The sequence below is a fragment of the Centroberyx affinis genome, unplaced genomic scaffold (assembly GCF_046629955.1).
Source record: "Centroberyx affinis isolate AG114_WGS23_722 - 3 ecotype Tasmania unplaced genomic scaffold, CSIRO-AGI_Caff_v1 ptg005354l_1, whole genome shotgun sequence".
Taxonomy (NCBI): Eukaryota; Metazoa; Chordata; class Actinopteri; order Beryciformes; family Berycidae; genus Centroberyx; species Centroberyx affinis.
This window is the reverse complement of record NW_027282674.1, coordinates 1-126354: the sequence shown is the minus strand read 5'-3', so window position 1 is coordinate 126354 and position 126354 is coordinate 1. Positions and strand designations below refer to the sequence as shown.

General features: G+C 42.7%; 2 protein-coding genes across 2 annotated transcripts; one reads left to right on the top strand and one right to left on the bottom strand.

Moving 5' to 3' along the window:
- Positions 1–21750: 21750 nt before the first annotated feature.
- On the top strand, positions 21751–61446 carry LOC139667189 (astrotactin-1-like; the record flags this gene model as incomplete). Its single annotated transcript, XM_071546615.1, has 7 exons — positions 21751–22028; positions 23362–23495; positions 24021–24172; positions 47504–47597; positions 50341–50441; positions 52918–53101; positions 61209–61446. Coding segments are annotated over 7 exons (1181 nt in total), but the record flags the coding sequence as incomplete, so codon positions are not given.
- A 6186-nt stretch (positions 61447–67632) lies between these two features.
- On the bottom strand, positions 67633–125924 carry LOC139667190 (pappalysin-2-like; the record flags this gene model as incomplete). Its single annotated transcript, XM_071546616.1, has 23 exons — positions 67633–67782; positions 71807–71905; positions 79618–79689; positions 84362–84483; positions 85608–85740; positions 86901–87069; positions 88908–89121; positions 93209–93386; positions 95186–95282; positions 95369–95434; positions 96435–96609; positions 96727–96862; positions 99584–99697; positions 101238–101434; positions 106656–106741; positions 106848–106976; positions 113011–113329; positions 115043–115225; positions 119812–119945; positions 120059–120251; positions 121059–121212; positions 122544–122683; positions 125776–125924. Coding segments are annotated over 23 exons (3409 nt in total), but the record flags the coding sequence as incomplete, so codon positions are not given.
- Positions 125925–126354: the final 430 nt, after the last annotated feature.

Sequence of the window (126354 nt, the reverse complement as noted above, 5' to 3'; positions counted from 1 at the left end):
GATGTATCCTGTGACTCTGGATGAAAAACAAATGAAAACAAAACAAAAATGAAAATGTCACCACCTAAATTTTTGCAAAGTTTTGCACCACTTTCAATTTGACAAAGTGGGTAACCTCTACCTGACTTTATTATTTGAGCAATTGCATTTGTTTGAAAGAACTTCAAAGGCTTAATCCGTGCTTGCAAATGGCAGACATTTCAAAAACACTGTCGCTCCACTACTGGCATTGTTTATGTAGTGATTTACTTGATTACTATCCAGAAAGACATATTTTCTTCCCCTCCTAAATTGAATGTCTGGGCTTTTCATAGTGTGACTGACAGTGTATGACAGCTAAACAGTTGTGTTAATTTTCTGAGTAAAAATGCCTTTATTTTGAGTTATGATGGATTGAGAAACAACTCTACATGAAGTACCTGCAAATTAGATGGTCAATCAAATTCCACATATAGCCACAACTCACTGTTGTCATCTGAAAACATCATAATTGTGTTGTCATTTCAGATGAAGGATTACATTGTAGAAATTCTACCACCCTTAGTCTTATGAAACCCTTTCAAAACCCATTGGATAAACTCAAAAATACATGGTGGTCAAGCTGAAACAAGGCTGCTTTTCTTAGCTCCTGAAACGCTGACATTTAAGAGAAGGTTTTCACCTGACAGTGACAATATGTTAAAGGAAAAATCCATCCTAAAACACTTTAACACTGTTAACAGGTGATGTGGCCAAACGTAAATGACGTGATGTCACGTCAAGATATTTCCAGCGCAGCTACAATGGAGTTTAAGAAAAAAAATTATCTATAACATAAGCAGTAAATGTTGTCAAATGTCAGTCCCTCAGAATCAAAGAGCAAGGGCTTCTTTCTAGAGCCGCCATTTTGAAACAATCATACAGAAATTCATCATAGAAGAGGAGAGATGCCAATTTCTCCACCCACAGTAGCCTCAATGGACCAGAATGCAATGCAGCTGCAAGACATGTTGTGTTTTGAGTAAGGGTCGAGACTCACTTTTCTCACCTGGACAAACCTTACTTAGGCTACCGTTACTATCGCTATCGTTATCACTCTCCCCTCCTACATGTAAACCCATGGATGCAAAAAGTCCAGGCAAGTTCTCTGGGAGTTGTCGAAAGGCTTACTTGAAACTACTTGAAACAGAGCTTGAATGGATAGAACGGTCATTACCATTCAAATCAACGTTCCTGGACGGTTGAAGCGGCGGCCATTTTTTGTGTGAACCGTTGGGTTAGCTTCTGTGTAAACCGACTTACGGCAAGTCGCTGAGGTGAGAGGTTTTGCAGCAAGGACAAAGGAACTTCTCCGTCACCTTGCTTCCATGGATTGCTAACATGCTAATGTTGGCTAATATGCTCATGTTGACTAGAAGAGCTAGCTTTGATAAAGCTACGTTAACCTCGTCGCTAAAGTTAGCCTTCAGTTGAGTTTTGACAGTTTGCTAACAGACTCATCCGCGCAGTTCTCAAGCAAGTGTGACACACTTTACTGGCTTTAATGACCAGACTTGCGGTGTCACCATAGCAACTAACCCTTAAAATTTCATAATCGCTATTTATGTTGTACTAGCCAAATTACCACGACAAACAGTGGAAGGACTTGTTCTATCTTCAAGTTCTGTGCAGTAGACATTATAGTCATTTGATACAAAGTTGAGTATCAACACTGGACTATCCAAATAAAGTGTGACCGAATTAAGTTTTCCACTATGCTGTATTGTCACCCATGTGTCACCTCACACCATGAATATTCAAATATCCATAAGTGCCAAACAAAAACATACCAAAAAAAACGGCTCCGCAGGGCTCAGGAACCATAGGGGACATAAAAGATAGTGACTTACCGCACTCTCCCATCAAAAGACAACTATTTCCACGACGGGGGGGGGGGACGTGCGGCAAAGGTGGTCGACGTAGTGGATATTAATCAACTTTCTCTCCTGTCCTAATGAACCTAGCAGTCCCGCTAACAAGCTTAACGAATGTCTCACATATCAGGCAGTAATTGCAGGGAGACTATTCTCTCTCTCTGCCTAATTACTGATATTTCCTGCCGCACCGATTGGACTGCAGCACGAAAAGGAGGGGGGGGGGGGGGGGCAGTGGTGGTAGTGGTGGTGGTGGTGGTGGTGGGGGGGTTGTATTATTATTCCATTTGCTGGGACAGCTCCTGCGGCAAGGCTGCGCTCTCTAAAATGTCTTCCATAGGTTATTTATAATCACCAGCAAATGGTAGAGGATGGAGAGCGAGGGTGAGAGACAGAGAGAGATACAGTGTGTGTGTGTGTGTGTGTGAGAGAGAGAGAGAACAGAGGAGGAAGGGGAAGCAGAATAGAGGAGAGAAGAAGAAAGATAGAGCAGCAGTGGAGAAAGGGACAAAATGGGTCTGACATCAACCTCTCAAATCCCCCAACCTCTAATCAACATCTCACCCATACCTATACTCCTTCCTTCTTTCCTTCCTTCCTTCCATCCTTCTTTTTCTCCCTCTTTCCTTCCAGTCTTTCCTTCCTACTGCCCTTCATTCCATCCTTCATTCCATCCACCCAACCTTCCCTCCTCCTCTCCCTTCTTTCTTTTCTTCCTTCTTCCCTTTCGTTCTTTCATTCCATCCTTCATTCCATCCACCCGACCTTCCCTCCTCCCTCCTTCTTTCTTTTCTTCCTTCTTCCCTTTCGTTCTTTCATTCCATCCTTCATTCCATCCACCCGACCTTCCCTCCTCCCTCCCTTCTTTCTTTTCCTCCTTCTTCCCTTTCGTTCTTTCATTCCATCCTTCATTCCATCCACCCGACTTTCCCTCCTCCCTCGTCTTTCTTTTCTTCCTTCTTCCCTTTCGTTCTTTCATTCCATCCTTCATTCCATCCGCCCAACCTTCCCTCCTCCCTCCCTTCTTGTCGTCCTTCTTTCCTTCCTTCTTCCCTTCTCTTCCTCCGTTCTTTTATTTCATCCTTCATTCCATCCACCCAACCTATTCCATCCACCCATCCATCTTGTCATCCTTCTTTCCTTCTTTTGTTCCTTCCCTCCTTTGTTCTTTCATTCCACCCTTCCTTCTTTCCTTCCTTCCTTCCTTCTTTTCTCCCTCTTTCCTTCAGTCTTTCCTTCCTACTTCCCTTCATTCCATCCTTCATTCCATCCACCCGACCTTCCCTCCTCCCTTCCTTCTTGTCGTCCTTCTTCCCTTCCTTCTTCCCTTCTCTTCCTTCGTTCTTTCATTCCATCCTTCATTCCATCCACCCAACCTATTCCATCCACCCATCCCATCTTGTCATCCTTCTTTCCTTCTCTCGTGCCTTCTCTTCCTTCGTTCTTTCCTTCCACCCTTTGTTCCATCCTTCCTTCCTTCCCGCCTTCATTCTTTTCCTCTTCTCCACCTTTGCTGCTTCATTTCATCCTTTGTAACGTCCTTCCTTAGTCCTTTCCTTCCTTCCTCCCCTCTCCATTTAGTTTTTTTTCCCCATGTCATCCTTTACCCATTCATTCGTTCCTTCTTGCCTTCCTACCTCCTTCATTTCCAACCCCTTACTTCTCGTTAGCTCTTTGACACTTCGGATAGAGTTTCAAGTCTTTTAACTACATGAAGTGTGTTTTTGTTTTCCACGCCGGAGCCTCGGAGGTAAACATTAGCTCTGCATCTTTTGTTTTTCCGACATTCAAAAAGCCGGGATTCGCAATCGATTGTACATATTTGTAAAATTTACTTCACCTTGCCTGTAAGGCCATGGGGAGGCAAAAGTACAAGGCTTTCTCTCTTATCAAAAATGTATTAAGCTTCATTTTGATGACATGCCGGTCAAAGCACTCGCAGAAATTGCACTGTGCTGCTTTTAATGTGCCGGATCGATAGCTAAACTGGTGCGGAGCAGAACATGAATTGATGATGAATGACTTTTAGAGTGTACTCATGCACTTAAGTACAATCCCCTCGTACGGAGCCTCTCGCAAGACCCAAAAAAAACAGCAATTTGGAGAGAAAACAGAGGAAAAAAACAGGACTGAAAAAAAGAAAATCCTCTCGTAACGTGCAGAAGCTGTAGAGGTTGGCTCGGTGCATACAGTCGCACCTGTCATCCGTACGTCTTCCATTAATCCATGCTTCGATTTGATTGAGCCGACTGTACATCGGAGCGCTAATAGACAGCTAATCCGTTCTTCTAAATTTGTGCAACGTGTGAGGTGACAGTACTCGTCGGAGGATAATTGCTGTAGAAGAGGGCTCCCCGGGGAGGTGCATATTCTCGTCGCTTTTGATTCCGTCGACACGGCGAGAGATTTTATGTTAAACCCTATGGCGTGTCAACAGCCTTCAGCAAAGCCTCCGCTTCTAAGCCTCCGCCGTAATGAAAGGCGGATGGAGGCGACTCCTCTCTCTCTCTCCGGTGTGAACTTTAGTTTTGCCGCGAGAGGATCCGCTCAATAATTCCGTATGTTGACCCCACCCCCCCTCCCCCCAAAGGAGTCCCTGCTTTTTTTTTTTTTTTTTTTTTTTGGTCCCGGCAAGCCCTTTTCACAGGCTGCCACCTCGCGCGGCCAGGCGGTTCACGGGGCGCATTATGTGTTTCCCGACGGAGAATGAAAAGATGTCATTGAAGATGAGAGTAGTTTTCCCCTCCTCATGCCACCCATTTTGAAGCTATGAATTGATCAGGATTCGTGCTCTCTCTCTCTCTCTTCAGCTCTCTTCAGCTGTTCCGAGATTAATGCCCGCCAACACGCGGATGGTTTCCAGGGCCGCGGCTTCAGATGCCTTTCACACGACTTTTATTTCCCCCGTTTTCAATTTCCCCCTCGCGCTTCTTTTGGCGGAGGCGAGAAGTTTAGGCTTCGGACCCCCCCCCCCCCCGCCGTGAAGGTCGCCGCCGTGTCCGATAAAAGTAGCGGGAGGAAAACTTTCTCTCTCTCTCTCTCTCTCTCTCCCGCTCTGTAATCTCTGTGAAGAAAATGCCAGCTGCCAGTCTCATTTGGAGAGATAAGGGCCTCCCGCGACTGCACCTGGCCACCCGGAGCCGAAAAACAGCGGGAAAAAAATATGTATATATTTGGAAAAAAAAAGGAATGAAATGGAGGAAAAATAATTTGAGTCCCAACTCTGAGCTCCGCGGTGGCAGATCCCAGAGAAACTAGCACCAGGTGTAAACCACTTTATTATATGGTGTGTGCGTGTGTGCGCGTGTGTGTGTGTCTTCACTGTAACTCCCAGTTGGCAGGGTAAAATGGATGGCCTCTGCTATAGATTTTTGGCAGACAAGTCCCCCTACAGTCATCTTATATCTTATTACCAACAGCCTCAGACGCTCAAATTGATCTTTATCGGTGTGAGAAAAAAAAAAAAAAAAAGAAAATCCCCTGTGGCATCGTCGACCTTTATGGTCCTTACCTTTCATTGGTGAATGCTTCTCCCCTGAGTGAATGTGTGTGTGTGTGTGTATGTGTGTGTGTCTCCATGCAGGCGTGTTAAGCTTTAAAAAAAAAAAAAAAAAAACTCCAGGAGGTATACCAACAAACCTGATGGAGTAATTTCTGGAGCAGTCACTGTAGTAAAGCATGTCCAAGGTGATAGCCCTCAAGTTGTAGTTAAGTGGGAAGGGAATGAGGTTTTTTTTTTCTTTTTCCTTTTTTTTCTTTTTTCAAAATCCTGCTACACCCCCTGCTGAGTCGCACGGGAGTAATCGCACTCGAAAGAACCTTCATTAAAATAAAGGTTTTGTCACCGCTGAAGAGGAGGAACCAATTTCTGTTGATGCTCAAATTGTTGAGTGAATCGCTGTTGAGTGGAAGAAGTGTTGTTTTTTTCTTTGACCTGGAGGAAATAAAGTGCTGTTGAATAGCTTATTCAACAGCTATACACCAGCTGTTCATGGCCGACACAAACACCTCTGCAAGCATTCAGAATATTGTCTAACAAATAGAAAAATGGCAGAAAGATAATAATAATAATACACTTTTATTTATAGAGCACTTTTCTTAACACAAGTTACAAAGTGTTTTACAGGAATAAAACAAATCACACTAAAAATGGAATGAGAATAAAAAGAAACAGCACAATTTAAAAGTACACAGCAGCACCAAGAAGGTTTAATGCTATAAAATCTTAGAGGCTGTTATAAACAAGTATGTTATCACGAGAGATTTAAAAGAAAATGCAACACAGATAAGATAATCAAATGAATAATAACAAGAAACAACACAATTTAAAAGAACAAAAAGATGTTGAAGCAGTGAACACCGAGATAAAAGTAAAAAGGAGATATTAGGGTTCAAAAAGTTGCTTCCATGGTTACATTTTCTCGAGTTTGTCATATTTAAAGCTGCACTATGCAAGATTTATTATGAAAAAATCCACCTGTCTTATCAGCTTAAATAACAAAACAGGGCTGTAACAGAGAAGAGCGTCCCATTCCCAATAACTGAGACACCTTTTGCCTTATTTGCCCAAATTATTATGATTAAAATGGTATTAGGTTTGGTTACTGGTGGGAAATCTTGTCAGTGCACAGACGAATTGAAACTTCAGAGCGAAACACAAAGTTGTCTCCTAAATAGAAGTACAGGAAGAAGACATTTAGGTCATTTTAGGTGTGCGGTTTACTGACATTACCCCGCATGACTTCTGGGTAATGAAGTCCTCAAAATTCAAAACAGTTCTCGCTGCCGTTTGGGGCCGCCAACATGCAAAACATTTTCCAGCTTTAAAACGCAGCAGTCACACAGTGGAAAGGGAAGGACAGGTCAGTTTCTTCATCTTAACGACAAACTATCACTAGTATACCGACTGCTTGTTTTGATTCCTTTCAAGATTCCGTGATTTGCTCTTTCATTCTGTAAGATGAATGTCTCGTACGGGGGCTCTTTCTCTTTCTAACCGCTGTAATATTTTATTTAGAAGCCATTTCCATGTATTGATATTCTAGTCCTTGAAGTTTTAATTCTTTTTGTTTCATCGTCTGCTCACTGAGCTGCTCTGGTGATTTCTTGAGGGGGGTTCTCTCTTGATTTTCTTTCTCTTTTTCTTAACTCTTATGGATGAGTGAACTCCCCTTCACACGCCAAGACAGACTCCAAAGATCGGCCACCTCTGTTAAGTGACCGTTATAGATGTAGCCATCATAGAAGTCACACTTGTTTATTGTCTGTTTTATTGCTGCACTGTTGCACCACCCTGAAGCATTGCTTGTAGAGGTAAAATCTGATGCTATTTGTTCTCTCTTTTTGTTCTCAGCCATCAAAAGGGCCAAAGAATACTCCAGTCCCTTGAGAGCAATGTGTTTTTTTAATGTAGCATGCATACAACAGTTGCAATTTCTACTGTTGAATAGAAACAGTGAGTTTCAAAGACCATATTGTCCATAGTATTAATAACGGATAGATGTGCGATGGGGGACTTCCTGAAGATTTTAACCCCTTGTACCTTGGGTTTCCCCTTAAATTAAGGTGAAACCCATGGTGGGTCTTAAGTGCTTTTGTCCATACTGTTCGGCAGTGTCACATACGTACATATTCTGTATCTGCTCGTTCCAGTGCTTCATTGAATCGTGTTTGTAATGATGGTCTCACATGAGGGACTAGAGGGTAGAAGTGGTCTTAACTCTAATGCAGGTATATCCAAAGTAGGGAAGGCCAAAGTTGACTCCATGAATTTGTTGATTTCATGTCCTTTTGGCAACACCATAATGACAAACTCTAAGAAGTAAGTGCTTGCTTGTTGAATATCTAAATCATCATTAGGAAAAGGCTTACTTTTTGGCCCATAGCCCACCACCCATGTTATGTTTTGACCCTTTGCCCTCTATGTCAGAAAAATTAGGCATCCCTGCTGTAATGAAACGTTGTAACCTGTTAGCCAGACACAGCCAGTATGGTGTACCTTCATCTGTTATTTAATTCAAAACCAACCTTATATTTGTGTTGCATTCTAATCTTTTCCTGCTTTTGCCGCTTGAGCATGAAATCAGGCCTCCATATATTCCGTGCGATAGTGATTGCCCTATTTGATCCAACCGGATATTGTGGCATTTACATAAATGCCAATTCAGGTTTCTGATGCATCGTAGTCTTTTCATGCCACCTCAAACGCTATTTCAACAACTATCTTCTTAACAATGGCTCCGTGACCTTTCATGCTTCCTCGGTGTGTTGATGATAAGGACTTTAGAGGAGCAGAAGCTTCCCCTCGTCTCAACCCTACTAATGAGAATCTACCCTTGTTATATTTCTCTATAACAAGAGTTCCTAATCCTACATTGTGTTCCTGCCTCCTTGTGGTACGGATGTGTTTTACCAATTAATTACATGTATTTGCACTGAATGGTTTTTGGGAAACCATAAAGTACTATTATTTCTTCTTCTCTGTACTATTTCTACTACTATCTAATTGTTTCATCCCATAGAGGACCTATTTTTACATATAAATATGATGGTACATGTTGGGACCTAGTAGAAACAGGTCACTAACCCATAGCTTAATACACTCTTCTGTAGATTATAATGAGACTTCTAGCAGGTGCTGAAAATTAATTAATTTTGAATGGGCATTTTCAAGGTTAGGAAAGTCCCTGAAAGTTCTTACTGTTAGCACTATACTATCGCAATATGAAATAGACAGAGATACAGATGGTACAGTCTAGATGAGATAATTAGACCTTATCTAAGGGAAATGTGATTTAATTACATATTAAAGCCTAAGGTAGGGTTCTTCCCTTTCAGTCCTTGCGGGCCAGTTTCTGGCAGGTTTTTGTTCCTCCCTGGAAGTTAATGAGGCACACCTGGCCTCAGGTAGAAGTGTGGCTCATTAACCACCATGTATGACCAAAAGTCTTCAGGACAATGGCCCACGAGGACCGGAACCGAAGAACCCTGGCCTAAGGTTTTAGGATGTGAGAAAAACGCAATGCAAGCATCAAATTGAGACATAAATTCAAGTCAGCTTTCTCCAAGTAAAAGTCGATGCTACATGGTAAAACCTGCATGACCACAGCAGTTGAACTGGGCTGATTGGGTGCAAAAAATACAAGAGTTCAACATCAAGATACAAAGTCTGAAGTCGCTCCTGTGTGTAAAACTAAGCATAACGCAAAGGTCATCAGTCAAACGGGAGTTCCTTCCTAGCCAGCGGCAGATATTGAGGCTTGTGAGGTCTCAGGCAGCGCTACGCAGGGAAAACCTTCACTAATGAGAACCAGGCCTACTCTTGTCACGCTTCATACTATTTCTCCACCGCCAGCAGTTTTTCAACTTTTTTAGCCCTTGTTGAGTTGTCTCTCCCCTGGATCTCAGGCTCATTAAAGCCTCCTAGCGCTCTTCTCATATGGGGATCCAACAGAAATACACTTTAGACCCATTCCGGGCCCCCGACCTGTAGTTTACAAAACATTTTGCTACACTACATTACTCTCGGGGCTGAAAGTACCAGGCGTGCTCACACCGCTCGCCGTTATAGCCAGTAACAATTTACAAAGCCGTGAGGGAAAAAAAGAAAAAAAGAGCCTCTGGTGCAATGTTTGATTCTGAAGCATGCAATAGGAAAAAAGTCAGTACAAAATCACCCTCAGTTGAGCTCTCTAACAAACCCACCGTCTTGTAGGTTGAAGAGCACATGGGATGGAGAGAGAGAGAGGTAGCAGAGTCGAAGAGAGAGAAACAGAAAAGTCAAAGGGTGCGGTATTCTGAATATGGACTCATATCCCAGTTAAGACCTTATTCAAGATAGGCTGTTTATATCCACCTTCTCCAATATCCTTGTATCCAACCAACCAATAAACATAATTTCTGCCTACCTTTGTTCTCCTGCCAATGATGTATCAAGTAAGCTTGTTATAATTAGACTGAAAGATGCTGGTTCCACTAGTGACTTTTGCCAGTTTCTTGACCCTTTTGACAAAAAAACAAATTTTACAATGAGTCCTTTTATTAGTTATCCTTGATAGCAGTCATCGACAATGGCAGGTCACTAGAAATGCCATCAATACCTGTAGAAGCTTGATGCTAATGCCATCTCAGTTCGGATTAGCAATCATGAGTAACATCTATTTTACCCTTGGTATTATGTAAACTTGCAAAAACCAACGATAAACAGGATTTCAAGTTTGTTTATTTCTATAGCCCTTTATCTTTACCTTTACCTTTTGTCTCAAAGGACTTTACAGAGAATGAGCCTAACTGGATCTAACTGATCAACAATCAAACGTAGAACAGAATGATGTAAGACAAACACAAGGAAGCAGAACATGTTTACATGTGTCAGTACCTTATCCAGGATTCTCATAGCCGGGATAAGAGCTTATCTGGGTTATTATCAGTAGGAGAGGGAGTTCCCATGCGCCAGCTCGGAACGCTTGAGTATCCGAACATTCAGGGAACGTTCGTGTGAACCTAGCCAGGAACGCAGAGAAAGACTGAGAGACAGTAAGGTGTCAAGACAGAGAAAGCAGGCGGTTAGAGCAAATGATTGAGAGGTAAAGAAAGTGGAGCTGATGAACATGTAGAGAGAACATGTACAGGCGCACACTGACAGACGGGCAGTGTTACTTGGCCCTTCGCTGTCCATGAAGAAGATGTCACTAATGCCCCTGTCAGCCCCCTGTCAGCAGCCCTAATCAGCAGTCAGATAAACTGCGCGTGCTCGCAAATCCGCCGGGCGCCACACACCGTTTTAAACGTACGGCTTCTATCAAGAGTTACAGAGTTACTGCTGGGTAACATGTATATGTAGGAGGGTTGGATAAAGCAGGATAAGCAAGATTGAAGAGCCTTGCCCAGCCAGGATTGACTGTGAAAGTCTGTGAAGGTAAAAAATAAGGGGAGGGGGCGGGATAATGCTGCAGATGTATGGCCGCATTAAGGCAGGGACCCTACAGTACATCAATGTAATGCTAAAATTCTGAATCTGACAACATGATTACCTGGAAAAATATTTGCAAATAATTTGTATGGTTTGTTTTATTCTACCTTGGTGCCAGATTTGTGGGGTTTCTCACATAGGAGACTGCAATGAAAGCCAAAAAAGATTATACAAGCCATAACAGTGAAATATATGGAGGTGATTTAAATATACTTTTCTGTGACTGGCAGCTTGCCTGATGTGAATTTTCTTGCCGCAGTAAACCCCAACCATCTGGCACTCCGTGTAGTTTAAGACACCAAGTAGTTTAAAAGATCATCCATTGAAGACACACACACACAAATATACATTTGCCTTTAAGACAGCCATTATTTTCTCTTGATAGCATTACTAAACTTCTGGTATTAAACATGTTTGATTTAATATCTCAATTAAGTGCTGCAGCACCGATTCAGGTGGCACAGTGCTGAGTTCAGAAGATCAAGATCGAGTGTATGTAGCCTGCAGCGAATACATCGGACTTCCTCATGGTCTCTGACATGCGTCTCTCTTTACCCTTCACCTAGACGGCCTCTACCAACTGCGCTGCATCCTTGTGCACGACCCTGAGGGAGCCTATTGAAAACAGCCCACAGCTAAACAAGGGAAATTGTACTGTGGCTTGCTCCGTAGTGAAAGCATTTCTTTACTTTTCTGTGCATTGGAATATGTGTTTTTATGTCAGGGGGGAAATTCTACAATGCATCAATTTATAGGCCATTCACTGAAATAATCCATCCTTCTTGTCTCCTTCCAGTATGGTTTCAGAACAACACACTGCGAAGGATTCCTAAAGTATTGAGTAATTTAGCATTATAACTGCCTTCTGATGCAAAGCATCCGCTCATTCCCGTCTCATTTAAGTTTCTTCACAAGTAAACAAATCGGTAATTGCCAGTAAGCGATCAAGTCATTTGCTATAATCTGCTTCCTTAGCTTCCTTTATTGCTCATTACCGTGTCCTTAATGTGAGGTTAGTGATACATTCCAGGTTAATGAGCCGTGATGACGGTAAATTAGCGACCTATGAATTGATACGTTACTGGAAATTCTTTTCGCCCTCCGGTCGGGGTGCAAGGTTACAGTTAGTAGTAGGGGTTCAGTGTCTCGCTCAAGGGGATCGAACCCAAGCTGTGAGGTCATCAGGCTGAGCGATGACCTCACTAACCTCACTAGTGCCATTTCGAATTCATGACATTTGCATGCGTACTTTCATTTGGATATATTCGTCTCCCTGGGAGTTTGTGAGGAAGTCGCGGCGCTGATTGTCGGGTTGAAGTGGTCGATTGTGCCGGCGACGCGCATTCACAAGCCAGTTCAAGTGCTCTTCCACTGCACAGCATACACATATGCACACTATACACACACACACACACACACACACACACACACATTCTCTCGCTCTGTCACTCACCTCACCTTATCAGTTTCTCTCTCGCTCACTCACACAAAAACATACAAATTCACTCTGCTCCTCTATCTCGCTCCCTCCCTTCTCTCTCTCTCTCTTTCTATATCCCTCTCTCTCACCCGCACACAAAACACACACACACACAGGCACACACACACACACGAGCACACAGGCAAACAAATGCCTTCCCCTCGCCTTGCCTTTTTGCTTATATCCTCTGTGCGGCAGCAATCACACTGAATCTCGGCGCGGCTTTGCAGCCGAGGGAAAGATGCACGCTTTTATTTACAATTTGCTTTAGCTGGATATGGGAGAGCATCGCCTCGCTGCCGTGAATTATCAGGTACAAGCTGCATCTGGCTGCCTGGGAAGGTCTCGCTTCAAACGCACACACACACACACACAAAAAGGTACACACACACAACTGCAAAGCACATCTGAGAAGATTTGCCTGTCACACAGATTTGTTTAAGCGCTCTGATGTATTCCATTTTCCAGGTTTGGGGTTTAGAATGCATCGCACGCACGTACACACACACACACACACACACACACTCACACACACACACCATACACAGAGTATTGTTTATCTGTCCCATTCGGTTTCCTCTGTGCTGCCTCTAATTCTGTTTATCATCCCCCCCCCCCACCCCCAACTCAAACAATAGGCACGATCCCTCCAAAACTCCCCTTTTTTTTTGAATGCAGTTTTCCATCCTGCTGCTCTCTCATTTACTAAGCTACTGCCCGCTTTGATTTCTGACATCCTCAGATCAGCAGCAGCCCCGCGATTACGTTGTATAACCATATAACGTTCATCTCGGCCAGCCGCGTTTAAAAAAAAAAAAAAGGTTACATATGATTCGCCCCGCTTTTGGTCTGCGGAACAGTGGAGCATGCAGACTGATGGGGAGCCGTTTCCAATAGACTCGGCGCAGGCGTCGGTGATGTTCTAGCGTCATCTAGTGGCGAAAAGCGGGTACCTCTCCACCACTGGAGTCCCAGCATAGAGTCGGTGGTGTTATTATGCCACAAGGGACGGAAGAAGAGGCGGTTCCTTGCTGGGGGGAGAGCGGGAGCACGGAGTGTGTCACACTGTGCGTTTAAAGAGCAAAACGCTCCGTTTAAAAAAAAAAAAGGAGACCCGACGGTGCCGGGGGGGGGGGGGGGGGGGGCTAAACGCGGGGCCGCTTTGATCACGCGGGTGAGCGGTGATTTGATGAGTCATCGTTTCGGCTCTGACGAACGCCGATATAATGGAGAGGGTCGGCCGGTCCGCGAGAGAGAGAGAGAGAGAGCAGAAATGAAGGCTTTCGCTCCCAAATGCTGTATATATACATAGCAACTTCAGAAGATTACATGTCCATTTACCTCTTTCTCTCTCTCTCTCTCCCTCTCTCTCTCACGCACATATGTATCGCCTGGAAGGTATATATTTTTTTTTGCAAACAGAAGGACCAACTTCAGTCTGTCAGTGACATAAGGATGAGCAGGAGTTATCTGCTACGGCAGCGCGTGGGAGGGAGGAGTTGATGGAGAGGTATTATATGAATCTAAATTGCTCTGAGCTCCATCTGTTGTGTACTATGGAGATGATGAGTCATTCCGCCTGTTACAGCGTGGGTCAAAGCAGCCTCAAATCCCCGGTTTTCACACTCACACACACACACACACACACGCACGCACAGACATGCAGACACATGATAGCTGCCGCATAAGTTCCTCATCATACATCTGCCCGGCATCCACAGTGTCTCCCTTTAGTGCAGCCTATCACTTCTCAGTTGTTGTAAATGAGAGCCGAGCAGACAGACTGTATGGTAATACTGAACTCATGCCTCTACTCTAATGACTGGTTTCCAAGGCTATTCCTGTGCTTTCTGTTGGCAGAGAACAAATTAGAGTATGCAGTAAAAAAAGAGTGGGATTATGTGGCTTCAACTGTACACACATCCTAATGAGGACTTTTCATTGACTGCATTCATTCCTTAACCCCTTGCACCCTTGGTTTCCCCTTAAATGTCCTCTTAAGAAGAAACATTTATTTTCCAAACTGTTATGACAATGCCACATCCATATTCTGTATCTGCGTGTTCCGACGCTTCACTGAAGCTGTAGTCCACGTATATTGAGTGAAATATTCAAACCATTACAGCAAATGGAAAACAAATCTAGATGTTTGTGCACCATTTTATACACATGACCCTGTAATTAAGCATAACACATTAAGGTATCTATGGAAACCTTGGGATCTAGACTAGAATTTTAAATACAGTTCTGTGGGTTTGAACAAAGCTTTGCCCGTGTTTGTAATGATGAGGGACCTTAGGGTAGAAGTGTTAACCCCTATAGCCTTAACCTTCACCACTACATGCTTAACCTCAATGTTTACCCTCACCTAAGCCTAATCCTAATTCTAATCTTAAACCTAAACCCAAATCCTAACTCTAAACTAAATAGGATCAGCCAAAATGACCTCACTTCACTCCAAAGGTCTAAAACTCAAATTGGTTCTCACAAGGATAGAAGTACAAGAGCACACACACACACACACACACACACACACAGGTACTTGGTGCTCACCCCCATGCTCAGAGCTACTCTAGATAGAGTTAGGGAGTGCCCAACAATAATTGGATCCAAAATTGTATTCCTGAAAGGCCTGAATGATGGAGGGGAGGAGGGGGATGCTGAAGATGGAGGATCTTTTTTTGTATTTTGTCTTGTCATCACTTTCCTTTGTGAGATGCTGACTCTCTGTCCATCGTGAATGAGATTTAATGGGCTCTGTGTGTGTGTGTATTTGTGTGTGCGTGTGTGTGTGTGTGTTTTCCTTGTGGAGATTTATTGTTATTAAAGCATTATGGTAGTCATTAGGTTTCCCTAAAAGTGTGTGTGCGTGTGTGTGTGTGAGAGACAGTAAGGGAGCTAAAGACTGACTGAAGGAAAGAGGGAAAAAGAGAAAAGTGGAGAGAGATAGAGAGACAGTGTGAATGAGAAAGAAGAGAGAATCGGAGTGGCATGAATATTATATTACACTTCCCTACTTCACAACTAGGCCTATTGCACGTGCATTTGCACCTCCGAAAAAAGGGAGAGAGAGCGTTAGAGAAAGAGTGAAAGAGATGAGAATGAGAGGCGATGGCAGCAAAGAGAGAGAATGTCAAAGGAGAGGAAAAAGTAAGGGAGTTTGAGAAGACAGATCTCTGTTTTTTCTGTTTGTGTGACAGAAAAATACAGCATGAATATTATATGATAGCTTTCCTACATGACAAGTGCAACCCGTAGTTCACCTTGGGAAAGACAGCATCATTTAGTCTCCGTCATCCACACAATAACCAACTCATCACACCCCATCCAACCTCACATACGCATTTACAGCAACCCTTCTACCCTGACCTCGCATGAATGAGTGCCATCAACATTTTCCCTGTAATAGAATTGCAAACTAAAGTACAAGAAAAAGGATTCAATGCCCTTTTGTTCCCCATTCACACAGTGGCTATATTCGATTTATGTCATACTTTGATGTATGCAACGCTCGGAAGACAAACCGATCAAGCTGTAGCAGCCCACAGCTAGATTTATCTAGCTGTTTTCACCAGCTAAATTCACCGGTTTAGCTAGCAGAACAGCTAACGCAAACAGTGACTGTCAAAGAAGCACCGCTGAGGATATGAAGCATGTTAGCATAGGACTAATGCTAAAGATAACAGCTGTTAATGCTGACAATTAATGAGAAGTCGACCGAGTTGGTTTGGAAATAAATATATGTTAAAAAAAACAAGAAGTAGCTGAACCGTTAGCTAGCGTTAGCCTATAGATCAACATCATAACCGTTCCCTTCAAACCCAGTTGTAGCCTTTGAATTGGACCTTCATACCTTCAGACCTGTGCATACGTATAACATGTCTGCAGCCGTTACATGTTACAATTACATGTTACAATTGTAATGTGTTACAACCGTGGCGAACCTCCCCTGTAGCTTTGGATAACAGTTCCTTCACATGGGCAGAGCTACTGGCCCGTGTTAATATCCCCAAATGGTCCCAGCTCCCACTTTGGAAGACACTGAACTTGACCAAAACTAAACTGAACTAATCATTGCCAATCTTCATTGCCTTAAAAGGCACACAGCTGTCCTAAGTTAACTGCCACAGTTAATTTCCATCTGCCAAGTGACAATAAGTGAAGATAGGCTGATGAGAGCTGATTAGTTGGAAGCGAGCCAGTTTGACATGAATGGATGATAGTTCGGCTGGTGGTGAGTATGACGGCACAGAAAACTCAAATGCATAAGTCTATTCAGGCAAATACACGCACACTCGCGCATCAGATTTCTAAATTTCAATTTCTTTTAAACTCTTTTAAAACTTTAATCTCTCTCTTTCCTATTCATTTGCTCCTATACTCACCCACTTACACACACCGCACACACACATAAGCCTCATCTTGCTTATCGCCTTTGATTAATCAGGCACTGTCATGGCCTGCAGACTGCCTCTACCTCAGACGTCTCACACTCTCTCTCTCTCACACACACATACACACCAAGCTCCACTCCGGGGTCGAACTGTGTGAACGGCCAGAGTTGCATTTCGTTCTCCCCTGACGTGACTCGCCCCTCGATCAGCCCTCATTTACATACCCGTTCTCTGATTGGCTAGGGCTTATCGGTCGACCAGTCCCACTGACCCAATCGCAAGGCCCCGAAGTAGCGTGTTAACATTGTCAAGGGCACTAACATTCAAGGCGCACGCATATGCAAGCACACACATACACACACAAATAGCTAGGGAACTGTAGGTCAAGAACAGCAGTGGACCTATAAAGCTCTGATTTCATAGGTAATAATATAGAATTACATTGTTGGAGTAGTAGTATAATAAAATTCCGGGTGTATAGTGGGTGTATATACTCTAAGCTTTGCGTACATTGCATACAAATATGCACATATTATATACATATGCATATCGACACATACATACACACAGAAAATTATGCAGCCTTGTTTTAAAGATTGTCTGCCCACCATGACATCACTTGAGAGCCAATGACACTCAGTGACTCTCCGCAGAAACCAAATGAAGCATGTTTATAGTTTTAAGAGGGGCGGGAGATGAGGCATATAATTAACCAGGGGTTTATTGGTGAAGACAAAGGGCACACGCCCACGCAAATGTGCACGTAAAAGCAAATATTGTGATAGTAGCACTTATAATTATGCTTAATAGCTTTTTCTATGCTGACAGTACACCCATTCTCAAGACACACGACAGGTGTACACACAAACACATGCATGCATGTGCTCAAACAAACACACAAACATTGACACAAGCCCACACAAAGACTACCCCACTGTTACTTGTAAGGTAATTATGGAATAAAAACTTTCGACGGCTTAATGTTGCTGTTCAGTTCTAGCCAGGAGTGTGTTTTAATGATGGAGATAGGCTGCAGTGTGTCTCCTAAAGGCTGAAAGTGAAAGGAATTGTATGCAAGGGTATTTGGTGTGAAAGAGAGTGGGTTGGTGTGAATGTATGTGTGCGTGTGAGAGAGAGAGAGAGCTTGTTTTGAGGTATTGAGTATTAGGGTATTTGTGTATGTGTGTGTGTGTGTGTGTGTGTGTGTGTGTGTGTGTGAAAGAGAGTGGGTGGTTGTGTGTACTTGCATGATGATGTGTGTGTACGTTCACGCTCGCTTATGTGCGCATGTGTGTGTGGGCCCCTGCGTGTGAGTGTGTGTTTTTTTCCCATCAGCCCATGGCTCATAAACCTGTGTCGTATTTCATCAAAGGCGGCTCGCACAACAAGCCTATTCCCTAATTGGTGCTTGAGCTTTTAAATTGCCTGTGTTTGCTCACAGCCAAGCACTCTCGCAAAATAGTAATCTGAAAAGGTCCCCTTCTTTAGAAAAGAAAAATAATGCCAAAGTTCTGCATTAAACATGTGCCTCTCTCTCTCTGTCTCTTTCTCTCTCTCTCTCTCTCTCTCTCTCTCACTCTCTCTCTCTCTCTCTCTCTCTCTCTCTCTCTCTCTCTCTCTCTCTCTCTGTGCTCTCACTCTGCTCTCTCCCTGAAGTGGAAATCCCACTCTGCCTGAGACATAATAAAATTTCATGGGAGATAATGTGACAGTCAATTGAGTTGCATAGTAACATAATACAGTAGTTAGATTCAACATTTGGGCAGGATTCATTGCATTTGTATGAAAACCTTATGCCCAACCTTTTGTGAACTTCTGACAGATTTTCAGATCATCCATATTTTAGGTTTTGGGAAATTTTAAAACTGTTATTGCATCGGTTTCATAAGCCAGAAGCTGGTAAAATGTACTCAGCGTTCACAGCACCATGTAATTTTTCAATTCAAGCAAAAACAATGAGTACCACAACTGAAATATAGAAGAATATTGACTCCATGGAATGATGGTGTATTGGTTGTGCCTGGAACCACATGTACTCTTGCTGGTCTGGGATTGAATCCCACCAGAACCTTCTCTAGTCTGCCTCCCTTCTCTACTCAGTTGCCTCCACAGTCTGCATGCTGCATAAAGAACATAATACTAGAGAGAAAAGTCTACAGTATGCTAATTTTCACCTTGAGGCAGGAAGTTTGTTAGTCCCGCTCTCCTCCCCCTCATCAAGTTCACGCCCCAACACTTGTCACTCATCTTGATGAGCTATCTACCTTGAAGCGTCATCTAGCCTGAGGCTGAGGTAACCGGCATCCATAGAGCCACCACAGGTGTTGAGGAAGCAGACAGCGAAAACAGGCAATCGGCAATAAAACAAAGCCAAGCTGATGTTCACTGTCTTTTTGAATATGCCTTGTCTCCGCATGTTTGCTATTATTTCATTTCAAATATTCCAGTCAGGGTTCAGGGCTTCCATATTACAAAGTCCGCCGTACTGAAAGTGACCAATGACCTGCTGGACAGTGGATCATGCCATTCTGATTGACCGTCTTAAGCATGGGATAGCTTTTGCGAGCGCTGCTTTGGATTGATTTGATTGATCCTATCTCAGCACTAGTACCTTCTCAGTTAGTATAGACAATTTTTCATCTTCCCTGGCCAGTCTCTCTAATGTGGTCCAACGAGGTTCCATCTTAGGTCCTACCTTCTTCTCTGTCTATGCTCCTTCCTGGCCAGTCTCTCTAATGTGGTCCGACGAGGTTCCATCCTAGGTCCTACCTTCTTCTCTATCTATGCTCCTGCTGGGTCAAAAAATTCAGAAGTATATCTCCTTCCGTTGCTCCGCAGATGATACACACCTTTATCTCTCTCTAAAACCAAACGATCAATGAAGCTTGAACTGCCTCAGGGATTCTCTTGTGGACATCAAATGTTGGATGGCGAAGTCTTCTCCAGCTGAACTAGAGCAAAAGTGAAATTGTCTTCTTAGGCTGTCCTGACTCCATGAAATAGATTACCGATTGCTTGGGCCAGCTGTCCACCCATGTAAAGCCTCACGCCAAGAACCTTGGAGTGATGTTTGATTCTGCCTGTTTGACAAACAAGTCAGTGCGGTAATAAAATCCAGTTTCTTTCAACGTAGAATCATTTCCAAAATCAAGTTCAAAGATCTGGAGAAAGTCAAACATTCCTTCATCTCCTCCTGCTTAGATTATTGCAATTCCCTGTATACTGGTATTAGCCAGTCGTCCTTGTCCCGTCTGCAGCTGGTCAAGAATGCTGCAGCTAGGCTTCTGATGGGTTCCAGGAGAAGGGACCACATCAGCCCAATTCTGGCCTCTCCCTCTCTCACTGGCTTCCAGTACATTTTAGAATTGATTTTTGGTATTTGTTTTTTAAAACCCTGAATGGGATGACCTGTAAAGCCCCTATACAACCTGCAGTTCTTCTGTCATGGGGCTCCTGGCTGTTTCTCACCGTGTCTTTGCTGTTGCAGACCCAAGACTGTGGGACAGTCTTCCCTTCTCCATCAGATATGTCCCTTGTATTCTCATCTGTAGTCATCTGGATTTGTCTGGTTGTATTTGTATGTTTTGTGGGGGGGTTTTTTTTATTTCTAGCAGTGCTATGGCTTTGTGCAGTACTTTTAGCAACTCCAGTGGTTTTGAAATGTGGTTTATTAATCAATTTGATTTGATTTCTTACTGCTTTCCGCCATTGTTGTCATTGCTATGACTTCCCTGTGCTGTAGCCATAGCCTCACATTGATGGTCACAACTCAGCTCACCACTGGGCACACCCACAGCAACTGGCATACGCACAAAATGTTCCAAACATAATTTAAAAGCCAATTTCAGGCAAACAAGGGATTAACTGATTTGCACAGAGTCACAGACAGACAGACTGATCATGTATAATAAATCCTGTTTATTTATCAGTTATTTTAATTTGAAAAAATAAAATGCTTTAAGTCATGCAATCTATGAAACCTTAAAATTATGCCTCTTTCATTTCTTTAGTGTCAATTAGACAGGAATATTTTTTATAGGGAAAACACTAGCAAGGGGGGAAAGCCTGTGTTAAATAGTAAATGTATTTACACATAACATTTCATGGAAAACCTTCCGCAATTGCTTTCGACCTCTTTCATTTCTACAGCGGCAATGCAATTAAACAGTAATAGCTTCTGTAGACAAACAAATTTTTTGGACAGACTGATACTGTAAGAAAGAGACAGGACCCTGGTTTTATCTTTTCCAGAAATTGTTTATTTTTCTCAAGGTGTTATCAAATCCAGTAACCGAAGCAGAAAAATAAATCAATTAAGGGCAGGTGAATAACAGCCTTTGCGAGCAACAGACACAATCATACCAAATTTATGCAGTGTAAACGTTTCATCGTTCAACACAAATCTTCCCCATTAAACTCTTCACCCTCTTTGCTACAGGGAACTTCAAGCCCTTTGCAGCTGTATTTACCCAAATATTTACACTCTCACTCGATGTGTTCTGCCTGTGATGTAGAAAAGCTAAAAAAGTCTCCAGAAGGGAGATATGGGAATGCATGAACGCTTTGTATTTCTGCTTTGTTGCCACAGAGAAGAAAAACAGAAGTTTTTCCAATTGTGCTCATTCACTCACTTCAGATTTTGTCTGGTTACTGGGAATGAGTAGCTTCTCTATCTATCTGTCTATCTATCTGTCTATCTATCTGTCTGTCTATCTGTCTGTCTATCTATCTATCTATCTATCTATCTATCTATCTAAGAAATCAATAAATGTAAAAACACCTTGACAATCAGCAAGGATATTCATCTATTTATCTTGCTTTTTATTGCTTTTGCTGACAATTTTTGTATTTAGATTTTTGCTGTCAAATTCCAGTGTTAAGAGCCGTATAAACAAAGATTATGATTCTTCTTATATTTAATATTTGTCAGTCTAACGATGGATTGATCAATCACTTTATCAGTCAGGCAGTCAATCAACCAATCAACCAATTCCCTTTCCTCTATCCAACCAGGCAACTCCCCGTCGGAGGAGTCGGAGGAGCGCGACAAGGAGCCGAGGACGCTGACCTACCCGGCGTACATCGCCAGTCTCCTGGACACAGGCGCCAAGCGCATGGCGGCCGGCGTCCGCATGGACTGCTCCAGCCAGGGCCAGTGCCCGCGCTCCTGCCACCTCTGCCACATGAGCCCCGGGGCGGCCGGGGGGCGCCAGCAGTCCGAGCCCGTCCTGCTGCAGATCACCAAGGCAGCGCCCATCTACGAGCTGGTGTCCAACAACGAAACCTACCAGGTGTGTATGTGTTTAAAGTGGTAATCCTACAGAGCCTTGTTGCTTTGATTTTGGTGATATCTTTGTTGCTCAGCGCTTGCTGTGGTGTTTCTGCACTGCTCTTCCCAGAGATCACCTGTCAATCAAACAGTGTGTCCAGTACTGTGACGTCTTGTTCCTTGGATTTTCTGTTGATGACGTTTGAGTTTCTGTAGGTGGCGCTCTCTTATTGTCTGATAAATCATGGTGGCTATTGCTGCTCATGCTAACAGCATCACTTTCTGTAGGCCAGTGGTTTTATTCCCAGGAAAGCCCACAACGGGTATTTAGAACAGCAAATGTAAAATCTTTCATGAACTGGTTGATTCACTATTATGTTGTATCAATCAGTGTCAGAATGGGCATTTATTTATAGGAAAATGTTCTGGATTACTGTACTTTAGATTGGAATATGGGTGTGTGAGGATTAGAAACATGAAGAAATGGAAAAAAGGCACTCTTCTCTTCAGACCTCCAAAATTGTTGGTTGCATCTTCTCTTATCATCAAAAATCGGAATGACTCGGTTACCTGTGAATGATTAAAGGAACCAATTGCTTGTCATCTTTTGCTTGATTAAAATCAAAGGAGTTGGAATACTTTCACCCAGAGAAAGTCAACTTTTTTTGCCATGTGTCATCTAAGCTACCTTAGTGTGCGAGGACGACAGCTAATTATGATGAACATGAGCCCAGGGAAGGTAGCGGGAAATAGTTCAGCGTCAACCTGATGTTTAGAAGGGGTGATACCCCTTCTAAACCATTGTTTTTTCAGTTGAAGACAGAAAACCCTGTGGCCTCATTACGAAAAAGGGTTACAAAAGACATGAAAGAGTCAGAGGGCTCGACAGGGGAGGCTTTTCCTTTCCTCGATCTGCCGGCTCTGTGCTGCGCCATAATCTACCTCGCCGTGCCGTGACTTTTATTTGACTACATCTGTACGTCGATACCGCCCCGAGACCTCTGGCGGCACGGAAGTCGATGCGGCGCTGTCCGTTCCCCCCCGGGGTGCGAGCCTGTCATCCTCTAGCTTACACAGCTGCTGCTATTGACGAGGGCTGATGGGACGCTGCTTGTGCCTACACAGAGGAGAGAAGCTGGGCTCGACAGTGCAGCTGCTGGTGTTGATGGCCATGATGAGACCACGGGCAACATTTTGAAGCGGTGTAGATTTTGGCTATTTGGCCTACAGCGTCAGCATCAGTGTTATATGGTGATGAGAGTAAGATGGTAGGTTTCATTGCCCAGAATAAAAAAAAAAACTGTTGTGCTCTCTCTCTCTCTCTCTCTCTCTCTCTCTCTCCCTCTCTCCTCTAGGCTCTTCAGGAAGCCATGATGAGCATGCTGTGGTGTTCGGGGAAGGGTGATGTTATCGACGACTGGTGCCGGTGCGATTCCAGCGCCTTTGGCACCGACGGTCTGCCCACCTGCGCCCCGCTTCCCCAACCTATGTCAGTGGTTCGCAGTTACACTTAGAATAATATTGTTTTGGCCAAATATATCGCTCTCGAACTCAACTGTGGTAAACACCATCGATCATTTTCTGGCAGAACTCCGTCTCCTAGCGCAGCGGCCTCCAGCCGCGTGCCATCAAGACCCGAGGTTTTCATTTCAACCAAACACTACAGCAGCTGATGTCACTGATTTGTTTGCCCTGCCTGGTTGAGGGTATGGTAATCAGTGAAATGAGGTGTAGTGATTGGTTGGAATGGAAACCTGCGGACACATGGGTCTCGATGGCACCATGGTTGGAGACGACTGTCCTAGAGCAAGTCAAGTTGTCATGAATTCCGGAATAAATGGCTATATTCCCCGCTGACAGACAAGTATCTTTGACATTTTAGAAGACGTTTTCATCTGGTTGGCTTAGCTGCAGGTTCTAAGATAATGGATACTGTTTGCTATCAGTTACAGTGTTGCTGACAATATTTTTCAACCAGTGGCCCAGTTTTGCATCTCTGTCGTTCCGTTGCCAGGCTGAAGCTGTCTCACACCTACGAGCCCAGCAGCTCATTGGTCATCATGGAGTGGAACCACACCGAGCCGCCAATCGGGGTGCGGATTGTTGATTACCTCATCAGCCAGGAGAAGGTGACGGAGAGGACCGACCACTCCAAAGTTGAGACAGGTACCTTGATCCAGAACATTCCATGTCAAGAGTACGGCCATTGAAATCAGCGAGGCCCCCAACACTTCCCCATTGCTTCCTGACAGAATGTGAAAATAGACCTGTGTTGCCAAGCAACCAATATAATTCCAGTGTTACTACTGCTTAGTACTGTTAATACTGCTTAGCAACAAAATTTACCTCCAGAATGTAAAACCTGAATCACTGCAGAATGGGAAGTATTCCAGACCCCGCATTTTTAAGATTTTTTGCTTATATAGATACAAAGCTTTGCCCTACACTTATTGTCATGCACAGTGACCAAGTGCAAAAAGATGGCAATCTCCTGGATTAGTGTCATTCAGTTGTTCCACCCCATCCCAAAGAACAAAGTCTACTCCCAGTGTTTCCAATAGTTTCTGAACTGGCAAGAGGGAATGTTGATGTATGGCATGGTTACCACTTTGGGATGGGTAATGAGTCAGTGGGGAGGCCTCTATTCGTATGGGCGACTGTTGGCCAGTGGCCACTGGCAGGCCCTTTGCGTTCATCATTTACCTCAGCTCAAACCACAAACCCTCCAGTTTACCAGCACCATATGGCCACAAAAGTTTCATTTGCGCTGTCTTATCCAGTCTGCCACCTTGAAAGAGTCCTATTCAAAAGGTGATGCAGAATGAATTTCATAGGAGTACATTTACACCAAGCGGCTATACTCCATGATGTCAACATATCATGTCGCTGTTGTCAGGTGAAAACCATGTAACTCCTCTATGATTTTCTGCTACACTCAGATTTGTAAAACCCTTTCAAAATCCCATTGGATTAACTCAAAAATGCATGGTGATGAAGCTAAAAATAAGCCTTTAGTTGCTCAAAAGTTGACATTTTGGAGATACAAGGTTTTCACCTGACAGCGATGATATACAGCTAGTTGAGTTCCTCAACTTTTGCCATTATTTTGATGGTATATTTGTCTGTGTTTCTACTCTTTCTGGACTCTGCCAGTCCATAAGAGTTCTTGAAGCCTAGAGCATTTCAAGCAGAAATATCTTTCCAAACATGAAGCCTTTCCCCAGGTTAATTTTAGGTTTGTGTGCAATAGCTTGTCAAAAAGCCACTCCATGTTATATTTCACTTGTAGTTTAAAAGGCCTCCACAAGATGGCGTTCAGCAGTAACAATATTGAAGTATGGCAGTATCATAGATTAGCATGTTTATTAGACTGGCTTCTGTGTCGTCTCCTGCACCAGTAAACTGAAGAACTCATTTCACAAAAGAAACATGCATGGCAATTGTTATTTAAAGACACAGGCTATTGCTATCTAATATACTACTGTAATGGTTTTCATTGCATATACAGAAAATGAAAGTGTTTACTATACAGGGGGTTCTTCCTTAATCAAGCAACATATCAACACATTTGCTCAGAATGTATTATCAGTACAAAACCTCTGCAGCTTTAAATTAGAACAGTAATGGTTCTTTGCGAACATTTCCCAAGCAGCCTTCTATTCATTAGATAAGTGTTGTACCTGCATGTGTTTTATAATTTTTCACTGTTTAACCCACACAGCTGCGGTGATTTGTTTACATTTCATAATGGAGTCGGTGTCTAGGCTGGTTTTCCCTCATGCTTTCACTAAAAGGAGAGTAACAGCAGAGAAAGCCATCGGAGCAGCGGGAGTGTGTGTAGCCCTGTCATCCATAACAGAGAGCGCAGCTTATTTGGCTAGACCTATAAGAGCGGAAGCTGGAGGAACAGGGGCAGTTTATTTTAGCAGTAATGACCCAATCTATAACGGAGACTGGTACAGTTCCCTGTGAGTACCAAAGTTTGTTGTAGCTTAATGAGAGAATAAACTGCATTAGTCAGAACACCGGGGATCATTCATCAATATATTCAGTAGGGGGAGGAAAGCGGGAGGGTATTTTCTTTATTAGTGCCATTGTAATCACTGCATCCTTCTTTTCCTATAGGGTTTGTTTGGTTTTTCCAAATCATGCCATTTATATCACTCAGTATATCAAAACTACAAATGATTGCACTCTCAAAAACATTTCATTTCTGTAAGCAAGGGCCTAAAAATATCTAATAACACAATGCATAATAGCAATCGTGCTGAGAGATCAGGTACTCAGCCTTTCAAAAGGTGAATCCCTCATTTTAGAATGAAACTTTTCAATTGTGGTACCCTTAGTTATTATGATTTCTACAGTATTTCCACCCAGCTTCATACCTAAACAGTAACTCACTAGGACCTGAGGTGATATTTCACTTTTGCAGAGCATTTTTCCATTTTTGAGTGCACTTACTATAGGAGTTCATGAATGGTCAAGCACCAAAACTGGCCACTCTGTGGACTCTTATAGGCCTGAACCACATGATCTCCTGCCCAAACAACAGTATATTGTTGTTTGTTCTGGCCTGAAAACACAAAATGAGATAATTGATGCACATCCTCATTTGACACTTATGCAGTGCAGCGCGCTGCAATGGGGAGATGTGAAGCATCAACAGTGCTGGTACCTAACGTCAACCAATTGGTATTTTAGAACTTTGTGGGAAAGAACAGAATTCCAATAACAGCAAAATCTAGTTAACAGCAAAATCTATAAAAGCATTCCATCCCTTTACCCAACTGGGCAATAGCTTCACTCACAAGAACATTTTAGGACATAGTATTCATGCTTCATCTTCTCAGTTTACTTAGAATATGTACTTTGAATGAATGTTCTTTTCAAAATTATTCTATTTTGTATCTCATATCTGGTCCCTTCAATGCATTTCTATGGGATTTTAGGGTGTAGGGTGCGACACTGCTTCATATTGCTGGAGTCCTTCTATCACTATATATATCACTTCTGTTTCTTCATTGAATGAAAGTGCACTGACAATGGACTCTCTGTGGAGGACAATTTCAACTTTTATGGAGCGGTGCGTGTTGAAAAGTGACAATGTTCTCTCAAGATGAAATATCACTTTAAATGGAAATACGACCTTTCGCTTTCCATTTCGGAGTGTTATTACGTCCCGTGCCCTTTGAGAATGCAGTCTGTATCGCCGCGCCATTACCGCCGTGTTCCATGGCCTAAAAAAAACAAATGTTTGCCCCGTTCTCCTAATCTGTGTTGTCAAATTGATACAGGGAAGATGAAAACGGACGGGTACAGTATCCAGGATGACGAGTACATTTTCTGGCTGCGGCGCCATGATGCGTTGTTTACTCTGATTTAAAGTTCAAACAAACTTCCTATCAGGCCACAAAAGTCAATCTTCCGGCCAGCGGAGAAGTGCATTGGTACAACATCAAAGTTTTACAGTTTTGGCTCTGTGTTTTCGAGCTTTTGGAAAGAGTTAATCACGGTCAGAACACGCTGAAAGCAACATCAATTCTTTGGGACTCGACTACAGTCTCAAGTACAGATCGGGTCACTACAGCTGAAATAACCTGCCGTCGTTCTCCGCCGTTATGGATGAGAGGGTGATACAGAGATACGGGCTGGACAGAGAGGGCTTTTCCCACTGGGATCGACGCTCTCGCGCGGTCACGTGGCCGGGGGAGGGGGGTGGCTGCCATGGAACTTCTGGCGACGCTTCGGTGGAAACAAGCGTTGGTACCGGGCAAGAGGCTCAGAGACCGTGGCACAGGAATATTCCACTGATGACTGCGTGATGACTGTCACGCTGAGCCTTTCCAGTTTTCAGAGTCTCTCGCAACTGTCTAGTGTCTACATGGAACCACGCTTAATTTCCATGGCATCATGCATTTTTAAGCCATCCTCGGTATGATGGAGATTACTTTCTATCCATTCAGTTTCTACACACCAGGCTGTTCCTATTCTCCAATAGAACCCATCGCGCTAGAATCATTCCTACAGATTTGCCATCCGCACGCCGCACCAGTAATCAGCGGCTCTTTCTAGGCCCTTAAAGGATGGCATAGGTATTTTGCTATCGGCTGATTAGGAAAAAAAAAAAAAAGCCACTTTGACATACACAATTACAGTTCAGTCCTTTGTCCGTGTTGTTTCCAGACGCCAGCCCCTCCCATCCTATTAATAATGGCATCAGAAACAACTCGCAGACACACTGCTTGCCCGAGAGGTATAATCCATCATGGCAAAAATGAAGCAGAGGATGAATATATCAGACTCTACTTGTTTTCTGGTGTTTGTTGCCTCAAGCCTCCTTTCTTGTTCTCTCCACCAGCAGAAATGCACGACACCGGCCTGCTGGAATGGCAATGGTAGAACATGACAAGTACTCTAGTTACTCGACTTGAGCAGATCTTTCAGAGTAATGCTGCTTTTCAAGTCTAGTATGTTTCAAGTCTAGTATATTTTTACCTGAGGATTGTACTCTTTACTACTTTTTCGTCCAGTAAGTTTCCCTGAGTTCTGTTTTTTACACTTATTCTGGACTTGTCATAATACTTTATCTGTACTGATATGAGCTAAAATAGAACCATCCTCTATCCTCCTATGCCAAAATGAGTAATCCATACATTTTGGGGGAACACGCACACAATTTTAAGATCTTCAATTTATTTCTATTCTCTACTATTGCTTGAATAATTCTCAATTACGCACTTTTACTCCAGTTGAGTAACATTTGACAGAAGTTGCAATACTTCTGCTTAAGTAAGATATTTCAGTGCTCTGTTCACCCCTGCAAAACATTTCCCTTAAGACATGCTAATATTAGTTTTATAAATCAGCATTGGACAACATTTTTTTTTTTTTTTTTTTTTACAACACTGGATTATGCCTCTCAAGCAAGCCGCATGTCTGCCTTTGCTTTTTGTTTTATTTTTTGACGCCGTTAGGAACAGGATGTGAGAGACTGGCATCTGGCGCAATCCAGACAAGAGACAAAGACCAGTACCTTTTCTGCTAGACCAAATTGATGTTGGCTGCGAGTCAAGTCCACCCTGGACTCCGAGCCTGAGCCTCCCCATCAGTTCAAGTTTGTTTGAAGCGCGGGGCAGCTGTTTTGACTTTGCGACCATGCACAGATATTTGTTGTTGTGTTGCTGGTTGCAGTGTTGGGAAAGCTACTTAGAAAGTCTAGTGTTACGAGCTGCGAGGGTCTGAACTAAAGCAAAGCTGCCCTCAGGGGAAATATAGTTTTGTAAACTTAAGTTACTTAAGAAAAGTAGTTCAGTAGTTTTTCCTTTGTAAAAAAGTGATCATATCTACATCTGCAAATAATACAGAATCGCGTGACTGCAAAAATACTATTGATTCGGTAGGTGCCAAATTGCCTAGTGCAGCTCTGTAGTGAAACTTCCCCAACACACACACACACACACACACACACACACACACACACACACACACACACACACACACAGTTCGATCGGAGCGTTCCCACCTATGCATGATGAGCACACCTAGTCTTTAGCGGGTGATTGACTGCTTTGGAATACACGCCCGAACGCGAAAACAAAGCTGTGAACCCGAGGTGGCAGGGTACGGCTAGTTTGTGTCGAGCTGCTGGAGAGCGGAGGACCACCGAGGAGAGAAGAGGAGCGAGGGAAAGAGAGAGAGAGAGAGAGAGAGACAGATAGATGGAAAGATCTGGAAGGCGGACTGCGCGGCGTGGTTCTGATTTCAGCTGTCAGTCTTCTGTCATCTCGGAGAATCAGTCTCAGATGAACTGATGTAGAATTCTCCACAGATCTCCCCCTTGGCCTCCTCTCCCTTTATCTTTTCCTCTCCCACTCCCTCTTCTTTCTCTCCCTCTCCGTGTCTTTTTCTCTCCCCCATCACCCCTTCCTCCTCTCTTTTCCCAACCCCTCTCCACTTCTCACCTCTTCTCCTTGAATCTTTCCCCGTCACCTCGTCTCTCCCTCATCCTTTTCTCCTTTCCTCTTGCTCCTTTCCCCCTCCTCTGACCTCCTACCCTCTCCTCCCTTTTCTGTTTCTTTACTTTTTCTCCACATTTTCTCCCTCCTCCCCACCGCCTCATCCTCTTCTTTTTCCTTGCGTCCTTTTCATCTCAAATACCTGAATTTTTCCCCTTCTCTTCTCTTCGTCTTCTCTTCTGTTCTCTTCTCTTCTCTTTGTCTTCTCTTCTCTTCTCTTCTCTTCTCTTCGTCTTCTCTTCGTCTTCCCCTCAATGCAACTTTGGTGCTTTGTGATGAATTTAAACATCTTTTAAGACAATATTGTTGTTGTATCTATGTACAGTCAACCCGGGAATCAAGTAAAACCATTATTTCTTTAGGAAACCATGTCTATTTGAAGGTCTATCATAAGTTTGGTAGGAGTTCTAAGGCCATGAAACCTACTGGGAATGTGAAGGATTATGGGTTTTTCACCCCAGCTTCTCATTATGAAAGAAGCCTGGGTGTCAGCAGCAGTGAAACGCCCAACTCGAGTACTGCAGGCAATATATTCTTGTCATTAACTTTTAGAGGATCATAAATTAGGACTTATGATGAATGCACCGCAGTATCGATCATTGCACCATCTCTAATGATATTTTGGGTTTAACAGGCATTGATGTAAGTAAGTAATGTGGTAATATTGATCAAACGAGATCCTCATCCTAAATAAGTGACAGGGAAAATCCATCAACGGGAACATATGGACCTTTTTTTTTTTTTTTTTTTACAACTCGCAGACATTTATCAGGGGAAGATATTTTGAGATATAGCCCGACGTCTTGGCAGCTCACCGTCTCCAGATATCGAGACTGCCGACTCAAGAGAGCCTCAGGATTTTAATATTGTCTATTTCAGTAGAACACTATTGATGTTTCCCCCCCAAAAAATGTTTCAGACGCAAACTTTAAGACAGATGCCGCCATCTGATCTTATGCGATAAAATGTAGAGCTCAGGATACTGAGTAGTTCGGAAGATACAGTCCTTTCATCCCCTTTCCCCACTGGCTACGGGTCTGCTATGTTTCAAAGTTTTTTGTTGATTTAGCTGTTCATCACTTCCCTTTCTCTCTCTCTCTCTCTCTCTCTCTCTCTCTCTCTCTCTCTCTCTCTCTCTCTCGTTTCCAAAAGTTTTGATGTCCAACTTTTTCCCTTCAAACACAGAGACAGTAGAAGGAGCATGATGTTGTAAAATCAGGTCCAAATGTTGGATTGTGAAAATGCGATGGATGAGGAGATAGTGTCGGTGCACTTCAGCTACAGACAGTTTCTATGTTTTTCTATTATTTTTTTTCTCTGTGGACATTTCCTCATATCTTTGTCTGTATTTCTCTTTCTTTCCTCATCTTTTCGCTCCTTATCACACTTTAACTTTCTGTATCAGGCTTTGTTCTCACCGTGCCTTCAACAGTTTCGGAACAAGTAGTATTCTAAAAGTGCTAATCCGCAAGATTCTTGTTTTTCTTGATTTTGGTGACACCTTTGGTGATAAGCAGTCATTGTTTTGGTGTTTTGCATTGAGTTTAGCCACCGGCCCATCATACTGTAATAATAAAGACATTGGGCCTCATTCACAAAGTATTTCATAAATCTTTCTTACTTTTGTTCATTAAGAATAACCAAACCAAACCCAAATCTGTGGTGAAGCCTGACACCTAATAGTAAAAAGTAGGGTACGGAACTGGCCATCTGCTATTGGCTGGTCTTTGGTGCCAGGTGATGTCAACCTCTATAGAGTACAACAGGTGGTGACATCACCTGGCACCAATAGCAGATGGCCAGTTCAGTATCCTACTTTTCACCATTACTGTAGGTGTCAGGCTTCACCACAGATTTGGGTTTGGGGTTTGGTTACTCTTTAAGAAACATGCCTACAAAAAACCAAGAAACATGCACAGACTCTTGATTTTGCCGTATCCCAGGTGTATCTGACGATGAATGCCACTTGTTCCTAAATTGGATGTGCGTGCCTGTTGATGCTGATTAGCATAGGTAGACGCCCTGGCATCTTCATACTAGGCCTGTTGACTGAAGGGTCGAGCGCAAATGGAGAGCACTACCGGAAAGATGGAGAATGGCAAAGAGACCCAAGAAGAAAAACTCATACTCTGAGATAGAAGTGTTTTTTGAAGTATTTTTTGAAGTGTAAGCAGTGGAGTGACAGCAACCGTGCGAAAAAACACGGTAAGAAATCACGCTGTCAAAGTTGTAACATCAAAGACACTCACCTTGGATGAAATTAAAAAGAAATGGTCAAGTTAGAATCTAAACAGCGAAAATGGGCGCAGTTTATTAGCTACAGGTGGAGGGAAGGGTTGGGTGAATAATAGGAGAGATTACGCTGTCAGGTGTCCAGTCATCAGCGGAGTTGGACACCGGATTAATTCAATCCATTCATCAGATGGTGATCTCAGACCTTAGGCTATATAATAATACTGTTGATTTTGACCGGAGCTTTCAGCCTGCGGTGTCCAAGCACATCCAACGGCTTTCCGGCACACCTATGGTGCGCTTTGTGGCGGAGCAGGGTAGAGGGGTCTGAGGGTTAGTTAGGGGCGTCATTATCCATGTGGCCCAATCAGTGTAGACTGCGGCTTCTTATATTTCTTCTACCTTCTTCTATTTACTCAAAACAAGCTGCCGTTCTCGCTTCTGTATCACTTTCTGTGCAAAGTATTTTTCCCGGGAAAGACGGACCCTTCATAGGTGCAACAGCTTTAACGAACTGGATATAGATTGAATCACTGATGCATGGGATCAGTCGGCAGTAGAAAGCAGGAAAACAGACGTTTATTTATCTGAAAAGTTGCAGATTATTACTTTAGCCAGTTTTTTCACACTCGGACCGGCATCTAAAACCGCTGTAAATCATATGTCGTCACGCTGGCACCGCGAGCTCAATGAAACCGTTGGATGCCACTTCAATATCTGAAATATTACCTCTTCCCCGAATGTAATCCTCAAATGAGTTGCATGATAAATTCCAGAAGGACGGTGAAAACAGAGCACCCATTTACGGGAAAAGATCTGAACAGAGACTACTGATCATCTGTGGAAGAAACAATAAAAAAAAACCTAAAAAAAAAAAAAAAAAGACCAAATATCTGCCCTTTACTTTCTCTGAAGGCTCATCAGAAACAGATGTCGGAGTATCCCCGCTTTTTTTCTACAAAACATCCTGAGATCTGTGTTGTTTACACACAGAACGTATCCTCCCCTCATTGGCAGCCGCACAGTCGCATTTATACCTTTTCATGTTTGCGATTATGTAATGTTAGATAACTGTACATGCGCTGACTTCATCATACAGCTGACGATTATAGCGTCCAGGACGGGGCTAGATCTGGAGCTGACAACAGCTTGTTTGTGCGCTAATCTCTCCCATAACAAGCTTCAGGCACACAAGGTGAGATCATAGCGCAAGCGCACACACACACACACATACACACACACTTCCCAGCAGATGTGTGGAAACTGTGTGGATGGGAAGTCTGCTTTAAGTCAGGGCACCACCCGGCTGGAGCAGACGCGCTGTGAAAACAAACATCCCCTGAGCTGTGAGCGATCCAATGATGTAACAGCTTTGATCACCCAATAAGGGCAGAGTTTGCTCAGGGGTCAGTGGAACATGGAAACCAATCAATAAACACATTACTCACCTCTCGAGATTACGCACACGCACACACACACTCACACACACACACATACAGGGGGTGACCAGAACATGTGGGACTCGCATCCCCAACTGGAACCAGACTGGGCTTCCTCTTAGCACCAGTCACTTCCTCTGAGCTGCCACTGCTCATCCCGTCCCACCTGCTTTCTCTTTACCACAATGTGAGAGCAGCAGCACTGTGATCCACAGCCAAATTTGGACTGGCCAATCAGAAACGAGACCCTTCATTCCTCTATAGCTGGGCGCTATGAAACTTCACCATGGTGTGCTGAAAGACATTTTGTACAAATCAGTTGTCTTTTATTGAGCAGTATATCCTTAATAAAACAAGTAAAAGTAGAAGATGTATTATTATGAGAATGTAAGTGTAACAGTGATGGAAAAAGTACTCAAATCCTCTGCTTAACCATAATGGAAAAATACTTCATTAAAAGTAAAAGTTCTGCATTCAAAAATTTACTTAAGTAAAAGTATAGAAGTATTAGCAGTAAAATATACTTAAGTATCATAAGTAATAGTACTCATTATTTCAGAGTGTTACATTATTGATGCATTAACCTGTAAGAAGTATTTTAATGTTGTAGGTCAAACTGCTCCATATACTGTTATATATCCATAAACTCTAATTATGCAACATACTGTATTTTATGAGCTTATTGTATGTTGTAATGTAAAACCTTATTCTGCAAAGTAACTAGTAACTACTGCCATGTAGTGGAGGAAAAAGTACAATATTTCCCTCTGAAATGTAGTGGAAGACAAGTATAAAGTCTCACAAAATTAATGGAATATTGGAATATTTTCCACCTCTGGTATAAATCTACATATAGCTGCAATTTTTTTGTTTGCACATGACCGGACAACTTACTTCTGGGTTGTCTCTTAGTTTACATGGACTGTTTCAATATGGAGATATGTTTTTTATGGTCGTAAGACAACAAATACTGTTGCACTTTATAATAAAGCACATTGTGATATAAGGAGTGCTGTATGTAATGTGCGTTGTTTGCTAACAATTCAGTTGCTAACGTTAGCTAGCTAGCCGGGTAGGCTATGTTCTCCATAGAAGAGATGAAGGAAGCTGATCACAAGCTGAAATCACATTCATATAAATTGCTAATTAATTTTGTCTATATGTCATCGCCACAGATACTGCACAGAAACTGTATGTTTTTACTCTTTTTTTCATCCTCCTGAAGGCCTCCCTTTTGTATTTTTATCGCTTTCTTTCTTTCTTTCTTTCTTTCTTCCGTTCTTTCTTCTGTTCTTTCTTTTTCTTTCTTTCTTTCTTTCTTTATTCCATTCTTTCTTTCTTTCTTTCTTTCTGTCATCTTCGGCAAACAGTGAAATGATAAATCAAATATCTCCTTGCTAAACCGTAGTGTGAAGGAGGACAAGGTTGCTTGACTAATTAGTTGAGGGTTCATGACTGGATATACAGTATATGATTTTGTAGGAGGCAACAGGGACACAAGTCCCTGCAATGACACACTGAACTGAAAGCACTCACAGTTAAGCAGATTAATTGCCTGTGGCGTAAATTAGATCTGCTAAATGATCCTTCACCAATGCCCTTTTGACACGTTGTTTAGCCAGAGAAGAGGTGCTCCACCTCTCTGCTGCAGGGGCTCGGTGTCTCCCTGAGGTGAAAGAGACGACGCCTCATCTCCCAGGAATGCTCTCCTGCCAGCCTCTCGCTTTGTCCGTCGGGCATAGCGGATGAAGGAATGACCTCATACACACACACACACACACACAGACGTACACACACTCTCTTGAACAGTTCATCTGCTGGTCAGTGGCGAGGTCACGCTGTTCAGGTTGTTCAGGCACAGGAATACACTCATTTTGGGGGAGATTGGCCTGTTGGTCAGTTTACCTCATGTGATGAGGACATAGACACAGGAATCATCCATGTGTCCCCGGTAGATCATTTGCTCCGGTGCTCCATGCTAACACTTTAGCATACACTATGTAGAGCATGAGTGTGTTCTGTGAACGTGAACTCAGGTCAAACGTCTGCTAATGTGGATCTTGTTAAGTGTTAATTAAATAAGAATGTTCAAGAGAATGCCATGCAGGTGACATGGTGCTTTGTCTATTTTTGTGTAGAATCAATTAATGTTGTTGACACACACAACAGGTGAAGCGGTGGAGTGTAATTAACCTGAAGTCTTATTTTTTCCTTTCAGCAGCCACAGCCGACATATAGTAACAATTAATGGGCCACTTCTTTGCTCTCCTTGCTCTGGCTGCCTGACTAATGTGTGACCCCAACGTCCTTTTTCCCTATATGTGAGGTCTTATTGTGCTTGTGCTGTAGTCGTTAGTAGTGTAGTATGTCCTTTCTTACTTTATAGGCTGTCAATCTATCTCTGCACCAATGTCACCAAGACAAATCCCCATGCATGTATTTTACTTGGTGAATAGAGTGATTCTTATTCTGATGTATAGAGTCATGTGCCTCAGCCAGTCCATAATAAGGTAGACCAGTGTGATATGTGTAGGACAGTCATGTAGATTGAGGTCTATGTGGAACTTTGTGAAGACCAAAGTAATGGTAAGGGCTCATCTGATCACCTAAAATATCATCCATTTGTGAACAAAGATATTTTGTTAGCTTTGAGAGTAATCCTTTGCAGGTTTGTGTTTTGAGCAATTATTTTGTCAGACTAATTGAAATCAGGGGGATTGAGCTATGTCCGTTCATCTGTTTGTCCGTCAAAGGAGGTATCTCGTGTGATATCTCAGACACCACTGGTCTGATTTTGATTAAACTTACAGGGATGATGCGTTTTGGGACTGTGTTCTAGCATTTACAAAATTACACTGATTGGCCTGATGGTGGCGCTATAATTTAAGGTTAAACTTTAAAACTTTTCAAGCAAAGGCCATAACTGCTACACCAGCCGGCTGATTTTGTTGAAACTCGGAGGGATGATGCATCTTGTTACTGATTGCCTGCATCATTCGTGGTGGACGACGTTTCACTTGTTATATTTTTTAAAATGGTGGATATGGGATGCATCATTTTGGAATGACACTCCTCATATTCTCCCTGTTTGAATGGGTCTTCTTTTTGTAAGTTAAAGCAACTAATATTTTCACGTCTGCATCAGCAAGACGGCAAAGGCCCTTTTAGTTATCGAGGTAAATAAAAGGTGGTTTACCCTCCACTACACCCTTGGTTGTAAAGTCACCAAGAGAGGTCTATCTAGATGAAAGTATAGAGTATATATATTCTTGGGGTTTGTCTATGTGAAGCGGAGGAAAGGAGCTCACCAGTTACCACTCCAATAAAGTCTACACGTTTTATTTCCTATGAGACAAATGAAACAGACAGCTCCTATAAAAGCCTGGTGATGTTTGTGTTTCCCATGCCTATCCTTCCTTTAGAGTGGGCCGCATGGAAACCCCATGAAATATGATGTAGGTTCATTCTCTGAAGCGTTTTCCGTGAACCGTTGTCTTTTGTAAGAGACAAACAGAGCACACCACTGCCATAAAGTTTGGTCCGGTGGGGTTTATGTTCTCCATTCATCTCAAAGTGTGGTCCAGCTGGATTGATAGATAGATGAAATTATGGCCAGTAGAGCAATGGCCATGTGGCTGATTTTTTTTTTTTTCTTCTGAGCTGATGGAAAGAGAGACATGAGATAAAACGTTTCAAAGAGTAACATACAGACAAATAGAGATGGTGGAGATGGATGGATTCCCATTTTGTCAAACAACTGATTTCTGTCCTTTTCTTGTTTTCCTGTCCTTTCCTCTGAAGTCATCCGTCGCAGTATACAACTATAGTGAAACCACATTATGGCAGACTATTTACTGAGCCTCAGTACATCTTTATTTAACCTAAGTAAATGTCATAAAATTCAGATTCAGAAGGTCACAAGTAAATATTGTATTATATGAAAGGAAAAAAAGTAAATAACCAGGTTTCAGATGACATTTTGTTTCATTTTCCCATGTTGAATATTTAATATTTAGATTTAAAATGGATGGATGACAGATAGCTCTATCAACACGTTGTTGTTGTTGTTGGCTCTTACCTTTACCCATGTACTGTATTTTTTTTTTTTATTTATCTTTTGCACATTTTCAGATTTTTTTTGTTTGTGTTTTATTAGTATCCCAGATTTCCATGAGAGTCAAAATGACCCTCATTCATTTGAATGTAAAACACTGTATATATATATACACACATATATATGGGTGTGTAGTAGTGTGTCACATGGTCACATGGTCACATTGACTCATAGGTATATGTTCATAGGATGTGTGAGTATATCTGTGCAAAGTGCCATGCGTTTTGGACTTTGCCTTTCTTAGAGAGAGATAGTAGAATAAGTATTTAGTTTTGTCATTGACTTTCATTATATTTGAATACATTGATTCCAAGGCTGTGTGTACTCGTAACACTGTGGAATAACAGTGTTTTTTTAAAGACTGCAGCAGTTCAGGGAATCTTTATACCAAAGGATATTCATTGGACCAAGGCTTTTCAGGAATTTAATCATGAAATATACAAAAACATTGCAACCTTTTACCTTAGACTCTGAATATTCTTCAATACTAAAAAGGACGTTGTATCCACATACGGTAGCCAATTTGAAAAATTCCTTCAAAATTGTATTCAGGCCCATGCAGAAATCACTGTTATCATCAAAAATGTTTTAAAAAAAATGTTCAGTGTACACCGTGCTTTACATATGATGTAGTGTAAGAAAGAAGCTGAAGTGACAAATAAACATAATTGTGACTCCACAGAGAGCTTTTATTTTGAAAGAGGAGCAGAGCGTCTTGCACTATATTCATCGATATGTGTGTAAGTATAGCTTTGGTAGCTTTTCACTATGTGTGCAAATGTAAACAAATGCGGAGCTGAAACAAAGTACAATGCAGCCACAAACTGCAGCCAGGCAGTATACAATTGCCTGCTCTTTGACATACTGTATGTTTTTGTCACTTTGAAAAATGTATAGGAATTCTTTGATTGATCATCATAGCCTATGTGGATAGCAATTCACTTAGGGTTTTTAGGCGAGTCAGTATACCAGAAAACCAACCAATATTCACTTTTCTGTCATTACTCCAATGCAGGCAGTGGAGTAATGACCACATTCCCTCCGTGGTTGATCGATCTTTTATGGCAGCGGTTCTCAATGTGGGGTCTGGGGACCACCAGGGGTCCTTGAGGTGGTTCTAGGGGGTCCCTAGCAAATTGGTGAATTGTTAAACTTCACCATTATTTCATTAACAAGAAGTTAACACAATTAGAGAATGTAGAAGAATGACTGTTTTCATCATAGTTTCTCTGTTATCTCTCTACCTGCAATACAGATAGTCATGGAATTCTGGGCAAAATCATATCTAACAATAAAAATATTCTCACATTTGGGTCCGAGAGACAAAATCTCATCAAATGGGGGTCTGTGGCTCTAATGTGGATTAAATTAAGGGTCCTTGATATGAAAAAGGTTGAGAATCACTGTCTTATGGCAATGTAGTGTCGAAGACTTGTTTCATGAATAAAGTCATGAAAAGCCTTGGTCCAAATGATAAGTTGTAAACATGCTTTTATAGAAAGATTCCCTGCATTGTCGCAGCCTTTGTGGCTGTAATGGAAATTGCCGGTGGCCGGTGGCAGCAACAGAACCGCGGTCAGTACCAGAATAACATTTACTGTCCACATGACAGTCTCAGCCAGCGGTCCAGGAGGAATCAGAGTCTGAACCAAGAGTTTAGGGTAGTCCTATTTTCAACGAGAGGGAAGGAGGGAAGGAAGGAGTTGTAGAAAGAGAGAAAGAGAGAGAGAGAGAGAGAATGAAGGCTTGTGAGAGAGGAGCGCTCAATGGAACTGAATTGAGAAGGGAACGACAGACAGATGGGAAGTGGGGGAAGGAGTGAGTGAGAGATGAAAGAAAGCAGAGCGCTGACATGTGGGCATGGCCCGCCGGTTTTTTGGTTTTTGTTTGTGTTCCTTTGCAGTTGTTTACGAGGATTCGACCGACACGTACGGGGTCTCTCGCCCCCCCCTTCTCACGCGTTGTATAATCGATCGTCCGCCTTCGCCCCCGAGGCGTTCCGTTCTTTTTTTTTTATTGACGCATTTCCCTTTGGCAAAAAATTCGCCGGCAGCGTGCGAAGCCCTCCGCCGGCAACTGCTATCAATTTGGTCCCGACGCACTTCCATCAAATTATAAACCGATTTATCGCCCCTGTGAAGATATAATGGAAGGTAATGTTCTATGAGTTATACCGCCGTGACGCAAATGGCAGCTAGGCAGCGCACGTACCAAACAGCAACCGGGGTGGGGGGGGGGGTGGGGGGGCAGAAAGAGCGCACGCAGGCTGGAGCGCTCTTCCTCCGTCTCTTCACGCAAGGCCGCTTTTCGCAACGACACCCTCCCGCCCTCCTCCTCCTCCTCATCTTCCTCCTCCTGCTCCTCCTATTCAACAATTACCCCTTTATCTCCGATGGGATGTTGTTCTTCGGGAGTTCAAAACAATCCTCTCCATGTGGCCAATCATCGGGGTCTGGTAGTGGTTGCGACCAGCGTCGAAGTGCCAAGAAGCAACAGTGAGCGTTTGTCGGTAATCTGTTGTTGTTGTTGTTGCCGGTCTCTTTGCCTTTTGTTCAACGGAAAGGTAGACAACCAAGTCCAGATGTTATTTGTTAAGGCTTTCGCTGCCAAATATGTGTGTGTGTGTGTGTGTGTGTGTGTGTGTGTAGCTGCCAATTACGGCTAGTTACAAGGAAGCTGTCTGCTTTAACCGAAGTGGTCGAATTCCCATGCAACCCATAGTGAGACTTGTAATAGGATGGGGAATGGAGAGTATTTAAGCTGAAATGTTTACCTTTTCAGGAACAAGACTGTGTGTGTGCGTGTGTGTGTGTCTCTCCCTCTCTTTGTCTCGCTCTCTCTCTTCCTCTCCTCCCTCTCATCTCTCCTCTCAGTTCATCAGGTTCAAGATATTTGCCTCTCGAAAACTAACTTCTGTTTTTGTGTGGTGGAGGACGGCCTTCGCTGTAATTCACTTTTGGAGAAGATTTTACATGTTACACTGAGATTTGTCTGGTTATTACATAAAATATTTTATACACCATGTTAGATTTACTTAAGGGCGACGCACATTGCTCCCACGCATTCGATACACGTGAAAATGTGAAAAAAAAGTTCACACGTGGGAAAAAAAACCGCTTCATCTAGAAACTGAAATTTCTTATATTTCTTGTATCTGAAGTAAAAACTGTCACATGACGAAGGCAACGTGAGAAAAAATGATTCACATGTGAAAACCAGAAAACACATATGCATTGAATTCACATTCACGTTCCCTTTTATGTAAGGGAAAGGGTATTAGCTCTTCCAGAAAGTAACACTTTTTTTCTGCATCATTCATGGGGAACGATTTGTAGGCTTGTGTTTTGTTTTTGTTTTTTTTAGTTAAGCATTAATTATAAGCAAAATTACAAGGAGGGCTCTTATCGTCTTATAAGTAAGGTAAGTGATGTGCCCGTTTCTGAGGCCTCTTTCTGGCATGTTAAGACGAGCCACTCTCAACACTCACACAAATTATAGCATATCTGAAAGTGCGTTCATTGACAGTTATTATTTATTATCAGAGCGTGACCTCTCTCGTTTTTCCATATCTAGATGACTCTATCTGCTGTCTGAGCTGCATTAAGATTCCACAGTAAAAACATTATCATCTTTAAAGCACCTGTCCTTTCCATTAAGAAGCAGAGAAAAACAGCAGCACATTGGCTGGAAGGGTCTACACACACACACACACACACACACACACACACACAGACACACACACACACACACACACACACACACTAAGGGTCCGGGCCTGCACAACTGAACTGACGACAGCAGGCACGGCTTCAAAAGGTGAGACATCCCATAACTCACATCAGTCTCCTGGCAATGGCTGATTTTTCCAACCAATCATACTCTAAGAATGCTGAGGGTAAACAACCCCAGCTGAATGACAAGTTCCTCAGAGTTGTGGCTCTCTCCCACTAAAACCTGGTTTCTACAAGCTTGTCTGCATGTGTGTGTGTGTGTGTGTGTGTGTGTGTGTGTGTGTGTGTGTGATGGCGGGGGTACATGTGCTTATTGCTCTGCATGGGACATGGAAACTAATTGTCAGAGTTAAACTGTGCATTTTTATTGATAGGTGACTCAACTACATCTCCGGTATTGTTAAAGTGACTATCCGCAAGATTCTTGTTTTTTATTTTGTTTTATTTTGGCGACACCTTTGGTGATAAGCGGTCATTGCTTTGGTGTTTTGCACTCAATGTCGGCACCATCCCAACATATTGTAATAATAAAGACACTCATATATCTTTTATCTTCTTATATTTATTCCAAACAAACTGCTGTTGTTGCTTCTGTAAACGTCCTGTGCCGCAGATGAAGACAGACCCCAGCAAATGTTAAGGTTTTCATTAACTGGCTATAGGCTGAATCACTATTGTATGGTATCAATCAGCAATGGAGAGGAGCAAAACACACATTTATTTGTATGAAAAAGTTGCGGATTGTTACTTTAATACATATCATCTCTATGTTAAAGTCAACCATAGCCAATCGGAGCCAAACCAAAGCAGTCAACCATATCCAAAGCCATTGCCAGCCTCTTAAATGCTACACACATGCCCTACATAAAAAGCTTGACACTTGAAATTCTAACCTGTGGCATGCATGAAAGTGGAATTTCATGGCACGGTTTACCTATTTCATTCAGTAGGTATTATGAGTAGAGAGACAGCACAAAAACCAGCAGATTAGTGCCTACAGCCATAACCTTTAAATTTTCAACATTTCATTTCATTATCATTTTGCCCCGTGTTCAGAGGGTCTCCCATAGTGGCTGCCTGAGATATTTGGCGCCTGTCCAGGATCCATCAGGGTCACCTCAGAATCTATCGGGCTTAGAAACCCCTGCCTCAGACAGATTTACAGATTTCCCTAAATAGACAGATTTACAGCACTTCCCAATTGAACCTTTAATGGTCCAGCAATGTCATCTTAGGATAAGCTGCTTGGCCTGCGCTGTCGAAATGAAATGCAGGATCATGTTCCTGAGGCTGTGGGAAGCACAGCCTGTTACACCTACTGAGCGAAAATACATTTCAATATGTTTTGAAAAATTCGAGCCGCTCGAGACGGGCTGAAGTTTTCCCTGCCAACACTTAGAGCGGGCACATCACTCGCAAGATGGGATAAATCATGAGACCCCTCGTTTTCCTTTTTTCCACGTGTTCGAAAATGTTATTCAGCCGCTGTTTTGCCATGGTCTGTAATCTGTTTACTGCATAAAAGACATATTCCTCTTTCACATTGCTCTATCTCGCAAAGCGCTGTATCAGAGACTGATACAATGAAAACGATGATTAATAATTGCGTTGGAATCCGCACCGCAGTGAAAAATGGTTTTGCTTCACGCACTGGGGCTCACAATAAATCGAGGATATCATTACTCTGTTACAGTTGTAGCATTCTTGGGGAGGCTTCTACATCTATCAAGAGGCAGCGCAAGCAAAACACTCCCATGGAAGGAAACTAGATTGTGCCCCGGGCAGAGTTTCACCGCGATGAAACGGCATCACGATCAAGCTTATAGAGATGGATCGTTGTGTGATAACGACACGTAGAAATACAAATGGAATCGGAATTCTTCACATGCCGTTTTCTTTGGACTTTTCAACTCCATATTAACCACCGCGGCCTGGCCAAGTCATTTTGGAGCCGCCATCACGGGTGAAGCTTTGCTCTGATTCGCTTCCAGAATCAATCTTTTTTTTTTTTTTTTTTTTTAGCTGTCTGTCAGCAATCAATGCTGTAGAGAAAGTTTTTTTTTTTTTTTTTTTTTTCCCCAGCATTGACTCATGTCCATAAATGCCATGGCAGCACACAGTGTTACACGTCTCCTTTGACAGAGATATTTGTCAGAGTCGAATTAGGTACGGTTTTAAAAACGGGTTTCTGTTCTTTCGGGCAGCGGGCCACCCACCTCAAGTGTTCCTCCTGTCAGGGCCGTGCACAGCGGGGCTCCTCAAACTGCTGGTAATGGGCCTCGTACAGCACTTCTGCTCCCTTTTTTTTTAGATGGCATATGGCAGAAAAGGATTCGACTGACAAGAAAGATGGAGAGCGGACGGACCCGCAGCGCAATGAGTTCGCGCACGCGCCGTACCCCTCCAGGACGTCCCGGGGGCGCTAAGCGTTTTCAGATGCCAGCGCCGCGTTTTAATGAGCCTGCGACTTGCGCTGGAACCCAGGCTCGTTAAAGTACCGCTCATGAAGTATTACATACACTGGTCATGGGGGGGGGGGGGGGACTTGAAAGAAATCGGCAGGCGATCCATTAATGTGTCCTGACCCATGGGATCAGCGGGCCACAGTGAGGCGTGACAGGAAAGGGCACAGAGGAAATTGTTTAACCCCTTTCTGTCCCGTGTGTTTAGATTAGAAGATTAGACTCGTGCTGTACCGATGGTTCAAACTCATATCGTAGAGCTTGTGCACATCCGTCCAAAGATCAAATCAGATTTATTGGTCACATACCAGAAGTGGGGACTTGGACTCGAGTCAGACTCAAGTCACAATTTAATTGCTTGAGACTTGACCTGATGCATGAAGAGAAGACTTGAGACTTGACTTGACTTGGGTTCTGGTGACTTGAGACTTGACTTGACTTGACTTCTGGTGACTTGGGACTTGACTCTGACTTGTACTTTGATGACTTGAAAAGGTTTCTAAAGTCTTGACTTGAGATCTTGTGTTTGTGTAAATGACTCAGATTGAAAGTGATGAGATTTGTTCCAGCAGACGACTGAATTTAAATTCTGTTTTCTGAATTTGTATGGAACGATTGAATTTATTGAAGTGGAAACTGATTATAGAAATCAAACTCATGATGCTCTTACCAAGTTTGTATCCTATTAAAACCATATTGCATTGAAAAGTCCTAGATATTTAGTTTTTTTTTTAAGATATAAAATTGATACTGGACTTGTTCTGACTTGAGACTTGACATTAATGACATGGACTTGACTTGGACTTGACTTGGTAATCTACATTTAGACTTGACTCTTGACTTGAGACTTGTGCCTCAAGACTTGAGACTGACTTGGGACTCAAGCAAAGTTGACTTGGTCACACCTCTGTCATACACTATCATACACAGTAGTGAAATGCTTAGAAGCAAGTCACATTCAGTCCCTGCAGCACGAGACAGTTCAGCGGCATAATACAGTAGCTAATATATTCACAAACCAAAAATATACACTGAATTCCTAATGTCGCAACGCATAGAGAGGCCTTAACTGCGTATGAAGATTGATGATAGTCCCGGTTTCCCCTTTCTAGAGCTCAACTTGCTCAGATACGGGCGATTTCCACGCTGCGTTCCCAACGGGGCTTCAAACACTGTTTCCTTTTTACACACTTCTTTTTTTTTTTTTTTTTTCGTTTTACGCGCCACACAGATATTCCGACCGCCTCCGCAATTAATATGCTAAGTGGTGCGAGGCCGCACAATGTCACTTTTCATTTTCATCTCTCGCGCTGTTTATGTCTTTCACCCGTCTGTCGGCCTCGGCGCCGGGTAAACACCGCTCACTGACAGCTGCCACGCACTTTCTCTTTTTTCACGCTCTCCCCTCTCCGCGATTCTCCCTCCTCGCTCTCTCTTCCTTCATGTTCCCTTCCCTCCTCTCTCTCTCGCCCTCTCTTTACATATATACTGTATATATGTCTCTTTTTTCCCCCCGTTCCCTCCTCCTTTCCTCCTCTCTCTCTCTCTATTCCTCTGTTGCTGATGTTTTCCCTGGCGCCTGGCTGACTGTTTACCAGCCGATGACCCAGGCCAGGGCTGACAGGAAAGACATAGGTGACCACCTTGGAGCACCCATCACTTCACACACACACACACACACACACACACAGGCACGCAGACACACACAGGCAAGGCTTTTGTGGAGGAAAGGCGCAGGTGACCACCTCGGAGCACCCATCACTTCGCACACACAAACACACACACACACACACACACACAGGCACTGCTTTTACGGAGGACAGACACAGGTGACAGCCTCGGAGCACCCATCACTTCACACAGCTACTGTATGCACATGCACACACCCTCACACACACACACACACACACACACACACACACACACAGGCTTGGCTTTTCCAAAGTGGAGGGTTTTTCCCCCTCCTAGTGAAACACACGGCCCCCGTGGCCAAATGCCCTTTTGACGTACGCAGAGCCAGCTGGGAAAACATAGCTGGCTGCCCGTGTCACCACCAGCCTGGGGAACAAGGAGGGAGCCCTGAAGAAGTGTGTGTGTGTGTGTGTGGAGGGGTGTGGGGTGTGGGGTGTGGGGTGTGGTGTGTGGGGGGGGGTCACAGGGGTTGGTTCTCTTTCCTGTCTAGGGCTCAGGTGAAGACAGGTACGATCCCTTACTTGGTCGTATCTATTCAATCTACTACAGTCATGAAGGGGAGATGTCCAGTAGTTTGGGATTTTTTTATTATTTTTTTTGATGGTTTTAAATTTTTATTTCAATTTCAATTTAGTTTCAGTAGGTTTTCAGTGTGGGTTTGGTAGTTTTAGCCTATTTCTTATTTGTTTATTCATTTATCTATCTATTTTATCCACAAATGTTTAGCTTCAGTTCCAGTTGTAGTATTTTTTATTTTTTATTTTTAAGGTATAATGAAAGAAGTTAAGCACAGGTATTTGTATATGTTTTACCAGAGGTATTGTTTAATACAAACAATAAATCATAATTTGTTTTACATTTATTTACATGAATTTTTCTGTCTTTTTTTTCTTTCTTTTTACCCTGCACATAAACATAAGGACAAAATTAAAACATTTTACATAGATTTTTGTTTTATTGAAGTCAGTTTCACAAGTACACAACAGGCACTTCACCCCCAGCTCCCAGGGTGAACGTGTGCAGCTGTGTGAATGTGAAGCAGGACATTGCTGGAAGGCCATGCATGCTCATTTGACTTTCCTTGGATAAATAAAAGCTTAACAAACTTGGGAGCGACTGAGTGAGAATGCTAAACGTATTTTAGGCGTACACATTGTCCAAAATTGTAGACAGAAAAAAACAGGGTTCATGTATGATATATGTTATGACTTGATTGATGCATGAATGAAAGGGAAGGCGAGTGTGAGAGTCTGTGCAACACTGCTTTCCTAGCATTATTTGGTGTTACTGCACATATCATACTGTGGCCAAAGCACTTCATATTTTACACCTATACCAAACATTTAAAATATGTCAGGTCTGATGTGAATAATTACTGCTGTTCATGCCTTAACACCCAGAAACTAATTACCTGACCATGGTTATACCTGATCATCCAGTAAACTGATTCTCAACATTATATCATTTAGCTATCTTTTATAGAGAAAAAACCTTCTCAGACAATAGACTTCAGTCACTACTATAATCTGCCAATCTGGTGTGGAATATCTACAGTTCTGGCCTTATTAGGGGTTTTAGTGGAATAATGTAAGAAATCCCACTTACATGAAAAATGAATTCACACTTTGGCATCAGCACTGGAACTCTCCAAAACAGTTTGCAGACGTGCTCACAAGACTGTGAACTGCAGCTGAACTTCTCACTTTGTTTTCACATATATAGGTTTATACTTCTACTGTTTAGTACAGTTTTTCCAGCCGTGAATTATGCCTTTTTAACAGGACTGTGTTTATCTCTGCCGTCCCCCCACAGAAACCCTGTTGAGCTTTGTGGACGACATCCCCGACCTCCTGACCTCCTCCATCAGCATGATCGTCCGCTGTCTGGAGCCCGACACCACATACATGTAAGTTCACAAATGAAAAGTTAACAGCTTGTCCCCCCTTTTTTTTTTTTTTTTTTTTTTGCGTGAACAAAATGTAACTTAAAACTGACCCAGTCCCCAGATCTCAATCCAAATGAGCATTTATGGGAGATGCATTATGGGATTATATTTTATGTTGTATGTTCTTTTATTTTGACAGTTACCTATATCAATACCCAATCAAGATCTGAACAACTTTAGGGAGAAACAATCAGTCAACTTCTAAAAAAACTTGTCAAATAGTGTCAGGATTTTGCAAAGGACTAGGACTATGAACCCATTTTACAGGGTCAAATGCACCTTAGGATGCAAACATTGTTCCCTCATGATGTTCTCATATTCATATATATATATATATGATAATGCCCCCATACACACTGCTGAACAAATTCAAAAGTGGTTTCATGAACACTAGGATGAAGTCAAACTCCTTCCATGGTCTCCCCAGTCACCAGATCTAAACTTCATTAAACCTTTATTAAACATGATTGATGTGTCTCACTATAGCATGGCTGAATTAATTGAATTTCTGCTGGAAAAAAAAAGTATGATGTTTACTATAAATATACCGCATTTATGTCAACCTAAAAACTTTTAGGTGGGTTTACCCTCCACTACATCCTCTCTTATGGGGAGATTAATACGGTTCCTTAGTTACTCTACAGTAATTACATTTGTCTTGTAAAGTATTTTTATTCTGCAGGATATAGCTATACAGTAGGCTCGTAGGTTACATGTAAATTACTAGTTCACAGTCTGAGGTTATCAGTCTCTCTCCACATGTTTTTTGAACTCCTCATGTGAAAAGGGAAAGCCTGTCCTTCCACTCTGCATGTGTGGGCTCACTGTCGTAAAAAACTAGGCATGGTGAGGTTATGCCCAAGTGGAATCCTTGCATAAAAACCACTGGTTACGTGTGCGTGTGTGTGTGTGCATGTGTGTGTGTGTGTGTCAGTGCATCTAAGACACCTGAGGAAGTACGGCTCCTGTTTTGAAAGTGCATCTGCAGACAGCTGAGTGCTAATGGTAAAAACAATAAAGGATAAACCTTGGATTTTATTTCAGTTTATATTCAAATGGTGCTTGGTGTGTGTGTGTGTGTGTGTGTGTGTGTGTGTGTGTGTGTGTGTGTGTGTGTGTGTGTGTGCGCTCAAGGAGTCAAGGAGTTTAACAATGTGATGTAATGACCAAGAGGTAGTACTTTCTCTGACCACACACATATGCACACACACACACACACACACACACACACACACCGGATGCTCAGATGCTCTCCACACATGCGGCCACTTACCTCATAGACAGTCTGCCAAGAGGGAAGCCACACACACATCACAGAGAGAGAGAGAGAGAGAAAGAGAGAGAGATGGGAAAGAGACGAGAAAGAGTGAAAAAGAGAGAAAGGGGGGGAAAAAGGGAGAGGGAAGGAAAGCGAGAAGGAGCAAGAGAGAGAGAAAGAGCAGGGGCAGCAACAGAAAATCAGAGGTGAGAGGGAGAGAAGGAGATTGAAGGATACGGAGTGAAAAGGAGAGCACAGGACGGCAGAGAATGAGAGCGAGAGAGAGAGACAAACAGAAGTGAAAGGGAGAAAGGAAGAAAGAAAGAAGCGAGGCCCGAGGACGGAGCCTCTTCAAGCACTCTTGATGCGTGTGGACTGAGCAGGCGGCACACATGTCCTTTTAATCCCAGCATCAGTCATTCATCTCCCCACCCTCACTCACTCACTCACACATTGCATTTTCTATACAGATGGGGCTGCTGCAGAACCTGAGAGCGTAGGGGGGAAATTTTGTGGTGGGGGAATTAACTAAATAGATGAGTTCAGTATGTATGTACAGCCAGTGCAGACAAGAGGTTTAAGTGTTATAAAGTTAGTGTAGTTAGTTTAGAAAGTCAGAGTAACATCCCTCAGGTCTGCATATTAGCACCAGTAGAGCCCTAATTATCCTTGTGAATTGTTTCTTACTATCAATAACGCCTTGCATTGTAAGTGCTGCCAGTGGGAAACGCCTTGATAACTCATCTCTGATGTTTTTTTTTACCTTGAATAATATTGAATCTCATTATAATTTATCAAAAGCTTGATTCACTATACTGCAATGTCTCCAGGTTGACAATAAAAATGTACTGTAAGGCCTATTTGTATTAGAATAGATAGATGCTGTAGACAGACAGGCAGACATACTGTATATATATATATATATATATATATATATATATATATATAGACAGCTGATTGATGGATGGATGGATGGATTGACTGATTGTTAAATTTATCTATTCATTTCCTATCAATTCCTTTTTTGTATGTGGTTACCCCATCCTATGGTGAAAGCTGCAGGTGGATGCAGTTTGTCCTTTTGGTCACTAGGTGGAGATATTCATCCAGTGAAATGGTAATGAGCCTCATACCATTAGTTTTGTAAATAACTGCTTATTGTCAGTCTTGTGCCAGCATTAATGAACGCATTAATAACACAGGCTCTCATCTGAAAGAAGAGGAATCTTTTCATTAAATGCAGGACAACTGCAGGACATACAGCAGCTGCTCACTCTCAGTTGTTTGCTGCTAATTTCTTTCTTTGCCGGAGATCCAAGTTATTGATTTAGTTTTGGCCTTTTTGAACACATTTATTAGAGTGAAGATTAGACTGCATTCTTGTCACATGGCAGATCATTGACTGACTGACTCTGTGTGTGTGTGTGTGTGTGTGTGTGTGTGTAGGTTCCGGCTGTGGGCAGTAGACAACACAGGGCGCCGATCGAGTCCAAGTGAGGTCACCATCAAAACTCCTTGTCCAGCTGTGGATGACGTCAAAGCACAAGGTGAGGAAAGAGACATAGACGAAGATCATAAAAGTGAACCGACGTCTCAGTATAAATCACAGGTGGCTGAGGAATTCAGGCACACATGAATGAGTTCCATTTCCCAGCACTGTGAACGTGCTTGAGCTAATTGTGACAAGTAAAGGCTTTCCATTTGCACTGTGCCACAATTAAAATGCAGGCAATTAAAATGCATTGTTAATGCTGTTGCATCACACAATGAGATGCACATGTGAAATAGTTGTGTTGTTTATTACCAGTGAAGCATTTTATCTGAACAGTCATTTAAAGAAGACAGGAAAGATGTTTCCACTCCACTATGACACCTCTTAAAAAGAGTCTTAATTTCTGTATTTTCAGTGTAGTACTAACAAAATATAAGATTAAATATGAGGCATTATGCATTAATCTTTTTAAAGCACTTCACTGGATTTTTTGGAGTTTATTCCATTGGTCTCCTTGGCACCAAAATCATCTCTTTGTCTCTGGTAGTTAGCTCTGTCTGGTGCACATGCTAACGCTTTAGCATACAGTATGTTAAGTAATCAAAGCGATTAGCATTATCCAAAGCATGAAGATAAACCTTTTAGTAAACTAAAGTTGGTGTTGGTTTTTATTCTATGGTCTGTAGATTCATAACCTCTGAAAATAAAATCTCAATCTTCATCATTAGTGAAGTCCACAACGACTCAACAGGGAAAAAACTTCATGCACTTCCTGTGTAAACAAAACAAGCTATGCTATCTCTCTTCTGCCATTGATTCTTTTTGTCAAATATTCAATCTATTTTATCAGTCCTATAAACCAGTGATTCTCAACCTTTTTCATATCAAGGACCCCTAATTTAGTACAAATTAATGCCACGGACCCCCATTTGTTGAGATTTTATCAAATCTGAGAATATTTTTGTTGTCAGATATGATTTTGTCCGGAATTCCATGACTATCTGTATTGTAGGCAGAGATAACAGTGAAACTATGATCAAAACAATCATTCTTCTACATTCTCATTGTGTTAACTTCTTGTAAATGAAATGATGGTGAAGTTTAACAATTCATCAGTTTGCTGGGGACCCCCTGGAACCCCCTCAAGGACCATTGGTGGTCCCCGGACCCCACGTTGAGAACCACTGCTATAAACAAGCCTGGCATATTTAGACGCATCATTAAAATTATCTCACCATCCAGCCTTAGAGCTGCTTTAGGCTAAAGCTAGTGACCAATGATTACTTAACATACTGTATGCTAAAGCGTTAGCATGCGCCAAGGACAGACTTATGATCTATCGGAGACACAGAGATGATTTCGGTGCCGATCCTCTCATCACATATTGGGTAAGGTGACTAATGGGCCAAACTCCTAAAAAAAAAATAGGCCTAAGAGCCCATGAAACAGAAATCAGAGCTCAGTTCATGACATATTGCTCCGATAAAAAAGGGAAATATGTGTAGGAGTTATGCAAGTTGAATAGTGGGAGGGCGCATCATCTCGGTGCTAATGGCTGCCAAATGCTCCAGGGCAGCAAGTCTTTACACAGTATTTGAAGAGGTGGCAATAAAAACAAAGATGCTTTGATGAAATATGATTGTAGTCAAACAGATTTCATCACTGTACTTGGAGCCTAGCTGCTTGTTCCTTTTTGAAAGCACTAGCACGCTAACCTGTGGTTAAGATGAACTGCAAGAGGATAAATGCACCTTTGATATGACACCCCACCACAGCACCTTAAGGTGACCATGGGATGTAAACTACTGTACCCTTCATAGAGTATTTACAGGGGGAATTACGAATAATGGTTTTAGGCACAAATTTCTCATAGCCATATATGTATTTTTTTTTTTTATTTGCCTGTGCGGTACATCATTTGACAACTCAAGTATTTTTTTTTTTACACTGTAACTACAAGAAAATGGAGCTAGTTTAAAACTTATTTTAATCTCATTCTACAGTGCTGACCTGCCCTATATGTTTCAGAAGAGATAACAGTTATCTATCTATAATAATAATGATCTGTAAGGGTGTTGTGCAGTTGAAGGGGGTAAATATCATCATAACTATTATTTCCTTGCGTGATTTTGATCACCTAAGGTCTCAGAAAAGTCATAGAGGGGCATTTTGAAAGCTTTGATATTTCAGTTTTAAAACTCAAACCTGCAGCAGCTTGGCCTTTCTACAGTTAACAGTAATTATTTGTCGTGTAATATTTAATATAAGGTGATATATGCAATTTAGTGGATGTTTAATTACTGTCTCTGGAGCAGGAGTATGCGGCAGACTTGTGGACATATTGCAGTTTAATGAGTATATCGGCTGTACATATGGTGTTACATTATCCATATAGCTATGAATGAAAGATCCTTTGGTATACAGCATCACACACGGGCCGGGTCGGGAAACATGAGCTGTGCTGTGTGCAGTTCACCGGCTCGTGTAGCTTTAAATTGCTGACCTCTGATTGTCTTTCCCCCCCCCTCCAGAAATAGCCGATAAGATCTATAACCTGTTCAACGGCTACACCAGCGGTAAGGAGCAGCAGACGGCCTACAACACGCTGATGGACCTGGGCGCTCCCACGCTGCACCGCGTCCTCTACCATTACAACCAGCGCTACGAGAGCTTCGGGGAGTTCACCTGGAGGTGTGAGGACGAACTAGGACCCAGGTGAAGTTGGCCTTTAGCTTCTCTGCGTATTTGTCCTTTTGGATGGACTATGGGTCGGTCTCCAGCCATCATATCTCAGATACCACCGAACAGATTTCGATTAAAAACTCGGGGGAACGATGCATCTCACCTCTGCGTTTTCAAAATTGCACTCATTGGCCCAAGGGGGGAGCTACAATTACAGATCAAAACAAGGTGACAAATCTGTTACTAATTTCATTTGGGGTGGGGAAAAAAGAATAGCAACTGGTTCGTTTTCAAAAATACATCAAAATGAATAATAAATTTTTACTGCCTTGAGGCCTGAAATGAAAAGGCATTATATCTGACTTTTATCACTTTCATTTGGATAAAGTAACCATAAAAATCAAGATAAAAACAAAACATACTCATTTCTGACAGTGCAATCACCTTTTTGCTTTGATCCCAGCTACGATGACGAATGAAATCGACGTTATGCGAATTGAGGTTATGAGACTCTCAAAAACGCTCTATCTATCAGAATTCCAAAAGACAAGCATGAAAAGAAGATCCATTCGAATATCGTGTAGACTAAAGCCCTGTTCGGATGGGACTACTTTTAACGTAACGGAATTGTTAACACAGAACATCTGTAACGCTAATGACCAATTTGCACGAGATAAGAGGTCTCTGTAATCAGTCTCCGAAATTACAGAGATGGAATCGTCTGACATGCTCAAACGATGTCAATACAGCTTGGGTGCAACTGTACCAGAGTTGAGACTTTGGGGTAAAGTCTCAGGTAACAGAGGGTTTTTACAGGCCCGGGCGCGTGCAGTCAGTCAAAATTACTGTCACGGCAGATTCGGACGGGGGACTAAAATTACAGACACGCTCCAGCAGTGATTACATTACCCCACCTCCCCCCTGTACAACTAATCCCGTACAAACAGGGCTCCGGCAGAATCATCCCTCGCAACCCCCCCCCACCTACCTGTAGAAGCCTTGCTCCATACCATCAAGCATCCGGATCAAATCAAAACTCATGCCACTGATTTCTCTCTGTAAAGGTTAAGAACCCAGACACTGCTGCCATAGACTCATGCTACCCCGTTCCCCAGTTTCGCACGACCAAAAATCCTGTTTTTTTTTCCGATAAAGACTGCGAGCCTTGAAAGAGGACGGCCTCCTCCTCTCCTTTAAAAAAAAAAAAAAAAAACCCCAAACACTCAATTCAAACAAAATCAAGAGGGGCTGTAATCCTATCAAGCTAAAGCATTTCCTTCACACGTTTTTCCTCAAAGCGCTTTCTTGTGCGTTAAGTTGTTCCAGAGACACCTTTTTTTTTTCTTTTTTTTTTTCTTTTTTCTCCTCCCCCGGCACAATTACACACACACACATCCTTCAGTGGGCCCGCGCGGCCAAGTCTCCATGGCAGCGCGGCCCGTTTCGAAGCCCCCGTGGTGTCCGACTTTTTGTTTTTGATTCTCAAAGGTGGGCAGATGTCCTGCTTCCCCGGCTTCCAAGGGGCTGTCTTTGATTGCGCGCGGTTGTTTGTGTGAATTAGAGTTAGGGGGGATATTCATTCGGAGTGACTGGGGAGCGGAGTGAGCTTAACCCCCGTGACATCACCGGGGTCCATTTAGCGGAACGCGCAAACCAGGAAGGGCCCCAAATTCCCCCCCCCCCCCCCCCCGAACCTAGGATAAGTACCCATAATGTAAAATTGTAGCTCAATGTTTTATAAACAGAGCCATGTGTCCAATATAAAATACAGTTATAAACGGCAGTCGGCGGTACATGGTTTCACTTTGGCAGGTGAAACTGATTAGCCGAGCCTCCCTTAACTCTCACTCCCCCTCTCCCCCCCCCCTCTCCCTCTCTCTCTCTCTCTCTTTGTCTGCGGGTTTCCCCACCCACCCCTAAATGAAAGGTTGTTTTTAATCGGGACCATGCTGGAAAGAGTTGATGTAATTGAGGGAGTTGCTTCTGAAGTGTTCCATTAAAATACACTTACATTAACAGCCCCCCCCCCCCCCCAATTTAGTTAAAGGGAAGGGATGATTAATGTTAATAAAAAGCACCTCAGAAGAGGGAAACCGGTAGAGAGTAAGTGCATTCGAGGTGAGGGCTGGCGACCAAGGGAGGAAGTATAAACACGGGGGTTTTGTTTGGCCAAGTCATTAAATGAACATTAGGCTTTTCCGACGGATCTGGTTCGGTGTCAGGACGGGGGTCTTTGTGCCGTACCTCAGGCGGCGCTGTGCACTCCTCGGGTCGTTAGCGGGTGGTAAAGGGTCGACGGCCCCCCGCGACTCCGGTGTTGTGATTGTCGGAGCGCGCTGACAACGTCTCTGGCAGCCCCGCGGCCGCTCGGGGACGTGACGTTATCCGACCACTGGGAAAAACAACGGCTGGTCACATGCCAGGCCCCCCCCCCCCAAAAAAAATACCACAGATGTCATTTTTTTTAGCAAAGCGAAACAATCTTGACTTTTCGAGCCGCGGAGGACGCCGGCCCAATGTTGACGTTGGCCCCGCTTTTTCGCGAAAGCACCTAAGATCAGTACGCATCGGGAGAGGTCTCGATTCCACTGGCTCACAGCGGAGCAGAGGTTGAATTTGCAGTTAATCAGCTAAATCTGATTTTTGACTTGTTATGTTTCAGATTTGGTTTTTATATTAAAACATGAAGAAAAAAAAACATTATCGGGGTCAAATTTTTTCTGTTAATCTTGCCAGATTGATCATCCAAGTGCTTTGCACACCATATATTCTAAGCCCATGGTCATCCCTATAATAAGAGTTGGCCCTGGGATTATTTTACACTCCTCATTCTAATCCTAAACCTAACCCTCCTCTCTGCCTAACCCAGGGATTAAATCAAGTTCAGACCACTTTAAAGCTTTTTTTTTTTTTTTTTTTTTTTAATGCAAAAATACACTCGTTATCAGCCTAAATCATAAAGTGGGGCTGCAACAGAGAAGACTCCCATCCCCACTAACTGAGACTCTGGAATCGCTCTGTTTGCACAATATAGCACAGTTACAGGTATTACAAAAATATAACATATCAGTATATATGCAGTATATGTAAAGAGGAGAGGGGTATGGGAAACTGAAGAAAGCAGATATATACATTTATAGCAATACTATGTGCAAATGTGCATTGCATTTACTTTAACAAGGTCATAGCAGGCCATACTTATGCGCAGAAAGGAAACCCCACCAGTGTCTTAATCGTCATTGATCTAAAAGTAATAATCATTAAGTCCCTTTTTGTTTGTTGCTCGTTCTTAAACCACTGTTTCTTTGGCCTCTAGAGAAGGAATATACCTCTCATACCCAAACAACAGGGATCTGTGGTAACGCCGACAGTAAACAACAGAGCAGACAGGCTTGGCTCTAGTGCATACAGTACACACACTTATAGACACACATGTGCAGACTACAGACACAACTGCTGCACACACACACACACACACACACAGTCTGATCTCCCCCCCCAAACAGCTAGACTTGTTATGAAGGGCTCCAATTCCCGAGTTCCCCTGTCACAAACAATGAGGACCCTATAAAGTTGATTTTCATTAGCTAGTCAAAATACAGATAATAAGGCCCCTGCCCGGGCCCCGGCTCAATGTAAACTCCTTTCGGCCAAGTAAGCAATATCGGGGAAACAAATGAATGAAGCAATGCGGCTTTATCTCTTCTTTGTGGCAGCTGATATTCAGATCTGCTGTTTTTAGAAAACGTATCGCATCGCGCTGACGGGAGCGTCTGGCATCGGCCGGGGGACATTTTTTGTTGCCTTTTTTTTTTTTCGTGCAACATCGCGTGACGTTTTTTAACTGAAAACATAAACTCACCCAAAACGTCTGTCTCTCCAAACGCCTGACACTTCTCCTCCCCGGGGCCCAGGCCTTGTCATCGCCAGGGGAGTACCCATCATCGAAGGCATGCCGCTTGGCTGTTGACTTAGAAACGCTAGCTGTTTTTGGCCGGGGGCCCCCGGGGGAGAAAATCCTCGATCCTCACCATTTCAATCCCCGACCGTGTCCTTGGTTGGACTCCGTGCCCCGTGATGAACTGAAAAAATATTTGATTTTTTGGGGATTTTTTTTTTTTTTTTTTCTCTACGACGAGTCTCTCTAATCAGAGGAGGGCTCGCGATAAGTATTGTTATGGTTGGAGTTTCTCTCAGGAAATCATAATCATAATCACTGCAGACTGTTTACTTTGCTCTTGGATTTTTTTTTTTTTTTTTTTTTTCCTTTAGACGAGGAGGAGGGGGGAAGGACAAAAATACACATACAGTTAAAGCAGGAGTGCTTTTCAGCTTCTCATCCAGCAGTGATTTATTGGTTTCTGTGATATTAGAGAGTGAAGAGAAACATTTACGCAGAAATGTACTCTAGTGAAAGTATCCCATTGATGATACAACGCGAGTACAAGTAGAAGAAGTACGTGGTTATGAATGTACTTAACAGTTAAAAGTAAAACGACCTCCTCTGCCCTTGCCAGGAGAAGTTAGCGGCCCGGGGAACTACTGTGATTGGGTCCCGTCAAACTCAATATACAGTAGTACTGAAGTGACTGAGTGCTTTTAGCAGCTGGTAACTATAGTCAGTTTGTCCTTTCCTCCAGTTTATTCAATCGGAGAAGGGCAATCTTTCATGAACTGATCATAAAAAAAGAAACACTGAGCTGCAGAGGTGCATGTAGTGAAGAATAAAATTGTTTTTTTTTCTTTGAAATGCAGTGATTTAAAGCGTACAGCTCCCATTCAGGACAATATATTTGCTTATAAATATGTGGGTACAGGAGCAAGGGTAATTTTTGACTTTAACATCTTCAAAATCCCAGAATCTACGGTTAATAATGGCTGAATATTTAATATTTTTTGTTTACAAGGAATATGCCACCCCCTTTCCCGCCCATCTCATGTTACCCACACAATCCACAATCCGGTTTTCAAACAACTGAGGAAAATTAAGTCTTTTTGTCCGTATTTTTTTTTATCTTAAAAGCTCCATCCGGTTGTCTTTTTCTATTTCTGATTACCTGACACTGTTCAAACGTTGTGATACGTGTGTGTGTGCATGCGTATGCACCTTGTCGTGAGGTTGTGGGTTTAAATGTGACTATGTAAGTATGTATGCGTGTGTGTGTGTGTGGAATGCAGCTGATTGTTCCCGGTTGTTCAGCCACACGAAAGTTGGGGAGTGTGGATGTATGTGTGTGTGTGCGTGCGTGTGTGTGTGTGTGTGGGCTCCTTACTCGCACTGTACCTTGGAAACCATTTTCCACTCCTATACATGCGCGCGGATTTATGGTGACAACCGTTGCTATTTGGAGCCCCGTGAAACGTTCCTCCGCCTTCCTGAAAAATTAAAGCATAACAAACCGCATATTTTTTTGGCTTTGTTTTAAGCAAATAAATATCCCGATTCCCCCCCCCCCAAAAAACCGCTGCAATCTGTGGCAAAATATTAGGAACATAAAGAGGTTTCAGAAAAATGATATGAATGACAGCATGGCAGCACATCGCTACGACCGACACAGGGGCTCTTGTCTGAAGACAGACTGTCCGAGAAGACTGACATCATTAAAATTCCATTAAGTTATTTTTTCTGCGGAGCTTCCAGGGCAGAGGATACATTATATTGTGGCTGCTGAAGCTGCTATTACTAGACAGGCATGTGCAAAAGGGGATGTTGCCCTGCTGAGTGTCCCAATATACACATGACATTCCCAATACACTCACATTCCAAAAATAATCCAATATCATATGCATAATACTGAGACTGCTATTCTTCCTTATTGACCAGGCAATTACAGGGAGGATGTTGCCTTCTCAAGTATCTCTATATATGTAAAATGGTGGAGGGATGCCAGAAATAATGCAAAATGTTATATTGAAGCTCTTCTGATATGCCAAAAATAACTGTACATGATATGTGAAACATGGCACAGTGACAATATGGTGAATCACCTTTGTATATTAAGGAATTTTTGAATACATATGTATGAGGATTCATCATTAAAGTGGTAGTCCGCAATGTTTTCATATAGATAAATGTCCATTTTGCTCTTCTCTATTGCTGATTCACACCATATAACAGTGATTCAGCCTATAGCCGGTCACCTAAACATTTTGCTCCCTCCTACACTGAAGTAAACTGACAAAGAGCGACACAAAATGGCCGCTGTCGGGCGCTGTGAATTCAATTTAAGGAAAGGGGATAGGGATAGAAATTGTGCTGGAGTTGCATGGGAAAAGGAAATCTAGCGAATTAGAATTACATTTAGAACTGGAAAAAAATAAAACTTTGTTCATTCTGTCTTCAAGAAAATCAAGTATGGCCATTAATTCCCTTTGAATTTCCTTTGAATTGTGTCCACTGGATTTGTAGTCTAGGTACTCCTGAGTGTCATCAGTTCATCAGTATTATGTGCCGTGGCTGTGATGACTTTTGTCCATCCAGCAGACTTGTGGCTTGGCAGCAGGCGGACGCTGCACTGTAGAGGTGCTGCTTTGGCTGAAGGATGAGGAGAAACCGTCCGCGGAATGAATGAAATCTTCTCCCGCTGCCATTTTCTGACTCCAGACAATCACTTGTCGGGTTTTCACCGCAGGCCAAACGGGATCGACCGGGCTTTAATGGTTATTTATGGCACTAAATGTCCCTATGAGCTGTTATTTATGTGAACTGCGTGCATCATGTTACCAGCGGAGACGATTTTTCAGCCGGGCTGGTTTGGCCAACGGACAAGTGGGACCATTTCTGAGGAACTAGACCTTCTCTCGTTCGCCTCTCTCTGGTATCACAGCCATCCATTAGCCTGTTTTCCCCCACGGGACCAATTCATTAATTCATTTCTCCCAACTCTTTCAGTTTCATCATTCCCACCCCTTTGCTACCGCTGTATGCTTTGGGTAGAAGTTGGAATGTGTCAGTAACAGTGCACCTTGCCCAGTGAGCGCGCTCAGACGGGAAGCGGTCGGGGATAGGTGGGTTTTAGGTTCTGTCGCAGCATGATGTAACTCTAAAACAACAGCAGAGCCGCAGTGTGATTTATGCGCTGTAGACAGTCTAAACTATCTGAAGGCTGATGTGCATCAGTACTGAGATTCCACCTTGCTGCAGATGCTTGGCCATGGGTGTTTACCGCAGTTCACCGCATTTCTTGGCCGCTTTGTCTGAACAGAAGTTCTGCGATATTCGGAGAAACTGGAATACTTGGGAAAGTGTGGCAGATGCACAAAAACACGACTCCGAATTTTAGTGTGGAATCTATTGTAAATGTAAGCATAACAAACTCAACACTCGCATGAATTTCAGGTTGATGACGATGACAGTTTATTTTACCAGGACATTTGTGGATTCTGATGAAAACAGCACAAGACAAAACACAATATCAGCACATACAGCTTCTGAATGTTACCAAGACCTAAGATGGCAGTGGACTTTATTGTTATTATCCAATCATTTGTTAGAAGTCATTTTGTTATCAATAGCGAGACATAACAGCCAACTCATTTCATACATTCTACAGAATATACCTTAATTGATTGGAACAATTAACCTTTTTTTCACTTAACCATTGTCCTTTACTTGGGAAAGTAATGTGAAGAATGTGCACCTTCCTCTCAGCGGGTCATTTTTATTCATTTACAAGATGTATCAGCAATTACAATCAATACACGAGTGTTGATTTACATTGTTTGTTGGAGGCTGAATGCTCCAGACCATTTCTCACACCCACTGATCAGACTTTGACAATATTTAGGGGAATGATGCATCTCACCGCTGCGTCGCAACGTTGGTATCTCACTACGCTACTGATTGGACTTTGATGAAATTTGGGGGAATGATGCATCTCACCACCTTGTTCTGGCATTTTCGAAACTACACTGATAAGACCAAGAATTATAGGTCAAAACAAGGTGACATATCTTTTCCTGATTGGCCCTCAGGGGAATGCGTCACTCATGGATTACTTCTGCCTTGTTATATTTGGGTTGTATTCGTTTTTGAACAAAAGTGGGTTTTCCTCTACAAGTAATAGCAACTTTGTGGATTTTTCAACGTCTGAATACACACTCGCACAATCTGAATCCTCTGTGTTGGTTGTTCCAACAGGAAGGCCGGCCTCATCCTTTCCCAGCTAGACGAACTCTCCGCTTGGTGCAAGGGTCTCCTCCAGGAGCCCAAGATCGGCCTCCGCCGGATGTCCCTGAAGTTCCTGTCGTGCCGCTACACCGACACCAAGGCCTTCGGGCTGAACTGGGTGGACCTGGGCCAGGACGTGCGCAAGGCCTGCGACGAGCAGACGCTCACCGTCATGTACAACGACTACGGCGAGCCCAAGGAGCTCTGAAGGAAGGCTAGTCAGTACGACCAGTAGGCCGAGGATGCGTTTCAAATGTTTGTTTGGATGTGCACGAGGAGAGAACATCTGTTTTCTTTTACTCTTTGCGGCACAAATCTAATCTTTTCAAACAGTGTAGCTGTCTAAATGGGACCAAAAAAAAAAAATCTGATTTCATTTGGCTTTCTCCCTTTTCAGCCTGCTATAAAAAGATCACATCTGTGCCATGAAGGGTTAAAAAGCAGCTCCTTTGTGCCTGTTTAGATCCAAACTTGCAATCTTTAGAATTTTTACATGTCACCTTGTATGATGGTGGTCAGTGAAAAATTACAACAAAGGGACACTTTCGACATCAAAAAGTGGTCAAAAAGTGATCATGATTCTGTTTTTTTTTTGTTTTTTAGGCAACCCACACACAGCCCAAAGCCTGGATAAAGTTACTTAGTAGGGTTTGCTTTGTAGACTTGACAGGCAACCAGAAATTAACACTCCGTTTCTTGGAAAGCGTGCATGATGAATGGGCCCAGGAGACGGCCGGATCTTTGCGGTTAAAAATCGTTGCGGCTTTAGTTTCACCAACACATTAGTAAATGAAGCACGGTCAGTATTTCACTGGTTCACGGCTTCTGGTGCTTGCCATACGCATTGATTATGAACCAACACAGCCCCGCCCACCAATGTGGCCGGCAGGTAAACAAACAGCTCACAGGCCAAAACCATCCAGTCTCTCCGTTTGATCGCGGGAAGTTGCCGAATTTTTCCTCAAGTAGTGAAGTCAGCCCTCATTGTATGGAAGAGGATCAGGGCCACGTGTGAAAAATGTATTTGAGTTTTGAGATGTCAGAATTCTGAGAATAAATGAAAATAAAGAATATAGTCAGAATTCCGAGTTTAAAGTCGAAAGTCTGAGAATAAAGTCCGAATTCTGACTGAATTTGCTAATTTTTGGCACTAATCCTCTTCCGTATCATCGGGAATTTGTTACAAACCTTTTTTGAAAAATGTGTCATTCAGACGTGCATAACAGCTAATACAGTTCCACATACTGAAGGGGAAACGGTCGTTTAGTGACAGTGGAAACAAAGCCAATATTTTACACACTTATCCAAGTTAACGCTAAAGAGATCGACATTTTACTGGATAAAGGTAAAATAAAGATAAAAGCATGTAGATAGAAGAAGATGTCTGTCAGGAGTTATTTTGGTAGTATAGACATTCAAAGCAACCCACTCACTCAAACCCTGTATATAGTATTATGATCAACTTTTAGTAATATAGCCTACTGAATGTAGTATTGTTAGTATGCATTTATAATAAAGCTGTTACACGGGTCTTAGAGGGATGGAAGCGGATGGAAGTTTGTGTACAGCCCAGTTTGTTCCGTCTCTAACGTCAAACTTGCCAAACTCTTTGTGACAGTATTTTGCTTTCTTTCAGTTTATCAAATCATTCTGAATCGAGTCTAACAGCATTACAGTGATATTTCTGTCTTGAAAAATGAACAAGCCAATTTCAATATTTGACACCGCTTCTCTGTACATCTACGGAATACCTCACACAATAACACGAGCGCTTCGAAATATCCTTTCCACTCATGTTTATTTCGGGGGAGTTTTTCTTTGAATTTGAGAAGCTCTGTTTAACGTTTTCATCCATGTGCAGTGATTGATGTCAAAGAAATTCATTTCTAACGAGTCTCATGTGAATACTAAACCGACGCTTGTAGATATTTGTATAGGCGGCAAATTATTTCATACATGCATCGAATTCTAGCGCAGTAAAGTGGTTTCCTTCTGTATATAGGTGTACAACAGGTGATATTTTCCGACGTTTCTGTGTGCGTTAGTAGATATCATATTGTACTGTGATTTCTGCTGTGTAGGTTAGTCTTTGCAAGCCTGATTAATCCACTGATTCCAGTTCTAATGCAAAGCGCAGAGGGTTTTCTTTTTCTTTTTTGAGATATGATTTTTGCGATCTGATTGCTTTCTAACGATATTTGTTTGAATATGAGATCTGCCAAATGAAAAGGAGCGTTACCTTCTCCGATACTGGAAAATAAAAATGGTACTTTTTAATGGATTATAGGTAACTTCATATTTTAGAGATATTGAATGATGAACTGCAGATAAGGATATATAGAGATTTGAAAGAGAAAACGTCAATATTTCACATTATTTATAGGCTCTTTCTATCCTTGTTTCTGCGTTTATTTGATTCTAAAGTGATATAATTTTTCTTACACAAAAACGATGAAAGTGGCAACGGAGTGGAGCGATTGGACATAACATGTATATTAAATATTGTTGTGCAGGTAACATAAGGTTGAGACCTCTTGACCTTTAGGAGAAGCGTGAACAAACCATCTACTATCTGCATGATATAATGTCAATACTGTATGTGGCTAATATAACGTCGACTTTTTCACTTTGATCTTTGCTATTTCAAAGAATAATAAAGAATATATTATGAAATGTGGACGTGTATTGTAGATATTCTTCAACCGGGATTTAAAATCATTCATAAATGAACGGCAGCAGATATTACTGGCTTTTTGTAAGTAGAGTAGTGTGACTATAACTGCTATTTTTGAATTTTATCTTCTTGGATTGCCGACATCAGTGGATTCCCTGTGTGCAATTCTGAAATTTGTGACACCCAGTGGGAGATATCAGAGCCCGCAAAAATATTCCCACATATTCTACTTGGAGGCTGCCATGAAAGTGTTTTTTTTCCCAGTCAGTAGCTCGTATTTACGGTAAATCAGACCTGACGTGAAAGCTGCAACAGACTGGCCTTTAACCTTCTGGGGGGGAAATTCAGTTGGTTCCAATTGAATCAATCCCACAGAACTCACTGAATCATCTCATCATTTGACCACACTAGTCAATCTTAAAGGCATTTGGTCAAGAAGTTGCCTAATATCCCCTCGTCTCCCCTGTGTCTCTCTCCCGAAGACCATCGACATTGTTTACAGAAAGACATTGTTTATCAAAAATGTGCATCAATCCACATCAGTGTTCCCAGTGCACTTCTGAACCTTGAACTGGTCAGGAGAAAGTCCCTGAGTTGATGTACGCACATTTGAAAGAGTTGTGAGGCCAGAAGTGATATGTGATCCTGATCCTCTAAAGTATTTCTTACACTTCACTGCAACAAGAAACACCTCAAACCAACGACAAGCAGGCTATTTATACAGCAGGGTAAGTGATCAAATACAATCCTCTGTCAATTAGGAGCTGGGGTGTGAAAATAACTACAAGCTTTACACACGTTATTTATTAATTATGAGGTCAACATAAGAGCTTCAGTTTCCGGAAACTTAAAAGCGGCTCCATTGTAGTGACTATTAAAATTTACCTTAAAAAGTACATTAAGGAGGAATCCACATTGTATATACTTAATTATAACTGCTTGAATTATGGCTATACCTTGGGCTTGAGTAGCTTACATATTATGATAAAGCCTTCCATGAGTGGAGGGTCCTCCCTAATAATTTTGCAATCAGTCTGAGTTGGAAAAGGGAACATTTGAAGGAGGCTGTACTGGAGTTCAGCACCAGCAGCATGATGATTTGAAGCTGGATTGATAACTGAGACCTTTGTCTACTCTCTCATTTTCCCAAACCATGTTCTGCATGCGACCTGCAACTGAGAGAACACAGCTGAATCTTCATGGACGGACACTGAAATGTAAAAAGCCAGGAAAGAGAGCCTGAAAATAAGATGTCAACATCTGGCGATACGTTGAGAAGATCCTCAACATAACTTAAAGGTACAACGTGTTGCATTTTTAAACATCAGTATATCATTGTCAAATTAATTGCGATACCTTGGTATAATTACTCTAAACAAATGAGACCATGGAGGAGACGATTGGTAGCTTCTATCACACCAGAAGTAGTGCTAGTGTTTCTCAACATTAATACCACATTTCCCATAATCCCCATAATCGAAGACTAGAAGAACAGCGCCCTCTTCCTGTTTTGTGCCGTAAAGCAATCCAGTAGATTTCCCTCCAAATGTACACAATGTAACACAATGTAAACTAGTGTAGAAGCTGACAGTGTTCTCAGCGATGATCTCATGTATTTACAGTAACTATGCTAATGTCTCACAATTACTGTGGTAATGATTTATTGATGTTATTGACGATTTATTGATGCGTCATGCTGTACCTTTATCCCTCAGCAGCATTCTGTTAATTCACATGTAAAGCTATAAAGGTATGGGGCCAAAACATAAAAATGTGCATCAATATCTAAATAAATTATCAATGTATATGGATGTATATAAAATGGTAAAACTACTTATGAAATACATAAATTTAATTATTTTTAGCATATAATTGTGTAGTCAAATCAGTGGTGAAATCAGAAAAAAAAACAATACAGTATAAGGATCAATATAAAGTTGCTATTTATTTCATATAGAGTATAAAGTACAGTATAATATCACACAGAACATGAGTACACTTTTATAAGTACAATATTTGGATGGGGTATTTCACCATTTCTGGATAATGGATACCAGCATTTTTTTTTTTTCTGACATACATACATGCATACAGGAGAAGTCTGGGTTGAGCTTCTTAAAATGAAAACAATGTTACGGCTGGGTTTCCCAAAAGCATTGTCATATATTAATTTCTTTTTTTTTTTAGACATATCTGTTTCATTGGACAGCGTATAGTGGAGCGTGACTGGAAATTCAAACTCGACTCAAACTCAAAATGACGTGTGTGTGTGTGTGTGTGTGTGTGTGTGTGTGTGTGTGTGTGTGTGGAATACATCTTGGTCCGCTGATCCGGCATTATAACATTAACTTCATATTTGTTTCAGTGGAAATCCATGCAAATGATGTTTTGGTAAAACCACCCTGAACTTGATTCACTATATTTGATTTGACATGACAGTATGGGATTGGGTTGACATTATGTAACCAGTATCCTGATGTTTTTTATTTTCTTATTTTCCCAGTCAGACTTGGATAAGATAACTTTAAAAAATAGTATGTTCTGGGTAATTCCAGCCTAACTCACTTAATACGAAAAACACTTTTGGGAAGCCCAGAAGAATTGTGCGCAGTATTGTATGATATGCATAAAGGATTGTGTACATGTATATATATATATACATATACATATATAGTGTTGACTGGTGTGACTAATACATGACCTAGTAGATATGTTAGATTGTCCAAATATATTAGTCTATACATGTTAGTCTTTACAGATACATATCCTTTTACATTCCTAACAGCTACAATTTTCAGAAAGCAGTTTTCTGCTGTAGAAAAATTTGATGCATGTCGACTGTGATTTGAACTCGGATGTTTCTGAATGCTGAAATTGAAAATGGTTTATTATGCCATTTTTTTTTTACATTGGTATACTGAGAATGCCAGGATGTTACTCGTTATGTTTTCATTTGACTTAGATTTAACAGAACAGTAAAAAACATGGAAATTAGTGGAATCAAAACACCATTGAACGCCATTCAACATGATCGTCAAATCATCCATGTTTGGGCTTGAGTATAGTATGTTGAAATTATTATGTGGGATGCTAATAGTGTTTCACTCGCTGGATGCTACAGTATACAGCACAGGTAGTAGCGATAGCCCTTACTATGAGGATTTATGCGTGTGCTGAGCAGATTTCAGGCACAGCCAATCCCTTTGGTTTCTTTATCCCAGACAAGACTAATCAACTCCAGATAAGCACTTGAATCCATTTACAATAGTAAGTGGATCCAATTATGATGACTGGATTCATACAGGAGCGGATAAGCTGTTTTTTAACCCCATTTGACCTACTCTAGGCCTAATTGTTTTCTCACATTTAGCCAAAAATTGCAGCTAAAAACATGATTTTCTGCTCTTATGCGAATCCAGCGATCAAAACAACCTTTGTTACTTCTTAACAGGAAAACAAAACATCGGTCCATCACATCCAGAGGGGAGTATTGTTTGGCTGGATTGAAGCAGAAACACGGGAATCAGATTTTTAAACCTGTGTGACCCAGATTTGATGTTTCTTAATGTTAAGATCACCAAATGATCTTCGACAGCATGGAGACTGACCTCAATCTGCATTACAAAAGGATAAAAATCACATATTTTGTTGTTTGTTTGCTGCGATGTAAATCCAGCCGACTCCGTTTACCACAAATTCAGCTTCTTTCATCCCTTGAGCTCACTGCGTTCCTCCTCCCCCTCCTCCCCCTCCCCCTCCTCCCCCTCCTCCCCCTCCTCCCAAGCGCTTGGCTTTGCTCTTGTTCTCCTCGGCGTCCGGATCGCGGCAAGTGCACTCGTCCTGATTGCAGTCGGCCCCAAACTGGATGACCTGTCGATTAAAACAAGCGCAGCATTCAGGACCTTCAATCTGCCGCTGTGTTTACCCAGCAGTAGAAAAAAAAAAACACACGTTCCGTTTGGTTTCTGCCTGTTAAGGACAAGCATGAGACGGTCATATAAAAAAAAAAAGAAGATCAAAATAAGATGGTTTACTTGAATAACACTTCTTAAAAAAAAACGATTTTACAAAGCTCTTATCAATAAATGAAACAAAATAAAAAGAGAAAAGCAGAACATGAAAGAAAAGCAGTGAAGTAAATTTAGCAAAATTTGGAGTGGCAAGCAGACTCATTGAAAAATGCAAATAGCTGATGAGGCTTCCCAATAGGCTTGTTTCCTTTCAACTGTGGCAGAGAGCACTTCTTCAATGGCAAAAACAGAACAATAAAAAAATAAATTTGCTCCCATTGACCTGGCAGATTTCGCCCGCACTCCTCAGTCGTGTTTGCGTACTGAAGGGGACTTTTTTTTTTTTTTTTTTTTTGGTGTTTCCTCTCTGTTTTCAAAGGGGGGGGGAACGCTAACGTCCCCCCGGAGGCCGATAAAGCGCGGCGATGTCAAGCGGTTCGACGTGGCCTCTGAGGCGGCGAGAAAAACCTCGAGGGTCTTGAAGGTGGGAGGTGGGGGTGAGGTGGCGAGGTGGTGGGGGGGGGGGGGTCGGGACACACACACACACACACACACACACACACACACACACCGCCGCGGAGGTGAACGGATGAACACATGTTAAGAATCAACAACGCGCGGGCTGCCAGCTCTCGTCTAGGAAGCGAGCCATCACCACAGGTTGCAAAATAAACTCTGGTGCCCCGCGAAGCAGTCTGTTGCAAGAAATGTAAACATTCGCTCCCGGAGAGAGAGAGAGAGAAGGAGAGAAAGGAAAGAAAAGAGAAAGAGTGGGAGGTATAGCGCTTCGTCGGGAGGGCCCACTCTCGCCCGGCCGATTTCGAGAGAGAAAAGGGGGGGATTCATCGAGGACGCGGGCTGCAGAAGGCCCGAGCTTCGCTTTAAAGAAAAAAAAAAAAAAAAAAAAAAAAAACACCAGAAAGTCTCATTAAAAAAAAAGGTCTTGATTCGATTCGATACGTTCTAACAACCTTTGGACGCACGGAGAGGAGCGCTTGTTTTCCCTCCAAGTGTTTCGAAGGCCGCTTGGATTCGTTTGAACAAACTGACCGGGGGGTGGTGGGGGGGGAAGTTTCGAAGTCCGAGGCCCGTTAGTACCGCGTCGGCCGGGGATGCGGCCGGACCGTATTTCGGGGTTTTCATTCGTTTCTTTCCTCTCCGTCTTCCCTCTCCTAGCTCGTGGGCCCTCGCTCGGACCGGGGAACGCACACGCTCGAGTTCAACGGATCCACAAAAAAAAAAGGGAGGATCGTCTCTTTTCCATAGATGGCGTGGCGGTTCGGATCTCGTGTTATCCACACCCCCGTTGGCCCGCCACGCCAATCCCCCACCTGGATCTTCTCCTCTCCCCGCTGTCATCGCTACAACTTCCCCTGTAAATAAAAAGGCAACAGGGGCTGCCCGCGCTCCATAAAAAGGAGGAGGCAGCCGGCGCAGACAGGGAGCAAAAATAGATATGAATATTGATTCAAGTATTTGAACTGGTTCAGATGTGGTTTGCTTTTTTGCTGCCAAACACTGAAAACGGCCTCTGATGTGGCCACGTTACTTACGAGATAAAGGTAAATCAAGCCCACCTCATCGGTTTGTCTGTTTTGTTTTTCTTTTGAACAAAATGATTCATAAAGTAGTCAAAATGAATGTATAAAGGAGGTCTGAACTTGTTCTGGAGGAGGTAGAGCAGGAAGACAGTTACCTTTCATTCGTATAAAAGAGACAGCAGCAAAACCCCACGCCCTATCCAAGTGTTTAAGTGTCATTTTTTACTTTTTTTTTTTTTTTTTTTTACATATGTGGTCCAGTTTTTTTTTCCAAATGGAACCAGCAAAGAAAATATCTGATCTGGGTCACCTAGCGTTAAAAAAAAAAAAAAAAAAAAAAAAAAAAAGTTATTTCCTGGACCTGCGTAAGTCCAGCCTCACAGGACCGGAGAGTTCCCTGTAAACACAGCCGCCACCCGCCACCCTACATTACACACACACACACACACACACACACCTCCGCACCCACCCACCCGACTCCATCACTCCAATGGAGCCGCCGTGGCAAGCCAGGATGCCGACTCTCACGGCGGTTTAGTTCACTTCCTCAGAACGACCCCCGCTCGTCGAACTGCTGTTTTACAGTGGCCGAAAAAACCGCAGGCCCGACAGACACCTAGCCACCCCCCCCCCCCACCTCCACTCACACACACACACACACACACACACCCCCGACCCCGCACACCCTCCGTCCCGCCGCCGTACGCCCACCCCCCCCCCCAGCCCTCGCCCCGTAAAAGAGCAGTTAGTGGTAGTCTGGCAGCTCATTTATTATGACGGCTGCTCCAGACTCGCTGAACTCGGCTCTCCGTTTAGGAAGGAGCTGCCAGTGAGTCATGGTGTGCTGCGGACATGAGGGAGACAGCGGAGGCCCCCGGCCAACTGCAGACCATAGGAATTAATAGGCAGGGCCCCCGCGGAACGGGTGTCATGAATATGTGCCTGTACAGTAGCCAAATAGGGTACGGTATAAGAGGGCAGAGGGGGCCGAGATACTCCCCGAGTGTCCTAAATGGGAAGAGAGCGGTTCTCATGGAGGCACGGAGAAAAAAAAAAAAAAAAAGAGGAAAAAAGATAGTTTATTTTAGAAGCAGTTGAGGGGGAATGAGTGGCCTGTTTTCCACCGCCGGGCCAACCTGGGCTGGCTCATTATTATTCATACCATTCCGCTTACCCACCCCAAATATACAGTAATTATTTAGAGCAATTAGAGTAACGCGATACTTTTGCATCTTGCGGCAAGCACGAACAGAGCGATCATGCGGGAGAGGACGGATAAACACTAACAAGAAATCCAATATAAGCCTCAGACTGATTAAAGGCGCACTAGGCGAGATTTTCATGCAAGGATAAATCCAGTCTGAATCACAAAGAGCAGAGGAGAAGAGCGTCCCCACCTCCGCTAATTGAAATGCAATAGATTCGTCCCGTTTCCCCCCCTCAGATGAAATTCTGGTGCGTGGAATATCTTTGGCTTCCTGTGTGCGGTTCATTGACATCACGTTATACGATTTCTGGGTCATGAAGTTCAAACGGTTACCTCTGCTTAGCGCAGCTTTAAATCGCAAAGTTTCTCCCGTTGCAAAAAAAAAAAAAAATGCCCTGAAAGAAAATCGGACACGTTTTCATTCGGGTCTACTAAATTCGTCCTCCGGCCCCCCCCCCTGTCTAGCCCTAGTTGGCTCGGCGGCGGAGAAACGGCATAACACGCGAGGTGAGAAAGTGTATAGCAGTGGGGGTGGTGAAAAGCTGTTTATTTACCATCTGAGTGGAAAGGCTGGAGGGGCACAAGTCTCCTCTGTTGTTTTAAGTAGAGATGAGGGAGACTAAATAGGCGCAGTCGTTAACAGGAGAGAGGGGGAAAGTAGCGGGGATGTGTGTTTGTTTGCTTAGCCGAAGTCTCCTGCGTAGCGGCGGAGGGCGCCTGCCAAAAGAGACGGATTTCTACTACTGTAAACAGGAAGAATCTGGCTTCGAATCCAGCTTCGGCTCCTGAGCTCCGTCTTGATTGCGCGAGGCGAGCCGGGGGGGTGGGGGGGTGGGGGGGGACTCTGCCTCTGCCTCTGCCACCTTTTAAACATCGCGGACGAAGCCTAAAATGTGAAATGTGCGTACTCTTGTCTTACTTCAAAATAGAAAATCGTTTTTTTGGGATATATTTTGCTCTTTTTCAAATTCAAAAGGAAAACAACGTCCACACAAGAGGAGAAAGCGGACAAAGCGGACCAGATGGCCCGAGAGAAGGAAAGAGGGAAACAGAAAGCAGAGAAGTGTTGAAAGTCAGACTCTCTGTATGGCGGACAGGAGGTGCATCACTGGAAATATCGGTGTTTGTTTGTCTACCTTTCTGGTGGAGAGTGTGGATGGGCAGCAGTCTCCTCCGTCATACTGGCAGTAGGCCCGGTTGTTGATGGTGTCGCACCAGCCGTCCCCTCCGAATGGCTGGACGTTAGAAACAAGAGACGGCATTAATTGTTATTATTTTGAATGAAATTTAGCAAAAGAGGCTCGTTTTCACGTCTCGTTTATTTGGCCTTTTGTTGAGAAGAGGGGAGGACTCATCTGGAACGATGGGAAGATAGTTAGAGAGATGAGATTGCTTAGAGAGATTGCTTAGAACTACCCAATGATGACCATTCCTCAGACCATTTCTGCAATGCTTTGGCTAGCGTGGAACTCTGGAGTGGCACGCAAATTTGCACAATTCTCAAATGCGTCATGATGAAAGCCTGTTTTTTTGTTTTTTTTTTGAATGTTTTCGACTAAACCTTGAGGGCTCCCCCGATGTGCCAGCAATACGAAAATAAGAGGCGGGTGCCAAAGATACTTTTGGCTCTCTCCTACGGGCCGATGGAGTCATTTCAAAGGCTCGAGGTTCTACCTGAACTCTGCGCAGGGGGAGCGAGCAGCTGCTGGGAAGATTTCTGCAGCGTTTTCTGCTCACTTCAAAGAACTCCCCGCTCGTAGAATCCCTTTTCCTTCCCCCAACTAACCTGCCGTGCCGTAAATAAATCTATTTAATCGCTCCGTTTCGGACTAAATGCTTTACCAGTAATTGCGCCGGGTTCCTCAGCCAAATCGCTAGATATTGGTATGTAAATCTTCCAATTAGGCTCTGCGTCTAAGGCGTTCATGCGAAATGCAGACTTACTCTGCCTGATGTTTGTTTGGATTTGAAAGAAATCCACGGCATTAGCAATACACCAAAGGTCAATTCTGAGGTTAAAGTTCATGGTGGGTTTAATTGGCATTAAATACACATCCATCCCCACTTGAACGAGCGTTAGAACGACAACAGGCGGCCCCACGCTTCGCCCACATGAGGTTAATTGCGAGGTTATAGGGCTCATTGTGAGGTTAATCGGTATGCACTTAGCCTCCAGACAGTATGTACATTCAAGAGAAGAACACACACCCACGACGCGCATTAAAGCAGCAAGAGTTGGCTCGGCACCTCGCTCCCATAAGGGTAATTCTAAGGTCAATTGGTCCGTGCCTTACCTCCATACAGTAAGTCCATTCAAATCAGCGTCAAAGGGAGAGACGTGCAGGCCGACAAAGAGCGTTAACGCAGCAGCCAGTCAGCCGCACACCTCGCTAACATAAATACTCGACCTTCTGGCATTGGGTATTTCAATGGAACATGTGCGATCGTCGACAACGGCCAAACTCTTCTTCAGAACGTTATCAAACCCAGATATGAACTCTAGTGAACAACCTTCTGCCAGGTCATATTTTTTTTTTTTTACTGTTTATCAGATTTCAATATCATTCTTTAACATCAGACCTTATTTCATCAACTGCCGCCCCCCTTCACCCTTTTCGCCGCTCTCGCCCAGAAGGCTCTGCAAACGGTTATGTGAGTGCGAGGCTTGCCCTCCTCTCTTGTCCATGTGTGAGTGAATGTGTTTTTCCTTTGATAGGGAAGACTGCTTATAGAGTCCAATAGTGATTGGGGGGGGGGGGGTAACACCACACTGGTGGTCGTGACAGTCGGCCATGCAAGGTGGAGAGTGCCAGACGTCTTTTTTTTTCTTGGATTGTCTGTCTTTTCTTTGTCTGTTCAGCCGTTAGGGGTGGGAGTCTTTGGGAATTTTATGATTCCATTCGATTTCAATTCTCGGGGTCCCAATTCTATTTAAGATTGATTCACCATGATACATAGATTCCAGATTGCCATTTTGTATTATTTGCACTTGACTGCAGCAGTTGAATAAGAAAATATATTACACGTGATCCAAAAGAAAACAAAAACTGTACATTGAGTTATTATATTTAAGTATATTGAAATGTATATTGAATTGACTTAAACGTCCTTGTTATTACTTAGAGTATATCAAAAAATACTGCACAGTGGAACACCTCTCCCCAGGTTTTTATGAGCATTAGTTTTTTGAACTCATTAAATGTAAACACACACATAAACACACACAAACGTGTGCTTTTGAAAAAAGTGTAAATTAGTCCAAAGTTTTTTGAAACATTAATGTGTTTGTCTGGGTGTATCGTGTGTCGTTACAGATGAACCCTGCCACCGACTTCATTATTTTCTGTGCACGGCTGAAATAGATGGCAGCTCATCCAGGTGTGAGTCTACAAAGTGGGCCACACATGTAGCAACATCTGAGTTACATCTTTTCAGGTGGGCATGTTAAGTTTGATGAATGACAAATTTGAAACAACGTGACATTGATTAAGTTAATTTCTGCTTTGTTTGGAATCCAAAATGCACCCAGACATCTGTCTTGAGACTTGTTAGGGCTGGTTTAACAGCATCTGTCATTGTCCATCATTATGAAGCCAGTGGAAAGAGCACATTTGGTGGAAGGGTTACTGTGCTAATCCAGCGTAAATCTAAAATAGAAGCTTAAAATGAAACGCGCTCTTGTTCTACTGCTGTAAAACTGTCATGGATTATTACTTTAATGAGGTTCAGATTATTTCACTTCCAGTGTTAAAATAGGTTAAGAATAGGTTAAGAATACTCACCATTCTACAACTGTTGCTGTCAAATCATATTGAGCCGCAGCAAATATATAGCTAAATATATATCATACCTCCATGAAAGCCATGTGTCTTCAGGTCCTGGTCCTACTGCAACTTTGGCCTTAAATATGACAATATTCACAGTAAAACACACTACTGACTTTGATTTGCGCTGTAGCTGAAAATAGAAAATCTACCAGTTTAATTGGAATCAGGAGTAAGGAGTAAGATGAACGAAAGACCAAAATATTCCACTGCTAGGTGTTTATGAATGGAGTTCTTAAAACTTTGCAGCTCTTGCCCTCGGATCCAGAGTTATGAAACATAATTGCACCTTTGGCTCATAAAAATACACGATTACTCTTGTCATTTACAGGTCTACAGGCTTACGACCCACATTTGTTTTGGATCTGTTGTAGTGGGGCCTGACTAACACATTGGTACACTGGCACTATCAACCAGTATTAACCTTTCACAAGTATGTCGGCATCGTCATCTCTTCTGCACAAAAAATGAAATTTTGGCACAATGAATATGTAATGTACACAGATCTTTGAATCTAAGAATTTGTTTGAAAGAGGGGACGATAATGACGACACATGCAGGATACCACAAAAAGTAGTTGTTGGTAGATATAATGGATGCTAAATTACTTTATTCATTTTCTTCCCCATATATTGGTATCAGACCCAGAAATTGTGTCAGTTGGACGCTACTTTAGAAGGTCTAACACATGGTGACATACTGTGATGGTCAAAATGGGGCTTGCCAGGACAATTTGTGTAGGTCAATGGGTAGTGCATGACACCAGCACTGCCAGAGTTAGGGGTTCTATTCCCTGTGCAGCAAATGCTAAATAACAAAATAGGTACCAGAAATATTGCTGAAATATCAGTTTTCAAAGATGACTTCAGGCCATGTAAGCTTAGAAAATCAACTTAGTGGAAGACCAGCACCTCGTCGTTATAGAGGCCTGCTGGTGAACCTAACACATGAAAGACACTTTACACTATAAGAGTCAATATAAGTGATTTTATGACACCCATTTCAGTTTGCCTTTCACGCTCTTTAAAGGAGTAGTTCACCCAAAAATGAAAATTCTGTCATCATCTACTCACCCTCATGCCAGTTGAAACACAGGTGCAATTTGTCCATATAACACACAGGGAGGCTGCAGCACAACTCCATAGCAGCCTTCTCCAAAACAACTGAAGTCAGTGGGGACCAGTTCTTCAGAGTTCCAAAAAGACCTACAGTATATTTACACCATCATTTAGTGCAAATCTTCACTACAGCTGATTGATTTGCAACAAATCATGGTGTATAGGTCTTTCTATTCACAGTGTGACTGTTTGGCTGTTTTTGTTTTGGAACTCTAAAGAACAGGTCCCCATTGACTTCAGTTGTTTTGGAGAAGGCTGCTATGAAGTTGTGCTGGCAACCTCCCTGTGTGTTATATGGATTTTCACCTGTGTTTCATTTGGCATGAGGGTGAGTAGATGATGACAGAATTTTCATTTTTGGGTGAACTATTCCTTTAAAATAAGAAAGTGGTATCTGATTAGTAATATAGCAATTGTAGTCAAAGTTTAGGGAAATAGTCATGCTAATGCCTTAGACTTAGGTAATCTTGCTAGCTAGACTGGTATGTGACTAGGACATCAAAAGTCGTGTAAACCACTCTGTGATGCTTCTTTTGCTTCAACAAAAGCAGCAGATGGTGTTGTGTATGCGAGTAATCATTCAGACATTTCTTTCTCTAAAACGGAGTAAGATTTCTTGTTGACTCACACTTGGATAGCAGCTTTACAATTGGAAAGCTATAGCTAGCTAAAATGACTCACCAGATATGACCTGATGTGAGCAGACCCTGTACTGATTGTTGTCTGCTTTGACATCTGTGCAAATGATTGAGGGTAGTTGGCTTCTTTTTTTCTGATAATTTTGTCTTTTTTTTCTTAATTTTTGGACGCCGAAAATGATTTCTTCGCCGTTTTTCCATCTTTTTTTGGAACGGCCAACCATACACCAAAATTTGCTTCTGCGACATCTCTATTCTTACCGAGGGTCTGGACTCAACATGTTTTCCAAACAGTAGGTTCAGCTAACTGTTGAATCCTCTGCAACTCTTGACTCGGGCCTCGCCAGTTGGCTAAGCCAGAACAGCCAGAACTAGGCAAGAAACACGCTGTCCTGAATGATTTGCTCTGTGGAAAGGCCTGCGGTTTTTGCTACATTTGGGTTACTTTAATTCCACTCATTGTAAATTTATCAAACAATCGCAACTCATCTGTCTGTCAAACAGTGAGGACTCCCTCTCCTCCTCCTCCTGGTTCCCCTTATTGTGAAATGGTGTTTGGTTTGTGTGCCTGCAGTATGGGTTTCACAGTAAATTTGAAGAAACGGGGCAGCGTACAGTATGTCAGTACATATTTCTTTAGCTATTGCATGATATTTCGCATCTGTAAGCACAGTAGGTGGAGATAATGCTTTGTAAATGCGTATTATTTAGGTAGACTGGTTTCCCATCTAAGGAATGCAAACACCTCTCAGTCAACCTATTTCCAAGGCACTAGAGAAACTTAGAGATCTGAAATAGAATCAGATCTCTGCAACGAAGAGTTTAGAATCAGGCATTGAACTACTGTGATACACACACAGCTATCCCTTTCCCCCAATTACTAAACATTACTTATTGTGTTTCAGGTTGCTACCACACAGCACTTGGCCAATCGGTCAAGGTGATTAGCGCAGGCCTCCAGCACACCAAACCGCCGTTTAAACAAATAGATTCCTCGCTCTTCGCCAAAATGCCTCGGCGTAAATGATGCATACTCTGAGTCAGCGTTTTGATTGGCTTGGTCGTGACACACCCTTATCACATTCTTCGACTTCGATTTGTCCGGCATATATTTTACTTCCTGGAAGCGTGCAAAAAAAAAAAAGAAAAAAAAAAAAAAACCCACTATGAAGAAACTTCTTGAAAGTGTGCAAAAGAAAAGATAAAAGGGAGAGAGAGAGAGAGAGAGAGAGAGAGAGAGAGAGCGCAATGGCATCTGGATGAGATCTGGCGCGGAGCATTCGCAGCACATGTGGTCTGGTATAATTTACAGTGTTGTCATGGAGGAGCGGGTTATAAGCAACTGTTTTGCCTAGCAACATTCACGGGAAGGTGGAAGGGGAAAATGTAGTGCTGGCAGGTAGGGGGAATATTTTAATACCGTGAGACATCAACAGTTTATGTGTTCCATCGGTAGTTCCAGCCTTCGCCGAAACCCAACGGCCGCGCGCCAAATAAAAACTATCTGGGTTTATGATTTCGGATGATATACCGTGACTGCTAAAATATTATTGAGCCGAGAGGGACGCTAAACTGCCGATTAAGCTGACTTCGATTTATGGTAGAGGCTGCAGGGCACACAAAGATAATGGGGGATTAATATATTATTAAAAAAAACGGCTGTTGCTAAATGAGGGGGGGGCCTTCCCGTTGCGTTTGGGGGGGTTGGACGTGATCGTGTAGGAAAATGCGTTTTCTCACAGCGTATCCGATACCGGGAGATAGCGGAGAGAGAGAGAGAGAGAGAGAAACCGGAGATGAAACGGGAGCGTCGGACTGGCACGGATATATCTAGCTGCGTCATCTTTCATCTTTTTTTTTGGGATGCGTTAGCGGCGGCGGCGGCGGCTTAGCGGACTAACGCCGTCGCCCCGGGAAACACTCACTGTGTGCGTGTGTGTGTGTGTGTGTGTTGTGGCTCGGCGAGCGGAGCTGGGCGGAGTTGCGAAATCCCGCTTTTATGTTAAATCCAGCGCCAAGGAACTGGATTTATCACTGAATGTACGGTACATGTCTAACACTTAGTTGAACCCCTTTTACACAAGCCATGTCTCAATTGTCTCAAGGCTTTTAACATCTTTAACCTGTCTCCTCCCCTTTGTCGACATCTCTCCTGTCATGACCGCGGCTGGATTTACGACTTGAAATCAATAAAGGATCATAAGCTCTCACTTGGATTCGCTTGGCCGGTGCGTTTCATGGAAAGAACAGGTGTTTCTGATATTTTGTGCACTCAATATATTTTGTGTTATCAAAGGAGATGTCATCCCGCCACGCTGGATGGAGCACAGCGTTAGCACTACTTCTTTTTGGTGGTTCAAGTTCAACTGTGGTCCTCTGCACTAAAAACTGTGCACTGAATGTACTGTAAAACATAACTGATAAGAGTTTCCACTAAATTTATTTTGCTTTGCATGTACATTCACCAGAGCTTTGACTCCTGTTCCCTTTGTAATATTGAGAAGGTTTTTTTTGCTGCGCACGCTAGGTAGGCTGTTTTTAAACTAGGTAGAAAAAGCCCTGTGTCAGCCAGTCATCTGGTGATTAATTTATATTCTTTTATCAGATAATCCATTAGGCTTGGCAGGCTTAACAACGTTTGGCAATGCCAGGATCCCGGGAAAGAAGGTTCTTTGGACGGCTTTGAAAAGGATTCTTGTAAGGCTTGGGATTTGAGAATAACAATTTCTACCTGTGTTTTATCATCGTGAAATGTGAAGCACATTTCACATCAGCTCTGGTATCGGAGTAGTGATGACAACAGGGGTACAGCATGTTTGGCTTCATGTTTGATATCGTTGGAGGAGTCAGGATAAGGCAGTAAACTCGATGCGGGTTATGCCCAGAAATGGTGTAATGGTTTTAAGAATTAACTATTTTCCTACTTTCTATCGCAAAGTTCATAAAATGTCGAATGTATGATATATACGAAATGGAAGCAAGCCAAACTAAGCTCCCGCTGACCACATTCATGAGGCTTTTACAAAGCACACAAACACACACTAAAACACAAGTGCAGTCATTAGGTCAGGATGACATGAGGCATGAAGACACGAGATATCTTAATTTACCTGTTGCACTTACAGTAAATGACTTTCTCATCATCGGTCTCTAGTTACAGTATGCTATCACTCATGGGTAAAAAACACAGTTCAGTCATATAACGGTGTTAAAGACCTGGGCCGGACGTACACCTGGGTCAAGTAGTATCTAACTGCTGTATTGCCCTTTGCAATAAACTGCACACATCTGCCGTTTAAGCGGCTTAGACAGAATGATTTGTAAATATTGTTTGATACGGGGGCCGGTTGGATGTTTTAACTCTTACCTCACATGACTGGATGCAATGGATGTGCTGAGGGTCAGGGTGCCACCTCATCATTCCTGTGCAGACTATGCTCTGCAAAGCAACACACGAGAAGACAACAGGTCAGTGGAACAAGATAATGGATAAGCGCTGTGTTGCAATGTAAAACAATGTTACGCTCGGTAACAAGAATGCATTACAAGATCGATTACCGCAGTTTGGCAATCTCTGTTGAAACACTGTTGCCCCGCTACTGGCATTGTTTATGTTTTGATTAATTGGAGTGAAGATGTTTTCACTCTCGCGTACATTTTTGCTACCAAGTTTCAAAAAACCTTGTGTTCCTCGTTTAATTCAAGCAATGCAAGAATATATGTGAATATAGCTAATATTTTGAATGGCTGAATAAATTCTGGGTTGGGGCTTTATAGCATAACAGGGCGATGTGGTGATTAGGGTTCCCAAAAAAATATTTTTTTTGCCAAGGATCCATTTACGACTGCATGGCATTTGGCAAACGACCCTCGCACAATTCATTGTTATAAAAACTGAGCGAAGCTACAACTTGCACTCAGCCTGATCCCAAACCACACAAATATCCTCTTTTTTCATGGACATACAGTATTATTATCAAACATATGCGATACATTATGGCAATTTCTGGCTTTCGCTGCCTTGTGTTTGTTAAAGTGCAAAAGCCTTATGCTTTGGAGGACAAAATAATTTCACAAAGCTTTACTCCGTTTCGGGGTGGGGCTGTGGTCTTTGTGGTCCGTTTGACCCCCGGGCGTACGAGATGGTTCGCGGATAGCTGATCGACTAACAGAGATGGACAGAGAAAGCCGATCCTCCCCTGTGATTTCCTTTGCTGCCTGACCCGGCGAGGGGAGACCTGATCCCGAAATACTTGAGATAACACAATGCCTCGACATCACAAGGCAGTGCCAGAGGTATGGCGCAAGTTATCAGACCTCCGTCCAACTATTTGACCCCGGCGAGGGCGGGTGAACTGGCCCGGCCGGCCGACCACCCGTAAGAAAGACGAAAGCGGAGCAGCGTTTGCGACAGCGCTAACGTTGAAGCGATTCCTGAGATATGATATTGGGAAACATGACCCACCTCTGAAAGGGAAAACAACAGCGCTCTTTCACCCAGACCCAAGGTTGGACATTCCTACAAGTTTCAGTCACGGCGACTTGTATACAGTGTTTGTGTGCGTGCGTGTGTGAGTGAGTGGATTTCTTGAAAGGCTTTGACGTCAACTGGAACCTTTAGTCTTGATATCTGACTGTGATTTTCCAGTAAGGCAGAAACACTGAAGTGATAACGAGCGCACGGGAGTGTGTGTTCAGCTGGTGTAGCCGGGAAGCGACTGTTTCTCATTGTGTAAAGCACATTGAAATTCATGTTGATTGAATTGTGCTATATGAATAAAACCTGACTTAAGTAGTGAACCAGTTCTTTCGAGGTGACTTCACACAATCCTAATTAAACAACAAAAAGATTCTGTCACTTATGTGCTTTTGGTCACTTAAGTGGACCTACACTGCAAAAAAATGTCTTCACAAATTATCAGTAGGTGTGGCAGGCCTGGCTTCAGTCATGACCTATCGAATGACATCATCTGCCCTCGCCAGCGTGTTTAAGGTGCCGTATATTCGATGTGGCACGTCAGTTTCCTCTTGGGAGAAGCTCTTTGCGGTGGAACCGCTTCAGACTGTTCTCTTCCATCGCAAAATTGTCAGATTGCATCTACTTTAGCTTGGGAGGTGGTAACACATTTGGTTAACATGTGTTCCTCCGGTTGCCCAATGTAGGAAATGGCTCAGTGCAGTGATATTAGGCAAACCTCAGGAGACGGGGGGATGGGGGCGTCCACCAGCCAGTCCCTGACATCTATAGAGGATGAGGCCGCCTCCGCAATCCCCACTGCATCATGGTGCATATTGACAGTTGTATGTTGGATGACAATCATCCCCACCACAGCCACATGTGCGTACAGTTAGAATGAGTTAGTATCTTATTTTTTCCTGCTTGAGGGATTTACATCAAAGTCAAATTGGCCATCATATCATCCACTAAAAGGGTTCTTAAGCTTTTAAATATGATCTGGTCATGCGTGCATCGCTCGGTAAAGCCACGAAAAGAAGCACAGAACATGGCACGCTTTGCTCCATGGGCCTTTGACCTGTTCTGAGAAGGCGGGCGACGCAACCGCAAATCTCCGGTAATGCTTGACACCAAAATTGCACTGCGCTGCTTTATCGTTACTGACACGCCCCCTGCTGCCGTAGTCACGCTCGCAGTGAGTCAACAAAATACCAAACAGGGGCAAGCGAGAAAGAAAGAAAAAAAAACAAAAAAAAAACCTGTCTGCATCTGACAAAAATGCCACTTCTCATATTCCACCTTAAAATCATATTTTTTTTAAACAATTCACAAATTCTGGCAATAGGGGATGAGACAATTCCACTTGTTTCCATTGCAGTTTCACTTGTTTCAATATCAATATCTTGAAACAAGACAGAATAAGGCAAATCACACCACTAATACCAAGAAAATGGCACTTGATTCTTAAATCAAGAAACCATGTTGCACAAGCGAAGGAGGACAGCAGAAAAAAAAAGTAATTGGCCGTGGGACACAGACCCAGGTTAAGGTAAGGTTATATCAACAAACTAATATAGTGGAACAATAGCAGAAAGAGAATCTAAGTTGGCGCTCAGGCTCATAAGGGGTTAAGAGCTCTACATATAACTGGGGGCCAAATGTAGCAAAAAAAAGTCAATTCTGAAACTAGGTAACCGGTTCAGTGGGGTGATGTGATTTCTCCTGTTAGTACCGCTTAAAAAAAAGTGTAAGTCGGCAAATCCAATGAGCATATTTGAGGTTCAACTGTCCAACAAAACAGTTGTCCTTGTCTTAGCTACAATATGAATGAAGTGAGTGGTGAACCTATCGGGGAACAAGGAAGCGGTCTGGAGCAGTAGCTCAGTTTACACAGCAGTAGGTCTGTGTTGTTGGTCAGACCACCAGATGTTTGGGTCCATTATTCATTCTGATGGATGTTTGTCAACGGATCGGCTTTCACAACCGCCTGGATTGGCCGCACGGCAACGAGCAAGCACAATAACAACTGTTCTGAAAGACCTGCCAGGACTTTCCAAATGGTAGCATAACCCGATCCCTTGCTCAATTACAATCATTTAAATCAATCAGGGTATCTCGTATTTTATTGCATTGTGCCTCAACGTGCCACATGAAACGGCTTAGGAACAGGTGCAGCCAGTTCTGCAGCGTGCTGATCTGTGTCACACGCTGTACTCGATTTAACTGCAGAATATAATTAGTCATATTGTAATCATCACCAGTTTGTGAATGAAACTAAGGTTTCACCAATATGGAATTTTGAAGGTATCGATATTTTTGGACTGGAGCTGCCAAATTGTATTATTTTCATGCCAAAGATTAAAAAACAAGGATTCAGTTTTTCCCCCAGAACTATGTTCTTGGAAAAGCCTCTAAAACAGCATTTAAACCATGGTACACTAAAACTCTCCACTGAAACTAATACTATTGAAATTGTTTTAGGTGGGTTAGCTGCGCTTTTAGGCGGGGTGAGGCAGGTTGGTGGTGGGGTCGAGTGTTGGTCAGGAGGTAGAGAGCAGCCTGATGGGTCAACAAGTGGCAACTGAACCCCAGTAACTCCTCTCTATATACAGCAGTCAGTATGTAGAGGAGCCTTTGGAGAGAAGACACCAGAAGCTGTGTGGCACACTGTCGCTGCACTGTGAGCTAGGGACAGCAAAGTCAGGTCAGTCAGTCATCTGACACTTCACGCTCTAAAACCAAGGACATCGAACCTGTGTCACAGTGCAGTAGGTTTATATAGTGAACAGTACGTTTATATAATGAACGGTACGTTTATATAGAGAACGGCACGTTTATACAGTGATATATCTTGTATTGTACTGATATTTTACTTGTATATAATTCATGAAAACAAAGTAAAAGTCTGATTATTAAACCTTAGCTATTGAGCTCAATATCAACCTCACACTGTCAACCCATTGTTTGTCTTAACCCAGAGGCATCTGAATAGTTACTTTTGCACACATGTGGTGTCACAGCCTAGTTGATGTTAACTTGGCAAATGGGGAAATCCAAACAACAAACAACTTTATAATAAGAACTAGGTTTATCATGGTTGGATTTGGCTAAACAACTATACATTGTCTGTGTTTATAAATACACCCGTGTATATGCCATGTCACATTACCCCTATTAAATGCATTGCCTACTCCCCCTTCCATATGCTGTAATGTATTATACTGTACATAGGCCATATAGGCTAATATAAACTTTGTCTATTGTCTATATAAAACTTGGTCTGTAACTTTCCTACAATAGCACCGTGGGACTGGGCAGCATCTGTACTTGTTCATGTTTGTTAAGTACTATACTTTATTATCCTATTATTGCCTCTATACACATGGCACACCTGTACATGAGAGTTGTGCCATTAGTGTGTTTGAATTAAATGAATTATATTATACACAGATTATATATGATTATACATAGATTATAGAATAAATAGCATGTTACAAATGATTAAATTATTTTAAATTGTTGTGTTTAAGTTGGTATTAGCTGTTTGTATTGAAAAAAAAGCATATGGTATTGAACAGAATGGAACTGAACTGATCTGAAGTGAACTCAAATGGAATTCTTCGCCGCTCGACTGAACTGAAATAACCCGACTCACCTGGACCTTGGTGGGCAGCATCCAGTGCTTGACGGAGTCAGCTGTGGTGCCATTGGACAGAACCACCGGGTCACGCAGATCCATGTCCAGAGCCACAATGCAGGTCGGGTAGCAAACAGCACCTGCAAGGAAAGAGGTGGAAAAAAAATATATATAACACACTTACCTCCTAGCCTCCATTTGCATCTGTTGAATTTATTCATGTGCAAACAGAGAGGAAAAAACAGACCACAAAACTTCAGACCACTCCGTCATCTGTGGTTCGGACTCTTGGCAGCCATCACTATAAAGAGTTTTAGCACCTGCTTCTTTGCTTCTACTGTGCAAGTGTGTGTATATATGTGTGTGTGTGTGTGCGTGCACCTGTGAGTATGTGCCTGTAAGGTTAAGTTCCCAGGAGTTTCCCTGCCTTTAATATTAAATACGCTTACCTTAATATCGCAATATCATTTCAACAAAAACTAAAGGCACACCTGATCTCACCCCATGGCACACCAGTTATGACCCACTGCTTTGGTCTAAAGTGCAGAGTTTCCTCTATATTCCATAAAGGAATACACAGAGTTTTTGGCAAATCAGCTCTTTTATCTGCTTACCGTTGTGTGGTGCGAAGATTCACCTCTTAGGACTTAGTGAACCGATCCTCATGTCTCACTATAATTTAGTTAAGTCAAATGATAATAAGTTACTCAAAGAGTGTATTTGCCAAAAAGTAGGTGTCTTCCTTATAGCAGCATTGGGCCACTACAGAGAGAGGTTAAAATTACAGACAATTACCTAAGACTATAGGTGAGACACTATTGCAGTATGATGGAGGACAGGGACAGACATCAGTTGGGAGGCAGACACACACAATGGCTAGCATCTGGATCCCTTTAACCTTATATACCCCTTTGTTTGTTAGTAGGTAGAAAAGACTGCTAGAGCTGGAGACACACTACATGACTTTCAGGCTGATTATTTGGCAATAAAGCATGACTGATTTTCAAGATCAGACTGAATCAGCGCTAGTTTGGGATGGTCCAACAGATGATTCCACCATTATTTCCAACAAAATTTCCAAATATTCCAAGTCTCAACGTCCTTCTGTAGTTGAGCTGGTTAGTGACTCAAATAGCCAATGAGGGATGAGTGTGAGAAAAAGGGGAACAAAAGGGATGTGTGGAAAGAAAAATGCTCGACCTCAAATTTAGGGGTCGTGTGGCGTTAGAACTCGGATAGCGTGTGATCCATGTCTTTCACTCACCAACAGCCATCCCCTGGTCACAGTTGTACTCCACAGAGTTGAGATCAGGAGGGACAGAGCAGGATCCCTGGAGCTTGGAGCACATGGTGAAGTTCTCCGTCCACTGGCCGTCCTTAGTGCAGCGGATCGTACTCTGCTTGGGAGCAAACGCAAATACTGTGTGACCTTCATTCATTCATTCATTCAGTCAGTCAATCGTGTCACTCAAAATATTGTCTCAAGAATCTTTAGCTAATTTAAAAGCAGATACTTAAATGTAGCCTCAATAAAACAAGGGATTTTCAAGAAATATAACACTGCAGAACTGGTTTAACCGTGTTGTCGCCCACATTGGGGAAATACCAAATACCTAGCCTGTCGAGGAGTAAGGCACACATTAGTGGAAATGCACATTTACGGGGCCAGGCATTGTAGAAGTCTGTCCACGCTCCATCTACCCTGCATGAGTCCTGCTGGATTTTCCAAACGATTCCCCTTGGAGGCTGGAGAAATAGTAGAGCGGCAGTGCAACAACCACACATGTGGCGGGGCATAATGGCTGCATCTAAAACCACAGCTACCAGGCTATCTGCAGCTTTCAGAAAGCCAAACTTAAGACTGTTTAAGACCTTATTAATGCTACCTGGAGTTGATTTTAAGACCATTTTAAAAAAAACAAAATGAAGGAACAAAGCTGGCAAAAACTTTGTCTGAACATAGGAAATGGAAGTTCTGGAACTATAAATGGGTAGTATAATAAAAAGGACAATAGGAAATTAATAGGTAAAGGACTTGAAGTCCAATTGTGAATAGTAATGGTGTGTAGTAAAGCAGATGGGATGCATATTGTACAAATAACCCTGTTGTGGATTAATCTGAAAGTCAACATGCAGCACAAAGAAAGCTATAATTGCATGGTGGAAAAAATAAGACCTCTAATAACTGTATTTAAGAAATGTTTATTTTCAAGAGATAATTTATTTTAAGACTTTTTCAGACTTTCTAAGGACACCCTAGCTACACCGTTGTTTTGAACTGAAACGGCTGTGTGTATCACATCTGACATCTAACAAGACAGGTTAGACTAACAAGTACAAACACAGTCCCACAGCACATCTGTGGTGATGACATATAGCTCTTTCTGCATATGAGAAAAGGACTGTGGGAGTTGTGTGATACTTCACAGCTAAGGTGTGAAGATCTGTAGTTAAAGATACATTTTCACAATAATGCAACTTTTAACCTCCTTTGTCTGATGTTGATAATTGTGTTTATAATGATGAGTTGATCAATGGATGACTGATGGATTCTTACGTTCTCTGTTGCGTTGGGGCACCGCAGGGTGCAGAGGGTGTCATAGTGCAGGCCGTTGGTGCAGGTGTACATGCCCTGGAATACGTCAGGTAGGGCCGGGCAGGATATGGGCTCACAGCCAGTCTCCTCCCACTGCCCTCCCTCCAGACACTCCACCTTCAAGTACTTCCTATGGAGAACAGGACAGAAATCAGAAAACATTACATCATTAAAGTGGTAATACGCGAGATTCTTGTTTTTGTGATTTAGTCTCCATCTTTGTTGCTCAGCGCTCATTGCTGTGGTGTTTCTGCTCTGCTCTTCCCAGAGATCACCTGTCAATCAAACAGTTTCTGTTGATGAAGTTTGAGTTTCTCTTTTCTTTGTCTGTTCAGTCATGGTGGCTATCACTGCTCATGCTAACTACCCAGTTCTTCTTCTATTTATTACAAACCGCAGAAATAAAACGCATCACTTCCAGGATTTTTTCCAGGCAAGACCTACCAGACACCGGGTGTTTAGAACAGCAAATGTCAGAAATGTAAAAGCTTTCATGAACTGGCTATAGGTTGAATCACTATTGTGTTATATCAATCAGTGATAGAGAGTAACATTATGGACATTTATTTTTATGAAAATGTCAAGGGTCATTACTTTAAAACCCCTCATACATACACATACCCCCTGCTAACCTACTCTGTTGCCCCTGCCCATTCTACAGTAACATAAATCACCAATGCGGCGCACATTGTATGCGTGTAAATGCCACAATATGTGCTAAAACATATATTTATGTGGGTACACATGTCAAATGTAATCATAAACTATTTAAAGCTTTTTGATAGCTGCTGCTGTTCACTTTCACATGTTGGACTAATAATGCATCTCGGGCTGTTAAAATGTTTACACATGTATTCGAGAAACAATAACTCATAAAGGTACCCAGGTGCAAATGGGTCCATCCATAAAATATCCCTTCACACAAATTTTTGCATGTAGTACAAAAAAAGGTTATTTTTCTTTACATTCATTGTATAATAGCGAAACAACTTTTAAGGTATATATCACATACTGTAGCATTATAAGCACAGTGTAATACTACTAATACTACTATCAGCTAAGGAATACTACATATACAGTATATCACCTCAGCAACTTGCTTGGTGGACTAATACAGAGTCAACTGTGTGAAAAGAGATCGCTGACTCCAGCTAAAGCAGGATATAAATTTCCCCCGGAGGCCGTGTCTGCTCCTAATAGGAAACCCTCATCTCATTAACAACATGTGAACTGTGTTCAATAATGAGCATGGCTGCCCAATGAATACAATTGGCAAAGTCATAATGGGGCCCGGTTTGCAGCGGTACAAACTTTATTGCCGCTTTATGCGAGCATGCTCAGAAACCCAATACAGCTTTGCAGATGATGGACCTAAAAATACCTCTTTAAAATGTACCATTGTGCTATTTAAGCCTTTGCCCTGGGGTTTGGGTGTACATGTGATGCATTGTTACCTTGTTGCGCAACATACCTGTGTGAATCAAAGATGCTAATTTGATTAAGAAGTGTGTAATGGGGATGTTGTAAAATAAAGGAAAAAAAAGAAGGAAATTCCTCCATAGCTCGCAGGGAGGAATGCGTTACAAAACGCTGCATTTACTTTGGTCTTTTCGTCTTTTCCACAGACTTTCTAGTATTTCAGGGTATTGCAAAAGCCACAATACGTTGTGGGTTTGTTTTTACTCTTTCTGCTGTTTTTATGTGCTTAACCTTGAAGAGGATTCCGCCTGGAATAACATATCTCTTGACAGTTTGTGTGCGAGCCTTCTCCAAACCATGCAGAGCCCACTGGAAAGAAACAGGAGGAGATTGCCATTCGATGCATGCTTTCATCCAAGGTCTACAGCACCATGCGTCCATTTTTTCACCGAGCTACACAGGATCCAGAACCCCCTTAACCCCGGGAGAGTTAGTCCCACGCTCTGTCCACTGACCCGCCGATGCTCCCAAAAAAGAAACCGCACTCACTTCCGTATCTTCTTGTTGAGGCTGCCCTTTACGTAGTAGCCCGGGTTGCACTTGTACCGGCACGCGGCGCCCACGTCGTGCCCCGTGGCGAGGCAGTCCGCCGTCAGCAGCTTGGCGTCGGGCACGGCCGGCACCTCGGGACACTCTATCTTGCAGTAGGCCTCCGGGAACGACCACAGGCCGTCCTCCAGACACACCAGCCTGTCGCTGTCCCCTGCGGAGAGGAAGAGGAGAGGAATGACATGTGCGTAATTCGATAAGAGCCGCGCATCACGCAAAGACAGGACGCACGCAGAAGTCAGAGGAACCCGACTAGGTCCCACATCATGGATTCATTTCTGTCCCGGTTTGGCTTCGCGGCTCCGGTCTCGTACAGACAGTGAAGACATCTCGGTCGACGTGACGCACGGAGGAAAAAAAAAACCCCACAGGCACACACAAACAAGACAAGATACGACGAACCCCGATGCCCCGATCTCTGCCTGCATGGACTTTAATGGGATAGTTACTTCCAGATAGGCCTGAGGTGGCGAGGCACGAAGAAGCTGGTGGACGTGAGAATTCAATTGTGCCTATGGCTCCCATGCACGTATGGCCCCACACGAGGCATACGAGCGCAGACTCATAACACTCTATTTTTTTTTACTGGGGTCTATAAATCCTTAACGTGGCATGGCATTTTTTTTTTAATAAGCCATTTAAACATTGTGCTAGCGTGGTTATTATCAAAATCCATTACAGCTGTACTGGAGCGCGCTGGACGGACGCTTTCGTAAGAGACAGCGTATTTGTGCCGCTGAGTGATACATGATGGCCCTTTCGAACATACCGCACTCCACCAAAAGCCGCAGATATTATTATATTATTTCCGCACGATGGGTATTGAGATCATGAATATATGGGTCTTTACTGCTGACTCTACGGCGACATCTGAGCAGCCACTGTGGGTTTCGGACCGCAAACACAAACTGTGTGGACGTGTGGTTCAATAATAATCGATTCAAGCAGCATCTACTACATTGCATAACTCGGATGACTCAAGAGGGGGGGGGGGGGGGGGGGAGTCATTACGCCTTTTGAGGTGTTTGTGTGTGTGTGTGTGTGTGTGTGGAGGGGGGGGGTGTTATGAATGCCTTGGTTAGTATTTGTACGAAATTGCTATGTGATCAGTTTTTAAGGCTAGACTGTTTTCTGTGGACAGCTTCGTGTTCATTCTGAGTTTCAATGACACAAGTAACCCATTCTAAAAGGCCATAAGGCTGCATAGTGAATGGGGAACAAGGCTCATTGAGGACAGGCTTTTATTTCAACTCCAGAGGTTTTAAATGGCGTGCTACACCGAGAGATCGTCCAATCATTTTACGAGCTGTGATTGTTTAAATATCAGCTGTAATGCACAATCACTTCTGAGGTGCGGGGCCCTCGAAGTGTTCCCGCTGGGACTTTTCTCACTCGACTCCAAACTAACAGCTCCCCCCGGTGCGCTTTTTATTCCTTAATAACAAAATTATTACATCTCGATCGCCACATAATAGCCCAGGCTGCAGCTTTTTCACACCTTTAACGGTGGCCCCCGCCGCAGGAATGCCGCCGAGAAAAGGCTCAGCCGGGCCAAACGAGCCGCGTTATACGGCTTTTTTAAATTTTTTTATTATTTCTGCTATTTCGAGTTCATGTTTCGATTTCGCTTTTTCGATTTTTTTGGCCAAATGAAGTTGGGTTTTTTTCCCCCAATGTGAAATGGTTCTCCTGTAAATTTGATAGAGCCTCGTTGGTTCTTGTCACCGGGTGCGGCGGCCAGTAACTCTAAGGCTGTCAGAAAACCATTAACAGTTGTAGTAAGTAGAGTCACCTCCCACCTGCAAGCAACTACGCATGGCTGCTTTCCTATTTACAAAGCCAGCCAGAGCCTCCCTCTCTCCATCTATCCCTCTCTCTCTCTCTCTTCTTCCCTACCGCCTTCCTCCTGTATTTCTCTAACTCCCTCCTCCCCTTAATCTTTTCCTCATGTTCCTCTACCCATCTATCTCTGTCTCACTTTCCTCCATTGCTCCGTTTCTATCTTTCTGCTACCTGATAGACCTCCTGCAAACGTTTTCATCTCATCAAATCCAAATATATTCTCGAATACGAAGACAGCAGTGGAATGCATTTCGTGGAAAAAGCGAGAAAAAAAAAAAAAAGTGAATCATCCAAGCAGACAAACGCTTGATTGATTATTTTTTATTTATTATTATTTGCTTGGATATGAAAGAGATTCTCAGAGAACTAATGCTGTAAATTGTACAAGGAACCCTCTAACCTGGTGCATTATTAAAAATATTAATGATTACATTTAGAATTGACCCCAAAGCAGTTACATTAATGTACTTTTTATTTAACATGACCAACACACTACAGCAGTCAAGGCAATATAGTGCAAGCTGTGCAACTCTACAGACTCTACAGTCAGTGAGAGTGACCAGATAAGTGCTTTCTTTAGTGCAGTGAAGCTTCAAGCTTCAAGCATCCACGGGAAAAGGCATATATTAAAAGATCGATCTCGGGATTTTATGAATTGATATCGGATCATTCAAATGAAGATCAATTTGAATCAGAAAATCGATTTTTTTAAACCCAGCCTTAATTGATTACTCTGTAATTAACACAAAAATAAGCAGTGGAGTGACATTACACATACTGTAACTGTGTATTGATGTAAGGATTTGGTTTGCTATCAAACAGTAGAGAGAGAAAGTTGAAAAGAATTGATCAACACACTTGATCTAAGCCTTCTAACGTATGTATACCACTGTCTTTTACACCTTCAAAAGGATTGTTAATGAAATTTTAAGAAAATGAATAGACTGGGATATATACTATTATTGTCCACGCTTCCAATTCTATTGATAAGAGTGATAGGAATGTTATAAGAATAGGAATTTCAGGCCATACCGCCCACCTCTGCTCTCTGCTGCTTTTCCCTGTGTGCTTTTCCCTTTCCCTCATTCCATCCCTCCGTCCCGCTGGGCCTGGCACCGTAACAACGCCGACCAGCCTAGCGGTCTGACAGGCAGAGAGGTTTCTGGGAGCTCCGGCGCAAACCCCACATCACCTGTTCCGCAGCGGGCCAAAAAAACCCCCAAAAAACAAAAAAAAAACCCCAAGGGCCTCCTCGCGAGCTCCTGAGCGAAAGCGGCGGCGTAACTCTGTTCTCATCCTCCAGGTAAGTTGTGTGTCTGCTGTAGAGGCAAACCGAAGTGTCTGGCGGGATCAGGCCGACGCTCATCGACTACTTCAAATATTTGAGCGGGCATTCGAACGTGTTTTCACCCAGGTCTGCTTAGCGTTTGGCCGGTGGCGGACAGACGGATGGAGGTGGTGATTCAAAAATAACATTCGATACTTGCGGCGAGGCAGCCAGAAAGCCAGGGGGGGGGGCCGCTCACAATAGACTGCCCTGGCAGACAAACAGAGAGGAACTGACAGGCGCAGCTATTTTCACCACAAGGTTGGAATAGAGTAGGAGGAGTGAGTAGTGATGATTCACCGTGGACCAAGAGAACGAATCGACACGAACCGATTAGTCATTCAATTATATTGTAAATAATTCTCCTGCATTTCATACCTCATTAAGTAATTATTTCTTCATGATCTATTAACTAAGTTATTATAAAGTGTTAGAATAGAATAGAATACAATAGAGCAGAAGAAAATAGTAAGTTATTAATCATCTACAGCAGTGGTTCTCAACGTGGGGTCCGGGGACCACCAGGGGTCCTTGAGGGCTTTCCAGGGGGTCCCCAGCAAATTGATGAATTAAACTTCATTATTTTGTCATTTTAGAACGACTGTTTTGATCATAGTTTCTCTGTTATCTCTCTACCTACAGTACAGATAGTCATGGAATTCTGGACAAAATCATATCTGACAATAAAAATATTCTCAGATTTGGGTCCGAGAGACAAAATCTCATCAGATGGGGGCCCTAATGTGGATTAAATTAGGGGTCCTTGATATGAAAAAGGTTGAGAACCACTGATCTACAGTGTTAACACTGAGTATTAATGATTCTCAATGGACCCAGAAACTTACTAAGTGGCCAATTAGTTGCTACTCATTTATACAGTAAATAATTCCCATACATTTTACACATTAATAGTTGTAAAATGTTTGTTCATGATCTATCGACTTTTAACAAAGGATAGGATAGAATAGAATAGAATACAATAGAACAGAATAGAATAGAATACAATAGAATACAATAGAACAGAATAGAATAGAATACAATAGAACAGAATAGAATAGAATGCATGGCCTACCCTGTAGTATGGCTGGAGACCCGCAGGTAAAGGAGCACTGTTTGCCGAAGGTGGTGCCCCAGGGGCAGTTGAATATGGCGTGGTAGACATGAGACTGGTCAGGCAGGCCACAGTCGACGGGCTGACAGCTCACCACGCGATCCCATGAGCCATGGACACACTCCAGATCCATCTCCTTCTGGAAAGTGCGAGAGGGAACAAGAGCGTGCGTGTGTGTGTGTGTGTGTGTGAGAGAGAGAGAGAGAGAGAGAGAGAGGGAAGGTATTACAAAAATCTGGTATAAGAAAATGAAAGGAAGGGTTTAGTGTGGAAGTTCAGTTTTTTTACAGATGTGCAGTCTGGAGTATGGGAGGTACGGGGAGTAAGTGTTTTGTCATAGTAGACGTGTGTAACTTTATACAGTGTCTTCACAAAGTATTCCACATTCCCACCTTGCCATTTTCTGCGTTTTGTAGTGTTGCAGCCTGAGATTTATGGTCAGCAATCTGCACAAAACACCCCACGATGGCAAAGTGAAAACATGTTTTTGGAGGTTTTTTTGCAAATCTATTGAAAATGAAATACAGAAAGATCTCATTTCAATAAGGATTCAATCCCCCCCCGGTCAATATTTTGAGGCTTCTTGGATACGTCTGCATCAGCTTGGCTAGATTCTTCCCTGCAGATGCCCGAGCTCCATCAAGTTGAATGGCGAAGCGTCTGTGTCTATGTCGTTCCATAGACTTTCAATGGGATGCGAGTTTGGGCTCCGGCTGGGCCACCCAAGGACTTTCGCATTCTTTTTTTGAGGCTATTCCAGTGTTGTTTTGGCTGTACGCTTGGGGTCACTGTGATGTCGGAACACAAATCACTGACTTGGTCTTTGGCACTCAGAAGGTTTTCCTCAAGAATTTGCCTGTATTTGGCTCCCTTCATTGTTCCCTCTATCCTCAGGGAACAGTCCTAGCCACTGACTATGACCCCCCCCCTGCAACCACTATGCTTAACAGTAGGGATGCTGTTAGATGGGTGATAAGCTGTGACTGGTTTCCACCAGACATAGAGCTTTACTTTACAGCTGAAGAGTTCCATTTTCGTTTCATCAGATCACTGAATCTTTTGAGTCTTTCACATGTTTTTTTTGCCAATTCCAACCTGGACCATGTCTGGCCACTCTGCACAACAGCCTTGTGGTTTGTGACGTGTTGCACTGACTGTGGACCAGCAAGATCTCCCATCGCAGCCAAGGAACTCTGTAGTTCTGTCAGAGTGGTCCTTGGGTTCTTGGTCTCCTCCCTGACCAAGGTTCTTGTTGTCGGTCCTGAGTGGTTCCATATTTTTTTCCATTTCTTGATGACAGACATTGCTGAACTTTTATACCATTCCACAGATCTATGCCTCCTCACAATTCTATCTTCTGAGTTCTACTATTCTCTAAATGGGTATGGCGATGTGTGGGCACTTCCCAACACCTTAACATAAGACAATCCAATTGTGATCAATCAAAGATCAATCAAAAATCACCAGAAATCTATTTTGGAGCCATAAGTTAAAAAAAAATCACATCAAGGGAGCATTCGGGACAAATGTTCCCTGTCCCAATGTTCCATCAGTTGAGTAGGTTTTGAAGTTTGGGTAGCAAATGATATCAGATGCAGGGTCTTTGCCATCAGACAATTGGAAGAGTGGTACTGTGGTAACTACAGTGGTAACCAGGGACGATGTTAGCCATCTACCTTGCTTTGTCCTGTGTATTATTCTTATTTAGCTATTTAGGTGAAGAGAAAGTTCACTTTTAACAGACTTTTTACAGAAAACAAGGGGCACAAAAACAGATAGAGTTTCCAGCCAATATGCAAGTTATGCAAAATCATACATTTTTGAGCAAGTAAATATGAAATGTCATATCAAAGAGTGTCATCCCCATAATCATCGTTAAAGAACACTGTCTCTGATATTATTGCAGTAGTACAACATACAGTACAATATCCACAGTACCTGGTAGGGCAGATTTCCCCTGCCGTTGAGCACAGTCAGACTGAAACCACGGTGACACTGAACAGAGCAGCGAGAGGCATCCCCTCCTCCGGTACACCTAGATGGATAAATTCATAAATAGACAGCTCTTCACTCGTTCATTCATCCCTCCATTTGTCCAATCATTCGCTCCACAGGGCCTACCTGACGGAGGCGTGATCCAGCTGGAGAGGAGTGCAGCTGTCCATCTGACACGGCTGCCGCAGACAGCTGTAGCGGGGACGGAGGGAGGGAAGGAGAGGGATGAGAGGGAGGGAGAGGCACAGAGAGTAACTAGAAATCCTAAAATTATCATCATTTCTAGGCATATACATGAAGGCATGCACCATCTGAAAATGCTGGTCTGGGCATACATACTGTATATTTTTAGTGTATATACAGTATATATATCAACATTTTTACAAGTCATTTGTCTCTAGACCCCCTTTCCACCTGGCATTAGCATGTACTGTATCATGTAACAGGGTTGTATGGGTTGTGTATGTGGATTGCAGACACACTGCATTTAAATGTTGTTGTCAATGTAGCTAAATGTGGTGTCTCTGACCATTTGAGTGATCGAATGTTCAATGCATCTCGGTTGCATTTACACCTGGATTTCTGCGTTTTTCCTCTACCTGATCACCCAGGACACGTGTTTATGCCAAGTGTAAAGTTGCTCTGTGCTCTATGTCTATATGTACTGTATATGTAGCTAGTGTATCTATTTACAGACTGCTAATTTACTGTTGATTTATACATGCAAAGTATCCACTTGTTAATGTCTCTAAGTATATTTACAAGAAATTACTTGTGAACATTCAAGTTATTTGCTAGACCTGCTGCCTTAGATTCATTTCATATTATTGTGTCCTGTAAGGTTAGCGATTATTTGCAGGTTAATGAGTTGTAATGGCAGCCTTTAAATTGATACATATATGTGTGTGTAGATGTAGATGTATATGGATAAATATTATTCCTGCATATGTGTAGATTGAGTCACATTTGGGAATCATAAACTCAAATTTAAGGCTGTCCGAGGGTCAGTTAGCTAAGTGAGAATAGACAAAGACTAAGTTCGGACATTCACATATAAGCACTTTTGAAGAGCATCCTGAGTGTGGATGTGGATGAATGTGTGTCTGTGTGTGTGTGTGTGTGTGTGTGTGTGTGTGTGTGTGTGTGTGCAGTAGGTAGGTAGTTGTGGGAGAGCCCACCCTCTGATGCGCACCCGGTCAGGGCGAAGGCGCTGAAGTGGCAGGAGGTCCTCAGGGCCACGCCTCCCACCGCCACGTTGGGGGAGGAGAAGAGGAGGACGACGGCGGAGGTGAGGAAGAAGGGCCGGGAGAGGTCGTGGGTCACGTTCACCACCAGCGGGTTCCGCTGGCAGGAGAGGTCATGTGTGCCTGGGGGGGGGGGGGGAAGCCTTATTTTCTGCTTTTCAAATGATCCTTTAGTATTAAGCACACTGACTCTGTTTTAGAAAATTGCTATATAAAAATAATAGATAAAAAGTGAAGTACCTAGTGAGTGGTTCTTGCCAGTAGTGTCAGACAGGAGGATGGTGGCTGTCCTCCTGCACTGCTCCCCAGACCAGGACCCGTCTGAAGCCAGGTACACCATCACAGAGGCTGCCACTCCAGGATGGACAAACCCCACCTGGATAAAGGGTAACATTAATAATAATAATAATAATAATATCGGTAACACTTTGTAATCTCTGTAACAGCTAATCCAAGGTATCTGCAGGTTTCAGAAAGCCAAATTTAAGACCCTTTATAATGTTGTAAATGAATTTAAGATCAATTAAAAAACAACAGAAAGAAACTGGTGAAAATGTCTCATGAACGTTGTTAAACTAAAGAACATTTATTAAGGGACATGAAGTCCAGCTGTGTTTAGTAAAGCAAATATAATGCATATTGTACGACAAACCCTGTTCTTTATCTTTATCTATTATCTATATTCTTTATTATCTAAGACATGGGTCCAAAGAATTAGCATGTGATTTATGAATTCTTGAGAATTAGGGATTACTATGCTTCCACCTGGCTAATAATCATTCTTGTTATGAATATGTGCAGTATATGATTGTTCCTATCCCTCTTTATCATATTGTATGATCCACTGCTATGAATTGGCCGATTGCTGATGATTGAATCCATGTGGGTTAAAATACATGGACATTATTGCAATTGATCATAATATATAATTTGTGTGTTTTGTTGGGGAGGCTCCACACAATATGGACTGCATGCAAACAATTTGCTGGTAATTGATAAATGGTTGGAAGAAAGAAAATGACTCTCCAGAGAAGAAGAAATGATAATGGAAAGAGATTACCTATTCAAAGAGGAGTCAGAGATGAAAAAAATGGGGAAAGGCCTTTAAGAAAATGAGAAAGAACCTTCCAGATGGAGGAGCAGAACATGTTAAAAGAGACGGAGGCCTTTCAGAGAGAGCCGGGCGAAGATGGAAACGATCAGGAAGGCTTTTCAGACGGAGAGAGGGAGAGAGAGAGAGAGACTCGATCGCGCAGGAGAGCGGGGCGGCCTTTTCAGAGCGAGAGAGAGAGAGAGAACACTTCGCGGAGGGGGAAAAAAGAAGAGGTGTTTCAGAGGGAGCTGGCAGACGCGGCTGCGATAATGAAGCCTTTTCAAAACTGCTGAAAGAGCCTTTAGGGAGGAGGAGGAGGAGGAGGAGGAGGAGGAGGAGGAGAGTCTTCCAGGGAGGCTGCGGAGATGGGCCCCGATGAAGGCGGCCTCCATAAAAGACGCTGGGGATGGAGAGGATGAGTCATTCCGCGAAAGAAGTGGAAATGATGAAGAGAGAGAGAGACAGAGAGAGAGAGAGAGAGAGAGAGAGAGAGAAAAAAAAAATGAATGAGCATGTGCGAGGAAAAGAAAGAGGCGAGCTCATGGCTGTGAAGGACCCAATAATCCACAGCATGACAGACAAGGTTGTGAAGTCATCAGTCAAATCAACAGCTAGCCTACGCTTAGTCTGGACCTGCGGAGTCGATCGTGGGAACCGTGACAGTGGAAAGATTAAATAATACTAAAACACTAAATATGAGAACCAGACACAGATCTGGAATGGAAAGCCAGGTCAGAAGACGGTGTGTTACACAAACCAGGACATCCATGTGAACCGCTGTTGGCCAGAGAGTGTCTGAGAGCAGCAAAGATATTGTATTGTATATTGGCAATTGTACTGTGGATCATTTTAACCGCAGCAGCTATTTTAATGCTGTGTCAAGACACGATTTTACAATAAATATTTCATAAATTTCAAATGTTGCCAGCGCTTTTTAATCACAAAGAAACAATTAGCTAATAATGTTTGAGAATCATTTACAAATGATTAGTAACATAGTAGATAATTCATCATTCTTATGTAGCTATTCATGTTCTGGGTCCATAATAAACTATTAGTAAATTATGTATTCGTGATGACTAAATGATCTATGCATGATTACCAAATTCTGTTACTGGGATGCCAATATTTTCATGACTCGCGGACTATTTATGACTCACGACTCCCCCATGCGTGACTTATGGAAGCATTTATTTGTGAATCATAATTTGTCTAGCACTTGTTTTTCCACCATTAGTAAATTGGTAAATGCTCATTACTCAATGATCTGTAAATGATTAATGCCAGTCACAAACAACTGCACAAAAAAACATGAAGAAAGAAAAGAAAGAATAACTAAAGGGTCAATCATGATTTGGTAATCATCTACAGATCATTTAGCAGTGAGTAGCCTCCTAATTCACAATGGACTGAAAGAATGAATAATTATATTAACCGATTTAGTTATTTATCATTTATATGGTAAATAATGCATTTTATGAATCTGGCAATTGTTTAATAGAATAGAATAGAATAGAATAGAATAGAATAGAATAGAACAGAAAATAATAGAATAGAATGGAATACAAAATAATAGATTAGAATAGAATAGAATAAATAGAGTAGAAAGAATAGAATAGATTAGAATAGAATAGAATAGAATAGAATAGAATAGAATGGAATAGAAAATAATAGAATAGAATAGATTAGAGTAGAATAGAATAGAATAGAATAGAATAGAATAGCCAGGTAGACCATTACAGACAGTCACAAAATGTAATTGTCAGGAATGTGTGTGTGTGTGTGTGCACGCCCTTGCAGGCAATGTGCCAGTGCGGCCTTAATAAATTTTTCTTGGTGAGTGCGAAAGGCCTTTGAACACCGAAACAACCTAAACGCACAAACAAACATAACATAAATGAAACAGTTTATGGCAGGCTAGTCGACCACAGCTATTCAGCGGAAGGGGAAACAGGAATACAGTATGTGCAGACAAAGGCCTTACGCAGCCACAGTGTCCTGTACCTTGAGCCAAACTGAATGTTCCAGGTCGTTATACAGGTCGGCCTGTGCTGTGCAGGGGAACCAGGCATCAGCGGGGGGCTTCTCGCTCACCTCCAGGTGCTGGGACCTGCAGAACTTGAGCATAGAAGAAGGGAAATAGTGAATGGTGATTAAAGAATAAATAAAGAGCTGCCAATCAATTTATTAGGTACACCTAGCCAGTACCGGGAAGGCCCCTCCTTCGAGTCTAAAAACGTTCCATAGGGATCTCGGTCCATGCTGACTTGATAGCGTCACTCATTTATTCGTTTTGTTAATAGAAAATGTCGAAAATTCCAGGAGGTCAGCCATTTCTGAGATGCTGGAACCGGAGCGTGTAACCCACATTCAAAGTGGCTTAAATCACGCGTTAACGTTAAGTCAAACTGTAACTGAATCTCTTGACCTTGTCTGCATGTAAGTTGCCACTGAGTGTATAAAAAAAAACAAAAACAGTCTACTGTAAGTAAGAAAAAAAGCCTGCTTTTCAGATTAACGCCAGCGCACTTTTGGAACTGTGACACAACTTGGCGTATCAGCCATTACGGACCTGGAAGCCTTTTGCGGTTTTCTAACATTTTGTGGGAGAGGTCAGAGCTAGAAAATGATTGATGCATCTTGTACTTAAATACTAAAAAGTGGAGGGAGCTACGGTGTGATCAAAGTTGCTCTGCTGTCAAAGACGGCTCTGCCAAAATGCCCTCCAAAGTTGTGTCAGATTTTGTCAGACCCTCCCAGTGTAGTTCGATGGTAGCCATGCATTTAGAAGAGCAGAAAATACACTACAGTACACTACTGCATTTACCCCATGCTGAATATTTGGTGAATGCTGCTATAAATATTTATCATTGCATAAAATACAGATAAAATAATAGGATTTTTCTGGCTTCCCTTAAACTTAAAATAATAGTCTGACAGCATTGCCTGTAAAGCCAAACAAATGTACCATCGTCAAGGGAGTATTAGAATTATTAGTAGTAGAATTAGATAAGGCATTCTTGCATGCAATGTTGCAAATAAAAAAGCAAACCAAGCTACACCAAGAACGAAGACAATATTTCTGTATCAACGTATATGGGAACTCCGCATCTTAAAACATTAAAGAGTTGTAGTTTCAAGAAAATCAGTTTGTCCTCATCAATATGCAAATGTATGCAGCAAGGTATTCCAAAATCGAATCAGATCATCTGCTCTATAGGGTTAGGGTTAGCCTGTGGTGATTTTTCTACAGTTAGCATGTGAGTCATTTCCCTACCTCCAGACAGCATTCTCTTTCATTCAACGCCAAGCAATATCAAACCAAATTTCCAACCAAAGCAACCAAATAGGACATCTACTAAATTACTACTACATTCAACATGACTGGAAGTATCCTGTAACATGCAATTACTAACCAGGATTAACGTTAGCTAGTGCCAACAGTGATGGTTAGCTGGCAAGATACTATGGACAGATACGATGGTTAGCTAGCTAGCAAGCTGCAAAAATGTTACAGAAATTAACCACGTCTTTCAAATCTGTTGAAACAGCCAAGTTGTACGTTTAGAAATGCAACTGGCTATTGTTACCCAAGACATGAGGAACTCCAATATGGCCGCCACAGGGCCTGTTACATCATGCAGTTCATACTCCATACCTTGGCGAGTGCCGGCTCCCCGGTGGCGGCCTGGGCGGGGCAGCGGCTGGGGTCCTGGTGGGAGGCCCCGGCGGTCGACGCCCACTGGTCCGAGTAGCCCAGCGGGGTGAAGTAACCGCAGTCCTGAACACTGGAGCCCCGCTCAAACTCCTCGCACACGCCGTCACCGTCAAACACGTAACACTGACTGGGTTGACCTGGGGGAGACGGAGAAGAGAACGACAAACGGAGGACTTATGAAAGAACGCAAGGCCTGGTTTCTTACTCTGGCAGGGTGTACGCTCAACCCCCCGCTGGGAGATTCCCATCCAAACCGCGTGCTATTAGATCGTCAATGAACCAACGAATGAAAAAAAGACCTATTCTGTATTTTCGTTGGCCACTTGCAATGTTAGCTATATCAACTCAAGCATATTTTTCTATCTCTGCTGTCAACAGACTGTAAAACGGCAACAATTAATCTTTGACTTCCATTAACATGAACATTACAGTAATCTTGGAATGTTAACAGGCACAAGAGATCCTGGTAGGAAACCTGGGGCTAGTTAGTTTAACCTCAAAACCACCTAGATGGGCCATGGGTAATAAGTCGGCAAATGAAAACAGCAGCAAATCCTCAACTCAGTGGTGAAAATGCATTCCAAAGAAGAAAAAACACAACTATGAGCGTTACAGCTAGTAGCCCCTAAGAGGTTTGTTTTGCTTTCATTGTCTCTGGTACAATTTTTGCAATTTTTTTTGTCAAATCTCAAGAATTCCTTTCTGGTACATTGACAGGTGACACCCAGGGGCCACAGAATTTCAGCGCCAGAGTAATAACGTTTAATTTACCGCAACACATTTTGGTAAAATCCCGCACATAGCATCTTTAACGGGCCCTGATATGAGGTTGCGCTGGGTTCAAAGAGTAAAATGACACTGAAGCCCTACTCAGAACGTTCAGACACGCCATAAAACACATCAAAACACCTCGAAACTGGCCTCACCTTCAGAGGAGAGGTGAGGTGATGGAAGAGGGGAAGAGAAGAGAAGAGGAGAGAAGAGAAGAGAAGAGAAGAGAAGAGAAGAGAAGAGAGCAAATAAGGATGAATGTCACAAATACAGTTTTAAATGCTTCTTTATAAGGCCTGACGAATATTTCAAGACCTTTACAAGCACATAGATGGTAAGGTTTGGGAATCATCTTAGGATTGTGTAGCAGAGCCCATGGGTTACTGGCAAAGCATCTGTGTCCTCTGCATACCTCACAAGAGCACAACAGCTGCGGTTCTTGTGAAAACTACTTATCACCTCTCACAATTTATGATAAGTGGAAGCAGAGAGCATGGCACCTCCAGCAACACCCAAACCCAGGTATACAGATTGGGTTTGGCTTTTTGTGAAGGTTTGTCTGTGCTTCACAAGTATGTACAGGTTTTGTAACTATGTTAAAATTGATTTGAATTGATTTAACCAGCTGTTTAAAGGTCTGGCAAGATAAATCAAGCAGTTTTTTTTTTACCTAGATTTTGTTTCATATATGAGGGATCTAGCAGCATGGTTCTCAATCTCTGGATGTGCTCAAATATGTCTTGAGATTTTGTTAAAATGTAAAGAACAACTGATGGCAAAGAAACACATTACATTATCAATTAAAATCTGATGAATGGAGCATCTGATCATACTTAATCTTCCCTCAAAGTTAATGGAATTTGCTCCTTGGCCAGTCGGTCTTTACTCTTTGCCGTCTCCTCTGGTATCATCCTGGCCTTCATGCAACATTTCTGCGCCATTGATAGAGATGCCGAAGCGTGAAATGACATTAAAAAGCTTGAGGACCACTAAGTTTATAGTTGATATTGTTCTAACAATAGCGCCTGGAGGGAGAAAGCTCTCTAACATCCTTGCTATGATGCAGTTGCGGACCTAAGCCATGAGCAATGAATAGTGTAAGGGTTACGCTGGTAATAATGCGGTGCAGCAGTGCAACACAAAAACGAGTGGGGAAGCGCAAGCTGCTTGTAATGCAGCAACTATTCATCAAAAGGGCGGAAAACATCAGAGACTTCAGAAGTTTGGCCTCATTAACGCCCGGACAGCTGCAGAAGTCAGATAGACAGATTAGTCAGTGATGTGAAATTGGCTTCAATTAGCCAATGGAAACATGTTTCTGATAAAAAGCAAATTAAGCCTAGACAATTCAACACCATATTGTCATCCCAAGTTCATTTGGCAACGCAACACTGAACTCTGCGCCAAACGCACCGCCTCCGCTTTGACAACACCTGTGAAAATGATTAAATCTTTTGATTCCGAGTCAAGCTTCGCAAGGGAAGACTGATTGACAAACTTTGACTAAGCTATTAAGACCATCTGTTTTATTAGGGGGTGCATGCCAAAAACATCCTTTATTCAATCAAGCAGGTAAATAATTAAAAATCCTTATCTGAAAGCAGCACTACTCTAGTAACCTCAGCAACTACAGCTTGTTCTTGGTTAGTCTGTGTCAAGATGACCATGAGGGTGAAAGCAGTTAGTGTGATAATTCTAATAATGGCTCTCCATTCATGCATCCGGACGCTTCACTTTGGCCATCAGGCTCAGGTTGTGCAATGCAGTGCAGGACTACAGTAGATCATATAAAACAGGGACCCAAATAAGCAAGCAAGAGCAAGCCAATGTGGCATAGTGGGAGTTAACTGGGTCAGGCAACTGCGGCAAGAAAACCCAAACAAATATTCTGTCTATGACTAAGAAGTTCAACTGAATAATTACTTTTAAGTGTTGCAATTTGTAAAAACCTGTTTTTGCCAAATTGTTTTCCTCGCGAGTCATCCTGCCTTTCATTGTAAAACAAGAGATGTAATAGCTTCAGTCACGGCATGGCTCGCCTTGTGGAGGAAGGAGGGATCGGTCTCTCCGCTTTCTTCCCCCCCCCCCTGACAAAACAGACTGACTGGCTGACGGAAATTGTAGCCATGCAACAAGCACTCTTAATCCGTATCCTCGCCGCACATTCAATAACTACCGACAAGCTGCCGGTGAAAATAACGCATCGCCTAAAAAAGGAAGCGACCATTTAAAAAAAAAAAAAACGTCTCATCCCACTCGATCTGTAACATTTCCCTCAAATCGACCTCAGCAATATCTTAGAATATTACGGGATATTTGCAAAGTGACCAAAGAGACAGTTGCATATCATAAAAGCCTTATTGCCTCGACTTAGCGCAGACTGAGGAACTTTTGGGGCGAGCATTCCGTTGCACGGTGGATGAATTTAAAGGCAGTGCAGGAACACCGCACACCACAACAGTGGGGCTGATTTTCTCATGTCATTGTGGATAATGCCTGCCCTCATCCGGCCCGAGCCTCTCAATGAGAAACAGAGACACATGGAGACACATGGAGACACATGGATGCGGTAGGCCAGACGGGCCTGCGTTGTGTGGAAGGCTATTAGGACAAGCGTCAGAATATAATAGAATATTGGCTGTGTGCGTGTGCGCGTACACGCCTGTTTAAAGAGTTGATGACTGTGAAACCGTTTTAACTACTCCTTCCCTTCCTCAGTGACGCGGAGGATAATAAAAGCATGCATGCTGACAAGGGCCCTGTTTTCAAACCCTCTCTTTCTCTCTGGGTTCACTCTCTGCCACATTGCGGAACTGTGGAACTGCTTGACCTAATATCATGGTCAAAAAAACACATGTTGACGGAGGCAAAGCCTTCAACCCTCTGCTTACAATTGACTGTTTTTGGGTTGACTCCCTTCCACATTGTGTTGGGAGGCTTCTGTTGTGGCCTGTCTGCATGCCTGCGACTGGGCGAGGGTGCAGACACCAAAGTATTGTTGTCCTGCGGTGGAATCAAAAAACTATGGGGGCACTCTCTGCGGCTTCTTTGTTTGTCTTTTGCCATGTTATGTTCCATGTTTGTGAAACTTTTTTCTTTAACTGCCTTTTTCGCCACCTGGTTCCAAGGGGGAAACCGAGCGAGCGCCAGGCCCTGGTCCCGTGGGGATAAATGTAGATTCATATGAAGTTGATCGCACTGGCAGTTACTGTACGGCTTTACATGTAACTGAACAGCATAGATCTATCCAGGATGCATCATGCACACAGCATATGGCACTTTTCCTATATGGACACAGGCTGAGACAGGATGAAACAGTTTAACACTTATTGTAAGTCGCTTTGGGCAATGACGTAATGTAATGTAATGCAAAACAGCAGATTATGACTTCAAGACATTTTATGACAGGTGAGTCTTTTCGCAGCAGCTGAACGTTCCACGTCCGCCAAACAAATCGCCGCGGCCCAAATTAAAACCGTTACTTCATGTTCCCTCGTCTTACCGTAAGTCTCGGGTTGTTTATCCTGAGACCCAGATCAGTGATTCTTGCCTAAACTTTACCAAAGCTAACCTGGCCTCAACCCTAACCGCAGTTGTTCTTTCCGAATTCTAAGCTTCTTGTTGGGGACAAAATAAAGGAACGTTGCCAAGAGCGGACGAGAAATAATGAAAATACCCCTAGTATGATTTGATTCTGGCGTTCAGCGCTACAAGGTGGCCTCCAACCACTTAACTATGGGGTCATTGTACAACTATTGTCAGAAGCAAAGGCTTTTACAGCTGGCTATGATCTACCTCGCTGGGGAGAGCTGGCCGACTGTTGCAGATGTGTTTTTGATAATAAAAAAGTTATTACTTACTTTAGATAAAGCATATTAAATAAAACGAAACATGGCAACAGTGTTTGAATCACAACTGTTCTTGTGCGCTGATTTTTTGCGAGCATGCAGCGCATAACCACAACAAGAGCCTTGATAAAAATCAATAGACCTCGTTTATCAATATTCCCAGGCCGGTATTGATTGCTTGAAATGCTACAGAGGCCAAAACTTATTTTATAAAAGCAACACGCCTGACATATGTTTTGAGAGCGCGCAGTATAATTTACCGCTGAGATGTGTTTCTCTGTTGTGCCGCCGCCAGCCGCGTGTCACGATGTTGTAACGTTTCTAAACAGACTTGTGACCTCGCAAAACAGAACCTTCGGTTTTTAGCCGTGCGTCCCATCTGTTTCCCCTCATGCTCTTGTGATGTTTCATTAATTGTTCCGAAAATCGGCCCCAGCCAGAAGCTCTTGTGTCTGGCAGACGAAATTTGATTTGCTTGATTGTTTTTGTTAATGCTGCTGCCGGGCTCAACTGGGAAATGTCTAGCTATCTAGCGATTCCTGCTTTACATCATAGGTTTTTTGCTAGTATCAAAATTTCAAGAGCAAGTGTTCAGTCAGTCAGTGATCGGCATTGCCTTCTGGGCCACTTCTGACTCTGAGTTCCCATGTTGAGCAATCAGCTGGATGTGTTTTCAGCTTTAAACTGTGGGTTTGAACCTAACATGGACCTCTGGACCTCCTGGTTCCTCTGGACTCACCGTTACAGTTGAAGCCCGTCTCCTTGTGGCATTTCTTCGAGCAGCCGTCTCCGTCCAGCAGGTTGCTGTCATCGCACTCTTCTGTCCTACAGAGAGAGGACCATCATCATCATCATCATGTTCACTGCCAACCACATCATCAGCATCATCATCAGTCATGTGAATATACTGTATCCGCTGTAGCGCACAGACCCCTGTATGAGGCCGTCTCCGCAGTAGGCTTGTCCGTGGGTGTAGAGGAGAGGGGGGGAGAGATCGCTGAGGAGTGTGTCTGCTTCCACCTGGATCATGTACTGGTACGGAACCCCTTGCTTCACAGAGCTGGAACACAACACAACAAGGCACCTTAGAATAGAATAGAATAGAATAGAATATGGTAGTGTGTCTACCCCTGTGGATACAGTATAGTGGTAGCCTAAGTAACCAAACATTGTACCGTACATGTCCAATGGTATCACTCCATCTTGTTTATACTGGAAGGGAATGAAACAAGCAAGGATGCTTATTAAATAATTTGTTTATGCAACATGGAACTCATTTTTTTGTCTCCAGGGGGCCAAAATAAAATGATATAATTACAACCCATTGCATGTATCTTCGTTTAAAGCGGAAACAAGTAAGCTTTTTTAACTTTTTTGTTTTTGCACAAAATGACCATAATGTGTCTGCGGGGGGTCGATAGGGTTGTTGATCAATACCGATGACTCAACGATTACTTCACCAGGTGCTGAGACTCCTGGCTCTCGAGGCTCACTTTTTGGCACCTCGCGCTCACTTTTTGGGAGCAAAACTGGGCGAGGGCCCACTGGAATCTCAAGACGCTCCGAAAAAATGCGACTTTCTCGCTTGTGTCAGGCTGTGCCTGAGACTGGTGCAGGAGGTCTACTGATATTGTTGCAGTTCCTACTGGCCGCCAATAGAGGTTGGTAAAGGTCAATGATAAGTTAATGCCCCTTTAATGTTTGATACTATTGTAAAAATGCTGCAAATGTTGTATAAAAGCAATAACATACTCAAGATATTGCAGTTATTGGCACCAGTGTGCTTCATGATAGGCTATAGCACTCCCTCTCTTATCATATTGCTTAATTCATAATATATACAGAGGAAGCCACTGTAGTTGTGTCCCCCAACGATCAATTCTGCATTGATACTGCTGGATATTGCAAACAGTTGGAGCAATGGTGCAGCATATAAATAGTGGAACTTGCCCTCACAGTGGCTTCCATCTGTAACCTTGCAGTGTCTAGATCCAGTGACCTCAGAGCCCCACAGCAGGAAGTCTGTGTAACAGTACCTTGGCTCCAGTGTCGGGACTATCGATCTGTTTTTGGTGGGCCGTGCCTATAAAAAGAGTCTCCTCCTTGTTTTCCCAGCACAGATCTACTGCCTCTGTATCCGTTAGCCGGGAGGAGCACGCGCCGCTCGATCTCGGAGGTGTGTCCGGTTTCTCCAGACCCTACGAATTACCTTTATTAATTATGGATCAGAGAAGGAAGTGGAGAATTGAAAAAGAAAAAAACAAAAAAAAAACAGAATACTTCTCTATCTCTATCTTTTCTCATTCCTTCTCTTTCCATCTCTGTCTCTGTAATTCTTCCCATTTATCTGCACTGTATCTATACTTCTTTCTCCTCTTTTTCTCACCGTCTTTATCCTCCTCCCTCCATCATAGCTCCGGCTCTCTCTCCTCTCATTATTTTGTGATGGTGAACCATGGTGAAGTTAAGTTAATTCTAATGTCTTCTTCCCTCGACCACATTCCCCTCCTCCCCTCCCTTCCAACCCAATCCTCTCTGAGGCTGCCTCAGTACTAACAAAAATCATATTGCAATTTATTTTCTAAATATTGCAAGGAGGAACAAGTAAATTAAATTAAGAATATTTACTAGAAATGTATCTAAATGAAACTAGGTAATTTAGGTTGGCAGATCCAGGGTGGTTGCTCCTGAGATTCTGTTGCAGTTTTGCTCACTGTTATTTATTTTTCTATTTGATTTCATGTATTGTTGTATGTATAATGTTTTTTATAGTGAAGCCAAAGGCAAATTTCCATATTGTGGACAATAAAGATTCGTATTCGTATTTGTATTTGTATTTCTCCTTTTTCAACACAAATTTAGGGAAAAAATATAGGTCTATGCTAAAGGCAAACTTGCCCAAAATCATACACATCAGTGCATACAAAATTGTGTAAACTTCCCACAGCTTGGTCTCCATGCCAGTGATGGCGCAGGAAGATTAAAAAGGTGACAAGAGTTGACCATGAGATATTAGCATAGAGATGTAAACTGAGCCAATCAACCGGAAAAGGAAACGGAGATGCTTTTCCATATGGCAACACACAACCAGCCTGCAAGACTAATTGCACATGGTCACACATTGGGGGCTGGTGTGTCGAAGAATTCCACTGGTTCAGCCAGCAAGCCGGTTCATGCTGCAGTGTTCGAAGCCTAAGTGATGCTTTGTCTTCTCGACAAAAGTGTGCTCACACGAACCAGCCAAGTTCAATTTCCACAGCTAGCATACTAAAGGACTAATATCTGGGAGCTTGGCCCATTGGTCACCTTACCCATATGATGAGAGGATTGGCGCCAAAATCATCTCTGTGTCTCCAGTAGATAGCTCTGTCTGGCTAATGCTTTAGCATACAGTACGCTAAGTAATTGTAGGCGATTAGCATTATCCAAAGTTTGAAGATAAACTTTTTAGAAATCCAAAATTTCTTAGTTTTCTATGGCCTGTTCTTCTGAAAACAAAAATCTCAACCTTCATCATTAGTGAAGTCCATTACGACTCAACAGGGCAAAAAAACTTGCTTTGCTAACCGTGTATACAAAACACGTTGCGAAAAGAGTTCTTTCGGTGCATTATTTTTGTCAAATTTTATTTACACATTAAAAAATTAACTGAACTTAAAGCTGCTACGAGTTCTCATTTTCTCACTTTTAGGACAAAGCTAGACGCCAACGACTACTTATCCTACTGTATGCTAAAGCGTTAGCATGCGCACCAGACAGAACTATCTACCAGAGAGACAAAGATAATTTTGGTGGGTAAGGTGACCAGTGGAACAAACAGTCAGAGTACTTAAGATTTAATCGGTTTGAAAATTAAACGTACAACTTGAATTGTAATATACCTTGTTTATCAAGCCACCTGAAATACCACACTCCGCCCCCTTCCCTTAAGAATTGCAGCCTCCTACCATTTGGATAGTGTGATTTCGATGTTCTTTTTTTCTTTTTCGACTCATCGCGCACGGCCCCCACTCCCCCCTCTGCACCCGTATTTCCCTCCTCACCTTCCCCTCCTCACGCCTGACAGCGTTCTTATTCGGCCCTGTGCTAACCGTGGGTGAGGTTTCAGCAGGAGGAAACGGCTGAGGACCGGCTCCAAGCAGACGCTGGTGTTTATGGCCTCTGCTGCTCACATTTGGTTTATATTCCAAAAAAAAAAAAAAAAAAAAGGAAAATAAAAAAATCCTGCCTCCGCTTGCTTTGCCTCACCTCTCCTGTGCTTTCCTCCCCTCCTGTCCCTTCTTACCCTTTCCCTTCCTCACCTCTCCCTTCTCCTCGTCTTTTCTCCTCTCTCTCTCTCTCTCACTCGTGTCTCTATCCTCGTCGATACCTTTTCCAATTATTTTTCCTCCTCCTCTCCCCTCTCTCTCTCTATCCTTCTCTTTCATCTTCTCTTTCATCCCTCCATTACCCCCCCCCCCCCTTCTTTTCCCTCTCTCCCTCTCCCGTCGAACCGCTCTCTCTCTCCTCTCTCTCTCTCTCCTCTCTCTTTCTCCTCTCTCCTCGCATCAACCCCTCTCTGCCCTCCTCGGCCCCGCATAACTCAATTCCCACCGGTTCTTACATCTTTTTGCACTTAGACACAGCTTGTGTAACTTACGAGACGTGTTCCCTGAAAAATAAACTGTTTTTGAAGCTGTGTCCACCTAACATCCGCCCTGCTCCGTTAAAAAAAACAAAACAAAAAAAAAAAAAAAAAAAACAGCAACAGCTTCTCAGAAACTCGGAGTGCCACAGCATTTTGAAATCGATACCGAACAATCTATAAATCATGTGACACCACTGTCATATCCTGGCGAATTCTTATCAGCGTTTGTGGAAAAGTTATATCGGAAGAACGCGAGAGTTGATTTGGGGAATTTTTTAGGGAGGGTTGCTCTTTGGTGAGATAAAAAAAAAAAAAAAACTGGCTTGTGGCTTTACATTTTGGATTCCGGTAATCATTTGGACACCCTTTTCCACAATACAAGACAGGATACAAACTGGTTCAACTTAGCCTCGGAACTTCACAAAGCTTTTTGATTGAGTATATGGTTGCTGAAACCGATTTGGATCAGTAGCCGCAGCTCGGCAGCGCCATGTTGAAAACATTTGGGTTGAGAGCTTTTTCAAACAGAACCAGACCCGAACACTTGTGAGTGACGGATAACTGGGGATTAACGGATCTGTAGACACACACACACACACACACACACACACATATGCACATGCACACACAAAGGTAGCTTGTGGAGTTTGAACTCCATGACAGCCATAAATAACACTTTGATCCTGAGTCCTTATTTTCCTCTGAGCCGCTTATGTCCGACGAGTCAGTGTGTGTGTGTGTGTGTGTGTGTGTGTGTGTGTGTGTGTGTGTGTGTGTGTGTGTGTGCGCACGCGTTAGCAGCTGACACAACCTCCAAGTTATAAATATTCACCCACACCTGAGAGAAGACCCGGCCTGGGACCTTGCCTGGAGCTGGAGTCCAGGGTATTTTTGGGCTGGTTCAGACATTGAGACAACGCACCTGTCAGTTCCCATTACACCTGCAGGCCTAGCCCAGCCCTCGCAGGTGTAATGGGGAATTTTTCCTCGCTTTTCCCTGCTCGACAAATAAAGAAGAAAGGCTGATGTAATAATAGCACTCGTGCGCTGGATTTGAAGTGACTCACTCCTGATGGATTTTGCGGCAATGAAATCTTAACTCGTGCAGATGATGTAGAAAACGTGTGCTCAATTTGTATAAACCGACTCATCCGAGCCGCGGTGCTGAAGAGCTCTGAGTGTTGACTGATGCAAACCCTTGTGACTGATGGAATATTAAGTCCCTCAAGTCTGCATTTTGACAACCGTAGAGCTCATTAGCTGCCAATATGTCATTTGTCAGTTGTTTCTTTCTAATAAAAAAACACCTTAATGACTCATCCTGTTAATTTTACCTTAAGTAAAGCTTGATTAACAAATCTCTATCCATTATACCGAACAAAAGCCTGATTCAATTAAAACAGTGGCTCTCAAGCCTGGTACCACAGCCCTACTGGTTTTCTATCCTACCAGCTAGTTAATTACATTCAGCTGGTGTAATCAGGGGCTGAATGAGACCTGGGACACCAGGTGCATGTAATCAACTACCAGGTGATGTCACTGATTAGCACACCTTCAACCAGACAAGAGGAACTAATCGGTGAAATGAAATCACCTGGTGTAGTCTTTGGTTGGAATGGATTTAATAGTGAAATCATTAAGGGATCATAGCTTTCCCCTGGATTCATCTGAAGTATAATTCATGGAAACAGCAGGTGTTCCTAATGTTTTGGGTAAGAGTTAGGGCTTCTCTTTTTATAAGTCACATGAATAAAGAGCTGCTCGCCCCATTGAACAAAGTTCCAAAGTCAAGTTTCTGATGAGTTCAGGGAAAAACATTAGTAAAAAAGTCCTTCTCTCTCACCTCCATCCTTCATGCCACCTTCTCTCAATAACATTGTTTCACTTTTTTTTATTTCCACATGATATGTATGTAGAGTTATATGTCCTCCACTGTCCCTTGTACTGCATGTAAGGTCCTGTGTGTGTCAGTATGTACTGTGTTACTATGCAAGTTATCAAAATGTCTCTGCACCAATGCCACCTGGACAAATTTGTGTACATGTATTGTTATTGAACACTGCAAAAATATCCATCTTAACAAGTCAGTTAACAATTTAATCTACAGTAGTACTGACTCTTTAAAATACAGTGGTATATATTTGTAAATGTTTTTATTTATTTAAAGTTTTAAATGTATTTAAAAAAATATATATTTTATAAAAAAAAATGTTACAAGTGCAAAAAAAAACTGCCTGTTGGGTGAGATAATTGCACTTATTTCCAATGCAAATCAACTTGTTTCAATAATTTTCTGTGACAATATGATGACACTAGCAAAGTGATCTGTCTTATTGAAACAATTGAAAGTGCATTGGAAACAAGTATATATTTCTTTTCAGATTTTATTCAATCCCAGACTTAAATGTCTTGCTGAGATGAATTTTTTCCAGCAGTGAAATACACGGGTTCTCCTCTCAGATCCTACCTGTCGGTGAACGTCAGCTGGGTCTGCGGCGGCGGCGGCGCCTCCCGGTCGGACTTGTCGGTGAAGGGCGGCTCCCGGCGGATCCGGTAAAGCAGGGGCCGGCAGCCGGAGCACAGGGGGCTGCCGGGGCCCGAGGACAGCATGGCGGCGTCGATCTCCATCTTCTCGTCGAAGGTGCAGAGCTTGATGGCGGAGATGGCGGCGCTGTGGGTGTCCAGGCGCAGGGTGAGGGGCATGTCGCAGAAGACGTGCTGGGGGCCCAGGTTGATGTTCCCCCCCGCCTGCTTTATCAGCTCTATGTTGGCTATGGCTGGGTTGTCTGAGACGGGGGGATAAAGACAGATGAGGTACATATATTGACTGTTAAAGGATAAGTTCAGTGATTTTGGATCTATATATAATTTGTCTCTTATACACCTGTAGCACTTGGACCCACACAGAGTATTGGCTCCAGAGTCAATTAAAATTAGCTCTGATTTAATGACACCATTACACGCACTTTCACTAATCAGGAAATCAAAGAACTATTTTTCTCTGCCGCAGCACAGACCGCTGTGAGGTGAAAGTGCGTTACTGGCGGAGTGATCTAGTTTTTCGGACGGTCAGGTCAGATTGTAAACGGTAGAGTTTGGTAGAAGACGATCTACTGAGTGGAAATGGTGCGGTGATGCTGCTTTCCGGGCCGTGGATAGAAATACTTTGATTGGTTGTTTTCACAGACTGGCTTTTTTGGAGATATTTTGACAAACCCCATTTGGACTCATTGTTAGCAGCAAGAGGCAACGGAGCTCGCTGTTTCTACTGACAGCTGACTCTGGAGCCAATACTATCTGTGGGTCCAAGTACTACAGGTATGGAAGAAACTAATTATATATAGGTCCAAAATCGCCAAACTTATCCTTTAAGTCTGTCAGTTTGAACTGGAATGTTGTCCAAATGATGTAAAAAACAAAAAGAAACAGGACTGGGGTCAATTCTCTTTGAATTCAATTGTAAGAAAAGGAAGCCTTTGCCATTAAGAGGTCCGTACATCCAGTCTACAAAGAAATGATGACATGCTCAATGGCTTTTATTATATATGAACTGCAGTTTTACTTTACATTTAATTAGCATTATTCCATATGCTTGATTGTCAGTTCTTTTAAAATTGCAGTTTCATTGTATTTCTTCACACAATATCATTGAAATCTCCATTACATTATGATCTGAATGCTTGCATGATGATTTTTGTGCTTTAGTGCAAATCTGAATAATTCATGTACATTTGGCAATGGATTGCCATTTTTTTTTTTTTTTTTTTTTGTGTGTGGTTGTTTGCCTTTTCACACTTTTTGTGAATCATCTTGTAACCCCCCATAGTGATCTCACACTGTCCCCAGAGGGTTGCGATCTTCAGGTTGAAAATCACTATGGAGGACTACCCACTATTTACCTATGGATGTATGTATGAGCAGTGTGCAGGGCAAGGATTAGAGTTAGCATTATGAAAGACTTAACACATTAGTTTATAGATATTTTATACACATGTCTGACATTAGTATACGCACTTTCCTAATATAAATTTCTACATCCTTTTATACACTACATGGCTCAATTATCCTCAACCTGTCTCCACCCCTTTATGATTGCGGGAGATTTAGTAGCTGAAAGCAATAAGGTTTTCACCTGGATCGACCTCAGTCTACTTCCTGGAAAGAGCAGGAGGTCGTAATATTTTGCATACCCACACTGCATATAAACAGGGCACTTGTTAAGTGAAAGCCTCCCATCAAGAGCTGTCTATCTGACAGAGTTATGCCGTTGGATTATAATAGTTCCAACAATGCCAAACATATCCATCATCATAAGTCAAGAATTTAAGACTGAATATGAGGCCAAATGACCTGTTTAAAGCAACAAACTCAGTTCGTTTGTTTTTGCTGATATTGCTTGGCAACACAATAAATTCCACCAGATGCAGAAACCGAAGCACCGGCGACTTACAACCGCTCAACCTGAACAACTTGCTGAGCTGTCGTGACGCGCCGCTCACCCGTAGAGATGTAGGTGACCCAGAGGGTGAGCGTGTGCGGGACCACGGGGTGCAGGAACCTCAGGGTGAGGGTGCAGCCCTCCGTGTCGGGGCACGGCGACGTCACGTTGGTGTCGTACAGGCTGAGCTCGGGACTCCACGCCTGCAGGCTGGGATCGCAGGGCTGCTCCACGTCGGGCGGGCCTGGGGATCAAAACAAACACACACACACACACAGCCATATGTTTGTATTGCTATACTTGTGAGGACCTTCCATTCGTTCCATAACCATAAACTAACTTTAACTTTAACTCTTACCCCTAACCTGAACCTAATCCAAATTTTCATCTCAATCCTGAACCCAAGTCCTAACCCTGAAAAATGTCCTCACTTTGCAGGATTTTACTTTTTATCCTTGTGACGACACACGCACATGCGCACACACACACACACACACACACACACACACACACACACACACACACACAGTTACAAAGATACACACACATGGTCGGACACGAACACACACAAAGGGAACAGGGTTCTTTATTGTATATTAAAGTCATGGGGCAGGACTGTTCAAAGAAATGTGATGGTTTTATTGGTTGGAATGTTAATGTCGCCTCCTGGTGCAAGATGATGTCACCACTAAAGATTTTCTGTTTTCAAGGAAGTAAAAGTAATGAGATTTTGATGAAAAAATAATTTTTTGGTTATTTTTTGGGCACAAAGTAGGTGTATGGTATGATAGAATGAATTAAAAAGGTAAAAAAAAAAAGGAGTCATTTTTAATTTCAGTGTGGCTTTAAATTAGGAATGGTTAGACCTTTAAATACTGGGTGGCGTACTAGAGTTCAGTAGAAAGGGGTTAGAGAAACAAGACAAAATCAATGTGGTAATCTTGCAGATTACCACTTGAAATTAAATTTAACCAACAGACATATTTGCCAAGGATAAAGCACCAAATTTCACTGTCTTATCGATGTCAATATATATGTTCCATCCCCATATATTTAAGTTTTATCAAACTGGGAAAAATGAACATCCGTGTATGTGGTAAAGGACGGCAGCCAGAAGATACAGAGAAGAATGTTGTCTCCACCACATAAGAGTAGAAACAATTAGGACAAACACTGTCCGTTTTTTCTCTCTTGCATGTTGACGCACACACGCACACGCACACACACACACACACACACACACACACACACATACACAGAGCAGTCATTTGGCTAACTGTCTTGGTCCGCAGCACGATCCGTCTGCTATTTGCACCCTGTGTGTTTGTGCGTGTGTTTCCACATGTGGGAATTCGTGCAAGGTAAACAGAGGCACGCCAAGCCAAGCTGTTAAACTCAATTGGTCAAATGCAACAAAGAGACAGGATAGAGGCTCACAACCAAGACCAGGTGTGTATGTGTGTACGGATCTGTGTGTGTGTGTGTGTGTGTGTATGGCTAGTCTCACATTAATCTGTGTATCAGATGTGGTCGACGACTCCTTGAGGACTCTTGAGCCTCTCTCTCACTCTCTCTTCCAAAAGAGGTTATTTTGTTTGGTATGGTTCTACCAAGAACTATCAAGTTTCTTGTTTCTTTTCACCTGAAACCCCTTTCTGGAACTGAAGGGTACTTCGATACACTTCAGTAGGGAAACAGGCTCTACCTGGTTTCTAACTAGGTTCGAACATTTTTGGAAGAGGGGGTCCTTGGTTGTTCTTTGGAAGTCGAAGCGTGCTAGGTAGAACCCTTCTGATTTCAAATGAAAGGACTGAAAGGGGAGAGGGTAGAGACAGTAGGAAAGTTGACAGAAATAGAGAATAGGGGAGATGATGCACAGATGAGGGAGCAGAAAAAACTGTCTGGGTTTGAACCATAGACTGTAAAAAAAAGGTGGACGTAGTGAGTGTGACGTCAACCACAGGTTTCTGAAGGGCCGTTTTCAAGCCTTAAGATCGGGTTTACGATCGCCGCCATGTTGACATTTTTTGGAGCCGGAGCAGCCAAAGCGAAGCCTGCTATTGGTCCAGAATCGACGGCCTGTCGATCACTGGACAGGCGACCTGTCAATCACTAGAAAACCACCCCGATTTATATCCGTTACATCCCGTTAATGACACAATTATTTTGAAAACTGCCATAAGGACACACATTAGAAGAAGTGAAATTAGCTACTGAGACCAAAACCTCTTGCCGAAAAAATGTATTGACTTTATATTTTGAGCGAGAAGTTGGGTTGTGGTCCCATTGACTTGGAGTCTGTTTAGTAGAATTATTGGCTTATTGGCTTCAAAATTCCCCCGTGGTTTTGGCCGCTTGGTTTGAACCCATGCTGATTCTGAAAGAGTATGTTTTTTTTTATGCTAAGTGCTCATTGCTGTGGTGTTTCTGCACTGCTCTTCCCACAGATCACCTGTCAATCAAACAGTGTGTCCAGTACTGTCTTTTTCCTTGGATTTTCTGTTGATGCAGTTTGAGTTTCTCTTTTCTGGGTCTGTCTGTTCAAGCTAACTACCCAGTTCTTCTTCTAGTTATTTCAAACAAAGCGAAAATGTAAAATGCATCACTTCCTGCGCACCAGAGGATTTTTTCCCAGGAAAGGTGTACCATTTTAATATTTTCCTTGAAAATTTGAGAAGAAAATACATTAATACATGAAACATTAGTTATGATGTTATAATAATGTTAAATCTGCTGTATTGCTTTACGGCACAAAGCAGAAAGAGGCCGCTATTCTTCCTCCAAATGGAGCTAAAGCTTTTTTTTCTTAGCGGCATCCTTCTTTCTACGGGGGGTTTATGGGAAATGTGGCCTTAATTTTGAGGAACACTGGCACCGACAACACCGCGACCGATCATCTCCACCGTGATCTCATTTGTTTACCGTAATTACAACCGAGGTTTCACAATTCATTTGACCGCGATATATCGATGCGGAAAAACGCCGCACACCTCACCTTTAAAAGTCTATTTTTTTTTACGTTCTGACGAGTCGTATTACTGACCCACTTTACCGCTCGAGGTAGCACATTAACCAATTTGCCCCCATCCCCCCCCCCCCGCGCCGAAACCATCGGGCGCGTCCCCCCCTCCCTCGGCCCGAGAAAACCGATCCAAACCCGCCGAGACTAGGCAAAATTCTGAGGCGGCGTAAATGGGCAATTTCGCACAACGATTACGGCCTAGCGGTGTTTTGCCATCATACTTATGTTTTGCATCGCCGCGCTATGATATCCGCACATGAATTTGGCCAATTTCCCCCAATTCCCTTTCCCCTGCTGAAGGCGACGTTGCCCATCTCCGCTGGCTGCAACCAAAAAAAAAAAAAAAAAAGTGACCCCGCGCATCATCGCCTTCAGAAGTGGGAAAGAGCGAACGGGGAGCCAGGGAAAGCCAGCAGACTGGCTGTCTCCTCGGCTCTGTGGATCCCACTGTTTAGAGTAAGACTGTAATTGACTCTTTATCATCATTATGGTCCCGCAGCGAAAGAGAGGGAGCCGTAATCCCCCCTGTTCCTCCTCGCCGCTTGTTTTCAAAAGCATAAATTCCAGCGGAGGATTTCCACATATTTGGGTAGAGTTTCCACGGAAGAGATGGCGAGCGGTCGCTGTGTTTTGTCTTTCTTGCTCTCTTTTCACTCTCTCTTTCTTTCTGCCTCTCTTTCTTTCTTTCCTCCTCCTCCCCCCCCCCCCCCCCCCCGACACTACGCGTCATGTCCAAAAAAGCCCGGGCTTCTCCAGAAATTATGATTATAATAACAAGGACCATCTGCTTACATGAAGCATAAAGTTTCAAAGTATAGTGCCACAGGATACTTTTTTTTTTTTTTTCTTGTTGTATATACGCGCTGCCAAGTAACCCTTGTTCTCACTTTGGCTAAAACAAGACGAGAGAGAGAGAGAGAGAGAGCGAGAGAGAGAGAATGATTTTCTACCTTTTCCTCTTCCATAAGCCGTTAGCCTCGCACGCACCTGAAATTCACAGGGGGAAGAGATGCGTGTGTGTGTGTGTGTGTGTGTGTGTGTCTGGAGGGGGTGAGGTGGGATGCTCTGCTCTGTGGAAAATGAGACAGAGGCAGGACTCAAGGGCACAGACTCGAACCTGAAACCGGGGCAAAATATGTATTGACAGGGTGGAATGTGGCGGGTGAAGGACTCCTCTTAGTTAAGTATAGATTTTAGGAGGTGAGATGAGTGAAAAGAGCAATTTGCCTGTCCAACATTACTGATTTTTTTAGTTCAACTTGGCTAGTGTGTGTTTGAATGAATTCCAATACAAATCTATATAGTTGGCCTACCTGGCATGTTTTTTCCTCTATTTAGACAGGAGGAAAGCAGGAAAAATTAAAAAAAAATTATTTAGTAGTAGTTTTTAGTTTTATAATTGTGAAAATCTATCTTCACCGAACTCCTATAATCTTCCTCAGAAAGAACTACATGTTATTGCCATGAATGCTGTGGGACTCTACAGAATCTACTTCTTTTGTTTTCTTTTATTTCCAGCCCCTCTAAATATCGGATCACACTGAGCTAGCTTAGATGAGAAATGGCAGAAATGTTGGCTTTCTCGAGGCGGAAGTGTTCCCGCTACTTTGATTTTATCAAGCAAAAGGACGACAAGAACGCTGGACATTCACATTCACAAGAGAGGAAACTGAGTTATCGCAGTTTTCGGAAGGTAAGAGAGGATTGCAACCCTCGATTTCGGTGGTGCGATGGAAAAGCAATATGACAACTAGTGGAACGAACACACACACACACACACACACACACAGAGCATTAGTTTGACTGACCGATGGCCTCCTCAGGTGTCCAGTAGCCTGATGTGTCACAGATGCGAGGCGAGGTGGCCTCGTAGGCGTACTGGTGGAAAACGCCGTCTTTCTCACAGTCTCCGCAGTTCACGCCCGGTACATGGAGCGAGGAGCTGAGACGAGAGGAAAAGTTACTTTAACGATGTAGCAGAGAAAACACTAAGTAAAGGAATACACCAAGTTTTCAGATCAGACCAAGTCAGATTAAGAACCCCTGCAATCGTACCTTTGGTGGAGCGGCCCCCTTACAGGTGGCAGCCAATAGATGGAGACCGAATCCGAGCTCTGGCCAGTCACTATGGGGGCCAGAGGGATGGGGGCGGGCTGGCGGTCCATCAGCCAGTTCTGGTAGACCAGGTCAACGTAACAGTGCATCCGGGCCACTTGGTTGGGAGTGAAATGGTTGGTGCAGTTGTCGTCTGAGGCGGCGCAACAGAAGGGAAACGCTCGGTTCATCATCATGACACCTCAGGTTCGAACACAAAACTTTATCTAATTCGAGAGCTAATGTCATCTATAGATTGCTAAAAACTAAGTCAAGGTTTATAGTATTCAGGATGATAATAATATAGGCTGTGTGTTGTTTGGAACAGAAGCTACAAAAGTCCTAAAGTCCTTTGAGGATAAAGGGAAGAGGGAATTTTGTGATTGTGGCACAGCTTAAGTAAATATGTAGAATGTATTTGTGGTGGTAGGCTGAGTATGAAATGTGAAATACTGTAAAATAATGTTCCTCAAATATGAAAATGAGCATTAATATGCCATATGCTAGAGAGTCTGTGGTCTCCCATAGACAAAACTAATACAAATGGAAAAAAAAATTAAGCACATTGTACTGGCTAACTCTTGCAGTTATTATCCTAGGGATTTCCATCCTATGTATTATGAGTGTCCTAACATAAATCAGCTTTATTTAAGTGCCTCACATCTGTCCCCGTTTAGAGGGACTAAGTGGAACCATTAATGACAAGCGGTCTCCGAGGGCCAAATGTTTGTCTTTGCATTTAATTTTTTCGTTGTCGCATGTCTCCGGCGGTCGAGCGCTGTTTCCAATTAGTAAAGCAGTAACTTCCATGTCCACTTGATGAGAGATTGGTTGATTTGTTTCACTGGAGGCCACATATTCTTAGACATCTGACATTCTAAAATGATTTGGCTCGGTCACTGGGGCATAAAACATTTTCCTGCTGCAGTTAAACAAAACAAAGAACGCTCAGCCGCTGTACCTGTGTAGCTCATGTAGTTGTTATAAGGCGTGTCCTGGTACATGGTCACGCCGCAGGTGTCGTTGACGGCTCCAGGATCATGGCAGACCTTGGACTTGGGCGTCGGCGCAGTGTCTGCACACAGATCTCCTGTCTCCATAGACGGGGTGGTCTCCTGACATTAGGCATGACATGACTATTAGCAAATTAAAGCTAGTAAAACATTCACTTTTAATTGCTATTAGCGTTGGAGTTGGCCTTTTCCAAGCTCCAAACGAAACCGTCAACGTAACACGAGACCCTCTGAAACCGTCCATTCTACACTGGCGGGAAGCGATGCGTTTTTATGTAGTAGATGCTAATGCTAACTACTATCGCCACCGTGGATAAAGCTGCTCGAGCGAGTTAATTCTGCTGCAACGGCTACCAAAAAGAAGAAAAAAAAGGTCTGAAAAGCACACAAAAAGGAATATCACGAGAAGCTTTCAAAAACGTGTGTTCTTGGAAACGCTTTTCAGCGATGGAATGATTTAAAAATGAGCGAACGACGATACAAACACGTGCAGACATGGCTTCCTTTCCTCTGGACGGGTAAGTTAATGTGTAGTAAAGCATTGTACTTTCTATACAAATTGACATGGCTTCAATATATATTAGCATTGCTTCTTCTAAATGACAAACCTTGCCTTATCTACAGTGTGTACTTGAGGAACACTCCGGCCGTGTTAGCGTCATAGCTACATTAGCCTGTTAGCTTTTGTGAGAAGTAGACACAGCGTTTTATCCCAAGTATTTTACAGCATTGTGACTGTTTATGTGTTTCGAACAGTTTTATCCCAGCAGCCTACAGTGTCAGGAGTGTTTATGTGATCAATAAGCACAGTAAAATGTAGCTGCTGATGTGCCAAGCTATCACATAGAGCTTTAACACAGAGGAACTCAACAGAAGAGTTCATTCCAGACTGATGTCCACATATATGGAAAAAGAAGAAAAAGAAGCCGCTTTTCTAAGTTTCTGATAACAATTATGTTGCAGCACAGACACGTCTTCCTCTTTTTTATTTTAACATATATCATCTAGAAGAACGGAAAATATGCTCAAGTTCCTGTCAGGCATGCTGCCAGTGTACACATATTGGCTGGACGTTTCTTTTGAAAATGTGGATTCCCAATCCTCAGGAGCAGATAATCCATCACTAGCAGTGAATGGGCATGTTTTGTATTCATGGTTTATTACAAGATTTATAACCACAATTTGAAAAAGGTGACACCAACACATACTCATCAACTGATTGCTGGCATGAAATTAACTCCCTATAGATTATTATTGAAGTTATTGCATTTTAAGACATTTGCTTACATAATAGCAGCATTTTAGATGACACAATCAGCTGTGTAAAAGTGAGCAAAGAACACCAGTTAATTGGAAAGACAATGTTTAGTAAGGAAATCCTTCATACACGATCCAAAGAAGTCACAGTAAGCAGAGAGCTGAGGAGATCCTACCTGACATGGGTCGTCACAGGAGTCGCGCTCGCTCACCCCCTTGAACACATGGTACAGTCCAAAGATGTGGCCCATCTCGTGGATCATGGTGTTGTTGTGACCGGCCGTACCAAAGTAAGAGGGGTTCAGCACCATCCCACCTAACGAAAAGATATAACAAAAGTCATAGTGTTATAAGTTATTGTTTTAATGCACTTTATATTCTTTGTCTTCTGGTAGTCAGAGTAAATATATTGTTGAAAAGTGTTGGAAATTCCTGAAAAAATAGTTTTGTGAGCTTTTACTATTTTTCAAATAAAGTTTTTTTTCTCCTTATTATAATATAAATCCATGTTCAGATCTATTAGGCCTATTAATGCATGCCTGTATTTCGATAAGCTCCTAATTTCATAAGTACCTAATAAAAACGAATACAATATGGCACTGGTCTGAGAGTCAAGATTCTAATGCAACTTCCAGTTATGTGTTTCTGCCTTCCCTCTCTATCCAACTGCAGTGGCTGATGCAGCCAGCATTTAAACACATTTGCACTCACTGCCATAATAGCATGCTGGCATTTCCAAAAGAGAAACAGACCACCGCAGTAAAAAGCCTAAGCACTGTGACATTTATAACCAATTAGGAATGAAGTAAACCTTTAACACTTCAAACCAAAAAACAGGAAACAGGATATGGGAAGTTGGCTATGGGTGGATATGGGCCATTATTGCCTGCTATTAACATATAAAAATGTTTTACAGAAACCTTGTATCTGTTACTTTGCCTTTTTTCCACCCAATAACTGACAGCTAACGTTGTCTCCCGCATATAGAAAAAGTTTCTGGTGCCAAACCAAGCCATTGAAAATGCATCGCGAAATGTCAAGAATGCATGGACAGCAATTTTAAAAAAAAAATCAACTAGATTTTCTGAATTCCTAAAAAGTCGGATTTGTGGAGATGCAAATTTTCCGCAGCGTACTGACGATAGAGGATCTGGAGCAGACATGACAGTTATTGGTTTGCTAATTAGAAACAGTGTGTTCAGTGGTGAAGACATCGAACAATGAAGACATTAAATGTGAAGACATTAAACGATGGGGCCTCCGGAGGCAGCTTGTCATCCGCTAACTCTTTTTAAACAGGGACAGATGCAGAGCGGCTAAAACAAATGTCATGTGAGAGGGAATCAGCAGAGAACTGAATTTAATGGAATTAAGGAGTTTCGTTACGCCGTTTGAACAATGTGACACCTACTAATTGGTAGCATGAAAGTAAAACTCCCTGTTTAATATTATCAAGGTTATTAGCCAGCTTGAGCCTGTTACATACAAAACAATAACACTTTAGATCATATAATCATCAGTTTTTGGGGGGGGGTTTTAAATACTGACCAATCAAAAATGTATGTATAGTATATACAGTATATATACAGTATATATAGTATTTTAGAACAAATGCTTTCAACTATGCCAGCCAATAGCTACCTCCCTCTGCTGGTTAACATACTTTTCATATAGACACACTGACACTAAGTGAAAACCTTATAACTCCCATGTCAGTGTGTCCTTCCACCCAGACTGAATCCATACCTATCACTCTGTACCAGCTGTGGATCCTGGGAGGCCAGGAGATGTTGGGTGGGCACTTTGGGGTGTTGCCGTGCGCCGACAGCCTTGTGTTGTTATTGTATTTTATTTGAGTGGAAACACTGAATGTTCCTTTATGAGCCGAATAAGTCTCCTGACCCCAGGGACCCGTGAAACTCCATTCGAAACACACTGTACAACATAAAAAAAAAACGATACACGGCTGTCTATGAGGGCATCAACCCATTTTTCTCAATGGTCCTGTGTGAAACCCAGTAGTAGCCATCTTGACAAGTCATTTAACCTCATATTGAGTCTTAAAAACATATTTTTCTTAAAGCAAGTGAAAATCCAATGAATTTTCTGGATATTAGTTCAGTAATCTGCCTTATTCTGCCTTGTTTCAAGACATTTGCTTCTCGAACATTCCTGAAATAAGAGAAACTACACTGGAATCAAATGAAAATGTTTCATTTTTGAAGATTTTCAGACTGAATATGAGATTAAATGACTTGTTAACTGGGAGTTTTTTGGTAGTGTACTGCCAGGTTTAGAGATGTGATTCCCATTGGAGCCACTGATACTGAGAACATGTACTTATGGTACTGTAAGATGCTTGGGATGACAGACAGCAGCACTAAAACCTTGTTGATGCCCCTTTTTTTCCCCTTATCTTACAATAAAGGTGTATCACTACCTCTAAAAAGTCAATACATAGACCCGAACATCAGGAAAACAATCCTTTCCTTATATTTGTGCACAACTCTCTGCCCAAGCCAGAAACCAGAGAACTAAGACTTGAACGGTTATAGAGCTGTATAGTCTAGAGCTGTCAGTAAAGCTGACTGACAGTACTGAGGGGGATTTTCTGGGTATAAGGGTTTATTTTCTAGCTCCAAAACAATGATGCCTGTTTTGAATCAAGCTAATTTGTGTATAAAAACTCATAACAGCATTCTACCGGTGCATAAAATCAGATTCTCTGTCACGGTCTGTCCCATTTCACACGCTTTGATCCTTGTGAAGCTTAAGTTTTCCCCTCTAAAACACCTTCTTCCTCTGAGAGATACATCCACCCCATATGTCTCCTACTCTCAAGCCCCTCTCTGTACTTTCTACTACTGGCACAAGAACGGAATAAAAAAAACCAAAAAAACGGACTGGCCGAAAAAGTAGAGCAGAAATAAAGAAAGAACGATCCGCTGGCAGACAGGCGTGGGTGGCAACAAGGGCACCGGGCCCTCTCTGCCTCTTGTTTGTTTGGTTGTTGTGGGGTTGATTAGTCTTTTCCAGTGGAAAAGGGCCTAATGATTGGAAGAGGAAAGAGGCAATGTGCCGGGAAATCTCTGCCTGCTCCAAGACGCTCTGCCCATCTCGTTCGGAGGCGGCCAAGGCGGAGAACAATAGGCGACGGGGGTGAGGGAAGAGACGGGCGGGGATGGAGGGGGAGAGAGAGAGAGAGAGAGAGAGAGAGAGAATCAGGACGAAGAGAGAACGAGATTTACAGAAGTAGAGAAAAACTGAGAATAAAGGATTTAAGACCGAAACAGCTTGAGAGAGAGAATGAGACCAAAAAGACAAAAAAAAGAAACTAGACAGATGGCTTTTTTTTTGGCACGAGAAAGCTTTTTCTATGCAATATTGATTAGATGAACATCGGCTCACCTTGGTGGCTAAGGGCCTCCTTCGCCCACGGCCAGGTGGCGGCCCCTGCGAGCTCCTCGCGGGCCGAGTTGTTGGCGAAGAAAACGTTGAGCGTGTCAGCGCCGCTCAGATGTAGCTCCTCCTTCAGCTCTTTCACGCTCATGTAGGCCCTGCGGACACGGATAAGGGAAAAATGCATACATCATGACCCCAAAGCCACGTTCATCTAGACTCAAAAATGAAGGCGTTTTTCAGACATGTTTCAGTTCCCATTAGTTTTCAATTCATCATTTTAAAATTGAATGAACCGTTTAAGGATCTGTTTTAGGGCTGCAACTAACGATTATTTTCATTGTCGATTAATCTGTCGATTATTTTCTCGATTAATCGATTAGTTGTTTGGTCTATAAAATGTCAGAAAATAGTGAAAAATGTCGATCAGTGTTTCCCAAAGTCCAAGATGACGTCCTCAAATGTCTTTTTTTTCCACAACCCAAAGATATTCAGTTTACTGTCATAGAGGAGTAAAGAAACCAGAAAATATTCACATTTAAGAAGCTGGAATCAGAGAATTTTAACTTATTTTTCTTAAAAAATTAC